Source organism: Pezoporus wallicus, unplaced genomic scaffold, assembly GCF_028554395.1.
Source record: "Pezoporus wallicus isolate ANWC-B61680 ecotype Strahan unplaced genomic scaffold, APGP_CSIRO_Pwel_v1 contig_2870, whole genome shotgun sequence".
Classification (NCBI taxonomy): domain Eukaryota; kingdom Metazoa; phylum Chordata; class Aves; order Psittaciformes; family Psittacidae; genus Pezoporus; species Pezoporus wallicus.
The window spans coordinates 2,484,042-2,628,220 of record NW_026636990.1 but is presented as its reverse complement, the minus strand read 5'-3'; the positions used below and the strand labels follow the sequence as shown (position 1 = coordinate 2,628,220).

The following is a 144,179-nucleotide window of genomic DNA, read 5'->3' as shown; positions in this document are numbered from 1 at the left end:
TTGCTGTGAAACATTAGCCTATAAATAGAAGTGCAGTATGTTATAAAATAAACATGGAGGAAAAAGAGAAAAAAAACTAACAAGTTGCTCTCTTTGTGTGCTCACTGTTGGATTCACAGTTGTATTTTGGGGCATGGAAAGATCTGTATAAACAGTATAAGCAATTTCAGCAAGGTATTCAGGTATTTCTTAGTGCCTTCAGTTCCATATGACTTAAAAAAAAAAAAAAAAGCTGTAGAAAAAAGGCATAATGCAATACTCAAAAATAGCAGAAAAAGCCACTCTTTGGTGGTTTGTTACATTTCAGCAATGAAATAGAAACTGCTTAACACCTGTGGCATACACACAGTCTGTAGACTCTGGCATCATCCGTCTGGCTAAATTTCGAACTATTCATTTTATAATTCCTTAACTATTTACTCAGCATTTGAAAATGTTGTTCTGTGGACAAAGTAGACTATGGTCTGCATTAGCTGAACTAAAGAAGCAGCCATTCAAAGTAAATACTGACAGAACTTCATTTAATGCAGAAGAGAATGTCCATTTACATTGTTCTATTCTATTTTCTTTAAAATGCTGAATTATTACACTTGAGAACACAGAAGACGTCTATATCTAATTATATAAGTGAGCTTAAGCCAGACCAGGTCCCAAACTGGAGGTCCACAGCACCAATGCATCCAGTACCTACTGAAATTAATACAAGTCCTTCCACTGACTTCTAAGTGCATTGAATCATGCAGTTAGTCACCATTGCATGATTTTAAAACCACATATAGATGGGTACTTTCTTTTTATAAAGATAGTACCCATCTTATATTTTAATCACTGAAGTGGAATAATCTTTACAAATTTTTACTCATGTTCAACAGAAAATAGGGATTAAGCCTTTTAAATTAATTTTTTTGCATGTCCAAAAATAGATAAAATAGAAAAGATTTTCAGGCATAAAGAAATAGATGAGTTTTCCCACGTTCTCCTATGCTTATCTCTAAACTTTTTGCTTCCATGTTAGGTAAGAGAACCCTAATAAAACAAAGCTAAACAAAAAAAGCTAATTTTAGTCCCTTGTAGGACAACAGAAGTCAGTTTCTTCTTTTTTCTTATGAATAGGTAAATACATGGCTCAACAGAACAAAAACTGATCACCATTTACCGCCAATGCTGAGAGCTATCTCATGCAATTCAAGTGCATCCATCCCCAGAGGATGTCCACAGCATTTTAGGTATTTACTTATGAACATATCAAACAAAGTAAAAATGAACACAGTTATTTTCAAAACCTAAGGGAAATAAGTGATTTTGTTATATAAGAACTATATACACCTGAACAAGAATTGCTTATAGCAACATCTTCCTAGGCTACTTCAAGGATATGCTAACTTGAGGAAAGAAGAACACTTAAGCAGCTTCAGAAATACTTAAGAAGCATTACATTGTGTACAGAAATACTTCCTTCATGTGGGCCACAGCAGCTCCTATGCACAGGCTCTGAACTCCCATGATTTGTTGGATTTGAACAAGAGACTGAGTGAAAAAGTACAAAGATTCTCAAAAACATTGACAGCTTATATATTAATTTGTGTCTTTTGACTTCCTCAGTGCTCACAGCTAACAGAGAATTTCACAAGTGACACGCACACTTTCTGTGAAATAAATATGGGAAGAGTGAGAGCAAGCCAAAGCAAGATTGCCCTGCGCATCCCAGTTTTGCAATTTGCTTCCATAGGTCACAACAGCACACATACCCCACACTGTGCAGGGAAGCCTGTGAGAGGCCTAAATAATGGGAGTGGGACTGAGGAAGGAGTTATACTGCTAGAAAAAGACTAATAAGAAAAGCAATCTGACAGGCACCCTGATGTTCCTTTAGCTGCTAAAAGGTCTTACCATGTTCTTTGCTTCATAGATATGCATGAAAGCACAAAATCCCACCTCCTCATCATATGACTCCAAAGAGATGTTGTTGCCAGGATGCTGCAGCATATTCTCTACCTAATTTTATTGTTATGTGGGACAGCACTGACTTGAGAGACCAGATTATTCTCTTTTATGTGATGTGCAATAACTCAAATTCACATAGACATTTATACACACAATGTTGCCATTAATAAAACTGGTTTTATTAGAAAATTGCTAAAATGTTTATTTTTGGATCATAATTCTTTCTTTCCTTGTTGGTATTCTTTTGTATAGACAAACAGATTAACTAAGTATGCACGTTAAAAATTGCTTCCTTAGTTTCTGCCATATGATCTCAATACAAACACTTTAAATTTCCAGATGTAATGAAAAGATCCTCTTGTGTATTTATAAAGGCTCTCCTGGATGCTACTTCCCAGTTTATAAATTGCTTTCCAAGCTGTTTAGGCAATACCACGTAATTCATGATACAATCCAATAAGCACAGAGTCATTCTGGAAAGTGGCAGGCAAAGCAAATATAAAAATCTATACTGAAACACGAAACATAGAAACATAAAATTGTGTTTATTTCTGAAGGCAAAAAGAGAATCTTTGTTACTAAATGTTTACATAGTGTGAAAAGCAAGCTTAGTCTAATGAAAACTATACAGAGCACATTTATTTTACCCAGGAGGAAAAATGTCTTCTGAATGCCATTCTCTTTGCTGTAAGGGCTGCTAAGCCACATTTTAAGACATCCAGTTTGAAGAGTTTCTGTGCCTGAAGGACCCACATGTGCTTCTAGTATAAAGAGGGGGAGTCAAGTCATTTTGGGTGGGAGGGCTGTTATGGTACAATCTGAGAAGAAGGTGGAGAGAAGATGGACATTCATTCGGGATTAACTGAACTGTAAGTAGATGTTTCTGTGTGACCTACTCACACAAAGTCCCTTTAAGATTACTGCAGAAACAACCAGGCATTTCCAGGGTTACAGTTTATCTTACCCCAAACTGAATGTCTGACTTGGGTCAGGTAAATTTCACCCTTAAACTGGCCCTTTTTTCTAGCAGCTGTGATGAGGTGTCAGGGCTCAGCTACAGCAGTAAGGTTTATTAGAGACACAGATGAGTTAGAAACAGGAAAGAAAAAACCCAGTGCACAAAGAAGGGGAAGAAGAGCGAATAAACCCATCCACCATCCAGGAATCGGATTTGATTCGGGATGGGATGGGATGGGATGGGAGAGCGTCAGGGACAGAACAGGAAGAGGGCCCATTCTTAGCTGGAGGGATACAGTGCCAGCAGCTTCAGAGAGAAGTCCATGCAAGCAAAATACTTAACACTGTGCACAGTGTAAATGAGTGAATGGAGATGATGTCTCAGGGCACAGCTGTTTCCTGGCACAGCACCAAAACAAAAGTGATTATTCCTCAGTCTATATGCCATACAGAAGAAGAAAAAGATGTTGTGGACTCTCGCTTGAGCAGACTTCTCTGACCTCCACAACATTGCTGAAAGCACTATCTATTTTCTTGGAAGAACTGAAAATGCAGGTGGTAGATTTTATGATGCTTAGCATAGCCAATTAAAATGGGACCTTCTATAAGCTTTTAACTCTGGGTTACATGGAAGACTTGGTGGGTGACACTATAACCTAGGTCTATCATAAGGATTAGCAACTGTTGGAGTCAGATCTGGAGCAGATAGTTGATGTCACCATGTGAAAATCTTGCTTTACAAGACAACTTCTCTGTATTATTCTTGCTATCTAAGAGAATCATATCCTATCTCATCCCCAAAAGGACCCAGATACAGAAGACCTGATGTGATTCTGTTTTATGGCAGACAAATTCCATGACTGGGTTACTGATGATGTTTGCCACTGCAGCCAAACAAATCTAACAGCCTGCTTCTACCAATACTGTCAATTCTTTTCCCCCACTGCTCTTTGTTCATGCCCCAGCAAGTGGAGCAGTGTGTGTTGGAGGATCCCCTCTGACTCAAGGAAAGAGAAGCAGTGGCGTGTGCATGGGGGATTGGTAGCACGTGGGTCCTTCTCCCTCACCTAGTCTGGCATTTAAATACATCACAGCAAAATGGACTAGAGAGCTAACCTGGCATAAAAGTTAGCAGGTCATTTGACAACCATTTCTCAAAGGACTGAGTAGCCATGATAGCTCCAAATCTCTTAGCATCCATGGCAAAACTGAGCTTTTTTACATTAAGTTCACTTTGGAAGCAGATAATGTGAATAGGAGAACCAGTTGACACAGTATGAGTGCCCATAAATGGACTCACTCTGTAATGCTTATCCCACTCTATTTTACACTAACAGTCACAATAAACAAGTTCTAAATGTCCATCTCTTTTGTTGGTAGTAATCTGGTAGCAATCTGATTTGGGAAAGGAGATCTTTCAGCTTGAACTAGGGTTTTATAAGTAGAAATACTTTGACTCACTGATAATAGTAGTGCATGGTCCTACATATGTAAAAATGCACAGCAGCTGTAACATAAAATTCAGTATACTTTCTTAAAAATGACCTAAATCAAAACTGTTCCAAACCATGCTCCTCTCCATTCCTGATTCATGCAAAGTGTATTTGCGCTGAATCCATGTAACCATTTCTTTTGAAAAACTTTAATAAAAAAAAAAAGGGAATTCTAGGTTCTAACTTTATCTCTTGAGAAAAGGGGAACAGGTGAAAAGAAATGTGATACTACAACCAAATACACAAAAAACCCTGTATCTTCCACAGTCTCAACATGCATCTGCAGTACTGGACCAAGTTACAAGGCCAACACTTGGCTCTTACCACTGTGTTGTGTGCTCTAGAAAGAGTAAATCTCAGGCAGATAACAGAAAATGCCACAGTCTCCCTGAGATGGGCACTTCATATTTTTACACTGACTCCTATTCTATTTCTTTGAAAATTCTTCTGTTTAAATATCTAAACACCGAATTAAATTAGCTGTATTTAATAAGCAGAAAATATTGTTGTATTAGATATATGTTCTCTGTGAGGATGTAGTTACGTTAGAAGAGAAAAATCTTCAAGACTTCAGAATTACAGCTGCTTAGCAATCCTTAGACAAAGCAAATATTCCTTTTTTTCTTTACATTTCTTGCACGGTTATCACTACATAGTCTTAGATTGATGTGGCCCAAAACCAGATCCCCAAATCTCATGCTGTCAAAACTATTTGGGAGTTCAGAAATAACAGAGTACTCCCCATGTGAGGCCCTAGGCTCTGGAATCTGTTTTCCCCTTTGGTCTGCTGGTTCCTGGATTTAGAAACATTCCAGGCATGTTACATACTCCTTCTTATCTTGCAAACCACTCAAAGAGGATGAGGCTTAGGAGATGGATGGGTTGGAAACTCAAAGCACAATGCAGGTAGGGGTTTGCAACACTGGTCCCGAGAGTGTGTTTAATTTTCGTGGGAGAGTATGTAAAGAGGAGCATTCACAGCAGGAAATTCTGATGAACTGAAGTATGTATAGAAACCTTGTAGGCTTTCAGCATGCTAAATAATGAAAGGTACTTAGAGCTGTGGGTCATTATACATACCTTGTGCTTGTTCCACAACAAAAACAGAACGAAGAAACCATGTGGTATAATTGAGTCCCAAATAACCTCACTTACTAAATAATACACAAACATGCAAGATATAGCTAGGGCATGCTGCTGCTCTGACTGGTTTCTGGCAGTTTCTATAAACAGAGGGTGCTATTATAAGTTTCAAAAATGATTTAAAGAGACACTAAGATATCCTTATATACTAAGAAATGAAATTGGAGCTGTGGAAATCAAATCAATAAATAAAAAGGAATTCAGACTGTAAAAAGAAAGCATTCCACTATGTTGTCCTTTTTTTTGGTGGTTTGGTTTTTGTTTTTTTAATGACAAAAAGTAAAATGCAATGGTTGAAGGCATTTTGGTCAAGAAGAATGACATTCTTAAACACCACAAATTACAACTGATAAAGATTCACAGAATAATGATAAAATAATACTGAAGAATCTCTTCCTAATGCCTAATCTCAGTCTCCCTTTGGTCAGTTGAAAGCCATTCCCCTTTATTCTATCCCCACATGTCTTTGTAAAAAGTCCCTCTCCAGGTTTCTTCAAGCCCCTTTAGGCACTTGGAAGCTGCTCTGAGGTCTCCCCAGAGCCTTCTCTTCTCCAGGCTGAACAAGCCCAGCTCTCTCAGCCTGTCTCCATAGCAGAGGTGCTCCAGCCCTCTGAGCATCTTCATGGCCCCATCTGAACTCACTCTAGCAGGTCCACATCCCCCTTGTGCTGGGGGCCCCAGAGCTGGACACAGTACTGCAGGTGGGGTCTCACCAGTGTGCAGTAGATGACCGTACAGTAGATATCCTCAAACACAGTCTGACAGAACACCATTCTATGTGTGTTTATTTATGTATATATTTGTACAATTACATGTGCGTACATGTACACATATTTGTATGCATATATGTATGTCTGCATGGCTCATTGGTTCAGTTTTGACTGCATCTTTGACTACATTTTGATTACATCTTTTTATCTCATGTTTTGGGATTATGCAATTCAAGGCCCTATCAGGGTGTAAAAGTGAAAAATGGCAGAAGAAACATCTCTGATAACAAGTTTGAAATTTCCCACCTCTAATTAAAATTAGATCTTTAACAATATAGCACACATCATATATAACATTCTCACCATAGACTTCCTGAGTTAGTTGGCCATGAAGTGGGGGCCATAGGAAAACTCCTGGCTAAGTTACAAAGAAGCTTCTGTATTTAACACCAAGCACGTGAGAAGTGCAGCCAATAACAAAGTGCAACCTATCTACAAGAAAACATTTCAGAGGTGGAGAACAAAGTGATGCACTCTAATGCAGAAGGTAAACGTCGAATCTCATGTTTTTTTTTCATATTTACTGACCAACATTTAAAGGAACTGAAGGACAGATAATACAAAATTACTCTTAAGTGAGCATCAAACATATTATTTTATTAAATCACTACTTTATTACATTTGCATTTGCTATACTCCATTCAATACATTTTTTTAATATGTTCTCAACTTAGGATGAAAGATGTTCAAAACAGCATGAGACAAACGTAGTGTAAGTGATCATACAGGTTTATTTATGATGCAGATTATTTGTGCACATCCTTGTATTGGTAGAAAGTCATATCATTCTTAAAAGCTGCTTCCAGGAAACTGACTGGAATCAGGACTGAAGGTTCCAACCCTGTGCTGGGCTGCATCAAAAGGAGTATAACCAGCAGGTCGAAGGAGGTGATCCTGCCCCTCTGCTCTCGTGAGACCTCACCTGGAGTATTGTGTGCAGTTCTGGTGTCCTCAACATAAAAAGGACATGGAACTGTTGGAACAAGTCCAAAGAAGGGCCATGAGGATGATCAGGGGACTGGAGCACCTCCGGTATGAAGACAGGCTGAGGAAGTTGGGGCTGTTCAGCCTGGAGAAGAGAAGGCTGCATGGAGACCTCATAGCAGCCTTCCAGTATCTGAAGGGGGCCTATAAGGATGGTGGGGAGGGACTCTTCATTAGGGACTGTAGTGATAGGAGAAGGGGTAACGGGTTAAAGCTTAAACAGGAGATGTAAGGAGGGTGAGGGTGATGAGGCACTTAAAACAGGCTGCCCAGAGAAGTGATAAATGCTCCATCCCTGGCAGTGTTCAAGGCCAGGTTGGACGAGCCTTGGGCAACATGGTTTAGTGTGAGGTGTTCCTGCACATGTCAGGGCATTGGAACTGGATGATCTTAAGGTCCTTTCCAACCCTAAACATTCTGTGATTTTACGATTCCTGAGAAAATAAAATTTTGGGGTGTGGCTTATCAGCACCTCTCACAAAGGACGTGTAATAGTGTAAATGCAGAAGTTGTACTTCGAGGGTATCCAAACATCACATTACTGATTTCTCTCAAAAAAGCAAACAGCCAGTAAGTCCCCAGCTTCTACCACATGGCTGCAAAGTGAAAATACTTAATTTACACAGTTTTTTCAGCTGTGATTTATGGGAGTGTTTGTAAATTAATATATGGCATTTCCCATGAAAGAAGCAACAAACCTGCCATTGTAACAGCCCAATCCTCTATTACACTAAAGCTGGTTTATACTGCTCTTGTGCTACCAGGGTGTTAGAGCAAAGAGTATCTGAGAATATCTCATCTTCCAGCAGTCACTGCTAGCATTAAGGGATCTAATTTGAATCCCTGATACAGAGGACTGGGACAAAACTATTCGTGCTTTTCGAGGAAAGTACAGCACAAGGAAGAAGACTTCCTATGCGTTCAACCTGTCTTAGTTATGTGCATCTGATTTAATTTATTAGCTCCCTGAGGCCAAGACATTTTGTAAAGCACTTGCCCAACATCCAAATTCAGAGGAGGCATTCATCTCCAAACAATTCCAACAGCCCTCTCCTCACCTTCAACATTCCTTTTTTTACTTTCATTTCTCCTGCAGATTCTCCAGTGTGTAATATTAAGCAGCATCTTCTAAAAAGTCAAAGAATTCAGTACCTGTCTCTCCTAGGCTGATATAAGAAATGGTTCTGTAGGTATAATATTTGCATCATGCTTCTCACTGTCCATTCTGTGAGTTTGATTCTCCTTCCAGTCAACAGGAAATTCAGTACCATCAGCAAGGCACTGGTCCAGGAGTCATGAATATCCTTCATCTAACAAAGGAGTCTGATGGCTGTTCTTTTCACTGGTGGAGGGGGCAACAGAATTATTGGGGCAGAACTCACATGTCTTTCTGTTCTCTATTCCAAAGTGGAGAGAGCAAAATTTCCAGTGGAAAAGTTTGAGCAATTAAATAAACACAACAAGCACGGAGCAGTTAAACTTCAGGGTGAGTATAAACATGCTTGTTTGGTTCAGAATGTTTTAAGAATGAAAACGAGGGGCCCCGCCTCTCCCTGCCTAGAAAAGGACTGTGACTAATGTGAAAAATGTTTTTGAATCAGAGCAGGAAAAAGTGTGCTCTCTGTTTTTTGGAATACTTCCTTGGCATTTTTGATGAAGTGAAAGCTTTCCTTGGAGAAAACACATTGCCTCCTGTAATGTATGCCTGATGGGAGCAGGGAAGAAAAGGCTTTCCTTTTGAGAAGCAATTTCCTTTTGAGAAGCAAATTGGAGAGGAAAAGCATAAAACTCAAGGAGAGAAATGAAGCAAAACTTTGAATGAAAGAAATAGTCCTAGTTATGCAGGTGTTTCTTTGTTAGTCAGAGTTTACTGGTGAGTCCCAAAATCAAGAACGTTGTGTCATATTAGGCTGAAGCAGTCTTGAAGTGTTAGAGCAGGTAATTCAGTATCCACGTGATACAAAGTTTAAGCTGAATCATAGCCTTCAACCACATTATGAAACACTTCCGTTCCAAAATGAACACCAAAGCCATTAGCTTTCTCCAGCAATCATTATATAACATGTAAAATAACAGACGAAACAACCTGGGGAGGTGTGACAGAGAGTATGTGCCTCATCATCCAAGCTAAACGAAAGGTGTTGTTGGGAAGTAAAAAGAATCAGAATGGCAAAACCATGCTGTTCCTTAATTTGGAGGATTGTTATGAAATGTAAAATATTATTGACTTAAACTGTTACAAAAGCAATAGTGATAAAATTACATTTTCTAATTGGAAATAGAAATTAGGAATAGGAGGCAAAAGTTTCCTTCAGATGCCATCGTCAGCTGGCACCACAGTCACTAGAAGCACTGGTTTCAATCCAAGATAGACTATTCTCTAAATATGTGATATAAGAAATCTCCTGTGACCACCTATTTCATTTATTTAATGCTATGATATTTTGTTGAACCAGCTTCTCTACAGAATCATTCTTTCCCTGGAAAAGGGTGCTTTTGAGATATGTAAATCTGGCCTACCCTTTATAAGTAAATGCACACACATATTAGGCCATAAACAAGACTCTTCTCAGTCATAATATTTACTAAATATTTTCAACAGTTCCTGGACCAATCCTTCTACTAGAACAGAATATAATCAAAACTCCTAATTAGCCTTAACTGCTGGCTATAAGCTTGTTCTCGTGCACTAACTTCTCTTACCACCTTTCTGCAATTCCTACCTTCTGTTTCAGGATATGAATTCATGTTCAGTTTTCCCTTTCTTGTTATCTATTATTTCTGAAATAATGGCTTTAATATTCTCTCTAAATGCAGGGTGTTTTTTAGATTGTATCACCTACTTTTTTATTCTTGGACATCTAAAAAAATCTTTAAAAGTTTGCAATAATCATTCACAATTTTTCTGTTCCTTTTAATAAATTATTTAGCTTTTAATTATTTACAGCATTAATTAATGAAATAAGAAAATATGAAGCACAAATTTAGGAAATGTATATGTTAGCTGTCCTTGTTCTGGCTGGGGTAAAGTTATTTTTCTTAGTAGCTGGCGAAGTACTGTGTTTTGGCTTTAGTCTGAGAACAATGCTGCAAGACACAGATGTTTTAGTTATTGATCAACAGTGCTCACTCTAAGTCAAGGACTTCTCAGCCTCTCATGCTCTCCCAGTGTGGAGGGGTACAAGAAGCTGAGAAGGAGCAGAGACAGGACACCTGACCCAAACTAGCCAAAGGGGTATTCACAGAATCATAGAATGGTTTGAGTTGGAAGGAACTTTAAAGATCACCCAGTTCCAACCCTCTGCTATGGGCAAGGACACCTTCCACTAGACCAGGTTTCTCAAAGCCCCTTCCAACCTGGCTCTGGTCATAGAATGTCATGCTCAGTATCTAATCTGGGGGGAGATAGCCAGAAGCCACTGATCACTGCTCAGAGATTGGCTGGGCATTGATCAGCAAGTAGTGAGCAGTAGTATTATGCACATGTTCTGCTTCTTAAGTTCTAGTCCTCTTTTTATTTTTATTGTCGTTGTTGTTACATTTTAGTTTATTTCAGTTATTAAATTGTTCTTATCTCAACCCACAGGTTTTACCTTTTTCCAGTTCTTCCCCCCATCCCACAGTGAACAAGCAGCTGTGTGGTGCTTGGATGTGACTGCAGTTAAACCACAACATAGAATCATAGAATCATAGAATAGTTCGGGTTGGAAAGGACCTTAAGATCATCAAGTTCCACCCCCTGCCGTGGGCAGGGACACGTCACACTAAACCATATCATCCAAGGCCTCATCCAACCTGGTCTTGAACACTGCCAGGGATGGAGCATTCACAATCTCCCTGGGCAAACTATTCCAGTGCCTCACCACCCTAAGAGGAAAGAATTTCCTCCTTATATTCAATCTAAACTTCTCCTGTTTAAGTTTTAACCCGTTACCCCTTGTCCTATCACTACAGTCCCTAATGAAGAGTCCCTCCCCAGCATCCCTATAGGCCCCCTTCAGATACTGAACATACCAAACACAGCTTTTGATAAAAAAAGCAAATGCTGTAAGCAAAACAAATTGCTTACAAAATAGGGTTTATTGCAGGTAAATAACTGGTAGATGACAACAAGCTCAATATAAAGTGAACAGTGTAGTGCTGTGGCAAGGAAGGCCAACAGGATGCTGGCTTACATCAACAAAGGCATCACCAGCAGAGATAAAAATGTCATTATCCTACACTACTCTACACTTGTCAGGTCACACCTGGAATATCTGTGTTCAGTTTTGGTCCCTGCTATACAAAATAGATGTGGACAGGCTGCAGAGGGTCCAGAAAAGGGCTACAGAGATGACCCAAGGAGATGATCCAAGGACTGGGAAGCCTGCCCTACGAGGACAGGCTAAGAGAAGCGGGTTGGTTCAGCCTTGAGAAAAGAAGGCTCGGGGAGACCTTATCATCACGTTCCAGTATTTAAAGGGTGGCTACAAAGAAGATGGAGACTCTCTTTTTATAAAGAGTCACACGGAAAAGATGAGGGATAATGGGTACAAGATGATCCCAAGGAGATTTCAGTTGGACACAAGGGGAAAATTCTTCATAATGAGAACAATCAGCCACTGCAATAATCTCCCTCAGGAAGTGGCAAATTCTCCAGTGTTGAACACTTCTAGTACTGAGCTGGATAGTATGCTAGGATATCTTGTCTAGACTGTGCTTTGCCAAGAAAGGTTGGACTAGATGATCCTTGAGGTCCCTTCCAACATGGTTTCTATGATTCTGTGAACAGTAATTATTGAAATGAAAAGTTTCCTGGTAGAACTGATTAGACTTGAGAATCTGTTTTGATATTAAGCATCTATTTCGATATAAAGAATATTGATATTCTTTATCAATAAGCCTGGCATTACAAGTAATGTGTCAATGACCAAGTTAGATATTTGGAGAATTGTTTCCAGTTCAAGGCTCCCGCATACAAGACAGACAAGGAGACCAGAGCAAGTCCAGAAGATGTCAAAGAAGATGATTAAAGGGTTGGAGCATCTTTAGTATGAAGAAATGGTAAAAGAGCAGGGACTGTTCATCCTGGAGAGGAGAAGGCTCAGAGGGATCTTATCAATCTGTATAAATGCCTGACTCAGGGCAGGAGAAGAGGCACAAAGAAGGTGCAGCCAGACTCTTCCCATTGGTGCCCAAAGGACCAAAAGCAATGAGCATGAACTAGGAAATGCCACACTTTTCTTACTTTGAGGGCAGCCAAACACTTGAACGGTTTGCCCAGAGAAGTTGTGGAGTCTCCACTCTTGGAGATACTGAAAACACTACTGGACATGGTCTTCAGAACCTTGTTCCGGGTGACCCTTGGTCACGTTGGTCCCTTTCAACCTCAACTATTCCATAATACTATGAAAATAGAGGACAATGATGGCATCAAAAAGCAAAACAAAACAAAACAACAAAACCAAAACAAAACCAAGCCAAAACAAAACCAAACCAAAACACAAAAACAACCAACAAATGAAAGATGCTTATAAACTGGCTATAAACAAAGTTAGATGACAAAATTAAATGTTACAAACCTTCAGAATGAAGAAATTCTGCACAAAACCTCCAACAGGAAAAAATAGTTTTGAGGCTGAATTAGATCAGTTTATGAAAAGGATTAGAAGACAGTCTCCCACAATATCTTGTAATAAGACTAATCCACTTAGAAGATACCTTCCAGTAATAATTTCCAAAACTAGGGTTTTTAGAGCATGAAGTATGTAAGGACATTTTAGACATCCTGATCTAAACACAGTCAATTTGAATTAAGAGGTTGCTTACCCTAAAGGCTTACCAGCACTAGTGCATATGTAATTGCTCTCTAATCCAGTTGTGTTAAATTTCTCAGTTTATCTTAAAAACACTTTAAACACAATTTGCATTAAACATGTTTTTAGTGGATGTTTTTAAACCAGATAATTCTGACAGAAGTGTTAGAAAGCAATTACAAGCACAGGTCCAGCTGGGTGATGGCCACTCACAATAAAAGCTTTGACAAGTTAACACTGGGGGCAGCTTCTTAACTTGCATCAGCTATGGGCAGAACAGTTCACCCCACCATGCCCAAAATTACATGTGTGGATTTTAACTGTTTTCTAGACAAGTGAGTCAACTCAGACTATAATTATAGTTGGTGTGCCAAGCTTTGTTACATCCCCAAGGGCATCTCTTCTCCAGAGATCGTGGCCCAACCTTAAGTACTGCGTGCAGTTGTGGGTCCCCCTTCTTATATAGAAGGACATCAAACTATTAGTTGTAAAAAGAAGGGTGACCACAGTGGTGAAAATTCTCAAGGGCAATACCTGTCTCATGACCACAGGCTTGCCTGGTAATCTGAACTGTTGGCTGAAACTTGCTACCATCACCAAGCCTGCTCTGCTCACTACCAGGGACTGCGTCCTTTGTCAGTGAGGCCACTGACCTGCCTCCCTTGTCCCCTGCCTGCCTTCCCTTACAGAGAGGCCTGCCCATGCTGCTTCCCGCTGAGTACAACTGTGAACTTTTGAAGGGTAGAGAATATATCCTTGTGCTAATTCTGTGGACAGAGCTCTCAAAAAGCATCCTTGCAGGAACGAATATTTCCATCTTTAGAAACATATCTGGTCTCTTCTATAAAGGCTTTCCAACACAAGAGAAAGCAAAGTCAGGTGAGCATTCGAATACTGCTTACGTATGCTTAGAATGGAGAAACAGTTTAGGAAAAAGCACCTGATTTTCTTGCAGGGATGGAACATCCTGAAGGCAATTTTCAGTTGCCTAAGCTCAACTGTCTGAGCTTTACAAACTAACCTACCAAGATGCTTCTAAACAAATCAGATCTATGCTACTGTATTGAATGACAATCTAAGTTACACAGTTTTAGTCGGTTGTTTTCCCTAAGTGCATACTCAATATGTTTGAAACTTAGGAGTGAGCCTGGCATTGGCAAGGATAGGCAGGCTGATAAGCAGGTGATTAACAATTCCATTTCAAGAATGTACATTTATACATTTTGCAAAACTGACCCCTACTGTTACAATAAAGGCAAATTTATGTCAGTGAGACATGACAGTTATGAGAGCATTTCTAAGAACATATTTCCCATAATTTGATGAAAAAGGGAGTAAGCACAAGTTCCATAAGAGTGAATCATGTAAATTATGTATCTTTTCTTATTGTCTTTTGAACATGCAGTATCATTTTAATATGTGATCCTAAGCTGAGGGGTTTCAGTCCACAAAATCAGCATCAAGACTGGCTGATGCTTAGATCTTCTAGTCAAGACTAGAAGATCTAGTCTAGAACTAAATGTTCCTGTATGTCGGGTCAATCTGTTTTTCTGAGAATGAACTGAAAAGCTTTTCACTTTAGGTGTTTAAACTCCAGCATGAAAATTATGTAAGGGAATGTATGAGAATTTCCTGGTTTACTAAAGAGTACTTCACTGTCAAGCAGAAGGCAGGAGGGATGTATACATAATGCTACACACTGATAGAGCATTCCATTCCATAGGACTAAGAATTCAAATAAGGTATACACTTCCACTTCCACTGACAACAGTTTCATTCCATGTAAGACAGCGCAGGAAGCAGCCAACAAGGCTGGCTGTCTTTCAGATCTCAGCGACTCATACATATACCACTTTTGTAAGTTAATTTAATACTAAAATGGGCACTCATTGTCGTACTGAAGATTTATACAGTATCTTTGATCAGCAGAGAGCTCACAATGCTTCACAAAGTGTTTCTAAACACAAATAAGGAAAAAAAGATACCACCATGTTCATATTGGAAAATGGCAGACATATAACATGTAGGAAAAATGTACCGGAGCATATAGGTCTAGTTACCCAAAAAGGAATAAGGAATTAGAATTAGAGTCCTTTGTTATGACTCATTAAAGTATATCCCATAATGAGGGTCTCAAGTTTCACTTTTACTCTGGAGTACCAGGAATCCCTGTGGTACTCTGTAAAATGAAAATCAAAATCATTGGAGCTATGAAGAGAATTTTTGTTTAGTGAAACATGCTACTTGAATTTAGCAAGGACACTGGAACAGCTGTGAGAGATATTCCCTGGCTATGTGATGAATACTTCAGAGCCCCGAAACACTGTACAGTGCAATTATTATTGCAAGTACCAGGACCTTATTCTTACACCATATGCAGAGCACAGTGATTCAGGAGGTTCTTGCATGCATGATCCTGGGACATTTGTTCAATTGCAATTAGGGACAGTGTGACCTGGTGAAGGAAGCAGCTGTGACACTTAGTGAAGCAGTACCACTTTCTACTTCTCCTAGAAAGAAACTATAAAAGCAATAATTGTGCTCAGCTCTCCTGTGAAATGTGACAGATTAGACAGAAGTATGGTTCTGGTTCTCTAGTTCTCAAAACATACATATCTCACACACATCAGGCTGAGTTTTTTACCTTACAGTGTACATCAGTTAAGTCCCAAAAAGAACATCATTTAAGACTTAAATGTCAATCAGTCTCCTTAACTTTGGCTGCTCTGCTGAAGAAGCCACAAATGAACCTCCTTGCACACAGCTTTGGGGAGATAGCTAGTTACCCACTAGAAACAACAAGTTCTAGTAAGTTTTTGTTATACAAAATTGGTTAAGAACCAAAACAGAAGAAGTATTAGAACTGCACCCATATACTCCCCCGATTTTAAAAGGTTGTGTTTAGATTTTATTTTATATGTTTTATAATAGACATAAATTGCTTGTCAAATTCAAGCTTCTACCAAAAAAAAAAAAAGAAAAAAAAAACATCTGAATCCTAAAAGCTCATTTGCTAGACATAATGGCACTGTTTCTTTTATTCAATACCTCAAAATATTTTAAGAAGGTGGATAAATATTATCACCTACCTATACATAAAGACATGGAGTTGATTCTCCGAAGGATATGCTGTTTGGCTTGGGTTTCTGGCGCTTCACTTGCCATTTAACTGAGGTGCTGGACTGGGAGCACTATCCTCAGTCCTTAGTGCCCTCTATGGTCCGTGAGAGGTAACAAGCAGCTTCAGAGAGCGACAAATCGTGGGGGGCCTGAGTCAGAGACAGGCACCCATCTCTCTCCATTGCCTTTCTCCTTTGCTCCCGGGGGGAACAGACTTCCGTGGAGATGCCTAAAATTTTCAGAATGAGCCCAGGCCCAGGGTTACAGTTGCTTTATGATCCTGTGATTCTTGGGTTTTTACCTGAACAGCTACATTAAGCTACCTCTGGGAAAAGCTCCGAGGATTTCTAAAAGACATATTGATGATGTTTTTTTCTCTCCTTCCCTTTATTATAACCCAAGACAACCCAGAAGTATGTTAATACCCATATCAGTCATGCCCATATAAAAAATTCAGAAGAAATATGTCTATTGTTTGAGTATCTTCCATTTGTAACTTTGTTAATTCTTTCCCCTTTTTGAACTGTACAAAAACCTAAAAGATGAACAAATGAAGGATGGACACATGTCAGGTCTTCAATTATATCTCTCATCATAAAGGCAGTAAAACCAGCACTATTGCATAAATGAGTCCATCTCGAGCACAGAAGCATTTGATCATTCTTTAAGTGAATATAAGATATACATATTCCATGGTCTATCACATACTTACAGTATGAAAGTGGGCAGCATGTTACTTGGCCTATGAGCCATGGACTGCCCCAACACTTGCTCTGTCCTTGAAAGTATATAATAGAATAATTCATAAGGATGGTTAGAAATGAATTAAGTAGGACTGCAGTATTACTCATTATTTTGACCACTTTCATCTTGGAAATTCAGATCTAGCTGTGTTTAATACTAGGCAAACTACAAATACATGGGTATCATGCAATTTACAGAATGAAGATACACTGAAGATCCACTTACACATAAACCAACAATTTTCTAAAGCAAAGATTTGTACCAGAAAAAAAATCCTTAATCCCCAGTGGTACAAAGGAGTTTTGTTGGCTCAATTAAAGCTATTAAAATCAGACTGTTTATTGGCTGGCACATGCTGTGGATATAACAAAATGGTTAAAAAATGGCCAATAAAGCTTTCACAGCTTAGAGGTTTTACATGCTGGAGAAAAAAGCAATAGTTGAGTTGCTTTTTAAAACTCTACAAAAACCCACCACTGTGCAATGGCACAAGAATTCCACCTAGCTTTTCTAGAGACAGCAATATTCAGCAGATGGAGTACAACATGCCTGGGACATTAATAACTATGCAAAAAATTTACTGGAGAATTCACACTCTATGTAGAAAAAACATAGCCTCAAGAAACTTGTTTATCGTCAGAATTTACAAATTATAAAAAGGTAGTTAGAGATTACATTGCATGACGTACTTGGGAGCTTCCGTATACAGAATGATTCTGGACCACTGACACATGTCAACACGTCTGAGTGAAAAGAATACATTTACCGAAAGCTTGTCTTCACCACACGGACTTAAACACTCAGACTTTCCAGTCACTGTTGGCATGAGAAAGTCTTTTCTTTCATGCAAGTAACTTTCCCATTTTCCATGCCTACATTATATTCTCTGCAGATTTCTCTGTATTGTACCTCACATTATTAATGCTGGATTTTTGCAGTGCTGCTTCCCTTCCTCTGTCCACTCCCTCTTTGAAAGTGTGACAATGGACAGTAATGTTTGTCTCCTCAAGCATGCTCTCATGAAATGCCATTGAAACTGAAATTTTAATGCTGTTCATATATATGTTTTTATGTCTAAAAATCAACTAGTGATTTAATTTTATCAAAGTTGATGATTCATAAATTCATACTGTATTACAGTTTGATGCTACTTCTGCAGCTGCTGCCATTAATGTTAGTAGCTGAAAAGCTACTTAAAGGAATTCTAGATGAGATGTAAAAGAAAGTGCATATTTACAAAGTAACAAAATTATAATTAACATAAGCATATGCTTAAGATGGTCTTTTAAAGTGTTCTGATGTTGTGCTAAGGGTCGTGCTGCTTTGTTCAAGTTGTAGTGAATTCTGGAATTTCTGTTCTCCCTTCGCTTACTTAAAGTATAAAACTGAATAACTCAGAAAAGCAAAACAAGTACCTTGATCTCCTGTGGTCTTGAGGTTAAATTATTCTGAATTTGGTAAAAGTGCAAGCCTCAAATGAAGCCTTTGTATCTGGTAGTAACCATTTCCTAGATTCGTAACAAAGATGCACTGCAGCTTTCAGTTTTGGTTGTATCCTGGGCCCCCTTCTCTACCTACCTGCCTGTTTTCACAAATCTTCAAGGAGCAGACTTACAGAATCATAGAATCGTTACGGTTGGAAAGGACCTTAAGATCATCTAGTTCCAACATCCCTGCCGTGGGCAGGGACACCTTACACTAAATCATACCACTCAAGGCCTCGTCCAACCTGGCCTTGAACACTGCCAGGGATGGAGCATTCACAACCTCCCTGGGCAACCTAATCCAGTGCCACACCACCCTAACAGGAAAGAATTTCCTCCTTATATTCAATCTAAACTTCCCCTGTTTAAGTTTTAACCCGTTACCCCTTGTCCTACCACTACAGTCTCTAATGAAGAGTCCCTTCCCAGCATCCCTATAGGCCCCCTTCAGATACTGGAAGGCTGCTATGAGGTCTCCACGCAGTCTTCTCTTCTCCAGGCTGAACAGCCCCAACTTCCTCAGCCTGTCTTCATATGGGAGGTGCTCCAGTCCCCTGATCATCCTCGTGGCCCTCCTCTGCACTTGTTCCAACAGTTCCATGTCCTTTTTATGTTGAGGACACCAGAACTGCACACAATACTCCAGGTGAGGTCTCACAAGAGCAGAGTAGAGGGGCAGGATCACCTCCTTCAACCTCCTGGTCACACTCCTTTTGATGCAGCCCAGGATATGGTTGGCTTTCTGGGCTGCAAGCACACACTGCCGGCCCATGTTCATTTTCTCATCAACCAACACCCCCAAGTCCTTCTCTGTAGGGCTGCTCTGAATCTCTTCCCTGCCCAACCTGTAGCTGTGCCTGGGATTGCTCTGACCCAGCTGTAGGACCTTGCACTTGTCATGGTTAAACTTCATAAGGTTGGCATCAGCCCACCTCACAAGCGTGTCAAGGTCCCTCTGGATGGCATTCCTTCCCTCCAGCGTATCAACCTAACCACACAGCTTGGTGTCATCGGCAAACTTGCTGAGGGCGCACTCAATCCCACTGTCCATGTCAGCGACAAAGATGTTGAGCAAGACCGGTCCCAACACCGATCCTTGAGGGACCCCACTCATTACCGGTCTCCAGCTGGACATTGAGCCATTGACCACAACTCTTTGCGTGCGGCCATCCAGCCAGTTCTTTATCCACTGAGTGGTCCATCCATCAAATTGATGTCGCTCCAATTTAGAGACAAGGATGTCATGTGGGACAGTGTCGAACGCTTTGGCAAGTCCAGGTAGATGACATCAACTGCTCTACCCCTGTCCATCAGCTCCGTAGCCCCATCATAGAAGGCCAACAAATTGGTCAGGCAGGATTTCCCCTTAGTGAAGCCATGCTGGCTGTCACAAAGCACCTTGTTGATTTTCATGTGCCTTAGCATGCCTTCCAGGAGAATCTGCTCCAAGATTTTGGCAGGCATGGAGGTGAGACTGACTGGTCTGTAATTCCCTGGGTCATCCATTTTCCCCTTCTTGAAAATGGGGGTTATATTTCCCTTTTTCCAGTCATCGGGAACTTCACCTGACTGCCATGATTTCTCAAATATGATGGCCAGTGGCTTCGCAACTTCATTCGCCAGCTCCTTCAGGACCCGCGGATGGATCTCATCAGGTCCCATGGCCTTGTGCACGTTCAGATTTTTAAGATGGTCTCGAACCAGATCATCTCCTACAGTGGGCCCGAGGTCTTCATTCTCACAGTCCCTGCATCTACCTTCCAAGACTTGGGTGGTGCAGTCAGAGCCTTTGCCAGTGAAGACTGAGGCAAAGAAGTCATTCAGAACCTCAGCCTTCTCCAAATCCTGTGTAGCCAGCTCTCCTGAGAGCTTCCTGAGGGGGCCTACATTCTCCCTAGTCTATTTTTTATTTGCTATGTACCTGTAGAATCCCTTCCTGTTATCTTTAATACCTCTAGCTAAGTTTAATCCTAACTGAGCCTTAGCTTTCCTAACCTGGTCCCTAGCTTCTCGGACAACATCACTGTACTCTTCCCATGCTGCCTGTCCTTGCTTCCACTTATTATAAGCCTCTTTTTTCATTTGAATTTTCTTCAGGAGCTCCTTATCCATCCAAGGAGGTCTCCTGGCCCTCTTGCTGCACTTCCTTCTGGTTGGGATGCAACACTCCTGAGCTTGTAGCAGGTGATCCTTGAATATCAACCAACAGTCTTGGGCCCCCCTGCCCTCTAGGGCTATATCCCATGGAACCTTCCTAAGCAGGTTCCTGAAGAGGCCAAAGTCTGCTCTTTCGAAGTCCAGGGCAGTGAGCTTGCTGCATGCTCTTCTCACTGTCCTGAGGATCTCAAATTTGACCATCTCATGATCGTTGCATCCAAGGCTGCCCTAGAGCGTCACATTTCCAACGAGCCCTTCCCTGTTGGTGAGCACAAGGTCAAGCATGGCACCTCTCCTTGTCGGCTCCTCTATTACTTGCAGAAGGATGTCGTCTTCTACACAATCGAGGAACCTCCTGGATTGCTTGTGCCGGGCCGTACCGTCCTTCCAACAGATGTCAGGGTGGTTGAAGTCACCCATGAGGACAAGGGCCTGCGAGCGTGAGGCTGTTCTTATCTGTCTATGGAGTGCTTCATCCGCAGGTTCTCCTTGATCAGGCGGTCTGTAACAGATCCCCACAGTAATGTCTCCCATAGCTATATTCCCTTTAACCCTGACCCACAAACTCTCTGTTGACTGCTCACCTGTCCCCAGACAGAGTTCCATACTCTCCAGCCTATCCCTAACATAAAGGGCAACTCCCCCTCCCCGCCTGCCAGGCCTGTCTTTTCTAAAGAGCTGTAACCTTCCATTCCAACACTCCAGTCATAGGAGCCATCCCACCATGTTTCTGTGATGCCTATTATATCATACCCCCGTAGATGTGTACACATCTCTAATTCCTCTTGTTTGTTCCCCATGCTACGGGCGTTTGTATAGAGGCATCTGAGCCGAGCTCCAACTGAAGCCGGCTCATTGGCTGGAGCAGCTGGGATATCTCTGCATTGCTCCAGGCATTTATTATAGGTTCTGGGAACTGACTGGGTGTGTTGGGATGGAATGATGCCCCCTTCCCCCAACACATCTAGTTTAAAGCCTCCTTGACCAGTCTGGCAAGCCTCCTGCCAAAACTGCTCTTTCCCTTCTTTATCAGACCAGCTCCACCAGCCCCCACTAGACCTGGCCTATAAGCGTGGGTCTCATGTTCAAGACACCCAAACCCCTGACCATGACACCACCCTTTTAACCAGTTATTAACCTGGCCAATCCTCCTAGCTTTTTTTAGGTCCTCCCCTGTACCCTGGAGAATTGATGAAAGACCACCTGAGCTCCAGAGCCTCTAACCACCTCCCCCAGGGCTCTGTAGTCCTTCTTTATGTTCCCCAGGCTACTACTATCTATGTCCCTAGCACCCACATGTATTACCAGGAGATGCATGAGACCTCTATTACTTTGCCAATAAAACCAGTCAACAACTTCAGAAGATATTAGGGGCAGAAGAATACCAAAAAAGGTAATTAAATAAGACCTGTTTTCCTAGAAAAGAGAATTAAAAGTCCCTACTTTTCATTTCTTCCCTGCCACAATGAATCAGCCATTTTCCTCTTTAAATCAATAAGGCAGAGAAAGCATAGAAAGACAGACAGATGAGGCTATTACTATTATGAGAAATACAGGAACTGGAACTTAATTTTGCAGCAGGTCTAAAGGTGGTGGTATTTAGCAGCTTGTATATAGCTGTTGACTAAGTTAGTGCTCATTTTGGCATAAGTACCTGAACTTGACACCCAAGCATCAGAAATAGAACTGTGTCCCCTCTTGCCCCATATGCAATTTTACCATAAATAGGCTATACTTATGTAATAGCCCATCTTATTTTGACTTAACTACACAGCATGCAAAAACATCTGATAATGATACCAATAAATACAACACCTCAGCACTGATATCTAAGCTCTAGTAAATTTAGATTGTTATATTTTAACAAGATTTGCAAATTACAGACCAAACAGGGACTCTTGAACTCTCTAGAGGTTTAATGCTCACGTAAATGGCTGGGTAACACAAGTACAGAGATATATGCACAGATATCTGCCAAAGGTCTTGGGAGTCTGGGGAGATCCCCTCTGACTGGAAGCTAGCCAGTGTTACTCCAGTTTACAAAAAGGGCAGGAGAGAAGACCCAGGAAACTACGGATATGTCAGTCTGACCTCAGTTCCTGGAAAAAACATATGGAGAAGATCACACTGGGTACTATTGAAAGGCACTTAAAGAACAAAGAATAAATTATTGGTCACAGTCAACATGGGTTCACAGAAGGAAAATCCTGCGTAACTAATTTGATACCATTCTATGATAAGGTCACCTGCCTACGCGTGAATGGAAGGCAGTGGGTGTAGCTTTTCTGGATTATAGGGCTCTGGGGAGATGTTACAGCAGTCTGCCAATACCTAAAAGGAGTCTACAGGAGATCTGGAGAGGGACTTTTGACAAGGGCAACGAGGTCACCCCTCAGCCTCCTTGTCTCCAAACTAGACAAGCTCGGAGTCTTCAGCTGCTGCTCACAGGACATGCCCTCCAGCCCTTCCAACAGCTTTGTGGTCCTCTGGAGGCATTCGAGAGCCTTCACATCCCTTTTTAATGGTGGGCCCAGCACAGCACACAGGGCTCCAGGGGAGGCTGCACCAACACTGAATACAGTGGGAGAATCACATCTTTTGACTGGCTGGTCATACTGTGTGATGCACCCAGGGTACGGTTTGCTCTCTTGCCTGCCAGGGCACCATGCTGACTCCTGTTGAGCTTAGCATCAAACCAGCACCCAGAGGTCCCTTTCTGCAAGGCCGCTCCCCAGCCACTCCTCTCCTTTCCAACTGAACTAGTGTAGCCTGTGATGTGATATGATATGTTATGATAGGTTATATTACATTACATTCTGTTCTGCTCTTCTCTATTCTATTCTATTCTGGAAAGAGCCTTGACACTACAGACAGGTTTGGAATAAGAATGCACAAATAATGAAAATTCACACATTTGCATTTGTTGAATGCACAAAATTGCATTCAACAAAATCTACAGCATTTTAGATTGCTCAGATCTCGTCAGTGACTCTCATTGACAAATTGTATTTCTTATTTGCCTGTTTGCCGCCCTTTAAATGATATAAATAATCACAGAACAAAAAGACGTATGAAGGGGAATGCCCTGGTGGCATTTGCTGTCATGCTACAGCGAAAAGAACACCTTATTTGGTCAATAGTGTCAATGATTACAAGATCTTCTCACTTTCTAAGCTAATACCCTAATCTATGCTTAACTTTGCCTTCACATTAGTGTTTGCATGCACACACGTGTGGATAGGGAGAAGAGAAGGCGTGGTGCAACACACGTGAAGCAGAATGTCAAACCCTGCTTGTGCAGCCTGAGAACACTAAAGGCTGCTGCAGTCACTCGGAATACGCAGAGATCCGCTGTGCCCCTTTGTTGAGGTCAGTCCCGTGGGGAGCAGCGCAGCAGCGGCAGCCTCGGGCAGCTATGGCACAGATCGCTCGCGGCGGGAGCTGCTCGGTGCACTGCGGCCGGGCACCGGCTGTCCAACAGCCCCGGGCTGCCGGGATTTCCCGCACGGCGCAGGAGGCACACGGGGAACCTCCACAAGCCACCGGCAGGAGCTACTTGTGCTCTACCCGCAGGTCCTATCAGGCACTGGAGCAGCACCACAGCGGGAGATGAAAACATCACGGGGTACTGGTCCCAGCCTCGCACTGGCCCGAGCGGGTCAGAACAGCGCGGCTGTTCTGCGAGGTGAAAATCCACCCGGACACCGGTAAACCCGGCTTTTCGAGATACGGCCTCTGCCAAGCAGGCAACGCCTGCACCGCCACAGCAGCCTGCGCCCGCCCCGGGAGCTCCGCCCGCCGCCGGGCTGCCCCGCCCAGCCGTGACGGCTGCCGGCGCCTCCTTCCTGTTTCCGCTCGGCAGGCAGGGCTCCCGCCGGGAAGCGGTACCGGGGGTCGGGGGGCGACGGGAGGGATGGGGGGGTGGTGCGGCCCCCTTCGCCCCGCCCCGAGCCCCGGCAGTGCCTTCCCGTCACGCTCCGCCCGAGCAGCGCCGCCTCTCTCTCACGGGCTGTGTGTTCTCTCCGCAGGGACCTGGGCGCCAGCCTTCCGTCGCTCGGCAGGCCCGGAGGGTGCCCGGGGCGGCGCTGGGCCCCCCGCCGCCGGTGAGTGAGGCAGCGGTCGAGGGCTCCACAACGCGGCCATTGGGAGGGGCGGGGCGCGGCGCGGCTGGCCGGGGGCGGGAGGGGGGAGAGGGATGGCTTTGGTGGCGGGCGGGAGGGGCCCCGCTCTCGGGCTCGGGCTCCTGCCCCGGGCCGAGGGGCCCCAGGTTTCCCCAGCACCCCCATGCGCCTCGCCGCTGACACAGGCCTGAGTTGGTTTTTGACTCCCGGACTATTTTTAGTTCACCGTTTAGCATAGCATCAACTGGGTTGGAAAAGACCTTTAAGATCACCAAGTACAACCTTGACCCCAGCACTGCCAAGACCACCACTAACCCATGTCACTGAGGGCCTCATCTACACGGCTTGTGAACACTTCCATGGACGGTGATTCCACCATTCCTCGAGTAGCCTGTTCCAATGCCTGAGCACCCTCTCTGGGGAAAGGATTTTTCCTGATACCCAGTCTAAACCTCCCCTGGTGCAGCTAGAGGCCATTACCTCTTGTCCTATCACTTGTTACTTGGGACACCGACCGCACCTCACTATTGCCGACTGCCAGGTAGCTGTGGCGAGTGATAAGGTCCCCCCTTAGCCTTCTCTTCTCCAGACTAAACAACCCAACTGGGCTCTCTTCTCTTACAAAGAAGCATGGACTTAACTTTTTTCATGTAGCACCTTGGTGTTACCTGAAGCTCTGTGAATGAAATGCCTAATTATTTTGTAAAGGCTGTACTTTAAGGCAGGGTCAACACTTTGTATTGCACTGTCATGTATGATGCACTACTTTTAACTTCTGGTAACAGTGAGCTTGCTCTTTAATAATGAAAGATGATGACATATTAAAATGACAGTTTGTGTGTATGCATTCCTTTATTTTCCTGAATACTCAGAAATATTTCTTTTTACTATTCTATAGGGTTTTCCCAATAGAAAACCAGAAAAGATGATTGATATTAAGGCCTGGGCTGAATACATCGTGGAGTGGGCTGCAAAGGACCCATACGGCTTTCTTACTACAGTGATCTTGGCCCTTACACCATTGTTCATAATTAGTGCAGCGCTTTCATGGAAGCTTGCAAAAATGATTGAGGCCAGGGAGCGAGAGCAAAAGAAGAAACAGAAACGCCAAGAGAATATTGCAAAAGCCAAACGAACAAAGAAGGATTAAATGGGAAAGAAAGGTCTTCCTTGTGCAAAGAATCCATTTCCTAAATGAAACACTTACTGTTTTATAACTGTCCTTTGATACTTGATCCTCTAATTTCTTGATGCAGGGAATTTAGTCCCTCTAGTGTATTTTTTTTCTGCTGAAATGATTTGTGTTAGTTTGTCCAAATGACACTTGTTACAGTCATTTAATCTACTTGTTCTAGTCCAGGTTGCTTTTCTAACTTTGCATGTTAAACTAAAATACCAACATGTTGGGTGGCTCTGGACATAGATGATTTTTTTTCCCTTAGTTGAGCTATTGCCTAAGTGTCTTAAAATTGTCAAATTATGGGGGAAATTATGAATGGTGAACCAGATTACAGAAAGGCAAGTTTCTGCAGACCTTCAGCAGAGCTGTAGAGATGAGCTTGCATCAGTCTTCCTTAGTAGCACATGTTACCAGTTTCCTTTAATGACACTGCATATGGCCCTGCAGTTCATTTGGCTCTCTGCCCATAGAGGATGCTGTAGTGTCTTTGATGGTGGGGCTTGTCTGCAAAAAAAAAACCCAACCTAGGTCTTCCTGAACTACCAGCCATCAACAGTATTTATATGCAGCCCAAACTCTAGGAATCTCATTGCTTGTTCTAACTACCTTCATTTGTCTTGAGCCACTTCTGTGTTGTCTAGGCTTCCCCTAATGCTCACCTGAATACTCCACCTGTAACTGTTTTCTGCCTTCAAACACTTTACGCCTCAAAGAATAGCCATAAATGGGGCAAGACCAAAGGCCCAGGTGGCCTAGTGTTTTGTGGCGGTTATGGGAGGAGGATGTGCCAGTAGTTCTTCCTACTTGCTAACCTGGCTACCTTTGGTCTAGGACCTTCTCAGTTTGGGGGCAGGGGATCTCTGCCCTCATGAACCCTGGAACTCTGCTGCTTTCCAGGTTGCAAAATGCTGCCATGCTGGAAAAAGTCCAAGTTGTGTTTGCGTTGTAACTATGCCAACATTATTTACCAATTAATGTTTTTCTAACAAGCGATTAATTTTTCAAAGCCTAATTTTTTTATTAAGTCTAGTTCTAAAATGCTTGTGTCAGTCATTAATTTCTTAGATTTAGTGTATTTCTAAACAGCAGCACAGAGTTATGCTTTCTAGCAGCTAGACCTTCATCATGTTTAAAAGTAAAACATCAATAATATTGTTGTTCAAAAGAGAGAACCTACAGAGCTGGTGGATACCAAGAGGGATTAGAAATGGGGAGTCTTTATGGAGTGAAGTGAATGTGAAGTACTGTTGCTCTCCTTTTAGTTTTGTTGGTCAAAGCAAGCATTATTGGAATGTGGCATTTCAGCATTTTATAAACACATGGGATTAAGCCTCCATGTTTTGTATCAAGTGTTGTCAAATGTGTACCTGTTCCATATTTGACATATACTAGCTTAAAACATGGAGAACTGATGAAGGATGCACTGCACAAATAAATTTGATACTTTTTTTCAAAAAATTGGATGGTCTTTATTTTGACTTGAAGTTCTCAAACACCATCTCTAAGACAAGTAATCTACACATTCTATGTATCTAAACTATGGCCAAATACATGTATAATTTAGGGAAGTACTTGCATACACCAAGAATAAATAAAACCTTTTTCTTAATGACAGTCCCTTGTCCCAAACCTTGTGTTATTTTCCAGCAACTTTACCAAGTGCTTCTAACCTCTGCTATAGTAGTTAGATGTAGTTTAATTCAGCCTGATTTTACCCTGTGCTTACTGCTGGCTCAAATCAAGCATTATTCAAACACATTGACTGTTATGTTACAAGAATATCTGTAAGACTAATACAGTGCATAGTCAGTGTGGTGTCATAGTGATTCCTGTCAATGAGATCAACTTTTCCATCCACTTGCCAGAGTCAAGCACACTGGCACTGCCAAGGGAATTAAGCATTTTGAAAAACTATCTCAAACTGATGCCTAGGCTTAGGAAAATTTCAAGTGTACTGATTAACTAAAATTTATTACATCAAAAAACAATTTTAAATAATTCTTTTTTTCCTTGAAAACTCATTTATTTTTAAGAAAATTAAGGTAGAAAACCTCCTATGATTTCAAATGTAACTGATGAACAGCAACTGTTGAAAACAAATGTACATAGTAACACAATGCTGCTTTTAACTAAACCCCAAAATTTTCCGTTTGTCATGATTAAGCCTATGTGAACAGTTCTGCAAACATAAATGAAACCACTTTAATATTACTTTATTGCAGACTTAGATATACGAGCTGTTTATGTTCGTGTTAAACTATTTATCCATTAGCAGTATCTGTACAATTGTTTACTTATTACGACTACTATCACTGCTTGGTGGCATCCATGAGCCTGGCTGAAACGTATTTGCAGTGCTGCTTGGATCTTGTGAAGGCTCCTCTTTTCCATAGTAAGGGGCAGATGCATGGCCTTTAACACGTGTATGAGCTGGTTCAGCAACAAGTCCCTCCTTGTATCCCTGAGCCTGAAGCAGCTTATCCTTTTCAGATACATCTTTGATTTTCTGTTTCATTTCTTCTCTGTTACTTTCATTCTTAAGAATCTCCTAATAACACAATAGAAAGATAATTAGATACATCAGAAATAAGTGTGGTACATAGTTGTTATAAAATTATTTAAACAGTCACTGTTTCTTAATTTCATAACCCAAATTTTCAGGTATGTAGGTAAAATAAATATCACAAAATTAACTGATCTTCAGTGTCAGCCCTGGTTTAGAATATTCTTAATGTTTCGATCATGTTGTTGAAGCAAAACTGTACTGTGGTACCCCAGTTTCAGTATTTTATTGGATCAAAAAGGTAAAGATACCCAGTCATCAACAAATGTGAAAATGCACTACAAATAAGGCTACCTTTTACACTGTTTTCTATGTAGGACTTGCTACTATACAGCTATTTATGATTTGCATCTCTTCTGTAACTCATTATGTCTCTGACATTAGGTATCTGCGCACTGGGGTACTGACTGGGGAGAAACACACGTTCAATCTTGACTAAGCTGAAGCCACACAAGAAATAATAAAAAAACAGCAATAACAACAAAAACCTAAATAAAAAATAACAGGTGCAAAATCTTACCTACTGCCTCTGCACAGGTAAAAATAAAATAAAAATGATCTAGTTTTAGCATTTTACCTCTACCCCTGATAAACTGAAGCAACTGTATGATGTATGATCCTACTGCAAGGCCAAAAAACCCACCCACGACACGTACGCAGAAAAGGCTCGTACAGCTTGCTGATTCAACTTCATGAAGGTCTGTACTGAAACATGGCTGGGTACAGGTTACAGCTGGAAATTCACTAATAAAGATTACCTGAACTGGGATTGGCTTCTTCATCTGAGAAATGCTGAGGCTGAGTTGAAGCAAATGCAATTACTGGCTTGTCCACAGGTATAATAGAAAAACAGCTGCTAGTAGACTTTGCCTTCTTGTTTACAGGAAAACACAAAGAACTCCCAAAGTAAACACAAAAAAGTCTTGAAAAATACTGAAGTTTGATTTCTATCTGTTAGCATATGTTTCTTATTACAAGGATATTTTGCAAATCTTGCTAACAACATTTCTCTATGCTTTTGCTAGAGCAGATAGTGAAAAGTATTCTAAACAAAAGCAGACATAACAGATTGAGCGCAAATACAAACTTGACTGTAACCAACACCATGCAATAAGGAAGCTGCTAATATCCACATTTAGACTGGAATACAGGAGGAAAAAGGCTGAACACTTTCTCTGGAAGACGTACGGAGAAACTAGACCAGTACCCATGACATTATTTCAAGAATGGCATTAAAACGTGATATTGCCAAGAGTTGACAAAGCAAATATGTGAACACTTAAGAACATTTTAAAAGACAGTATTTAAAGAAAACCTTGTCTTAGAGGTACTAAAACTATTTTTCTTAGTCCATAATTGCCTCTATTAAATTGCTTCTTAAATTCACAGATGCACAGAGCAGAGGCATAACACATACCTATTCATCATGAAAATACACAAGTAGCACCCAAAAGATTTTGCAAACTGAAAGGGAGGCAGGGGGAAGGAACAAAATTCTGCCACACTCAAAGATACTGCCAAGTGTAAAAGGTCAAATTTTCAACAGTCAGTATAGCAAAGCCTCATTATAACATCTCTTAATTCCATCCTTGTTTACTATATGCCTGTATAAATCTACCATGACCTTACTGATTTCAAGGGGATTACTCCTACGGTGCTCATATAACCCCACTACTAAGAAATAAGTGTGTATACCTTTATGATATCTGACAACTGCAGTGTAGTATCTGCTAAAAGAGCATGAAATGATTTATTAAGGCACAAATGTAATTCACTTATCAACTAGCTAGTGGACAGCTACTTACTAACTTCAGAACTTTTCCAGTGATTACTTTAACAAAGTTATCCTAACCAGGTAATAGCAGCTGTAACTTAAGTCAGATAACAGTAGCTGTAACTAAACTCCAAATTCTCCAAGTCCATCTTCAAGGTTGATGTGAAACTATCATCTGGTTTCCAGACTCAAGTAAAAACTCTTTTAATGAGCTTTCACTGGCCAAAGTGAAAGCAAACACATAAAGCTAAAGTGACTTGCTCAGCATCTTCTATACAACCCACAGCAGGAAAAAAAATTCTCAAGTCCAAAGTACCTGCACATGTTCATTTTATGCATTAAATTCATGCCACTAACATGTACACTGAAATCAGGGTTCTTGTGCTCAAACTAAAGAAGACGTGAATGAGGAATGTTGTGTCAATTGGCACCTTATAAAAATTGTGTCAAATAAGTGAGTTTTCTTAGCATAAACATCTTGTCCTTTGATACTGGAAAGTAACAAATTCCTATTACGATTCCATAATTGTGTGGAATTCTCAAAGTCCTTCCTGTTCCAAATACTGCCTCCAACAAATACTTCATTCCCAATTCTCAGTATATATACTTTTTTATAAAACACAGTGATTGTATTTTTAAGTACTATTGGTTCAATTACAATAGCTACTGCAGTTTGGAAAAGGTATAACGCCACAGTTCCCCTGCCATTACAGGAATTTCCAAATTTGAATAGGATAATCAACTTGGTTCACAATGCAAATTTTAATGAAATTACTAGATGCATATTTATCAAGGAATTATCCTCAAAACACACTAGAAATGTGCAGAATTTTACAACAAATCTTCCAAATTTGGCTTTTATAAGCATGGCTCACTGTACTTAATTACAGTGAGTGTTAGAAAAGGTCCTCCTAAGACATCCTCCTGGTTCTACAGGGCTTCCTATCACCTGCAGAAGAATGGTAGAGAAGCCAACATCTGTGGGCTTTTCTACCCCTGACAAGTAGTCTAAGTAAATCCGCATAGCTCCACAGGCTCTTCAATCCACCTGCACACAGCTACATTTTCACCCTGAGTCTCTGTTGATGCCTGGCCCTTCACTGTTCAATAACTCTAAGCAGTGACTGGCAGCTGAGTCTTCTTTTTCTCTTAATTACATTGGCAGGTTCAGAACATTTATCTTCTCCTCCAAGATGAACTGCAATATTTTATAAATGGCTAGCTTCACCTACAGACAGCCCATCCCACCCACCCCCCAAACATACCATTTAAGTTTTCTGGGGAAATATAAGAACATAAATATGTAATGTACTCTGACCTTTAGGGGAAATACAAAAATCATACTATCCAGCACAGAGAACATGGTGTCTACTGGGTAACTGCAGTTTCCTAAGGGTTAGCTTGTTCTTCAAATACTCCTTTTTATACAAATTAAAAGAAAAAGCCCTTTGAACCTGCAGTTCTCAGGAGACATGGTGTCTAAAGAGAATCAGAAATGCCCTTCATCATTTTTATTAAAAGAGAAATCTAAGGATTGGGATTGTGCTGCAAAACTGGAAAAGGAAAAATGCCTGAAGAGATCCAGCCACGTTTTATACCAGTTGAAATCCTTACATGTAGATATTCACCTTTAAATGCACCAGCTCCCAGCATTTGGAACAAGGTAACACATGACGTGGTGAGAACTAGGCCCAACTACGTGTACTACAGTTCACTTTTAGGTGGAATGTAAAAGAAGACATTTTACTCACTGCATGTAATTACTTGTCCAGCTTTGGTGATTACTGTAAGCTCTAAGAAGTTTTTGATCCTTCTAATGATTGCAGCTACCTGCCTTCCCTCCTTAGAAAGGTAGGGTTTAATCAAGTGATCTCCAAGGTTTTCTTGAAGAACCTAACATTATTATTACTAAGGAAATGCCAAAGTGGTCCTACGGGGAGTTGAGGCAGCTGCTTTTCATCCAGATACTGACGACTTCTGCCCATTCTGACATCTTAGGTGGTAACTGCTGCAGAACAAATAATGAAAAACGGTCTGCTCACGGGGGCAATGAAGCACAAGACATGTTGCTGCCTTCCAAGTGTTGCTGCAAAAGGGATCAGGCTGCATTTTATGCCACTAGCATGAAATTTCCACTTTTCTTGGAAACTATTTTTCTTTAAAGCACTCAACTGTGGCAGCTGAGATGTATCATCAAGCATCCTCTGCTGCTTGGAAACTGTATTCACCTCTATAGGAGAAAAATCTAGAAGTTTGTCTCTAGTCAAAGGATTTAGTGCCTACAAGGCTGTACTGGAAGACCTGCTGCGTCTGAAGATCTGGAATGGACCCTTCTTTCACATTTAAAGGATCCCATCTTGACATAGCTTTCTCTTTTCTGAATAAACTAGTAGCCTTACACAATAAATAAAATTAGCTCCTCCGGGTAGAAAAATGTTGTAAATACAAAAAAGGTTTCTCTAGACCCAAGCTGAATCAGTTAAATACTAATTCTAACTCTCAACAAATCTACAATCAAATCTACAGAGAAGCAGTGCTGTTATTATATAGCTACTTCTGAGAATGCAGAATCTCTGGCATGAGCTGAGATAGTCTCTAGGGCACCACAGTATAGCACACACGAATTTGGCAAGAACATGTATTGAGAGGCAAGAGAAAAGGCTCAGACAGTTACATTTACTGGAATGTAAAGCATGTCAGCAACACACAGACTCAGTAGGAGTTTGTGCCTGAATTATTTTTACAATGCTGCAAAGATTTTTCTACAGAACAACATATATAACATAATATAACATAACATAGTAATAATATAACATAGTAATAATACAATATATTATAATACAATATAATATAATAAACATATAATATAACAGCAGTGTGCGCTCACAGCCCACAAAGCCAACCATATCCTGGACTGCATCAAAAGAAGAATGACCAGCAGGTCGAAGGAGGTGATCCTGCCCCTCTATTCTGCTCTCATGAGACCTCACCTGGAGTATTGTGTGCAGTTCTGGTGTCCTCAACATAAAAAGGACATGGAACTGTTGGAACAAGTCCAGAGGAGGGCCACGAGGATGATCAGGGGACTGGAGCACCTCCCGTATGAAGACAGGCTGAGGAAGTTGGGGCTGTTCAGCCTGGAGAAGAGAAGGCTGCGTGGAGACCTCATAGCAGCCTTCCAGTATCTGAAGGGGGCCTATAGGGATGCTGGGGAGGGACTCTTCATTAGGGACTTAAACAGGGGAAGTTTAGATTGGATATAAGAAGGAAATTCTTTCCTGTTAGGGTGGTGAGGCACTGGAATGGGTTGCCCAGGGAAGTTGTGAATGCTCCATCCCTGCAGTGTTTAAGGCCAGGTTGGACAGAGCCTTGGGTGGCCTGGTTTAGCGGGAGGTGTCCCTGCCCATGGCAGGGGGGTTGGAACTTGATGATCCTAAGGTCCTTTCCAACCCTAACTATTCTATGATTCTGTATGTTCAAGATCACAGATGAAGCTCTGCAGAGGCAGCAAAAGGCACAAATTACCCTGGCACCACTGCACCCTGCCCCGAATAAAGGGCAATGTATAGCCTTGATGTGCCCACAGAGCAAACAAGGAACTGTAGCCATGACTCAGTCCCAGTTTGGTCCTTGCTTTCCCCTTACGCTACAAATGATGTAATCTGTACCAGCCCTTTTCCTGGTACACATTACTTCTCCCTCCACCCCCATTCAGCTGTGCTGATAGCGAACTGGGAGACAGAGCCAATGCTCCGTGCGTTCACTCCCACTCGGGAGAGAAAGTAGCAGCTCTCCTCTACAGCCTTGGGATCTGCAGCACAGGCAAACTGGAAGTAATGGGACAAACTGGTGCCTCAATACTCTTCTGTGAAGGCTAACAAGCACATATGTTTTAAACCGGAGAGAAAGTTAAAGTGAGTAAGAGGGAAGGACTCTCAAATATGACTGCTTCTTCAAGTGCCTTTTTTAAAAATTACTATTATTTGAATGGCTTTTCTGACCACTCCCTTACATTTAGACCTTTGTAGTTCAGCTGTTTATACTGTTAAATTTCACTGCCCTTTCACACTGCGTAATAACCCTCTCTGGAACCATTCATAATTTACTATGCAAAAGGCTATTTAGTGCAAGTCAAGTCATTTGAGTATGTCCCGAATTTTCAATCCTGGTTGTCATCCTGGACAATGGTGGAAAACGTTTTGCTCAGACTGCTGTTCACTCCTGTGCTTTTCAAATAGCATTTCCCAGAACTGTAAATCTTATTCTGCAGCTTTTTTGTGGCTTCAGGAGTAAAATACTCATTTGCTAAGCCCTATTCTCTATGCAAGAATGTACAATCTCCATGTCAGAGTTTTTGTTTTAAAACTTCTCAACTGAAGCATCTGAAAAAAGACAGAAGCAAAACTGCAAATTGCAATCCCAAAAGTGACAAAAAAAAAAAAAAAAAAGGATTTTGCTAAACTGCATCTCATTCTTGTTAAAGGAACATGAATTCTGTGTAAATTAATCTCCATGACTGAAGCTAGTTTTGATCATACCATCTCTCAAATAAATAATGATTTATGTATGATCAAACAAATGGGAAAAGTGTGTATGTGCTGTGGCAAGCAAACAGAATGTAGTTTCAGTGTAATTATTTGGGCTGAGGGGGAAGGAGAAACAATCATTGAAATCTTATGCTTATTACAACTCACTGACGTATATTTTTCTTTCCTTCACAAGGAGTTTGTCAAAACAGATAATTATGGAAATGCCTGAAATGGTGTGAAAGAAGACAGGAGCTGTCACGAAAAGTTTCCTTTTTTAACATTTCACCTTCTATCCAAATGTGTAATTCAGAAGCCACAGAATTTTATTACTGTGTAACAAGTACATAATGCATGAGAAAAGCAGCCATTTACTGTGGTTTTCTATTTTAAATTATTTTCAGGCCCTTACACTAATTAAAGGAACATGCAATTCTACTTTACTTCCCATGAAATATTAACATACATACACATGCATACAAAGAAACAGTGAAGTTTCAGTTGAAACTGAGAATACTTGTAGCTATGCAGCCCTGTGTGCACTACAGAGGAAGTATAATCTAGCTTAACAGTGAACTGACTTCTAGAACAAAGATCTGTATCCACTGAAGAGCCACTATAGGTACGCATGTAGCAACTGCAGGACATGACACTGGCAGGTTCAGAGGTAAACCCCATTTTTCTCTAAACCAGTTTTTCTAGGCAGTATCATGATAACCTTCTCTATTTTTTTCTCCTGCATGTTCTGACACCCCAAGTTGGCCTGTAACTTTATTTCTATCTCCATCCTCCAGACAAGATCATACACAATGCCAAGTTTCTCAGATACTCTTGAACCTTAAGACACTGTCAGAAGTGGTGCATGGCTACAGGGACTGTCATAGAAAAAAAAAAGGGTTAGATTTCTAAATATATTCAAGTACTTGGAAATACATGCAGTAGGATTCTTTAAAAGCCCTTACAAATCTGATGCCCTCTAAAATCAGAAGTACTAAACAAACCAAATAGAAGCTAGACACAGAGAGGCTTAAAAACTGAGTGTATGCCTGCTATTTTTAAGGTTTGTTACATCCTTAAAAATATGCCTCTTAGTTACTCCCAGTGTTAGAAGCTGAAGACTCAATGTGTCTTAGATACAAGATACCTAAACCAATTCTGGTATGACTCCCCCTCCTACATGGGAGAAAACCCGTCTGTGTGTTACATACACACTGATCTTATCAAGAAGACAGAGAGGTATACTGTCTACTGAAACACGCACCACAGCCAAAGCTTACAAGCATTTTATGCATCCAGCCACTATCTCAATCAGTAGCTGCACCAACAGAAAATAATTTCGTTCATCAGTATCTTTAATGTATTTATGTAATGCTATCCCAAATTTTAAATAAAGCACTTTTTTTTTTAAACGGGGTATGACCCAGCACAAAAACAGGAAATGCAGAATGCAGCAAAGCTTGTCAATGCCATGCAAAGTTACCTATCAACCAATTGCTGCTCATCTGCAGAACTTTGACTGAAATTCATAAGGTGTATAAAATGTATGAGACATATCCACAGTGGTATCTTATAGGTGTTACATAGTTAAACATCCTCTAAATTTTGGGAGTTCTGCTTTGGTGATGGAATAGTGATGAAAGTCCCCCCAAAAAGGAGTCCTGAAGAGAATAATTTTACCCCTGCCTCCCAAGAGCATTTTTAATTTGCTTCGAAAACCAGATGTGAAAAATCCAAACATAAAGATGACATGTTTTAAGTTAGGAGTTAAATCTTTTAGCCACAAGGACAACTGGGAGGTAGGAGTATATGCAAGACAGCATGTTTGCATTTACCTCACCACCTAGTTGATGAGCCAAAGCGAAAGTGTACTATGGCTCAAAGAATGGAAGGGAATAGTCTGTTAAAGAAATAATTTGCATGGATGGAACATCACTCTCATAAAACAACTGCTCTATCCCAGGACAACTTTTGTTAATAAATTCTGACAACATTAATGCTTAGCAGGTAAATTAATTTGCATGTAAAGTAATAAATCATTGAATCTGCTTCCACAAAATAGAATTTGATTAAAAATATTTTAATATTTGTAGCCTTTAAAACATTTTCATTAATTTAAAACTGTAAGCTCTTTAGACAAGACACATTTTCTATTTGCCCAAAAACTTGCTACATACATCTAGTTTCCTATATATATACTGAAGAAATGTAATAGTCTACTTCATTATTTATCACTTGCTAAACTGTTTAAAATATGATTTACGGCTGCACAGGAATAAAGGTAATGACTAGTTTTCCTCAGCCAACCACCTGTGACCATACATAATATATATAAAGGGACAGACGACAAAATGCTGTAGTAATGCAAAAATATACATATACAAGTCAGATTATCACCAATTATAAAGCAGTATGTGTACATGTATGTGTATACACACACACATGCTAACACTGGATGCAGACGTGACCCAGAGTTCTCTATCAAGATGGGACTCCCTGATTACCATAGGAACAGAATACATTTAAGTGCAAGATAAGAAACAACTTGATCTGCATTCATTTGCAAAGTTATCACCCTCATTATAACTGAGTTGAGACTTGGCGTATTTCAAGCTGTAATAAAATCAAAAGGCAACCAACTATTTCCAGTATCCCAGAATCTGGCATTTAAAACCCAAGGTTTCCAACCACTAACACGCCTTACAATGCTGGTCAAATTAGAAATAACCAAGGCTATGAGCAGCATTCTTGGGTTATGACTAGTGCAGTACACAGAAGTCTAAGTGACTTCTTCCAAAAATGGGGGAAATGTGGTAGGGGAACAGGGGGGGAAGAAACCATGAAGCATATAAAACACTTAGGACTGAAGCTGACTTGTGAAGTCACTGGAGTACGCTTACCATATAAAATAGTAGAATCTAAAGAAGAAGAGATGTAAAGCAATTTCTTCTGTGACAAAATGAAAGCTTTACAATGGGAACATAAAAAGGTCAGTTAAGTGTTTGTGGAAGAAAGATTGGTTTGAACCAAAAACATTATCAAGTCTTAAGAACACCATGGACAGACTTAGCTGGTGTCATGACCTATCTACCTTGATCAATGTAAGGAAGGATAACTCACATTCGTCTCACTTAAGTGACTGACAAGTCATGATGATTATGAATGGCATTTTGTTGGCCTACAGAAGTTGGAACGGTGGTAGTCAAACAGAGCAGGGAATGGGTACAGAAATTTAGAGAAGTTTAACTATGTCTATAATAACTATAATAACTATGAAGGGGGGGGGGAAGATATGATGAGCAATGTACAGGGAAAAAAGTAAAAAACATCCAAAAAAGTGGTATTAACAGACTACAAACATAGGAACATAGAATGTATGTGAAAGAACAAAGAGATTTGTTACACAGGGTTTCGACATGAAATATGGTCACGAACAATCCCTCATTCCATAGCTGTCAAACAGCAGTTTACCATATCACCATTACTGTCGAAAAAGGGAATACAATACAGAGTAGCAGCCAGTAAAGTTTATGTAGCTAAAACACCAAAACCAATCAGTCCTACAAATAGGGACCAAAACAGTATTCTATATGTACTTCACTAGTGTAATTATATTAATAATATTATAAGGGTTTGTAGTATAACAGTTTCAAATAAGGAGAAAAGTAGATCCTACATATCACCACACACTAATACAGGGGAAAGCTTCATTATCATATATTTAAAATGTGACTGCAGCATTATTTTCAAAACATGTCAAGAATTTTTAACATATATATATTTGAACTACCTTTCCTTATATATGAAAAAACAATTTAGAGATTACTTGAAAGAAAAAGATAACAGCCTTTCAAATTCCTGGTGTATAACTTCTGCTCTGATAAGGTCAATGCACAGCCCTGTAGGTAAAGTACCTAGCTGCTAAATTATTTTTCAGATTTATTACCTCATGAAACTCAAGGTGTAAGCTGTCCTGTAACTCTGAATGCACCATCACTCCCAAGAATCTTTCACTCTCCATAAATTGCTTTTTCTGGAAGGTAAATATTTAGCATGGTATTGAACCACAGTTCTGTCACCTGTGGAGACTCCTTGTTCCCTATTTTGAAACAGAATCACCACCTCCAGCACCAAGAGAAGCTTTGCTGCACCACTTCCAAACCCAGGGCTGCCCATATTCTCTGAAGTAGGCTTATTTTAGTACAATTATCATGGCAGTCTGACTCATGAAATGGCAGGACAGAAGACATGAAACACCCCCAGTCTTTAAGTATCCCACAGGGTGGTAAGTTCAACAATAAAAGTTGTATGTATACAGTTAGTACGAACGAGAGCTACTTAAATGGAGATCAGTCCAAGCTTAGAACAACTGCACTTCTGCACAAGTAAGTACAATGAGGAGGTGGGGGGATAAAATTAATTAAAAAAAATAAATAAAATCACACAATATTTCCTGGAATGTTAACACAAAGAAATGCATGTTAATTTGTTTTAAGTCCTAAAAGCTTTGAGAATAAATTTAACTAAACTTTATTCTGTTCATGGTTGTATTACAGGTCTTCTTATCTCTACAGTCACATTGGCAGGTATGAAACAGGGGCGGAGAGAATTAGTTGAAAAGCTGTAAGCTGCATGGGAGCTCAGTTCAGTGACAAGCTTCCCATGTTATCTTAACTCACAGACAGGCAGGACAACTGTTCACAGACCAGATCTCAGTGACCAAGTCTTTGACTAGAGCATGCCAACACAGCTTCACTGAACTCAACACAGTTACTCCTCCTGCTGCAAACTGTCTGCCTCTCTGGGTGTCAGTTTGAATCTTCTGTAGTAAACCATGCCTCCTCTACTGTCTCATTCCTAGCTGGTGCTTAGCAACTTGTCATACAAATCCAGGACAAACAGTGTATGTGCATGCATCTGTACACAGAGATCAACAGTCAAATTGTTCCAGTCTTCACAAACTCATCAGCATGAAAGACAATGGGATATTTCTCTGCTTCCGTTCATTAGAAACCACTCATGGAAAAAGCCATGGCTTCAACTCCCCCACCTCATTAGCACTATAAAATGCGAGTGCAATTTGTTTTCCCGTACTGATAAATCCACTGGCAACTGAATTTGAAACCTGCATTTTAATGTCAACTATCATGAAACAAACCTTGCATTAATACACAGACAACCTATTCTAAAAATTCATAGCAGTAATTTCAGAATTTGTTTAACTAAAGAAACTCTTGCATGGCCATGATCACCTTAAAAGAACCTACACAGGTCATCTTAGAAGAATTCATGTAGATGAAAGTAAGAACTAAAGAATATTGGAGTTTGTATTTCCATTTGCTTTTGTGCTCCCTAAGAGTTAGATATCTAGTATGTGTATTATTTCACCTAATTAGGCAAGCAACATATTAAATTCTTGCCCCAAAGTGTCAAAGTACTGGATAGATGAATCCACTACAAATTAATTCTTGTAGTTTAATTACAATTAAAAATTTAAAGACACTTCATCTCTCTCACCTCAATGGTGGGTGGATTCTTTCTTTTTTTTCTTATCCATGCTGCAAAAGAAAATAAAATCAAATGGATTATTTCAAAGATCAGAGAGACTATTAAAACTCAATTATGATGTGTTTGTAACAGAAAGTAAATGCTTACATAAAAATTACAATAGAATTTGCCACAACCTGGCAACCCATAAAATTTCCTAATATATAAAGACCCAACATGTTATTTCCCACCTAAATACTCCCAGTCTTCACAGAAGGGGGGGGGGAAGGAAAATTAAAAAGAAATCATGTTTGTGAGGAAAGCTTGGGCGCAGTTTACATACCACACTGGCTGCCAAAACAGGGCTTAAAAAGTAGCACTCACAGCCCACACCTGTTGTTGAGCTTTCTACACAGAGCTGAGCTTCACCCTGAGAAACCTGACTGGTGGAAAAGTATGAAAAACCTTAGACCTCTCTGGAGAAAAAGGATTCCTGTAAATGGCTTAGGCACTGTTAAAGCCAAAACCCTATTTATGTTAGTGCCAACTAGGATTCCTTTATGGGATGCAAGGCAGAGCCCCAAACCTGACTGAGGAGCTGCAGAGCCCTGCCTGCACCACGTTCTATGGCTGTGTGGGATTACCCACTGCATTAAGGGGGAGGACCCATAATCAGGGGAAAGCTCCTTCCATCTCAGTCAACTCATGCTGGAAGAGAGCAGAGGGATGAAAGCAATGGCAAGGACAACTGTTCTGTGGCTGATGGTTTCCATGATGAACCAAAATCAATATGCTTATGCCCATCCCACTGCAAACACTGATGGTCAGCATGGGACTGACTGGAAGCAGCAATCTAAAGGGACCCTACTGCAGACTCCATCAGTATTCCATTGGGTCTTGCTTCATTCAGTCAATGAATTATTAGGCATAGCTCAAGCTACAACAGGCATTATTTAGTCAAACAAATTATGTAACTGTGGGCAAGACAATATCCATCACTCTGCGTAAGTATATCACTGCTGTAGCTTTTCTTCATGCCTTTTCATCCACATAATTGGTAGGTACTTGGTTGTATACTTTTCAGACAGTCTTTTCTGCTCCTATTTTTCAAATGAACAAGAAGCAGAATGCAAGTGGCCAGTAATGAACAGAAGGACAAACATAAGGAAAGCCAGTTACAAGTGCCAAGACATGGCAAAACGTTCTTTTGTATATTTGCTTAGACAATTAAGACTTTGGTTACTGTGCTTGAAAATTAGAGTGAAAATGACATTTTTATTATCACCCAGTCAAATTCTTGTCTGACCTGTAGCTGTCTATGAAGTTTCAGCTTTAAGAAGGAATTATTCCAAATTTGAATTTTCTAATACCATCTGTGCCGCATTTTGAGAACTAGGGAATGATTCAGACAGCATGCCCAGAACACCAAAAGCTGCATAGAGTCAGTGCCACCTCACTACTGAAAATGCAGTTACACATAGAGTGAAATACTAATACCATTCTCTTACAACAACATTATGAACCTGGTTTTAGGAGGGTAGCTTCCAATTAAGATAAGAACAGAATTAAGGCAGGCAAAATGTCATTGCACAGCTTGGAATTTAGCCATGATAACAAGGCCAACAGCCTTAACTCAAGGTTAATGGTAAAATACCTGTAATAATACAAATCAAGGTATTACTTTTGGTTCTTGTCTAACAAATGACACTTTCTGAATATGTGTTCTTTTAAATACCATTCTCAAACATCTTCCACAAGCAGTTACTGCCAGCTCTTCTCAGAAGTCTTTTGGTCCTAACAAAGGTTAGACCTAAATTTGTTATTGTGGAGAAGTGATTCAGCACTGAACAGTCAACATCATCCTTTCTGAAAAAGTTTTATGTTAGTAGAAAGAAAGACAGCCTAGTAAAACAATCCAAAATACAACTAAATTACTTTAAATTTAATCTATAGAACCAGAAAGCATTTTGCATGTACCCATAGCACTTTTGAATCCTTTATGAGGATTTCCAAACACAAAATCTGGCAAGACCAGAGCTTAAACTGGCATGACTGAGACTGACACTTCCCACTGGAAGCCTTGTAGACAATCTTTTTAAAAGGGCTGACAATGCTATTAGACAAAATCACAGCACATACGCCTTTCCTCTTGACAGAAGTCATCTTTGTCTGCGCTTAGCAACAGTTCCAACATCACCCATTAAAGCAAGAAAGTGGTAGAGATATCAGGTATAGTGAAGGTTGTATACTAGGCACTAACCAATAAATGAGACAGCTGGATTAAAAAGGAAAAAGTAGTAGTTTTAAATACTTCATAGAAAAGTAAGTTTTAAACCTTCAAAATTCAAGGGATTGCTTTCAACAAAGTATCATCTGCTTTGCCATGCCTTGCTTCTGTCATGTGGAAGTACAATACCACTGGTTTCAGTTCCACATCTCTCAGCGCCTAAAAATTGCTTCATTAGTTTTAAACTGCCAGTATTTAAACAAAACAACCCCAAAACCAGCCACATTTTGACTTCAGCTGTGTGATTAGATTCTTAAAGAAAAATTCTTAAAATTTGAAATCCTAGAGAAGTTGCAGTTAGAAACTACTGCTGAAATACAACCATTATAATAGATTTTCTTTCAACAATAGATGGGACTTTTAGGCAGTTATTTGATTAACGATTTTCAGATGAATGAAATACTTCTACCAAAAGATTTTATCATTTAATTATCTGCCTCAGTTTAACAAGCCACAGACAGAACAGTGAAGGGTAGCACAATGACATGCATCCTGTGAACAGAAGCTGCAAAGCAAAGAGCATTATGCAATGCTTTCTCATTCATTAATAGATCTCAGTACCAACACTCAAAAGCAAGAAAACAATCCTTAATTTAGGAAGACTTCTCATATCAAACATTCCACTATCAGACTGTATCTATTTAAATTTATTAAATAATGCACACAGTTACAGCATTGTGCTGTTTTTCTTTCCAGCTATAAAAAGCATTTGAATGCATGGGTTTATAGGAGCTATCAACATTCCTTCTTTCTAATGAATGTCAGGACTACAATACTTTTTCAGTTTAACCCTTTCTGATAAAACTTGCTGACACAAAGACTGGAGACCATTTTCCAAATTATAACAGGTAAATTCATTTTAACATCTCTGATGAGCTGCATTAGGAAATTATTATTAAATTAAATATAATGCTATGTAGCTGAGGGATAAATACTGTAACAAAAATTACTAAAATCTCTTTATAGCCATGAGATGAAGTCAGTGTTAATATGTAATATTTCCTCCGTGCAAATCCATTTCTGAAATAGTCTATGTAAAGCACAGCTCAAGATACATTACAAAATTAAAAGCAAAGAAAACATCACCTGAATTGAGTAAAATTTAGTATATTGTACTTTAGCATTGAACAGTTTTACCAGTCTTTTAAAAGCAATACATTTTCCTAATAATTTATCTGTCCAGTCCTCAGTCTTTGAGGAGAACTGGAGGACTTTAATATATTTCTCATCTGTTTTTCCTGACAAAAAATTAAAAATCCTTTCAATTTTTTTAAGTTATCAAAAATATTTTGAGCTTCCAAAACAATGTTCAAAAAAACCATCAACACCTCATAACTCAGTCCTAAGGGAAATTCATTGTAATAATTAAAGGAAGAATGAATGTATGCAAAAATATAACCAGTGATTTTCTACTGAATTAGCACTAATTTTAACAAAATTTAAGTAAATAATATCTCAATAAAACATTCTGCATTCTCTTTGAAAAATACAGTCAATGTATACACTTTAGCAAGGAAAAGCTCTCCCACCTTTTTCCCACACCGTTAGCAAAGGAAAAGCTCTCCCAGCTTTCTCCCACCTCTTTAGCAAAGGAAAAGCTCTCCCACCTTTCTTTCTTTCTTTGTGCTCTACATTACACTTTTAGTCAATTCAGGTTTCAATTACTGAAGGGACTTATTCCACAGTTAAATATTTGTTGATGGAAAAAAGGCAGGCAGGTGCTTTATTACACATTATTTGAAGACCATATGCACACAAGCATATATTTAATTAAAAAGCGAACAGTGACAGTTCTGGCTGGGAAAGATTTTCACATGAACACTCCCATTCCCTATGCTAATAAGAGAAAATGCCCCCATCACTGTCAGCCAGAATGTTTTAAATCTGGTAGAGAAGGTAACATGTATGTACTAAGCGCAACTAAAACATGCTTCCCTGTCCCCAAGAGCTTTGGCAAAATTACCTCCATTTCAAACTAATTATGCTGCTGCTTCTAATTTTATCTGACTGGCACTTCCTGCATTCTGTACTCATTGTAAGGTTACTTTTGTCTAAAAGGAATTTAGCAAGATAGCTGGACATTTACACATCCTTTCATCAGCACTCATTTGCATTCTTATTAGAATGCATGAGATTTTCATTTAACTTTAAGACTCCTACTGGCACAGAACACACTGTAATGGCCATAAATGTGAGCATGCAAATTAAGACTCCCACTAATCACTAAATGTTACCAAGAAAGAAATAATGAAGAAAAAGGGGAAAAAAAAAAGAAGAAAAAAAAAAGAAAAGTAGGAGTACATGGGCAATAAAATGATGCGGTGTGAAGCATGCAATCTCATGCATCTCTATAGATATGTAAAATTACTCATCTCCTCTCAGGAGAGCCATTGACATGTCCCAGGGAGGTAAGTTACACTTTCTACAATAGGTGAACATTCAGTGCTAACATTACAGAAAGGTTATCAGTTGTGCCCATCCATATTGCCTAGAGAAAAGTATGTACTACCACTTCATAGTAAAATATAAGAGACTTCAGCTAAACAAAAACAGGTAGCATTTGTGTTGTGCCTATGGATTATGTTCTAAATTCAAAACTACAGTACAAAAGGAAACACACTTTTGGATTTTTAGAATTAAAATGAACTTAATTTTCATGTACAAATAGCTAGCACTAAGCCTGGGTTCAGCAGTAGCAGTCATTTTTCTCCTTCTTAGTAGCTGGTGCAGAGCTGTGTTTTTGACTTTCAGTCTGGGAACAGCACTGATAACAGCGATGTTTTTAGTTGTTGCTCAATAATATTTATTCTGACCAAGGACTTTCTGAGTCTCATGCTCTGCCAGAGAGGAGGGGAAGTCGGAAGGAAGCAGAGACAGGACACCTGATCCAAACTAGCCAAAGGGGTATTCCATATCACAGCATGTCATGCCCAGTATATAAAATGGGGGCGGCTACCCACAAGGGCTAGTTCACTGCTCGGCTCAGGATGGGTATTGGTCAGTGGGTGGCGAGTGGTTGTATTCTCTTCCCTTGTTATTTCCCTTATCATTATTATCATTGGTGGTAGCAGTAGTGATTTGTGTTATACCTTAGCTACTGGACTGTTCTTATCTCAACCCGTGGGAGTTACACTCTTTCGATTCTCCTCCCCATCCCTCCAGGGGAGGGGGAGGAAGGGCAGGAGTGAGTGAGCAGCTACGTAGTTCTGAGTTACTGGCTGGGCTTAAACCATGACATATGGATAACACAGGGATTATGATTCTGTTCTTTTCACATTGAGCATATTTCAGTTTTACAAAGCCTTAATGGACATTCAGTACTTTTGTAAAATTCACAGGTCTGAGAATTTAGGAAATTTAATCCTGCGGCTCACTTAAAACTAAGACAGAAACATTCAGAAGAAACATTCAAGGTGAGCCCTTCAGGAGTGAGCCCTTGGCCCTGTAATTGTTAAACTCTCAAGACTAATACACAAATCCTCTCTGGAGTTAGAGAAACAGCTTGCACAGATTTAGTCTGTAATCTGGATGACTGGTTTATCTACTTGCTTTACAGCTTTCTACTTGGTTTCCGTTACCTTATTACATGTTTATGACTTGGTAAACACAGTACAAAATCAGCCCTTTAGTTTACCAGCTGACGAGGCTGAAAGTCTTAGATATAGAATGAGATTAAACTGAAGACTAATTTCACTACAGCCTGCTCTCAGTCCTCAAATAATCCCTTGACCCTGGTTTTGTGCAACTTCTCCTCAGACAACTCATGCCCTTAAGTATTTCCAGGGACTGTACTTTTGTTCATTTTGGTTACAACAGGTTTCTTTTCTAGTCACAAAATGTCATGTAGGTAAACAAGGATGAGGGAAGGGGGGTGAGACGACTGCTTTTAAATAAAGTGGCCATTAAAGATTACCTACAAGCTAAAAAACTGAGTCCTGGCAGAACAAAGAGCACAGGGGAAAGCAGCTCTCCACAGATCACTAGAAAAAGGAGAGGAAAACAGGCATCAGAAAGTTTAGCACAGTCGTTAAAGTGAAAAGCCTGAGAAGGCTAGGAAAAGAGCTGTTATTGCTGAACCAGCCAAAACTGAAGCAGAGGCCACAGATGTCAAAGTGCATACAGAGGATTTGGAGAGAAGGCCCCTGGAGATGTAAGCATGTGCCCAGCAGAAGGGATTTAGAATACTAAAAATGCACAAAATTTCCAAGAGCAAAGAGAAAACAGAAATAAGAAATATTATACAGCTTGCTAACTTTGGGTTCATCTTTTACCGTTCAGAGAAAACAACAGGTATTTTAGAAATCCTTCTGCAAAGTCTCCAGACTATTTTCTGGAATGATTAGCATCCATGATAGCACAAACTATAAAGTGAACACCCACAGAAAGAATGCATTGGGAAATTTTCAAGAGTCTGGACAGAAGATACAGAGCGAAAGTTCAGGACAGGTCTTGTGTGCCTGGGAAACTTCAAGATCTCAAAGAGGAAAAAACAGAGACAGAATTGCAATGAGCCTTTTCAGCAAAGCACGTCTAAACACCATAAACGGTTCCCACTCAGATAACTGACTTCTACAGTATTATTTAAACCCTCTACTCTTCCCATTCTTTCCCATTTCTTACTCATTGAGAATTTTTCATTTTAAAGAAGGCAGATAGTAGTGATGAAGTGAACTTCAGAGCATCCCGCATCCATGATTCACATCCCAAAATGTAGCAAAGGCACAATAGTTATTGAACAGCCTTTACATCCACAGCAGAAGTACCACTTTGGCTTTTAAAGATTGTTTTATTTCCACAAAACTATTTGTAACATTTAAATTGGTATTGGACAAAAATATACAGGCTGGCCATGTTTTCTTGGAATTGCCGTACCTGATCTGTCAGAAACATGAACCACACACACATTTAGGGAAGGTACATGGGGGAAAAGATGCATGTATATCTTCTTTCTGCTTCTAGAAAAATTTAGTACTTAACAGGATAAGACTGTTACCTATCTGATACTGTAAATTTTTGTTTTCTCTGTGAACTGTTTCTATTTGGTGCTGACAAAATCCCAAACAAAAACCAGCATTTACAAAGTCGACGACATTAAGCATTGAAAGTGTAAATGCAGCTCATCAGGACTGGACTGCCCAATTGTCTTTGTCCTCTTTAAAACAGCCCTTGATAAGATGCCTTGACTTGCAAAAGTGCAGCTGCATGTTTTTGGCAAGTCCATACTGCAGGGTACCCGACCATTGACTGGTGCTTGGCAAAAGCATCCCTCTGAACCGCTGTATCCTCCCATGCACCAAGCTGTCAAGTCACATGGATATGTGATAAGGTATCCGGAGTGGGATATAATGCAAGCTTGCTGGTGCTACATCAATTCCAGCAGTCCTGAGGTGCAGATTCATAGAGCAAGTTGATTAAGACCCTTTGTGAAACTGTGATTAGCTCACACGCATCTTACAGAATGTGACTGCCCATGTTGTGTGCTGTTAATTGAAGCCATATGCAGGCAGACACTATTGCATTCAATTTTTCAGCTCTTAAAAGGCAGCAGCAGGTCTTAGATGAGAATTCATTCACACAGCAGAGCAAAGTTTACCTGAGGGCTTTCTATATGCTCAGTGTTTGTGATACAGAGTGACTGCATGACAGTCATGCGGACTTAAGATGACTAGCCGTGGCTGGAGAACTTCTGGTGGAGGAAGTAGACCTTCAGAAAGTTGCATTAGGTAGATACCCATTCAAGCACCAGGTGATTTAGTAAGGACAAGTAGAGGAGGCTGCTAACTCTTCTTCAGAAGATGGCTATCTCAGACTAATAAAGAACCAGGATGAACCAGATTAAGACTTGCCAGCCAACTGCAGGTACTGCAGCAGTTATTTGTTGATACTGTGGTTTCACCACAGTTGGCAAATGCTGCTAATAGGGTTGAAATGTATTTTAGAAGCTTTTAGTTATTAATATAAGCTTTAGCGGGTAAAAAAGAAAAACATCACAACAATCAGTGTAACGACAATATAAAAATGAAAGATTGGAACATTTGATATTTCTGTATTGACTCCGTGAAAGTATATAATGAGACCAAAGTTTTCTGTTAGCTCACTATCATCTCCCTCAGGGGCAAACAGTGCACTTGAAGTAAAAAGAATGAGGTAAAACAAGTACATTGTGATATTTCCTCAAAATACACTGTAGCCTGCTTCAGTTAACTGTAGTTCACTGTAGTTCACTGTAGTACCATCTGTGTACATGAAGGATTTCTCTTCCATAAATTCTTTTAATCACTTTTTGAACTCATGCAAACTTCCAGCAAGCAGAATATTCAATGACAAGTTATTCTACAGTTTAACTACATGCTGAGTAAAATTGAAGTTTGCTTGCTTAAAACCTACCAACTTCTTTGAGTTCTCTAGATATTATTCTCCCCCAAAAAGCATGCCGAATAATGGGCAAACCATGTACTATTTCAGGGATTCCTGCTTAAGCTATAGAGTGCTGGGTTTTAAGCCACGTTTAACCCCACATTTGGCTCAAGTTCCTGCAGCCTCAAAGGGCAACAGATGCTCCCTTTCTGCTCTCTCTCCTTCTCCTAGGGCTGCTCAGCTAACCCTTAGAACTTCCCTTATGTCTCTAAACTTCTTTATATGCCCCATGTTTTCAGACATGATTTTCACCACTAGCAACAGGTGAAAAAATGGTTAATTATTAACAGGTTCTTCAACTCTCTACAAGATTGTTTAAGGAGTACAGGAAACCAAATGCTACCATCACTATGCCACTAATAATTCAACTGACCTACAAATTCAACTGACCTTCACTGCAGTGAAGGCATAAGTAGGAAGTTTTTCACATTTAGTTTTGGCTATTCTATCAGATCCCCCTCAGGCAGAAATATTTTCACATTTAATAGGAGAAATCCATGATCATAGAGGCTTTATTTACATTTTTATTAAGTACCAATTTCCTAAACATAATTTTTTCCTATTTGTAAAGGGGCTACTTTTAATAATTATGCTAACTCTTAATAATTATGCAGTTAAACAAAAGCCTCCACTACACAAAATGAAAGATAACAGACAACCTATTCACATAGTCAGGCTTTCCATTAAAAACACTGAAGCTACATTCAATGGCAAAATTATCTCAAAACAAACCCAAAATATTCAGAATTTACCTTCCCATTCTGTTGGAAAGTCACCTGTTTCATACTGATATGCTTGACGATTTATTGGCTCTACAAATCTTCTTTCTTGTATAATATGCCCTGTAGCAAAAAAAAAGAGTTAAATATATTTCTGCATAGTATTTAAATTGCTATGTTATTGTTTTGAAAGAACTGTACTAGTCACACAAGTGCAATGATACCTGCAGGATAAAAATTAAAGATTAAAATACTGAGAAAGTTTTTACCATCTAGCTGTCCATTTGAAATGCTATGTGTTCAGTAATTTAACAAAAGCTTGCCTGTTCTACAATTGATTTAGATTATTAATGACATATATTTCAAACATAGTTATCCACCTCTGCTTATCCCTCTCTTTGAGAATGTTTCCCTGAACAAGTGTTGGTAAGTTTTCTAACAACTGTTTTTCCTCATCTGGATATCTTCCACACCATTGCTGGTGAGGGATCAGAAACTTGATGCAGTTTTGGGGTCAAAAATAAGCATTGGAAGTTCACTCATTGGCTTTGCAAAGTGGTCAGGCCACATCATCTCCCACCCCCGACTACTGTTCTGCTCATGTTTTCCACAGCCTTTCCACACGTTTGCAAACCAAGTATTTTCCGTGTTAAAAACTAAAAACCTGCAGGTTGCCCTCTGATACGGAACATTCACTATCTAGAAAGGGGAGCTAGTTTGAAGAATCTGGATCTACATCTCACCCACAGATTTTACTACTGCCAAAGAGGAAGCTTGAAGGTTCAAGCAGTGAAGTAGCACACAGTGGACTGACTGCCAGATCTCATGCTACTGTAAAGCAAAAAGAGTATTTTAATTTGCGTTTTAAATTAGCAGATCCTGGAAAGATGTGCAAGCAACCCACCCTTCCCAGGGAAAAAAACCCTAACAACATTCTCCAGGCTTTTTCTCGTAGCTTTTTCCCTTCCTGGGAGGCTGATATAGAGAAACTTCACATTTTGAGGAAACACAAGTATCTGCACAAAATACTTTCTTTCATAATGATGTGATTCATGCAATTCTTCCCTTCCACATGCTTACAACAAGTATTTCAAATAAAGTTATTAAAATTGGCAGAACTTACAATTCACCCATCTCTGATTAATAAACTGCACAGTATTGTTCATTATTATTTTTAATACAGCAAAATAAGAACTTGTATAGAAGCTGCAATTCCTTTTCTATGTACCTTCTTTAGCTTGATAATATTTCTTTGTATTTTTAAGCAATGCAACATTTTTACTGCTTCAGATACACTATTAGGCAAAGAAAACAGTGATGATTTGTGCTTGTTTTATAAATACACAATTCCTATATGCTGAAGATAACTCACAAACGTGCTTCAAAATAATTTCATTTCAACAATACCAAGGATAATTCAATTTCTCAAGCTCCTTTATCTACAAAGCAAATCAAAACTATGGAATTATTTTCCTCCCATATAGATTTCCAGAAAACCTGGAGACAAATTGGAGACAAATCTAATTAGGTCTGACCCTATGTAAGTCTCAGAATTAACACTCTTCGCCATTATTGGAAAGGCACTAGATTTTACTGTTAGCACAGCACCTGTTAAAAAGCTGTCCATAATCTGAGTCCTGCACAGGTGGAACGGTATGAATAAACTGACAGAAGGAAAAGTAACAAAGAAATGTATTTTTCTACCTGCTACCACAACTTGTGATTGATGTTGTCTTTCTGCATTCCCAAATAAAATATTCTTAACTAATCTACTTTTAAGAAAATCCACCACTTTTTATCCTGCTGCAAGCTTTCATAAGACACTTGTAAAAAATTCATTCTCCAGACCCCACAGTCAAATTACACTGTAGAGCCAGGCTCGGGGAATTATTTCTCGAAGGCGTTATTTTGAAGAATCATCAGACAGTAGTGCTGGTGGCTTTTAGGCCTCTCTGCATTTGTGATGCACACACAACACTAATTAACTGCAACGGTCTGATTTGCCATGTCCCATAGGTTTCTTCTGGCAGACTACCACTGACAAATAATTTACATAGACTTTCCTATTGAAGATTACACTGCAGCCTTTTTAGATGTAATTAAAACCTTTTACAAGTTGAGAGACCTGTTCTTTCATACTAAAGATATTGACTATTTTGCTTTATATTAATCCATTCCCATGTTTTCAAATAAATATTCTGGTCTTTGCTGCTGCAAAGAAAGTTCACTTGTAAGTGTATACATATGAAGCAATTACCAATAGCAATGCAAGAACCACAGTTTAACTGCAAAATTAACCCCATTTTCAAGTGACCACTAGGTCTTAGAAACTGAAGAACCATTAACACTTCAAGATGGGATTTTATAAAACACAACATATCCAAAGAAAAACAGCCAATCACTCATAAAACAAAAAGCAGTTTACTCAGAAAGAATTTAACAGATGTACAAAATAGTCACATACACCATCATTTACACAAAACACTGAAGTAGCCAAGATTTGCAACTTTGCAGAAGTTACAGTGAGGCAAATGGCCAAGAAGTTTAAGTAGTGGACAGATCTTTCAGCAAGTGATACAGTATTAACACATTTTAGATTTATATACTTTCTTACTATACACATTTTCTTTAAGGCTTTCTGTCCCAGTCAATTTGAAAGTTAATGAGTGATGACTGAAATAAATTTGTATAAAAGCCTGAAAAGTGTTTAACAGAAGTCAGGCAGCCTGCTGCCATGAGAAAGGGATAGCCAAAGCCAGCAAGGGAAATAAGTCAGTGAAATGTGAAGGGGTAGCAAATGACTTAATGATTTATCTTCTAATTTTCTATAGCCCTATGAAGCCTAGAAACTTAAGTATTATTTACACAACAAAAAACATGGTTAACTGTAGATACGCACAGATGCTGAAAACATTTTATTTTTCCAGTCTTCTACAGACAAACCATCCAGCCACTCCTCCCCAAGCCTGTAGCATTGCATGGGGTTGATGCGGTACATGTGCAGTACCTGGTACTTCGCCTTGTTGAACCTCATACCACTGGCCACAGCCCATTGATCCAGCCTGTCCAGATCCCTCTGCAAAGCCTTCCCATCCTCCAGCAGACCAACACTTCCACCCAACTTCATGTTGTCTGCAAACTTACTGAGGGTCCACTTGATTCCCTCACCCAGATCATCAATTAAGACCAAGCAACACTGGCCCTAACACCAAGCCCTGAGGGACACTGCTAGGGACCAGTCGCCAACTAGATGTGATGCCAAATTAATTGAATTAATCTCAGATGTTCATGAGAACTCAGAACCAGAACTCTTCTGGCTTGCTGATTTGCACTGCTGCATAGTAAAAGTCCATGGGAGAAACACTTTTTAAAAGAAATATATATTTATATATATTTAAATGCACAGGCTGACTATACAGCCTTTGTTAATTTAAGACATATGGACTGAATTTCAGTTGCATGGCGCCGATGTGAACTTTCACCTTCTCTGTAGCCACCCTTTAAATACTGGAACATGGCGATAAGGTATCCCCTAAGCCTTCTTTTCTCCAGGCTGAACAAACCCGCTTCTCTCTGCTTGTCCTCATAGGGAAGGCTTCCTAGTCCTTGGATCATCTTTGTAGCCCTTCTCCGGACCCTCTCCAGCCACTGGAATTCTGGAACACAATATTCCAGGTGTCACCCGACAAGTGCGGAGCAGAGTGCGATACTACATCTTCACCTCTGCTGGTGATGCCCTTGTTGATGGAACCCAGCATTACATTGGGTAGATTTCTGTTTTATCCCCTTGTAGATGTCTATGGAAGGTCAAAGCCAAGACGATTCTTTTTGGGAACACATACTTTCAAAGTTAAAAGACTCACAAGCAGTACAATCCTCACAGACCCTTTTCACCTCCCAAAACAAATGCCAGCTGACAATGTCAGTATCATAGCCAAACTCAGTATTGTTTGTTATTTTTTATTAATTACCATTCTCACTATGCCTCACTATGTACCAAAATAATTGTTCTTTGCTCCGATTTATGGTATGATTAGGCTGATTTTGTCCCAAATTTTAATCCATTATGTCAACTTAAATCTGACTCTTCATGCCATCTAGATTCTGCCAGTCTTATAAGCATATACTAAACAATGAAGTTTTTGCAAACAAGGCTTACTATTTACTATTTATGAACTATTTACAAACTAGCAATTGAGATATCACAGTGCATACATACTCGGCAAGCAAACAAAACCCAAATAAACCTATGTTCAGGATCTACAACAGCAGACCTCACTGAAATCAGAAAGAGATGTTTTCTCAATACACCTCCCCCATTCAGTTTACTAAGACCAACCATAAATTGTTCGTAAGGTTAGTTTTACATAAAAAGCTTAGTACATTTTAGAACCAAGGTATTTAAAACGGATTGTAGAATGTTTCTCAACTCAAACTTTAAGCAAAAGTTAGCAGGAATAGTTTCCCAGAGGTAATTTTAAATTAATGACTGGAAAAAAAAAAAACAACTAAAATCTCCCACTTTCTCTTTAAATTCCAAACCATATTTCTGCTTGATTGCTCCACCTGCCAAAAATTTTACAATTTCCAACTGTATTTAAATGTCTCTTAAATGTCTGTTTAAATATGAATAAGCATATTTTCTAAATTAAGTGAACTTTTGCTATGGAAAGCTCAAGTCTTTGAAAAACTTTACAATAAATGTTTTATTTACACGTTTCTGTTTTACAAATATCATCAAAAAATCTAGAGTATCCTAGCAAATCATTAATGGGAGACACCCCTTTTTACATTGGTCCTGGCAGGGGGGTGGAGGATATTTTTATGATAAATAAAGCAAAACCACACTTTTCTACTAAGCTTAATGGTATCAAGCCATCAAGCCACAGTCAGAAATAGAAAGCATAAAATATTTGTACAAAAAAAAAAAAAAGGCACTGTCAGATCAGAGAGAAACTTTTGCAAACTTGCAAAATATTCAGTGCAAACCATGCACTGGGTTTGCCAGCATCACTTTAGCCATCTCTGAATGGAATCACCTAGAAATGGGAAATTTAAAAATACATATATATATGCACACACACACACATATATAACTATAAATGCATCAGGAACCTAACACAAGGATTTAGAGGCTGGTGAAAATAACTTTTTTTTTTGGTATACAGGGTGATGTGAAGAGACGTTTAGTGTAACATTAGATTAAAACATTTGCGTGTGGAAGGAGAAAAGCTTTGCTTACCAAAAGTGCGGCAGTCCAATTCTGCATTAGATCTTCCAGAATAATTCTGACACACTCTGGTTTTGTTAAATATTGCTTTGAAATCCTTCTGCAAGGCAACAGTGAACTCAACCCAAATACAGTCTTTGGGCTGAGAGGGCTCTAAGTTTTTAGTAGGCCAGAAGATGCTTTTTTTTCAGTGTAAATCTAAAAAAGCCATCTTGCCAGGTCTGTGTTAACATCTACATGCCGATCTAAAGATGTGGCTCCAGCTCCTGTAGATGCTTCTAAACTAACATCTGAGATGTTAGTTCAATGGATCTGGTGTGACAGGAATCACTTGATTAAAATACTGCTGTTACTGACTTAACTGCCAAGTTGAGTTTGACCACTGTTTGCATGGTCCATGTCCATTTATCTATAATTCTGACAAATGCATTTACTTCAGAAATAATCTATTCTGTCACTGTTACTGAGGATGCGGATGCCATCACTGTTCCTGAGGATATGGGTTCCATTACAATGCTATGTCATTATCACAGAAACCTAGGTCATGGACAAGGATCAAAACATACTGTTCATTATCTCCAAAAGGCTGTGCTGCTGAAGAAAAAACATAAAATTGCACTTTTCTCAAATAAGGGTATTTAGTTAGCAGTAAGAAAAATACAACTGCTCACTCATAAACAAGAGTATTTTGTCAGACCATTTAGGGCTAAAAGGATTTTAAAACAAATGGGGACAGCCATTTTGAGACATGACAAATTCTTACCAAGCAGCAAGATTAAATCTAGCCTTAGATATAGCAGAAGATGAGGAAACCACAGAGTTCTCTGGATCCAAATGTTCTACAGTATCTTCTCTACAGCCAAATAAGTGAAGAATAAAACTCCCTCATCACTCCCCATAAAAATCCCCAAACCATTAGCTGCAGCCAAAGACAGCAAGTAAAACAAGGCTCAAATTCACTGCATTGTAAAAGCTGTAATTAGGTAAGCAAACGCTTACAAACTTAAGTATATCTACAATATGCAAACAGAACGTAACATGCCATGCCGCACTGGGAATAGGAAGTCAATCCTGTACAAAACTTAAAAACGTGTGGTTCAGATGCAGCAAGAAGAGAATAGGAAGGCAGAACTTGAAGTCTTAATAACTGTACTGAATACTTGGTACCGCTATTCTACATTATTTCACAGGAAGATTAGCAATCCATGTGTATACACTGATTCACTAGGGCTCACACACATTGAGAAATATTTTACTTTCACAAAGACCAAAAAAGTGATTATTAGAATGATTCCATTTTGAGTATGTTATTCTTAAAGAAATGGTCAAGAACTATACATAGTGTCAGTACACGTCCTAGTAAGCGTTTCTGGATGAGAACAAACTATCCAGGAACTTCTCAAAAGTTGCTTTTATTCACACTTGATTATCGAGCAGCTAATGATTAAGAGGGTGGTTTCAGGGTTTCTCTACATGCAAATGCTCCCTCATAGCTGGCTGCTGAGGTTTCCACACAGCTTCTCTTCTCCAGGCTGCACAGCCCCAGTTTTCTCAGCCCCCTGGTCATCCTCGTGGCCCTCCTCTGGACCTGCTCCAATAGCTCCACGTCTTTTCTCTGTTGAGAACACCAGAGGTAATTACAGGAGGTAATGCTGAACTTACTGAAGGTACCCTTATGAGTTCAGCCTGAAAGGTCTCTAGGGAAGAAGTCTACTTTAACTGTCATTTCAGATCTTACACATTATGTAGTAAGTACAGGAAAACTTGAAAAGCACAGATTCATATTTTCTGTATGTAAGGACAAATAAATTTAAACATTCTCATTTCTGAGGGTCAATTTCACACTCTGTATGCAATTTGCAATTTTGCTTTTTTTAAGTATCCTTTGTCATTGTAGGACACCGAAGCTTGTCAGACGGGATACTTACAACTACAATGTTTCTCTAACATTAAATAGCTTATTCTAATAAAATTAGAAGGCTATGGTTAATTATGAGCTGCTGAGCACTCAACATGTATTCACTTATGACTACATCATAAATAAATGAAAAAACAGCACCCTGTGTTCTGTACTTTCTTTTTAGGAGTGGCAAATTTAATAATCTGAAAAAGATGAACCTGTAACTTCCTGAGGAATCAGAGACTACTGCTTTTTTATACAGTCACACAAACCTTATGTTTTGAAATCTGAGACTCTAGCAGTTAAGTAAAATATACCTTTTATTGTAGTTTGTCTGAGAAGCAAGTTCCTTCAGCAGACAGACAAACTACAATAAAAGGTATTTTATTGTATTCACTCTGCCATTTTAGTCCCCAAACTCTCCTCATCTGGCAGCAGGATGCATCAACACCAGTTCCCATTCCCTGCTCACTGAAGAGCCTTGTGCCTTCTACCTCATCAAGGCAGCATGAAGCCAACAGATACTTCACCTTAAACAAAGAACTACTGTTTTATAAATAAATCTACAGTAAACCTACTAGATATATGCAACATTACATTCTTTCTGCAACAAAAATGTAAATGATACCAGTACAAATGCCACTTCCTTGGAGAGCTGATGGATTCTCAGTGCTCTGGCATGCAGAAGCTTTTTCCCAACTGTTCTTTTGGTTTGTTTTGGTTCATCAGATTCAAGAAACAGTTTTTTACCAATTACTGTCAAAATGTGAATAAATCCAGGAATGAAGTACTGAATATTTTCTGTAAATGCATGAAAAATGGGGATTTAGCATGTATAAAGGGAATTTACCAAGCAGACAGAAAGTGTACAATAGTGTGTACTCTATAAATAAAAACATAATGCAAGAAGGTAAACATGCAGGGAAGAGAAACAGGCAAATGACAGTAAGGGTAGGAACTGTAAATGACATGAAAGTTACAGCTGTGGAGAACAATTATTAATGAAGCAATTATTAATTAAGCAATATGAACCCAACACAGCAGTATTACAGTCTGGTTTGGATGATTAATTATATTCCAGTTATAAGTCACCTGAAAATGCTCATTTACCATCTCTTATTTTTTTCAGAATAAATGGAATTATTACAGCTAGCTGCACATACACTCTCAAGGAGCTAATGTTACTTCTGTTTTTTAGTATGCTTTAATAAGTATTATAAAAGCATTATGCATTTCAGATTTGCAGAAAAACATCAGTCGTACACAAGGTCTGAACACAATAACAGCTAATACTGTGCACAGCACTTGAAAGCTTAAAGAACACTAGTACTGCTATTTTATTGTATTTGCTTTTCATTAGAAAGTATAGGGGAGAACACTCACGTATTTCAGCCACAGTCAACACAAGAGTGCAACTTCTGAAGAACAGGAAACTTAGCTAAAGTAACAAGCCCTTTGAGCTATATTAGTCATATGAGATATATATATATATACATATCCTACAGACATTTCTTTTAAACAGCATTAAAAATTATTCTTTATCCTACAATTTATATGCTACTCATTTTATCATATAAATTACAAAATTATCCCTTGAAGCTTCACTTGCACTATTCATACACTCCAAACAGCATTTTAAGAACATAAGAAAAAGTGTGTGTTTATAAACCTCACCTAGTTCTTTCACTAAAAGAAGTCTCACACAGACTCTGATGAAAAAGCAGAATACAAACATATCAATGTAACATAACAAATCCTACTGTAGATGAGTTGCTTGTTCTTCTAAAGCAATTACACAAAAACTCTTGCAAGTTAACATCTAAGCAAGATGTGTACAGAGGTCGTATTTCAGACACTAAAGGTGAAGGTGGTCTCCCTCCAAATATGCAAATACGGTTTCTCAAGCTGGTGGTGTGGTTGGAAATCTGAGTAGAAGAAGACTGAGCTCCCTATCCCTTCTGCAGATGTCGCAGTCAGCTTAGGAGATTTGCTGAATGTGTTTATTCCATTTAAAAAAAGCCTCTCAGGTGAAACACTACTCTTCATGAGTTAAAATATGGCTTTAGAACAAAAACAAGAAATACTGCGAAAGCTCAAGGACAAAGGTTGTGGGGGTGAATATCAGAGAACAGGGCCTAAACCTGATGCAGTCTTCACGGAGGACCACCTGTGTGACCTTGGCAGCCCATCGTGTATTGCACTGACAGTTTTAGTGGGGTGACAACCACCAGAAGACCATTTTTAAAGGAATGCTGTTAAAGGGATCAGGCTAGTGTGGAGTCAGAGGGACAGCCTGCTAGGCAAGACAAGGCATGACAGTGATCTCAGGCAATAGCAAGAGCTCTTCCTTGGAAGAGGAGGAAGCAATTGTAATACAACAGGATAGGTGACTATGTCATGATCCCGAACACACAAATGGTTTGCAGGGATGCCCACTGTGGGTAGCCTACCAGAGTCAAGAGAAACACTGTATAGCTTCAAGTAAATAAAATACCTAACAAAGATTTAAGTAAACACAGGTAGTGGTAGACTCTGCCAGGGCCTCCAGAAAACATTTTCCATTTCATCACACAGGTGGGTCTAACAGGAAGTTCTGTACCTTTATAAAAAAAAAAAAACATGGCAAAGATATGTCTTGTGAGATGAGGAAATCAGGGTCAACACAACCAGGTAAAGTGGTACCAGGGACTCCTCTCCCTCAGATCTTGAAAAAGGCAACCTAAAGGGCTGCAATGGAATAGGCACCAACATGGCAAATAACGTTACTCCACAGCATTCAAGTGTGCACACAGGGCACTGCTGCCTGAGAATGCAGCCACAGACCTGGCAGCTGAAGATGAGATCTTGCAACCACCTTTTGCATCCAGATATTTTATTCATGTCTTATATGGAATACTAAAGTCTCTGAAAACAGAGACCTTCCACTTGGATTGAGCTTTAACCAATTCTAAAGAATCATATTTGAGATGAAAAAAAATTGGTACTGGAACAGCTGAAGAACATGAACGTTGCCTGACCTGAGAAAGTAGCATGGTACATTGAACTTACCCCTCAAAACCCACCACAAAGATTTCCTGTGCTTCAAAATACCAATGTTATGTAGTACATATATATTGCAGCAGTAAGTTCCACTAAAAGTATGCTTTCATAACTTGTTTGCAACTTGACAAATTAATTTTTTTACTCAGATAAACTAACTGAACTTGAATACCTTACAGCATAAGCAAATCATACCTTACTTATACTATAAGAAAGAAAAAAAATTATTAAAGAGGGCTTTAAAGACAAACTCCATGTCTACAATATTATGGTAGGGTTATACATCTTGAATTAAAACATGTCATCTCGGTTCTAAAAAACAGAGGCTATGCCCCATCTTTTGTAATTTATATAAATTATTATAATAGCATTTCATCCTCAGAATCCTTAATTAGAAGCTGGGTAAACAGTTTATAGGCAAAAAAAACTCTTGTATCCTTATTCGTTCAAATATATGAGGGCTGAAAAGAAGATATCTGAAAAAGGTATTTGAAAAAGGGTGCACACCAGTTTAGAAATAACTTCATAAACATTTTTCTGACTCACTAGTTTGATGCTTTACAATAAGATTTCTTTTATGTTCATCAGCCATTGTATTTTCCTGTACCTTCATGTTCATATTTACAATAAATTTCTAGTGTGCTTTTTAATGTACCTATTAAGATACATATGCTACATATATCAATATTTAATGTTTATTTTAAAGGCATTGAGGTAAAAACCAAGAAATAAATTGCAAGCATTATTAGTAATATGCTTTCTAAAAGGATTAAAAGAATGCTATATTAATGCTTACAGGAGTTTAAGAATCGTTCAAGTTAGCATGTAGTTCTATAACTTTTAATATCTTAAGTTAGTAAAATGTCACCATTTGTTATATACAGAAATACAAAAAAATGTTAACTTGGTTAGAGTTATAAGATAAACAACTTCTTTTTAATAAAATTAAACAATACATACCAGAAGGTACAACAATTCAGTGAATTAATGTTAGTAGCGTGAAATCATTTACCTTTCAACAGCTGAAAATTTCTGCTCAATTTAACTCTTACTTTACATTGTCAGGTTACTTTTAAAGCTGTGCTTCAAAAGTCTGTTTCTTTAAGCCAGCCTGTGCACACCCCATGAGTTAAGGTATTTTCCAGTAACACCGATTCTAGGGAAAAAACAGCAGATTTTAGCAGTTTTGGTGAGCTCAGAGAGGTGTAGGTGGTGAAGAAGTAAAAAACTTTACATGGCCAAGGAATTGCAGCAATATCTTACCTGCTTTCAAAGTTACTTTGAGAAAGAAGAGGATAAGGTGCAAGAGCAGGGCCCAAGAACTACCTGAAAGTCAAAACTTTTTAGATCTTAGTCAACCCATGATTTTTTCTACTAAAATCAGAGTTTCTGTGGTCACTTTGCAAGAAAAAACAAATTCACATGCAAAAAACAACATCCAGCTCCCACTTAACAGTTTTTCTGGCTTTCTACTTTCACAGCTCCAGTTTAACTAAGCAAATTTTAGACTAAACAGCAAATACTGAGGTCACACGGTTTTACATTATCTAAGTACCCAGTCATCAAGTATTAAAATACTGAATTTTGTGCCTGTTGATTTTGGAATACTTTGCTATTACTATAAGCTAACATACCAAGTGCAACTATTCTCGGCAATAAGTAAATGCAAAATTTTCTATGTCAAATCATTTATGCTGATACCACTGAAAGAAAAGATGAAAGACTTACTCTGGACAGTAAACTCTAGACTTCCATAGCTTGCAATAACTGTAATACAAGTGTTTGATACACAGAGTTTACAACCACTGAAAGAACAAGCTGTGATACTTATAAGCTCTACAATTAAATAATTTCATGTCAAAGACTCACAGGTTCCTAAACTGTATTTTAATTTTTAGAAGCAAAAATTAGTTACTTGATTTCACTTCACCAATTTAATCCTTAAAATGTAAACACTCTGAAATAATGATGTTCACAGAGTTTCTCATTATGGCAGTTATTTGGTGAATCTCATTAGAATTCTAACTCGTTCATTTCTGGTGTGAGCAGCTAAGATACGCGATCCCTATGTTTTTATATTAAGAGGTTGCACAAGCACTTTCATTCTTAAATATCCCCATACACTAGGAAACCATAGTAATATCAAGACTACATGACTTGTGTCTCACCATACTAATGCATAACTCTTGTTATTGTTCAGCTATGGAGAATGCCGATACCAGTTTCTGGGACATTTAGATGTCTACTGACCTCCAAATTTATTTCTGTTGACCTTCCTTAGCTTGCCAGGCATGATGGAACTGCAGCTAAGGATGGCACAGATGCAGGCTATTAACTGTAAGGAAAGGCTTCTGAATTCAACTCTGTGAGTACAGCTGCCTTGCTATCCACTGCAAGTTGCACACAGAATTCTCTAACACCAAGATGAAAGAAAACACATAAACCTTAAACCTTTCCATACTCTAAAGATGTGCAGGTGTTTTGAAACAAAGGTGTTATGGGAGCTAGAATCTCTCAAGAAAGATACCAATGATGATGATTGTACCATAAAAGAAGAAACTTTCCCTCCTGCCCTGTTCCTTCCATAAAAACAGAAATAGTAATATGTAAACCCTTCTAAAGAAAAGATAAATCTGTTAAATTTTATTACGGCATTTGTTCCAATAGCATTTCTTACTAATTGTTTTGACAACATGGGTTTGTTTTTGTGAATGCATGTTTGCTTTTTAAAAGGTAACATAATGAGAGTTGCTGCTCAGAAAAGTGAATTCAGATCTTACATATCCTCTCCTATCTGTGCGTATATGAATGAGAGGATACATGCCAGAGATGAAATGAGATGAGATTTTTGTCCCTAATAAAGACGACCTACTTTTGCACGTTTCTATATCATTAATTTTCTATCCTGGGAATTTATTCTAGAATCAAATTACCTGTAAGATAAACCTTCTGTAATTACCACTAAAAGTCTCATTTTTCAGTTTAAGGACATTTTTGATTTGCAGTTGTGCATTTTACATACTGTACAAATGACTAAACATATATTTAAATATCAAATTCAGACATTGTTAGTTCAAATCAGTTAAACAGAGAAATCATTCCCTTCTGGCTACCTCCATTTCTCTTTAATCCTGGTCAGTGTAGAACCTTATTACAAGTAATTTGCTACTATAAGACTGAGGAAAAAATGCTAGCCTCACAATTTTTGTCATTTTTCCTTGACTTCCCCTGCAGGCTGCTACTGTTGATGGCCTTTATGGAAATATAAATTCAATCAGCAGCTGCAAATTTCATGAGATGTCCATCTTCATGCTGAATTTCTAACTGAGTGTCAAAACAATCTGTGGATTTCTCCCTGATGAAACACACTTTGAATTGTAAATTTCTGCAATCTTCTCATGTTAGAGTTTGAGCTGCACTAAAATAGACCTAGTCCAGATATAGTGCCTACCAGCTCGAGACAAGTGATTTTTTCCTCTCATTATCTCGCTCTGCTGTTGAAAGGGTTAAATAATAACCCATGAAAAATCACCTGCTTCTTTTCTTTTACATAAAAAATTAGATGACATTTTCTGTTCTTTTTAGTAGAAGGAAATATAAAGCCCTTCCATATATTACAAATGCTCTCAAATCAGTTAATTCAACCCGCTATTCATTTTACAGTACTTAAAATTAGCTGCAATAAAACTTAAAGCATTTCTTACATTGTCAAAATGGTGCAATATTCGAAGAGAACAAATTCAGTTTGCAGACAGTTTGTTTCTTCTAAATCTCGACTTACATTAAATGTATATAGTAAATATAGTAAAACAAAATACAATTTCTCTTTCAATTACTGTTTCTTACAGTAGCACAGAAAGTACCTATTCAGTAAATTATAGCAGCTCATGCCATTTGCTTTAACATAATATTTGTTTCTCTTCTGTAGATACTAACATGAATATACTACTTTTCCAATTTGCAAGAAAAAAAAAAAGTTACACATTCTTATCTCCACTGCACATATAAAAGTACCATTCACAAAGAGAAATTCACTGATAAAGATGATCTTCCTACTCATGTAATAAAAACTTGCTTTGTATTTGTTTTCTTCTCTCCAGGGATAAACATTATGGTGGCATGGAAGCGGAGCTTAATAAACTGTTCTTGACTAACACTGAAAAGAATGATTCTGTTGTGGATGTTTCAGTACAAATACTATATTCCAACTCAAAATACTGTCTTCCAGTTAACAGAAAATTCAGTGGGCCACCTTCCTTTTTGTATAGACCAAACTTCCAGTTAATTATCAGAATGAGGAAAGAAACCGAAAAATGAGTAACTACAGAATAATTTCTTTGCATAAGACTTTCAATGTACTGAGTTTTATCACTCTTAATATGTCACTACAGCGCTTCTTCGGTCATGTCCTCCCCCTGGCCTCCCTTGCTTACCTGCAACCTCAAATCTAAGTGATCTATACAATTTCCCGGACCTTAAATATGAAAAATACCACAAACAAAACCATATGCAACAGAACTAGTCTAAATCAAAAAATCTAAATCAAAAACTCATGTTTGTCTCAAAAAAAGGCCTAAGGAATGAATGCTGGTATGCAGGAGGGGAAGGACTGGCACTAGCTTAGCTGAAATCTTACGCTCTAGCAAATAAGCATATCAGAGGAGCAAGAATACTACTGGGCTCCCTTTTAAACTATACTTATTAAACTGACCCTTATAAACTCGCTATTATTAGAATGCAAATTCCCTGCTCAGTGAGTCAAAAAAAAACCCCTCAATTTTGCTCACAACATTATTTCAGAGATCTCTTGCTTTGTTTCACTGAACCACAACATCCCTGATCAAATAATGTCAGGACTTTATTTCGGTTTCACATGATCAAATAATGTCAGGACTTTATTTCGGTTTCACATGGTCATGCATTTATCAGCTTTAACAGCAAAACAAAAACACACGCCGATTTCTGCTCCAACAGTAATTTTATATAGTGAAGCAGATGTTTTGTAAACACACAGTCTCCAGTGAAAAGTTTTAGCACCCAAGTATAGCTACATATTCTGCTGGGTAGATAGCAGGAAGGGTAATTACTGAAAGTATTATAATTATAATAAAGCTTTCATTATAACAGCTTCTTCAATATTGTGGTTCGGTTGATATGCTGGAGGGAAGGAATGCCATCCAGAGGGACCTTGACACCCTTCTGAGGTGGGCTGATGCCAACCTCATGAAGTTTAACCATGCCAAGTGCAAGGTCCTACACCTGGGTCAGAGCAATCCCAGGCACAGCTACAGGCTGGGCAAAGAAGAGATTCAGAGCAGCCCTACAGAGAAGGACTTGGGGGAGCTGGCTGATGAGAAAATGAACATGAGCTGGCTTCAGTGTGTGCTTGCATCCCAGAAAGCCAACCGTATCCTGGGCTGCATCAAAAGGAGCGTGACCAGCAGGTCAAAGGAAGTGATCCTGCCCCTCTACTCTGCTCTCGTGAGACCTCACCTGGAGTATTGTGTGCAGTTCTGGTGTCCTCAACATAAAAAGGACATGGAACTGTTGGAACAAGTCCAGAGAAGAGCCACAAGGATGATCAGGGGACTGGAGCACCTCCCGTATGAAGACAGGCTGAGGAAGATGGGGCTGTTCAGCCTGGAGAAGAGAAGGCTGCATGGAGACCTCATCGCAGCCTTCCAGTATCTGAAGGGGGCCTATAGGGATGCTGGGGAGGGACTCTTCATTAGGGACTGTAGTGACAGGCCAAGGGGTAACGGGTTAAAACTTAAACAGGGGAAGTTTAGGTTGGATTTAAGAAGGGAATTCTTTCCTGTTAGGGTGGTGAGGCACTGGAATAGGTTGCCCAAGGAGGTTGTGAATGCTCCATCCCTGGCAGTGTTCAAGGCCAGGTTGGACAAGGCCTTGGGTGATATGATTTAGTGTAAGGTGTCCCTCCCTGCCCATGGCAGGGGGGTTGGAACTGGATGATCTTAAGGTCCTTTCCAACCCTAACGATTCTATGATTCTATGATTCAATGATTGAATTATTTGGTTACATTTACCAACAGAGCCTGCCAGAAAGGAAGGAAGGTGTAACAAGAAAATGTTTCTCTTTCTCAAAATATCCAGAGTACTACTGAGAGAGCTGCTGTAGCAAATGTGGAAGACAGGAACCAAGAATCCATCCTAATCATGTTAATCCACCATTATTGGGTACTTGTTCCTGTCCAGTTTTAGGATTTAGCTTTGTCTCACATGATTTCAAAACCTCACCTCTATTTCTCAGAAACAACCGCTTCCCTTTTACCTATACCTTCCAAGTCCTAGGCCATGCTGCTTTACTAAAACACAGTGCCTAAAGTACTTCCAAAGGAAGGTGATTAAACTTCCACCTAACACATGAAAGCACAGAATTTTCCAATTTCTGTGTGGACTCAGACACATGAACTTCCAGGCATCCTACCAAAACTGTAGTACTGAAGTACTACCAAAGTTCTTCAAAACTTAGGGAAGAAAATGAGAATTGAAAACTGTGTTAATAAGCAACACAGAGCTGCAAGAAGAAAACTCACTGTAGAACAAATCCAACAAATGTGATCTTACACAATGTAAGATATGCTACATATTTCTTCAGTGCCATCTTCGGCACGATAGTTACAGCTACTAAACAAGTGTGATTTCTTTCTTCCTTCCAATATAACCTTGAAAGTCATATTATATCAATTACATATGCACATTTAACAAGAACAGCACTCAAAAACAACCCTCAGCAAAACAGTTTTAGAATTTTATGCTACATAAAAAGTTGTATTAGGGGGGGAATTCAGTCATCTGCTAGTGTGTTAAAGAAATTCATCAAGTAGTGATGTCAGAAGTCAGATAAACCTAGGATGACACTAACCTTACAATTCAGCAAGGTGTCAGAAGTATAACAAATAAACAAAAATGGTAATTTTTATGGCATTAAGGCAGACCGCCTTTAGATTGTATCAGTCTCTTTCCAGATGCCCCCAGACTCACATATTTATCATTGAAATACTTGATTTCTGACTCAGAACTGAAGATATGTTTCTGGGCTCAAAAATAAGTCTGTTTATTTTTTTCTAAAATATACTGATTGTTCTAATAAAAATATTGCCTTCTTTCCACAAGCCTTGCCTTGCTCTGTCTGTTAATGACCATGGCAAAAATTTCACCACAGTATTTTCCTTGGCTTTTCTACTCAAAGGTCAGTAATATTAAACAGTTGATTCAGCTTTGTTTCTAATTTAATAACACCTCCTCCCCCTAACACGCACAGGAACTCATGAAGATTCCTTTTTCTCGTCTTCTTCCTGAGACAATTGGAAAACTTTATAAATGTCAAGAGATATAGCAAGGTTTTGCTCAGAAAGGTTGGTAGCACTACTAGCTTGTGAAGATGACTTTGGTTTTAAAATACAGCAGACAGTATCAGAAGCAGGCAAAAGTGAAGTGAATTAGAAAAAATTAAAAAGGGCTTGATTTTACTCTTTGGTTTTGTAACTGTCAATTACTTTCTCACAAGGTATTTTGTAATGTGATGGTGTCTAAGAAAGATAATCATTACACTCAAAAAAACTATAAAAATACCTTCTTGAAAATTGGCGTGAAGCTTAAGCAAGACTTGAAATGAAAATGATAAAACAGCTTTCAAAAGAGAAAATACACAGTGGTTAAAACTGTATTATTTGCAGGATTGTCAGTTAATTCACCATACAGCATAAAAGACATATCTTCTCTTGGAACATTAACTTTCACAATTTCTGCACTCAATGGATAAGGAATTGGCTGGATAGTCACACTCAGACAGTTGTGGTCCAGGGCTCAATGTCCAAGTGGAGACCAGTAACAAGTGGTGCTCCTTGGGGGTCGGTGTTGGGACTGGCACTGTGGGATGAGCCAGCGATCAGTAAGCCAGCCCTGCATCAGGAGTGTGGCCAGCAGGTTGAAAGAGGTGATTCTCCCCCTCTACTCCACTCTTCTGAGACCCCACCTGCAGTCCTGTGTCCAGCTCTGGGGTCCCCAACATGAGAGGGAAGTGGAGCTGTTGGAGTAAGTCCAGAGGTGGCCATAAAGATGCTCAGAGGGCTGGAGCTCTCTCTGCTACTGTCTCATAGCTGTCTCTGCTATGGGGATAGGCTGAGAGAGTTGGGCTTGTTCAGCCTGGAGAAAAGAAGGCTCAGGGGAGACCTTAGAGCAGCTTTCAGTACCTAAAGGGGCCTACAAGAATCTGGAGATGGACTTCTTACAAGGGCAGGCAGGGATAGGACAAGGGGCAATGGGTTTGAACTGAAAAAGCATTACTTATATTAGGTATTTGGAGGTAATTCTTTACTATGAGGGTGGTGAGACACTGACACAGGTGGCCCAGAGAAGTCGTGGTTTCCCCATCCCTGGCAGCGTTCAAGGTGAGGTTGGACAGGGCTTTGACCTGGTCTAGTGGAAGGTGTCCCTGCCCACGGCAGGGGATTGGAACTGGATGAACTTTAAGGTTTGAATTGATGATCTTTAAGATCTCCTCCAACCCAAATCATTCTATGATTCGACACAGTGTCCACAGTTTATGTCATATTAACAAGGAAACATAGGATTAATATACAGAACAGGTTAATACTGCAACAGTGACAAGCTGTCGACTGTGATATTCTTGTGCCTGAATGGAAAAGCACTTGGACACTAGCAAGAATGGAAAAAAACATTACAACTTGAAAACTATCTGTCCTTTTAGAGACAGCTTCGTTACTACCTGCTTTTCATTTTCATAGTCCTGCTTTTTTGCCTTTTAATGGCCTCTCCTTTTCTGTTGCCATTGAAGAAAAACAGAATTACAGTGCTTCCTTCAGATGCTGGATCCATAGAGAAAAATTGTTGTATTAACCATGTAAAGCCTTAGTGAAACTAAAAAGTGAATGTTTATTTTATCCCTCAGGCAAACCCTGAAACATTTCTAGAGTCCTATAAGCCATGCTTGGATAATGGCACCTATAATAATATTGCATCACCCTCCATGCACACAAAGTTAACCTTTCAAAAGAAAACATGATCAATACCCAGTCTCTCAAAAATAACTCTCAGTATAATATGCAATTTTGTGCATTTTTCTGAAAAAGTTTATGTTCCAAAACTGTTGCTCCATTTGCAAAGCTATACGAATAATCATGTTGCTCAGTGAACTCTAATACCATGATTTACGATAGACTTCAAACCCTCATCTGGAGAGCGGCCATGACAGCATAATCAGTCACATATTATAATTTTCATGTGATTCTATACACGAAGTGCAATTTTAAAGTGATAAAGATGAAGATTTACAATTATAAAAAAAAAAATTCCACATAGGCTGTGTGTACATGAGACTTCTCCACAGCTTTGATGTAGCAGGAAGACCACAAGGCCTAAACTTTACTTTTTAGGTATCTGCCATCAAATCCTAGCCTTCTGTGCTCATTAATATTTAAAACTTACTTCCTAGTCCCTCTTAAAAGTACAAATTTCACTGTCTTTCTTTCACTTACTTCTTCAAAGATTAGCCCAAATACCTTTCTGTTATTCTTGTAGTTTCTCTTAATGGGAGGAAAAAACATACAAACAACAAAACTAAAACCAACCAAAACCAATCAATCAACCACCATCACCAAAAAAATGTTTCTCAGTTGCTTCATATGAAACAGCGTCTCCTCTACACAAATCTCCGTACCTGAAGTGATGCACAGAATTTGGCAGTCAACAACGCACATAGATGTCAAAGCTCTCTAAATCTAATTGCTTTTATAATCTGCACCACAAACAGCAGGGTCAGAGTACTGTCCTGATGAAAAAGTATGAAAAGGAGAACACTGAAATGGAAAAAAAAAGTGTGGACTTCCTTCTATGGATTCTTCCATCCAAGACTTTCTGCATGTTTGCAATACCAAAAGGTGTGTATATCTATCTATCTACCTACCTATCTATCTATGCACACACATCAATGTTTCTTGTACTTAAAAAAAAATAATAAAAAAATCCCAATATTCTAAGTGGAAGTTTCCACTGTGTATTTTAAATATATTTTGCATTGCCTCTCCAATTTTATAAGTTGCAGGTTTTTTTTCTCTACACAGAATTAAATACTGTGTTTCAGTCCTCATTAATTTTCAGCAATTTATTACTCATCCACACTTATGCAAATCTTCAGATGCAGCCAATAATATTTTTTTCCTTTTGAGCCAAGTCCAGGTGTCTCATTATATTTTGTTTGTTTCTTTTCCTAATTAGCAATGTCATAATTTTTTACTCAGTTCATTCTTCATCATAGTACCCTCTCCCACCCCCATTTGGTTCATCTAGGTGGACTCCAACTACGTATCTCTTCATACGCTCCAATAGAAAGTCAATGGATTCTTGAACCTCACTGCACAGAATGTCAGAGAAAACAGCTGAAATGGCTCAGTACATTACAGAAACACTTCAGAATCTGTGTCCCCAATCCCTCACTTATAAAATACATCACAACCCCATTATACCAGTGTCAATCCAAGCACTTGCCACCTTATTTATGCAGACTATCAACTCTTGCCTAGAAATTGCCTTCCATAGACAGTTTCAGTTTCACCTAGCAGTCATGAGGTCTTCTATTACAAAAGAATTCAAGATAACACCATAATTTTAAAATACTTACACTTTGAAAATAATAAATAGTGATATCATGATTTTAACCTACACTGTGAATTTTCACTACAGTAAGGTAAGATAAAAGTTCCAGTCGGTCAATAACTCTTCAGAAATAAATCTGGAGCTCTTTTGAAAAGGCTCACAATAAAGCAATAGTCAATAAACTACAAATTTTCATTTAAGAAGGAAAAATTTTCTAAATTCACAGAAATACCAGCTTCATAATCTGTGTGCTCCTTCAGCACAACAGAAGGCAAGCCACGAAACATGCCTTGGGAAGCTACCCTGAGAAAAAGCAGCACATGCAGCTATGCAGCAGTATGCCAGCTACAGAGGAGCAGGGTATTCATAAAGGGGTTAAATGTTATTGCTGCTTGTGACTTGTTACTAAAATAAAGCACAAATGGTTGCTATACTCTTCATGACTTGAGGATTTGAGAGGGAAGTAAGTGCAGTATCTAGTGAATACTGCATGCATGTCATAACTGGCCTTGCCACTGCAGCACCACAGAAGTAATGGCGGGGGGGCGGAAGTATCATCATTTGAGACATGTTGGTTTTAAGTAGAGAATTACTTATTCTTAGACACCTGGGAAGTGGGGCAAAATTAAAAACAAAACCTAAACCTAACAAATTACGCTGTCAATTTTAGATATGATAATGTGCTTCAGAGATAAAACATTCTTCTAGACAACTGAACAGATGGAATTTCTCATTTTTTGTTAATTGGACAAATATTTTTTGTATATATATAATTCAAATTAAGCTGAAAGTTACTTCCATCTATGAAGCAGGTGCACCATTCAAAAACACAATGATTGAGTGCTGCAGAGATTAAACTGACTCCTAGTGCATTACACATTTATGCAATACCTCAAACTAAATGTTGAAGAAAGAATAGGTGTTAATGCACAGTTCATTAATGTGAGAAAGAAACACACTTTCCTATTTGGGAGAAAAAAAGTAAAAAACTACGCAGGGTATGATTCTCCTAAATCTGAAATGTCTACACATTTCTGTTCTCTCCCCTCTCTCCCCACCCCTGAAATAGTCTTATTGCTTCAAACAGCAGTATAAATGGACAGAACCCTAAATATCAATATTTAAGCCCCCTTTGATAAGAGCCTTTTTTTTTTTTTTTTTAACTTTCAGCATCTCTAAATCCATTTCCTTCTAACTGTATTTATTATGAGGGAAGTCTCTGATTTGATCCAAGTCTTTGCCCCCTCTTACCTTATTTCTCATGCACTCTTGTTAGGCCTTTCATGACGTTTCCTCTATAGAGTATGCCAACAGCACTGCTTTCAATAAACCTCCACTGTACCCTTTCCTGCTACAGGTTCTCTATTACACTACTTCACTGGCTTCCACCTTTTTCTGTTGCATCAGCATTTGAACGGCAAGATGAGCTAGAAAGCTTCAGTGCACTACAAGATTTGCAATTGTTCTAACAGCTGGTCTCAGAAATACATAACTAGTAATTATACTGCAATACTTCCAATGCTAATCCTTATGGCACTGGCTGTCCTTAATCCCCTCTTCTCTATGCTTCACCTCCAGAGACACTGCAATCTTTGCAGCACAAACCAACCTTCAGACAAATATTTTGAAGTACAGCATGCCGTAACATAATGCCAATCTCTTTCTCCAGTTATTAAATTATTGCTAAGCACCCTCCAAATTTGTTTTGAATGGGTTCACCCATTTCATACACAAAACCAAATTCTCTGAAGAATTTCAAGACTTGCCTCTTCCTGCTTTAAGAGCTCTGATAACTCCAAATAGATGTGTAACAGCTAGAGTAAAATCATCATATCTAAACCAGATCTTATTCTCCTTCCTTTCCACACAATCATGATGAATTCTCCTTTCTTTCTGGTATTGTTTTAGAATTGGAGCTCTTGTGTCTGTACTCAGGACTTGTCTCCAACATACAGGGTCTTTCTGCATGAGATTTTTTTCAATAAAAATTTCCTGGTTTTCCACACTGTTAAATCTGTCATTCAGGCTCAATTACTATGACATATTTTCTCTTGACTTGGCATATAGATCCCACCCTACTTATGAATTTATAATACTCCTGCAAAGATTGCTTTCCTGGTCAGAAACTGTGAGCACTTCAATTCTGTCTTCAGACCCTCCACAGGATCCCTGTTTTTCACTTTGGCTACAAGGTACTTAGTTTCAAACTCGTCTGCAAACTGTCCCCTTCTCTGCCTTCCAACAGCCTGAGACATATGGACTCTTATCACATACATACAGGTCTGCACTAATGAACCCAAATATATAGCTCTTTGTCTAGACAGGAGAACTCCACGAATACCTACAAACTAATTGTAGAATTTTTCTTTACCTTCTAATTTGCCATGATGGGTAAACCAAAACCTTCAGTTTGTCTGCAGGTGAATTACATTTTTACTAATGAGGATGGCCACTACTGTCTGTATCTATCTAGGTTATGCATCAACTTTAAACACTGGATAAAGACTATCTTTTCATCTCGATGGCCAGTCAGGTACTCAGAAATGTAAGACAATGGTTCATGGGTCATAAGCATAATACACTTACAAATATAAAAAGTAATATCTGTAATAAATTTAAAGTACATTGTAAATAAATTTAAACTACATGGATAGGAATAGTGTTGCAATAGCCAGGAACATAAAACTAGAGGTGTTTTTTGTTCTCTGCCCAGAAGTACAGCAAATTTTGAAGTAGTCCTACAGCATGTTTTCCTACTACAAGGTCAATAATTTGAAATAACAGTATATAAACAAACACATTTCAGCCCAGAGCAACTGAACTTCATTTTTCTCCTAATATAATTCCTCTGTATTCTTCCACTTTCAGAAAGACGCACTTCTTTCTAAAGAAGAATATTTGGTGGGATATGGAAGAAAACAGGTCTCTACAGATAATGAAACTGCCTAAGGAGAAAATGAAATATTTGAGATTTCCTAACTTTTTTTAAAAACACTTGAAGGAGGAAAGATACAGTAAAGGAGGCTGCCAGAAACAATGATAAGGAATCATCACTCCTACTGCATTACACCAAGCAATGTCAGTGTAAGAGCAGGTGCCCATAATCCTTTTAGCAGCCAATATAAATCCACAACTGATCAATATGCAGAAAATATGACATGGTAGCTGTAAAGCAGTAAGTAATGCCTAACAATATGTCATCTAGACTGTTTAATACATCTTTTCCACCTAGCCAGGCAGAAAGCCAGCTAATGAAGCCATGCCTGGTCTCAGGACATGCCCAGAGAAGAAAAACAAAACATTTTTTAAAGAAAAGCAGGTAAAATTTATTCCCTTCCCTCACCAATTGCACTTTACACATCTGAACAAAGCATCGCATCAAATTTGCCTTTGGCTTCCACTGTGCAATTATCACAATTATCAATTTATTCCCTTATAGCTCATATAATTTATTTCCACTTACTTCCCTATTTACATTTAAATAGCTGTAGTCCCGCTTCACATTATGGTCATACCTTTCCATGACACAAAGATTTCTTTCATGAACTCTGCACCCAGAATAATGTATCTACAGGAATCCAAGAACACTTGAGGAAGAGAACAGAATCCCTTTCAGCTCAAAAGAGGCCAGAGTCTGCAAGTTGATGTATTTTAATCACTGGTTCCGTTGTCTTGATTACCAGAAATAATGTAGCTTTGATTCAGTATTTCCATTATATCCTCAAGGGTAGCAACCAAACTAAAAATCTGAGACAAGATCGATTAATTAATGCATTCAACTTACATGGTAAATGAAAGCATATAGATATTGGTAACCAGTTAATATATTAACTTATTGCTGTTCCAAACTTTTAAGTGAGGACAATTCAAATCAACTTTTTCAAGCTACACAAGATTCTGGAAATAGTTTGAACAAAAAAAAAAAAAAAAATGCATTCAACAATTCAACATAAGGTTTTCCATCGGAACAGATTCATAAATTATGGCAAGGAATAACTAAAATCCTTGACAATCTTCTCCCACCATCTGATTCATTCTTCTCCTTATCTGAGAGGGTGGCAAGGTGGGAAATTCAGAAAATGGCAGCTGTATCTTCCTACTGCTCTTCACGGTAAAGTCCATGATGCATTGCAGCAATATTTTCATAGCAACAGGTCTCCATAGTGAAAACTCTTCCCTTTGACAGTTTGCCCCTTCTCTGTCCCTCCCCCAGAATTACACTCATTGTGATATGGTGACTCTCTCCCATGGCAAACAGTATTTACAGCTATGCAACTATATGATAAAACTCAGTGAAGGGTCTTTTTTAGGTAATGACATACTAATTCATATTAAAACACCTGATGTTTTATGTACTTTTAATAATCTACAAATGCATTACTACAAGGTAATTTGGTGACTTATCTTTATACAAAAAGAGAAAGTATGTTACTGTACATAAGCTTATTACAAGCATGGAGACAGTCACAGCTCATAAGGCCCAGAGAAACAGCCAGTGCATAGCTGTCACTCAAGAGGGAGGTCAGAATGTGTTACTCCCTGAAGATCTCTTTCTTTTGTAGGAATGTCTGTAACTGGCTCCAAGGGGCATGGGTCACCCATGTTTGCTCCTTACTGTTTGCTCACTAGCTGCTTTACTATTATTAAGGCACACCAAACATACAACAGCTAGCTTGCTACTATGCAATTTACACACCTAGCACATTTCTTGCTGGCTTTCTGGTATATTGAGACTACTTTGGCAGACTGTTGTGGTTAGGCATTCAAGGCCTCTAACTCTGATTCGGAATAGCTGCCTTTCTTTTCCTGAGGGCAAGATGTGAACAACTAAAGGACATGGAAGAGACTATGTCAGTATTATGAACTATACTCAATTGCTTTGGAACATTGGAACAGCAGAAAACAGTTTAATTACTTCTCTTTGAGAGTCTGCCTATATTCCTGTTCCAGATGACAGAGTGACACGAATTAACTGCACTCAAGAATACTGTGGCCTTTGCAAAAGTTTAAAAATTAGTATGACCTGCAGAGATTGAGCTTCTTTTTTCCTCCCTCAAAGGGAAGTCCTGGCCTGGCACAGACAAGGAGCTCCTCAGGAGCATTACCTTACTATTGTATGTGGCCTCCACAGACCATGGAGACCTTCCTTCCAGCTGAAGGTAAGTCAAATACTAGTAGAGATTCCATTAACAGAAACTTTCTACGAAGTTTGTTAAAATCCTCAATTTGGCAGTCTTCTCTTCTGGTGACAGGATTAAATGGCTTCTTCCAGGACTGGAAAAATATTTAATACACCTGCCAAAAAACTGTGATTCTAACAACAAATGACATTACACTAATTTCAGCAAATACTACCACTTCTTTCTCATATGAAAGGTTCACGTTTTGTTCCAACACAAAACAGAAATCAGAATCTCATAGGCAATCCTATAAAAACACTGAAGATGAATTAAGCTACACAAGGAGGAATGTGTTCCCCTGGCATGTCTCAGGCCCTGCCAGCCAGAGTCAGTGGCCTCCCTCCCCACCTTCAGCTCAAAGGTTCCACCTTCCTCCTTCGTCCCAGCTTCATAGCTCATGGGACTACTTGCTTTTCTATTGTGCTGAGCTAAATTGGTGCAGAAATAATGCTCACGAGTGTACTGTCAACTTGAGGGACAGAAGGTATGAACAAGATCTCGCCCTTTCAAACTTATGCGAATCAAGCAACTCCACCTTCAGGTTCACAAGTGATCCTGTCTCCAGTTTTTTGCACTTTATCCCATACTATTACACATCTGGGTCAGACCCAAATCCAGGAGTTGCCCCAGGAGCTATGGCTCAGAAACCGCTTACATGGCATGCCTTTTTGATCAAAGATGACAGAAATGTCACAAAACCAGCTGATTTAATAAACTACCTGTCATTTTCCCAATTCAATATTTCAAGAACAATGTAGGAAATTTTGATGCATCACACTGAAGCGAAGTTACTACTTGCTTCTGGATACTTATTCTCAATACTAAAATCAAGACTGGATTAAACAAACTTTCCTTTTTTTTTTTGTTTTTTTTTTTTCAATTAGGAAATACCCATGTATCAGTATCAGGCACTTTTTAATAGCACGAACAAATGTCTCTATTTCACCTGAAGAAATTCTTACAAAGATACAAAACTATTACACTGACTTTAAAAAGAAATTATCCCAGACAGATAAAATAACAACCATAACTTAATTCCAAAGTATTCTTTTCATTATTTTATAATCTTTATAATGGGTTTAACTCATAATTAGCAGCTCAACTAGCATTTCAACCTAGAAAAAAAGTAGGTGACCTGCCTTGTTCCCATCTGTTCTGGGTTTAGCAGTAGCTGGGTGCTTTTTGCAAATTTGCACAGCTTGTACTATGAACCAGACCAGATAACTATTCTTGCTGGATAAAAGGAAGCACACTAGGTTAGACAGGTGACAGACCCAGCACAAGGCTGCACAAATACTTCTAACGATAAAGAGAGAGAGGCCAGTGTACGAAAGTAGACATAAGCAGCACGACAACGGAAGAGAACCACTATGCCTTTTTTTTTTCCTTTACAGAAATATTAGGTTTTAGATCTCACATCAGAGATTTACTTTATCATGGAAATAAACCTGGATGTTAATTCTACTATAGCAAAGTATTTTTGCAGAAAATGGTACAATGAACAGGTTGTAGGGGTTTTTTGGCAATTTTAGAGTCCAATATTTCTTGCATATTGCTTAGATCATGTATTTACAGTTTGTGTTTTTAAATCAGTTTAAATACTGAATGCCATGTGCATCAAATTAAATATACATTTATATACACAGCTCTCCCAGTAAGTCTTTTGCAAGAACAAAAAGAGGCGAAATTCTGCAAGACAACAGACATGCAACATGAGCAGTTTTGGTAGGAGGCTTGCCAGACTGGTCAAGGAGGCTTTAAACTAGATGTGTTGGTGGAGGGGGACATCATTCCATCCCAACACTCTCAGTCAGTTGCCAGCACCTATAATAAATGCTTGGAGCACTGTAGAGATATTCCAGCCGCTCCAGCCAATGAGCCGGCTTCAGTTGGAGCTCAGCTCAGATGCCTCTATACAAACGCCTGCAGCATGGGGAACAAACAAGAGGAATTAGAGATGTGTGCACATCTACAGGGGTATGATATAATAGGCATCACAGAAACATGGTGGGATGGTTCCTATGACTGGAGTGTTGGAATGGAAGGTTACAGGCTCTTTAGAAAAGACAGGCCTGGCAGGCGGGGAGGGGGAGTTGCCTGTTATGTTAGGGATAGGCTGGAGAGTATGGAACTGTCTGGGGACAGGTGAGCAGTCCACAGAGAGTTTGTGGGTCAGGGTTAAAGGGAATATAGCTATGGGAGACATTACTGTGGGGATCTGTTACAGACCGCCTGATCAAGGAGGACCTGTGGATGAAGCACTCCATAGACAGAGAGGAAAAGCCTCACGCTCGCAGGCCCTTGTTCTCATGGGTGACTTCAACCACCCTGACATCTGTTGGAAGGACGGTACGGCCTGGCACAAGCAATCCAGGAGGCTCCTCGATTGTGTAGAAGACAACTTCCTTCTGCAAGTAATAGAGGAGCCGACAAGGAGAGGTGCCGTGCTTGACCTCGTGCTCACCAACAGGGAAGGGCTTGTTGGAAATGTGACGCTCTAGGGCAGCCTTGGATGCAACGATCACGAGATGATCAAATTTGAGATCCTCAGGACAGCAAGAAGAGTGTGCAGCAAGCTCACTGCCCTGGACTTCAAGAGAGCAGACTTTGGCCTCTTCAGGAACCTGCTTAGGAAGGTTCCATGGGATACAGCCCTACAGGGCAGGGAGGCCCAAGACTGTTGGTTGATATTCAAGGATCACCTGCTACAAGCTCAGGGGTGTTGCATCCCAACTAGAAAGAAGTGCAGCAGGAGGGCCAGGAGACTTCCTTGGATGGATAAGGAGCTGCTGAGGAAAATTTGAAGGAAAAAAGAGGCTTATAAAACGTGGAAGCAAGGACAGGCAGCCAGGGAAGAATACAAGGATGTTGTCTGGGAAGCTAGGACCAGGTTAGGAAAGCCAAGGCCCAGTTAGAATTAAACTTGTCTCTAAATTGGAGCAAAATCAATTTGATGGATGGACCATTCAGTGGATAAAAAACTGGCTGGATGGCCGCACACAAAGAGTTGTGGTCAATGGCACAATGTCCAACTGGAGACCAGTAATGAGTGGTGTCCCTCAGGGATCGGTGTTGGGACTGGTCTTGTTCAACGTCTTTGTCAATGACATGGACAGTGGGATTCAGTGTGCCCTCAGCAAGTTTGCCAATGACACCAAGCTGTGTGGTTCGGTTGATATGCTGGAGGGAAGGAATGCCATCCAGAGGGACCTTGACACGCTTGTGAGGTGGGCTGATGCCAACCTCATGAAGTTGAACCATGACAAGTGCAAGGTCCTACACCTGGGTCAGAGCAATCCCAGGCACAGTTACAGGCTGGGCAGAGAAGAGATTCAGAGCAGCCCTACAGAGAAGGACTTGGGGGTGTTGGTTGATGAGAAAATGAACGTGAGCTGGCAGTGTGCGCTCACAGCCCAGAAAGCCAACCGTATCCTGGGCTGCATCAAGAGGAGTGTGACCAGCAGGTTGAAGGAGGTGATCCTGCCCCTCTACTCAGCTCTCGTGAGACCTCACCTGGAGTATTGTGTGCAGTTCTGGTGTCCTCAACTTAAAAAGGACATGGAACTGTTGGAACAAGTCCAGAGGAGGGCCACGAGGATGATCAGGGGACTGGAGCACCTCCCGTATGAAGACAGGCTGTGAAAGTTGGTGCTGTTCAGCCTGGAGAAGAGAAGGCTGCGTGGAGACCTCATCGCAGCCTTCCAGTATCTGAAGGGGGCCTATAGGGATGCTGGAGAGGGACTCTTCATTAGGGACTGTAGTGACAGGACAAGGGATAACGGGTTTAAACAGGGGAAGTTTAGACTGGATATAAGGAGGAAATTCTTTCCTGTTAGGGTGGTGTGGCAATGGAATGGGTTGCCCAGGGAGGTTGTGAATGCTCCATCCCTGGCGGTGTTCAAGGCCAGGTTGGACAAAGCCGTGGGTGGCACGGTTTAGTGTGAGGTGTCCCTGCCCATGGCAGGGGGGTTTGAACTAGATGACCGTAAGGTCGTTTCCAACCCTAACTATTCTATGATTCTATGCTGCTAACAGACTTCAACAGAATCAATTTCTTCTAATTTCTTAGGGAAAAACATTCAAAGTCTTTTTTTTAAAATCTGACATAGTAAAAGAGAAACCATAACAGATGGGCCTGGCTATAATCAAGCCATCATTTATTAATTAATATTTCTTGACTGACTAAAAGTAGAGAGAAATACATTACATCCACTTACACAAGTGATATCACTACAACTTAGACATTCATATTTCCACTATTAGAAGTTGTTGACATCAGGGCAAAGTTTTTTAAAGTTTCTAGAAGATAAGTTCATCTGAAGTTTAAAATAACCCTCATCATTTCAATATTGTGATGACTACCAATCAGCATTCAGTATTTCTAATTTCTACCTAGTATACTAGAAAAAGACAACACTTACAAAGTACCAGACCTGATGGCTAAACAGACAACTATAACTCTTCTTAGCTAGAACATTGAAACGGTCTATTGGGTCTCCTGGTAATACCCAGCTCTGAGGCATCTTTCTTATTCCAACTGAACCTTTCACAACTCTTGTACAGCATGAAGCTCTTCATCACTAGACGTGTTTTTTTTTCATTTCTTTCAACAAAGAATAAATGCTTCTTGATAGGGAGATAATAAAGGCTGCTAGATACAAACCAAATTAAGGTAACACTGAACTCACTGTGCCCTGGCTCCATGCTGGCCTGAAAAGGTAGCATCAGAACCACCTTGTGTAAGGGCAGAGTACCACCAAGGCAATCTAAAGCGAAGTAGTGCTGAAGTGACCAATGGCACAACACCCCTACTTGAAGTACCAAAAAACACAGCTTATCTTAAACAACTACCCTTAAAAGTTCTTTCAAACTGCAAGTTCTTTTTAAAATTACTTTTTTTTCACCATAAACATTGCTAATGTAAGATGTGCCTTCCAAACTTTCCACTTCTTAAAATAAACAAATAAATAAATAAACTGAACCTTTTGTGATCAGTTTGGTCACAGGAGCAAAACAAGTGTTCCTTACCATGCTGTTCTGGACGCATCTTCTTGAGACCCGCAATCCCGCTGGATTTTGCCACTCTGCATGACTGGGAAATGTTATTTCCCCCTTGCTCAACTCTTAATCACCCAGTCTGCATTAGAGGCGCAGAACCAGCCAGCAGGCTACAAAAGGAAATTTCCTGTGAGTGCAAATTTGTTGTGCTGGTGATGATGAATTAAGAAAACATTCAGTTCCTCTCTTATGCTCCATACAGTCAGAGAAACAATACCAACAATTCAACTCACTTAACAGTGCAACAGTAAACTGCGTTATCAACCTATGTAATTAACCTTTATACTAACCAAACATGAACTATGCTCCTGAATGAATTTCTCCCCAGCTTCAGGCAGAACCTCACCCTGGCTGCTATCAGCCTTTGGGTGGTGCATCCTGATCCAGATAGCAAAACACAATAAATGATATTTCTGACCAAATGGCGGTAGGAGATGCATTTAGTTTTCTATACAACAGAACATGAAGGAGCAAGTAAGCTCAATTATCTCCATTTCTTCACTGCATAGTATATCTTCCTGTTACAGCTGTTAAATTTGAGCATTCTTGACCATACCAATAAGTCACTGCTATAACTCTAAGCAAAAAGGAGAAAAATAGGGATAAAGGTGAAAAAGAAGTGGGCAAGACTAGGAGGCTAGGAAACACTGGCAGTGTTCTGCTATTCTAAACTGCCTTGTTACATTGTCTTAATTTAAGATTCCTCCATAGCAAAGAAATAATTATTCCCCAGCACTGAAGGAAAAGCCTTGATTTATGTCTTGGAGCTTTTTGACACCTCCTTATAGAGAAGCAAATAAACAACTGATGAAACTACACAGGTACTATTGAAGGTGTGGAAAATCTTAGTTGCTTGGAAAACCATGGCATTTGGAAAGTCTGCATTATAGGAAGTTCTGATGCAAGACTGGAATAAAACTCAGGCCAATGTATACAGGCTACTAGATGCAGAAGCACATATCTGCTAAACAGGCATTTTCTTCCAATATGCTTCCAAACACCCCCCTGTACAAATACTGATGACACACAAGCAATGAAGCCTCATATAATCATGCTCCCTCATTCTATTAACTAGAACAATAACATTTTAGCTGAGGTGATGCCACTTTCACCAGTATCCATTCTCACTTTCTCTCTGGATATCAGTGACTGGATGTAACTAACCTCCTTTCAAGGACATCAGCTCTGCTAGATTAAAGTCTGCTGTGGCTAGTATCTTCAGGGTGCTCCTCAGGCTTTGCAGTGGACATCCTGCTGCACAGTGCTATGTATCTTTCCATTCTATTTTTCTGTTTGTAGTTCTGTGGACCAACTTTTCCTGATCCCTGAGTTCGATATCCATTACAGGTACAAAACATCAATTAGTCCATCCACTTCATGAGTTCCAACGCTTGTGGTATTTTCAATTATTACAGCACTGACCACTGCCTGCAGAAGTCTGCCAGAATCAATCCTTTCTCTGACCTCTCATTGGAAGCAAATTTCAAACTGACTGCTGTTCCCCTAGATAGGGCTTCCAGATGACCAAATTAGTCCTTCACATTCACATGGCCATAAGCAAGGGATACCTAGAAATAGGGAGATAAGATCTTAATTTCATGATTTCCATTTCCTCAACCTGTCACACTCATTTTTATATATTCTTCATTTCTGTGCAACTCCTGTACCCAGAGGCAGAACATAAAACTGATTCTTCCCTCTTTTCAAAGCAAAGAGGCTCTTATCTCTGCAAATCTGACCTTAAGACTATCAAGCTTCATATGACAGAAACTTTATTTGGTATTTTAAAGATCTATAAAGAACACAAAAAACTTACTGTACAAAGTAGAAGTCAAACCTAATTCCCAGCTGCCTCTATTCTTCAGGAGAAACTGAAAAGGTTACAGTGGCCCACAGGGTAGCATACCAGCCTTCCTCAGCTCCTTTCATTTACCCTCTCTTTTACTACGGTTTCTCAGCTGCACTCTTTTGTTAACCACTTTAGCCTTCTATTCTATATTAGAAAAAAAAAATCATGTAGCCCCACCAGTTCTATTTAATTGCTTTCATTTTCTTTTTGCTTTTATTTTACAGTAATTAACAGTTTCTAAAAAAAGATACACTAAATAAGGTACCATCAAAAGTGGACATGGAAAATTTTCACATGACAATCACAAATAACAAAGCATTTGGACAGTATTTATAAACTTGTTAAGTCTAACTCATATAAATAATGAGCTGACATTAATTACACAGACATACTGAAATTTTTTTCCTGTACCAGCTACAGACACAATTCCAGTCTTTTCTATGTTAAATTTGCTCTTTAGTTTGCCAACACAATTTCAAACCTTAAAGCCTTATACAGAGTAGGTGATGTGTTCTTCTTGTACATATTAATGATGGATTTTTTTTTTTTTTAAACTCCTTTGGAGCCAGAAAAATGAGCCAAATTCTCCTTATATTTCAGGATAATGAAACCGAAAGGGATAAAATTCAGCCATAAAGCAGGTATGATGATATGCCAATAAACCTGATTGATTTAACAATCATGCTTGCACTCATAGCTCTAGTGATTGTGTTACAATGATGAAATGTGGGTAAGATGACTGACAGTTTCAAAATCAACAGAGCCCCATTTTTGGGACAATTTGTCCTCCTGCGGCTGTAAACCCACAACAAGCTCTCCTGTGCTAACTTACAACGGGATGATGTAGTGGTGAGTCAAATCGCTTTTTAATATACAGCTAGGAAAACAAAGTGCAAGCAACTTCATCAAGACAGTACAGATTCCTTAGAGTTATTTTAACTCTTATGTACTATACTGTTTTTTTCTCAATACACAGTAGAAGAATGCTATTGAGACAATGTTATTTATTTCTTTATTTTTTACTGATGACTTTCTGGTCATCAAACAGACCTCTAAAACAATCCAAACAACCCAAACCAGAATCTCCCCACACACCTCTACTGAAAGACTCAAAACAGGTTCTCAAACCAAACCTGTGATAATTACAAGTAACCAATGTACAGCATATAAAACTTAAAAGTAGCAGGCAAAATTGAACAAGATCAGTTTAATATAAATATAGACATTCAAGATCAAACTTGGCCATAGTGACAGATAATATGCAAGTTACTGCCTGTCCTCATGACTACTTATTGCTATTTCTGGTTTTCAAGTCGGAGAGATTAACATACCATGCCTGTCGTCAGTTGACTTCTGGCAGCTGGAAGAAAAAATATATCACTGCACCAAAACACTGCTTTTCAAATATTAATACCTTTATAATCTGCGGTGAGCTCTTCACAGTGTAATTGCTTGCCTGAATAATGTATCAACAAAACTGAAAAGCTACTTTGTCATTCAAGAATTACCATCCTAGAAGCTGGCAGTATTATTTCTGTACAAACACAGATACACACAATTACTTTAGAGCTAGGTTTCTCTGTTCTATAGTCTCTCTCACCCAAAAGGAACATTCAGCATACATGTCAGTCACTACCCACTCTCTCTGGAACAACGTTGCCGCCATCTGGACAAACCTGTAACTAGCTACTACTGGGATGCGAGAGCATGTAATTATCTGGATAAAAAAACTGTATGTGAAAAACTCCAACACTTCCACAATACACTTATTTCCATATCCAAAGTATTTAAGTCTTAAAATTTGGTTTTGTATTCATTAATCAAAACTCAAATTATGTGTTTCATTATTATCTTAACACTAGACATGTAAAACCAAAATGAGTTTATTAGCTTTCCACCAACACTTGAAAATCCAAGTTTTATGTTCAGCAACATTCTGTACAGTTATCTGCAACACTTGACCATCAGTTTATGAATGCTTCATACCATCAGAATCAGTCTCTGCCCTTCCTCACACTTCATTCCTGTTAGTGAGAAAGTAACATTTGAAATCAAAAGAAAACAATAGCTCTAACACAGAAGATAACGTTTTGGAGAGATCTTCCACTCTATCCTATTCACTATAAAGCATTAACGGAATGTTTCGGTCTAGTTTTCAATATAAAAATGTACAGGAGATTTTGAATAAAAGTAGCAATTCTAATCTACACTTCTGATCACAGGAGGCAACAGGCCACTATCTAAAACAGAAAAGAAGCAGCTACAAAAACAATCACAGAGAATTCCTTTATTCTTATCAAAACTGAATTTTTTTCCAATGTTCATAAAATATGTGTATATTTCTGTTCAAGTCTGTATTCAATAAAATTTAGGACATCCCACATGTTTCATACACCTGAATACTTAGTATCTTTTCCTTACACAGATTCTTTCTTACTTGCGCAATTCTGGTTTGTTGAGAAAAGAGTTCACAGGCCACAGGGCTTTTATGCAAACTGAGTGGGCATTTGACATGAACAAAAGGTTCCCCTCACAAATCAGTGCCAGCACTCAATTATTAGCAACAAAATTTACAGCTGAAACTTGGTAATTTCTGATGGCATTTCTGAGAATATGGAGAAATTGTTTAGCTTGCCAGCCTCCTTCATAAAGCTTCTATCACCACAGGTTCAGGCCATGCATGCCCCCTAATACAGAGTTTAGGCATCATAAAAAAAAACAACCTATGGAATACAGAATGCTTTGGGCTTTTTCAGCTCCGGCTGGTAAGCTGCAGCTCCAAATCAAGTCAAACCTGAATCTGTTGTTTCCCCAAAGGGAACATAACACTTGAGCCATGTTTTTAGCATCAATACACTATTTTAAAAAGAAACAACCCTTGTTGCTGATCTACTGTTCCTATAAAAACTTGCAGATACTGGCATTTTAGAGAGAGAACTCATTTCAACTCTGAATCATTATAATAGGACAAATGAAGATACTGAAAAAGTTTAAGCTGCTCATTTATCAGCCTTTAGAAAATATGAGAAATATATACCAGATCTTAAATATTTAGTGCTTATCTTCCTGCATTGTTTAATAAAATTGGTTATTCAGAGTCCTTATAAATTATTTTCAATGGAAAATGGAATCAGCTACTTCCTGTAGGATATATTTGGTTGTCATAAATGTACAAACTGTTAGAGAAACCTGCATTGTAATTAAAAAAAAAAAAACATTTTCAGTATCACTCCATGTTCTGTAGCAAGAACAATTAATCACATAGCAAAGATATGGCAATGCCCTGACAGTATGTTACATAATAACAAAAATAAATGCACTACACTGATAAAGCTAGCCTGTTTAGCAAAATACTTGCCTGAGATCTTTAAATGAGTCATCAATCACTACTACCCCACTGTCTATTCCCACCTTCCTTCACATCCATTTTCAGGACTGGCAACTGAAGAGTCATCTCAGAGTTAATGAGTTATGCTGGATGTTTGTCTCATGACATGTATGGTGTAGTTGTACCATTTAAGCACTGTCATCACTTTAAGGTTATCTTGTAAAAAAAAAATACCACTTGCAGAATGTCATTAAACACAGAGTCATCTTTTCTTCAAAACGAGCCTACCTCACCATATTGCCAAAGGTTTGGCTTGACTTTGAAGATGACAGTTTCTTCCCACTTATAAATAAAAAATAAAAATCCCTGATAAACACTAAACAATGTACCTTCAGTCCCACCATGTCTGAAGTTCCATGTTTTCAGAAAATTAACTACTCTAATTCTGAATTCTTTCATAAATGTATGGGCAGAACGGTTTCTTTTTCAGGGTGTTTCCCCTCTGTATTAACACTCAAATTTTCCCTAACCCCTTTTCTATTTCTAGCAATTATCTTCTTTACTGAATTTAACAACTTTTTATTCTTACAGTCTAAGGACTTTCAATGTTCACTTTCTCTCTTTCAAGAAAATTAACACAACCAGACTCAAACAGCTCAGTTTTACATTTCCCTTCCCTTTTACTCCAAACTGCCAAACCTTTCTATATTCACCCAGGAGAACTATGAAAACTTTGCAAGCTCATATCTTTCTGCCATTCCTTATTAGACCTTTTTAAAGGCAAAACACCTGTTAAAATCAGCACCTTTGCATGTTACTGACAGCTGGTACTGCTGCTTACATCTTCACAATGACTCCCTACACCACAGTGAAATGCATTCAAGTAGCCAGCTCTTCCAACAACCTAATTAGCTAGAGAGTCAAAATCAGGAATGCAAGATAACTTTCCTGTGACTACAGACAGGTAAAAGTGGTCTCAGGATACAGTTGCTACACCTTGAGTTTGACCTGGACATCCCACAGTTTACGATATTTGTGAGACTATGTCTATAGCAGCAAATAGATTCAAAGCAAGTGTGGTTTTGTAGTCAATCCTGTGCTGCCTCTATTTACCACCTGCTGATCTGGATCTCAAAGTAGTTTCTGTGTACACAGCTTTTCTCCCCCACTACCCCAAGAAGAAATCCTCACTTAAAAACATTTCAAAAATCAACAAGATGTTAGGTGCCAAGACAATGTGAAAGCCACACCTGTGGCATCTACCTACTTTACCTTTCTGAGCTCCTCAAATTACATATATTGTGGAAGTCCAGTCTTGGTAAACAGACTAAATTTAATCTGAAATAAACTCTTCGAATCACATGATGGAGGTGTAAAGAAACTCAACATCAACCTCTTGTATCCACTGATCAGCTCCTACTACTCCTTACTCATGCAGACAAAGCTCCAGGGGTCCAAGCGTCCCGGACTCTGGACTGAGTTCACAACTGAAAGAAACTAAATACAAATTCTTTGCATCATGGGCTTCATGTAATTCTATTCTAAACTTCTGCCAAGGGCCAGGGAAAGCCAAAAGGAAGTTGTCAGCCAGCTTTTGCTTGAAGCACAAGAAGGAACATGTACTACACACTCCATCCATTCTCACCTCTAGCTGAAGGGGGTATCTCCCCACTGGTCTGAAACAAAGCCCAGCTTGGTCCTGATAGACCTACCACGTCTAAAACATAAAAAGGTAAGCAACAGCTGTCTGCTCTGCATGAGCTTATTTGATCAAGTACAGTACAAAAGGATGAAGCATGTTGGGCCTGGCACTGTGCTAGAGCTACTCAGTCCTCTCCAAATCCAGAGAACAGAAAATCATGGTGCATACACCATGGAACCCACACACAAGAGCTCTCTGCAAGGTCTCTACAAGGCTGCCTCTACAAAGAATTTTTTTCCAGTGCTGTCTGCATCCTGCACTGGTCTTTTACACAGTCTTTTATACATATAATCATCTATAATCACTGTCCTAGCAACAGAAAAAACTGACATATCCTTAGCCACAAGGTAATACAAACCTGTGAAAGCACTAGCACACCTCCCTGCCCTCGAATAGACCAAACCTAGTATCTTCTCTCTAGTGACACCACAAGGATTGATCGACATGTACATAAGTAAAAGCACACATTACAGTGGACGTGAGTCACCTGTGGGTGGCAAAATTTAACGGATATAGAATCCCCTGCGTCCCAGTAACCCAAAGTAGCAAGGCAAAGGCACTGTCACAGCAGGCAGGTAAGACTGTATCTTAAGGAAGATACCCCTTCATAAGGAAGGGTTTTTTTCCCTCAAGGAAAGTAAATAATGATATGTAAGATGGAAACAGAGAAAATGGGTATCCAAATTAAGCAAACACAGAAATAGCAGCACTAATATGATACACGCTGTACTACTGAATTACATGCCACCGAATCATGTGCCCTTTGTTTAGAAATAAGCATGGCTTGATGCCAGCTGATCCCCCAGTTGAATTATATGACAGTTGACTTCCCGTAAGACCTTCACAGCTACTCTCAGTTTCCTCCTGCACAGTTTGACCTGCAAATGTAATAAAAATACTGTCTTGATCTTCACCAAAATCACTAATTAAAACTTCAAGTAGTTCTGAAAGTTCTGAACTTCAACTGACAGCTGGTGGATACTCCCCTCCAGCTGACCGGGTAACATTTCTGACAATTCCAAGAACAGTTTTCAACCTGCTCTGCAGCCACACAGCAAATTCATCATCGACAGTCTTAAATTTTGCACACAAAAAGGTCTAAACCCGTCAAAGTATTCTGCACACTGAAAACAATTTTGGTAAGAACCTATCTTGTCACACCAACAATTTCACATCAGTTTTCACTCACTACGTTGTGAACATACTTACAAGCTATTGCTTGTTCCTCTTACTTTTCCAGCACCTATCAGTTAATCTGATTCATGGAGGGATTTTTTACTTTTGAGGTCACTAAAACCTCATGATTTAGCTAGGTCAATTTATTGTTATACTTCTTAGCCTTCATCCACATTAGGGCAATTTTTATTTGTGCCTTTAAAAGTTGGAGGAGGTACAGGTATGAACTGTGCTGTATAGCTTTTCAGTTATTCTTCTTAGCCATTCACAGGATCTCTTCTATTGGTTTCCCAGATTAATTGAGGCCTGTTTTCCTGAAGCTGTTTTAATTCTGTTTATTTTCCTCCCTCCTTAATGAGTATTACATCTCACATCTCAACAGTCAAGTGTGTTTGATTGTAACAGTGAGCTCCACCAATAAGTATAACACAGAACAAATCAACAGAATAAAAAGCAAACTTTCATGAAAAAGTTTCACCATCAATTTCTTCTTTGTGTGGAGAAGTCTTTCTTACTTCTTTCAGAGTTCCTTCATTCTGCTGATGCTGAGGAGCTAGGTTTTTTTAGATCATCCAGAGCCACAGGCAGCACAGTGTTAAATATACATCAGTAAATTAAACAGAAAACGGGACTTTCAAAAGTAGTATATTCACCCAGAATTCTAGTAGTAGTATTTTTGCTACACACTATCCTGTCCTCTAGTTACATAAAAAGAACAATAAGGAAGAATTAACTAACCGTGAATGAATACATTTGTGGAAAATGTGGTAATTTTTTGAGTATCTCAAATTTCCATTTATAAATCTAAACTATAAGAATCCTTACCTTATTTTCATTCCAAAGACAGAAGCACTGGAGGAGTGAATAAACATTAGCCATTTGCTAGGGTTTGTATTTTACTTTTTCTTACTCTGCTTTTTAATATTTTTTAAATACATTATTTTTCCCAGATAATATGCATTTGACTGACAGATGAATTGAAAAGCTTTATAGCAAACTATAAGAAGGCAAAGAAAAATTGAGGCAAATGTGGTTAGGAAGTATTAGCGACTCTAACTTTGTCCAGGACAAAGTTCTAGCTCTCCCATTTGTTTCAAGGTATCTTGTATTATCTTACTCTATCTAACAGCTCATCCTACTCATTCCCACTTCTATGCCAGTTCTAGCTTGCAATTTCATCAAATTATTTTAATCCATTACTCTATTAAAGTTTTCTACAGAAGGATCAAAGAAATAATAGTGAAAAGTTAGCAGCAGTGAGAAAAACAATAGAGGGAAGAGATCTCTCCCTTATGGTGGCAGTAAAACATTGCATCAGTACAAGCTGGTGGTACATAATCTTCATCAGGCCAAGGCAAAGACAAATGGGAGAATCAGAGGAAAATCCAATAACAGAGGAGTACCGATAATACCATTGACCTGCATTGTATCATCTGTATCACTAAAATAAAGTTAATGTGCAAAAGCCTTAAGATTTACAGCAGTGCTGGTCTCACAGACTTCAGCCATAGTTGTAGTTGCAGAGGATTTAACAACCAGCCCTCTCAAAGCAAAATCAGTGCAACTTCACCTCCTACAGTTCACCTTAGCAAAAAACGGGAAACATAAAGGCTACTACGATGTCTGTTTTTAGATACAACTACTGCAATTGGTTACTAATTTTAAAAGCCTGTTAATCTCCTGGTGAGTTCAATGTCCCACCTCCCCTGCCCTCTTACTGACACTACAACTACCGCGTACTTAAGTCCTAAATACAGAGAGATCAGCCTTAAAGTTTCAAGAGAGAGCTTCCACTGTAAAAGGCATGGCAGCATAAATTCAGCTATCAAGAAAAAGTCTGCCACTATTTCTGCTAAAACAAGGCATTTTTATTGGTAATTAAGGACTGGAACTGCAGTAATCACACACGAGAAACCTGACTGTAGTTGTTACTGCTTCTTGTACGCTAAAAGACAAAAACTTTTATATGCCCCTCAGAGTCACCATGAACCCCAACAGAGAGAAGACCAACAGCTGAAAGTAAGACACAGAAAGCCTGTAAGTGTTACACTGTTGTATTCTGCAGAGGGACTTTTTATAGAGGCATGTAGTGACAGGACAAGGCGGAATGGCTTTAAACTGGGAGAGGATAGATTTAGATTACATATTCAGAAGAAATAATTTTTCTGAGGGCGCTGAGGCACTGGTACAGGTTGCCCAGAGAAGCCGTGGCTGCCCCATCCCTGGCAGTGTTCAAGGCCAGGCTGGACGGGGCTTTGAGCAACCTGGTCTAGTGAAAGGTGTCCCTGCCCACGGCAGAGGGTTGCAACTGGATGAGCTTCAGGGTCCCTTCCAACACAAAGTATTCTACGAGTCTATGATTAACCCAGAGGAAAAACACACTGCTAACATAAAGGGTTTTCACATGTTCTTCTCAGATGGCTATTTCAGCAGACCTGCTCTAAGTCACTGTCAGTTGTTCATGAAGTTTCACAGAAAAACTGGTCAGCAGAACTGCTCTGAAGGCGAAGTAACTTCAGAAACCATTACATGCTTCTGAAGGGAAGGTTTGCGCCCCTTCCTTCCCTCCCTTCCCTTTAGGAAGTGTAGTGACTTAAGTCTCAGACTTTCTGCACAAGAATACAATTGTGCTCTAGTTGCTGGAGCCATATAAAACATGGAGAACAGCAAACAGATAAACAAATCTGTGCAGGGAGAGGAAACAGGACTATGAAATATTAAAGCATGGGCACTGAGACATCCTCAGGGAAACCGCCTTCACTAAATTACACATAGCTATGCAGTGGAAGCATAGTATCTTCAGAGAATGATGTGAGGACATGCTATGAGAGCACCCAGGCTCCTGGAACACATGCAGAAACATAAAAAACTATTTCTCCTTGGAATGCAGTGAACATACACACAGGAGTTAATAAAAACATATGCAGAAGTGCTCTGAATCATCAAGGCAGGGGGGTTGGAACTAGATGATCTTAAGGTCCTTTCCAACCCTAACTATTCTATGATTCTACGATTCTAAGATGAGTCAATCTGTTTATTGCTGCCTACCTACCTACTACAGGGTGATGGCTATGCTCCAAAATTTCTCAATAACTTGCTTTAGGCTTCTTCTTGCCTTAGAGCATCAGCCCACTGATCCCGAACACTTATCCAGAAGCGAGCCGCACGGGATGGGCCTACCGCCGGTCCCCTTCCCTCGTTCCCTCACTTACAGGAGACCTACTCAACTGCAAACGGCAGCGGCACGGCTACCGACCGCGAAGCACGGCGGTCCGCCGGCAGATCGGAGGGTCTCCGCGCAACCCTAACCCCAGCCACCAGCAGCCACCACCATCACAGGCCCGGCGGTCCCCGACCGCGGTCCTCCCGCCTCCCGGCCCCCACGCGTACCTGGGCGAGTCTCGTGCTTAGGCACCCGGTAGTACTTGTTGCCGAACTGGTCGGTGCCCACCAGCTCCTTGTCGGGCCCGAAGAGCCGCAGGCGCAGTGCGCGCAGCGCTTGCCAAGACCAGCTCATCCCACCGGAGCAGGGCTCACCGCGCGGCACGCAAGGTCGCCGCCACAACCGACTACCCGCCGCTGCCTCTCAAGCCCCGCCCCCGACGGGTCGCGTCACACGCGCGCGCCGCCCCGTGCCCTGACCTGCCCGGTCGAGCACACAGCCTGACTCCGCCCATCTGTAGCAGACATGCCAGCAACACCGCTCACCATTGGTGGAGGTCGGCCACCCCTGGCCCAAAATGGCTGAGCAGAGAGGAGTGGCTTCACGGTTCCGCCATGTTGGGGTTAATTTGGGCTCGTCAGGCCGGGCTCGACGATCCATTGCGGCTGCGCCGGGCCGAGGCTACCCGGAGGTAGCGGGGACCGGTGGGGAGCTAGGGGTGGGTGGGGCTGCGTGCGCGAGGAGGCCCCGGAGGCGGTGGCAGCGGCAGCGGCAGCTCCGGGCGCTGTCTCTTCGGAAGCCGTCCCCGACCCAAGCTGTGCTAGGCAGGCCTGAGAAGGGGCTCTGTCCGAGAGCGGAGCTTTGCCCTGCCCCGCCCCGCCCCGCTGAGTGCCCCGAGCAAGGGGAGCCGGCAGCCTCCGCAGGCCTCAGCAAAGGCTGCCCTATGTCCGCGGTGCCTTTTCTCGGAGCGTTCCGCGGGGTTTTCAGCTGTGGGGGTCAGCAGCCGTGGGGTGGTCTGAGTAGGGGCAGGGCAAGGAGCTATACCCTCGTCTGTTGCTACCGTAACAGTTTCGCCAGGAGTTTTAATGTGTGTGTAGCTATGCTTTGCTTTGTGAAAAACAAGGTGGATGTGATGCTTGTGCCCCTACAGTTTGTCTTTCCTCTTCCCAAACTTGGCATGTTGGCAGGTTGCAGAAGGGTTTTTTTTCTAGGTTCCCAGGAGCTTTTGTGGAAAGTGGTGATTGCATGGAGACGCTTACTAATATTCCTGCTAAAGATTATAATGTGGTAATTGTTCATTATCAGAGAATCAGTTTTGTACCTGTATTTCGAGATAAAGCAAGTCTCAGTTCAGTCACTCACACAGCTCCAGCAGCAGGAAGGATTTGTGTTGCTCATTTGCAGCTTTTGGGGCTTTGTCATTGTAAAAAGGTTCTAAAAAATTGAGATTACCTTTGGCGATTCAGAAAACTTATTTCTATGTGCATTTTGGCAACACGATTTTACTTCATTTCTGTGCTCTAAGCACTCATAGCGTTCATTATTAAGAAAAGAAGCATAGTGGGAAGGTTTTATATTATCTAGACAGCTGTCTACCTAACATTCCCCATCCTAAGCGTTTTAATTTTGACTTTAAAAATAATCTGTAGTCTTCAGTAGATTGTATTTATAACTTAATTTTAAAGTAATTTGTTTTAAAACATTTCCTTTGGGGGATTTATTGCTTCATTAAAATTCAGTCTTGACCTCAAAAGCTTTAAACTAGGTATCTTGTATACGTCAAAATTCTTGTTCTAGGTGAATTCTTGCATACTTACATTTAACTTATTTTGAAGGAGTTTAAATGACTCACTGCTTTTGAAGCATGCCTTCAGACTTGCTATTGGGGGTCTGCCTGTAACAGCCTATGTTTCTTGCATCATGATTTTTGCAGCTGAAGCAAAGTAAGGGCACTTGGCTTTACAGCTTCTCAATTATCTACTTGGTTACACTTTTGTTGATAGCAGTTTTTACAAAATAGTGCTGTGGGAAGCTCTGGTCATCTTGTAAGGCTAATATTGTATCAGGTAGCATGGCTAAAGGAAGCAGAATCTGTTTCTTTTTTGATTATATAATATTAGCATATTTATAGATGCAGGCTACTACTAAGTAGTGCAAGATCCTAATTGCAGTTTGCCTCGGGAACTTCGTGTGGATCGTGTATTTTTTATTTAATGTTACAGAAAACATACAAACATTGTTTCCTTAAAGGAAATACTGTAATTTGTTCAGCTGAGTGAATCTGTCCTCCACTAGGTGTCTGTAGTTCCAAGGAATGAATTTGTCCTCCACTAGATGTCCGTAGTTCCAAGTAGGCAGAAGCTTGGAAGGATGGTACATCCGGAAGCTTCGAACTAATATTTGTTACATCTAAAACAACTGCTACTTAATGCTGCTTTTGCTCACTGTTTGCAAATTACGTCCGTTTTTTTGTTTTATATCTTGATCCCCAGATGCAGTTTTACTATTTCTTTGAGCCGATTCTACGTTTTTCTCTCTTACCTTCAACAAAGTATATATATTTTTTTTTTCCTTACAAGTTCACAGGACTTAATTCCAGCCCTGTATTGCATCTGTTGTCTAGTTTTGGAAAAAATAACAGGGATGGGTTAAGTGCATTGAGGAAGTAGGAAACTGTGGTTTAAACTGTTCAGAGCACATAGGAACATTTTGAAATTCTGTGCTAGTCTTGTTCATGCTTGTTCATAGTTCTGTTTTGGGATTTTTATTGGGTTTTGTTTTGTTTTGTTTTAAGGGTTCTAAGTTTGGAATTAAATAAAGATAGAGATGTGGAAAGAATACATGGGAGTGGTATCAACACCCTTGATATTGAGCCTGTTGAGGGAAGATAGTAAGTATATATTTTAGTTGGTAAAAATGTATATGAGTACTTCACTGTGTTGGTACTATGGATTTATTTTCTTGTTGAGCACTCAATCATATTGAATATATTGAGTGTTGTAGCTTATGTGCTTTGTTAACTCTTTCAGCATGTTATCTGGTGGGTCAGATGGTGTTATTGTGCTTTACGACCTTGAAAACTTGACCAGAGAAAAAAGTTACACATGTAAAGCACTTTGTTCTGTGGGAAGGTAAGTACTCAAAAGTTCTATTAGAATTTTGCAGTGTAACATCTGTTGTGTGACAAATTAATGTGTGTTCTTATTTCTAGGATAAAAGACTAGAAAGATATTTCTAGGATAAAAGACTAGTAGAAAATAGTGCCAGAAATTGTGAAGGCTAGCAGGATGCATTGTGTGTTTTGGCATGCAAAAAGAAGGCAAAACTTTGTATGGATTTATGTGATTTACTAAGTAGCAGGAATAATTGTTTTTTCTTTATTTGCCTAACAGTTGCAATATCCGTACAATGACTGCGTCTTGTAGAAATATTCTTTGCATCCCCCAAGAATATATGGCACGTGTCTCTTTGAATAAATACATGTTTAAGCAAAAGGAAAATTTTATTTTCATAATCTTGTTCATCTGGTAGGAAAAAAAATCTAATACAGATTTGTAGTTGTTTTATTTCCCATCTGCCTGCTCCAGCTTTACTAATAGCTATTTTAGGTTCACCAGATGCAAAGACAATTAATACAGGACTTCTTAAGAACATGTTTGACAAAGACATGTTTGATGTGAGTGATGAGGCACTGGAACAGGCTGCCCAGGGAAGTTGTGAATGCTGCATCCCTGGTAGTGTTCAAGGCCAGATTGGACAAAGCCTTGGGTGACATGGTTTAGTGTGAGATGTCCCTGCCCATGGCAGGGGGTTGGAACTAGATGATCTTAAGGTCCTTTCCAACCCTAACTATTCTATGATTCCATGAAAGACAGATGCATTACTGACAAAAATGAGACATTTCTGAAGAACAGGGTACTACCATACTTTATGTAATTATACAAAGACTCAAACCTTTATTGACTTGTCTGGGTTTCACTGCAGGCAGTATAGCTTTCTCTGTTGTGATCATTAAGTCTTCTAGGAAAAGCTTTTTTCCTTGTTTTTAGATAGCAAAGTTATCTAGTGGGTGAGGGCTTTATCTGAGATTCACTAAATATGTCCTACTGTGCAAAAGATTAGTAGCTACGTTTTCCCTTATTTTTTTGTAGTCTTCAAATTACTTGTGGTCTAAGAGCTTTATGCGTAAGACTGACAAGAGTAGAACAGATTTGTAAAAGTAAAAGGCCTAAATGATATCTCGGGCGGTAAGAACGAGAAAGGGTACTAGAACATGCATCAAAACCAGTGAATAGGAACAGAATTTACTGCAAGTCAGCTGCATTTGGTAAGAGTTCAATGGCTGGGATTTCTTGAACAAAATTAATTAAAACTGTAATTAAGAACAAGTAATAACTATACATACCCAAATCTCAAAATAGAGATGAATTCTGAAACAGATACAGCAAACTGAAGAAATACATGGTGAGAAGACAGCATGGAAACTGGCAAATCCATGCTAAAATGACACTATCATTAACTTCAGTTGGGTCAGTAGAAATATTCCTTACTTGAAAATTCTATTTATGAGCACAGTTGGTAGTCTGTTTCTTTTGTAAGTATTAAGATGCATCTAGACAAGTTTGTTCCTTATCAATTGAGTAGAGGCATAAATCACACTAGTAGAATCTGATTCTGTGTGACACAGTAATGATAGGCTTATTTTGCTATCATTTGTGCATAAAGTGACTATAGTAGGTTTTTTAACCTCAATTATTTGTTTTCAGTTTTCATGTAGCTTTCTAGTACATTTTAAATACTTAGTGTAGCTAATTAGCTACAGATACAGCTTCAGATATTGGAATATTATTTGTACAGAGTTCCTGACATTTTAAATGAATTTGTAGTTGCCAATAAGAAATGCTTCCCATCTGACTGTCTGGCTCCTATCTTTGAAGCATATGATAATGTCATGTTACTAAAGTTAACCCGTATTCCAAGTTTACAATATCACAATGCAACTGTGGTCCCAAAGTTCCTTACAGGAAAAGTAGAGGCCCTTTGAAGCTCTTTATGTATAGACCTTGAACTGGGCCTGCTGAGTTTAGTGCATCCTGATGTCCAGCTGTGATTTAGCCAGAGTTTCTCTCTAGAATGTAGGGCCACTATTGCAAAACCAAGACCTTTCCTTGTTCCACTTGGAGTCAGCACACAGAGCTTTACATGTTTTTATCGGATCCATGGTGTTCTGTGACAAGAAGTGACATTTGAGAGTAACTGAACAGTACTAGCTTCTAAGTAATACACAGCTGATGCTTGTCTGTAAGGTAGTCTCTTCTAGTGAAAAGCCTTCAAAGAGGAATGAATGGCAGTGACCTTACTATCCATAGAATTAATTATGTACTTTGGTAGAAAAGTTTGGGATATTCTGTGTAATGGGAGAAAATGGGTATAAAATGCAGCCCTGAGAGATGAAGTTGGGTTGAGTGACATGTAGCTGTTACTAAGCCTAGCCAGATCAAAGACTATTCCTGCAGAGCTTCTCAAGAATATTTTAGTTCATTCCTAAACCCTCTGGATTATGGAAGAAATAATTGCTTTCACTTAGTGCTGGGCACAGTCCAGTGTTGTGCACCTGTACTCTTAATACCAGGATAATTAGTTCCATGAGTTTAGGGTTGTTTTTTTTTTTAATTCTTCTGCATAGTGCGTACAAAAGCCTCTGCAAGAGTAAGTTTGCTCTGAGTCAGGAGTGATTTCCTGGTGCTGCAGGTCACGAAGATTTTTACCTTGGTCCACCTGTAGCATAAGTGCCTAAGATCTGTTCATTTTTGGCACTATGACAAAGTAACAGGCTGCTGTCAGGTATGCCTCAGATAAGTGATGCGGGAGTTACTAAGGAGAGCTCAACAGTTGCTCAATAGTTCCCACTTGATGTCTTCAGTGCTGGCTTATGGCAAACTATTTAAAGATATCTTCTGTGCTTTCTAGCAACCCAAGTGAGCAGGAAAGTTTAGTAGCTTAGGTGTAGTGCCAGATCTGTACAGAAGATCTGCATCTGTGTTTACACAGTGGTAGCCCTGCAATAGTTATTACTTTGGAGACCAGGACACCTGAGAGAGCAATGCAAAGATAGCTGAGGTGAAGAAATCTGAGCCCTTCTGAGCTGTAGATGGAGCCAGCTATTTTCACAAGTGTATTGCATCTGGCTGGAATGGAGTTCAGTTTCATCATACTAGCTTGTGTGGTGCTGTGGTTTGGATTTGTGACTGATCTTGCTAACATGCTGTTTTAGCTATTGCTGAACAGTGCTTGTGCAGTGTCACACAGAGTCTGTTCCTCACTGTGCTCCCTTAGCAAGCAGGGTAGGAGTGGACAAAAGGCTAGGAGGGAATACAGCTGACCTGAATTGACCAAAGGGATATTGATGTTCGATACCATGCAACGTAATGTGCAGCAACAAAATTGAGGGGGGGGGGAAGTTTTTAAGGGGCTGTCTTTTCTCAGGTTCTGGGTCTTAAGGGAGGGATTGCTTTTGCACTGCTTGCCCTTATTTTATTTTTTTTTAAATTTATTGTTTTGTTTACTTTTACATATTAAAATGTCTGTATCTCAACCAAGTTTTCTCACCTTTGCCATTTGTATTCTGTCCCTCATCCCATTGTGTGTGGGGTGTGAGCAAGCTGCTGTGGTGGTGCTTAGCTGCCTACAGTTAACCCACAACAGCATGGTTAAAAAGGTAAATAATCTGTAGTTCCTTGAAACAAAGGCTCTTGGAAGTAATTAACATTGGTTGATAGAAAATTGAGGCACTGAAACAGCTAGTTCTTTAATACTCCAGTACAAAATTTTGTTAAAGAAGTTTAAGCTATGTTTTCAACTTGTCATCCAATATCAAGACAATTCTAAGATTATTATCAAGACACTAACCAATTGGAATCTTTTCCTTGATCTTAGGAGCCATCCTGATGTACATAAATTCAGTGTGGAGACAGTCCAGTGGTATCCTCATGACACTGGCATGTTTACATCCAGCTCGTTTGATAAAACCTTGAAAATATGGGATACAAATACTTTAAAAGTAAGAGAATTTCTACAAGTTACAGGCTTGTTTATATACGTATTACTCATTCCGCAAATGCAGTTCTCCCAGAGCTCAACAGGACCAGGTATCCAGAGGCTGAAAACTAGTGAATTTTTAGAACTGTGGATACAGGTCTGTCATCATTGTTATCATTGCAGGGACACAATAGAGAATAAATTTTGACCTCTTTTTGTTAGATGTGAAGCCATATTTGCAGTTACTAAATCTTTTCATAACTCAAAAGATCAGTTTACTTCCCAGGTAGCTCTGTGGGCATCACTTAAAGGGCAGTGAGCGTGTGAAGACTGATTGACCTGTTGTGCCACCAAATGTTGTATTTGAAAACACAGAAAAGTCAGTTTTAAGTTTTTTTTTTCAAATACACTTTATTTTAGAATGGGACAACAAAAGCAATTGTTCCTGAAAGTAATTGTACTGATTATTAATGCAAATACAATGTTCCTGTAATTTTAACATTCACAATGTTAAATAATTTTCTGTGGTGGTCTTTTTGTGGATTTTTGTTTCAGTTTTGTTGGTTTGGGTGGTTTGGGTTTTTTTTTGATTCTTTTTTGTTTGTTCTTTTGTTGGGGGTCGGGGTTTTGTTTGATTGGGGTTTTGCTGGGTTTGTTTGGTTGTTTTTTTTTTAGGAATTGAAGATAGTGTGATGTTTGTGAATGACAAGAGACTTCTAAATTTAGATTAAGTGCTTTCCTCCTCTTGCCTTCTGTCTCCATATCATAACATTCCCATTTGCTGGTGGTTGGTTTTTTTCTTGCTAACTTTTTTTTAATAGTTTTAATTTATGCCTCTGAATAGCCAGTTTTCTTGGTCCTTTGAGTCACCTCAGAGCTCCAGCCTAGTTGTTCTAATCTTGGAAACATACTTACTTTGCAATGCTTGTGTGACATGGTTTCTAACCAGGAGAGTTATTGTTAGTATGTAAAAAGTAATACTTGTATTGATCTTACTTGTAGCTGTTACGTGAAAAGCTCTTAACAATGAGAATTTTAATTCTGATAACTTGTGCTGTGATTAAATTAAACTTGCTATAAGTCTGCAGATGCCTTTCACTTTAAAGGAACAGTTTATAGCCATCACATGTCTCCAGTTGCTACAAATCATTGTTTAGTAGCAGGTATGTATGTGTTTTTAAGAAATGCCGTATGTATTTTGGTCTTAAAGTATAAGCAGGTGTAATATTCAGTAGGGTTTTTTCCTCTCCCCTGTCTTTGTTCCTTGATAAAATATTATTGGCTAGTTAGGTGTTTATGAAAGTATCATGTTGGTTCTTCTGAAATAATGCATCAGATAAAAATTCCTAGCTATAATTAGATTACTTTTCATTACATAAGTTAGCATTTGAATGTTATTAGAGCCAAACATAGTAAACAGTGTAAATGAGCTCTGTGCATGTTGCTTGCATGTCCACAGTTGAGCTATGTTTAGAAAAAAAAAGTTGTGTTTGTTTTTTTTTTAATGTTTAAGTTTCTTAAGTACTGTCCTGTTTACCCCCAGTTTTTAAGTTGTCTGTTATATAGGAAGTTTACTTGGGCTAAAAATATAAATCCATTAATAGAACCCATTGCTCTGACTAAATGAACTATTATGCAGCTAACATTTTTCTTCTCTTTCTTTCTTGTTAAGATTTTTTTATTGTTTTCTCAAATGCTGGGTTGTTTTATTTTTTTAGATGTCTTTCTTTGTTTTTCTTGTTACAGTTGGTACCAAAAGCCCCAAAGTACAGCTCTGTGACTTGAAGTCTGGATCTTTTTCTCACATTCTTCAGGGTACTTTTAGTCTGAAACATAAATGTTAAACAATAACTACTTTGAGTAAAACAAGTCCTGTAAAGAAACACTGTATACAATGTATTCTTTGTAAGTAACGTGACTAATTTATTTATTGCCAGTTGTGAAAGTTACACAGTGGCGAAAGGTTCTTCTGGGTGTTAGTGATAATGAATTGGATAATACAAATACTAATTAATGAACAATTATTACAGATGTTCAGGCGTTTTCATAATCTAATCGATAGTGATAACTATTTAGTACATGTTTAAGCATAGGCAGTGTTTTTGTGCTCATGGAAATTTGATATGGGTTGCTGTTTCTTTTGGGTTTTTGGTGGGATTTTGATTGACCAAACACGCACACACGCAAAAAAAAAAAAATAAATAAAAATCAGTTTTTTCAATAAAATATCCTGTGGAGGTGCTTGCATGGCTTTGTTTAGAAGTTTCTGTATAACTGGCGAGTTATTACTCGCTATAGAAGTGTGATATCTAATCCTTTTCATTTACCCAGTTCACTAAGCACAGGGGCTTTATTGTTCTCTAAGCCATTCATTTTTGTACTTAATGTTTTTTCTAATATGTACTTTTTGGAGTATGGGTATATATACAAATGCTCAAGTGAAGGCAATTACAAAGGAAATCATCATGCTTCAAACCAGCAGAGCAAGAGCCAGATCTGATCCAGAAACTTTAGAGGCGTGTTAGCTCAGACAACAATGTGGAAATGCAGCCTTATTTCTTCACTTGGCCAGCTGCTCAAGTCTAAAAGGTGCTTTCATGGGATGCAGACCTTAAGTCACCATATCCTTCTGAATTAAATTTGCTGCAAGAGGTATGTCAGTGGTCTGTTTCTAGAACAGAGAGCACCAGAGAGTGCAGACAAAAAAGTTGTTCACTGAAGAATCAGTTTTGTTCCAGCAGAGCTACTTAATTTTGACAGGAGAGTTAGTGCTTTCCAGGAACAAGCTGCTTGTGTCTTTTCTGATATAGTTAACTTGAATGCAGTATTAGGGGAACAAGGAGAAGAGATTGTCTTCCACTGAACGTAATCATTCTTTACAGAACTTGAACCACTCAATAGTGTCTTGGAAAATAGATATGAACATTTTTTCACATTGACTAACTCTAGCAGCTGAAATAGAAGTAAATGCTTGTCTGTAATTTACTTAATGGATCCAGATAAATGTGTCTGCCCTGGGCCTTCCAATTGTATCTAGTAGTATCTGTGTTACAGATATTTCTTCCATTATCATGGGCATCATGGCTGTTTGATTATTTCAGGTAATGGAAAACCAGCTACTAGAAGATGTGCCAGGAACAAGGTGGTTCACATAGGTTTAAACTGCATTAGCAGAAATATATTTGCTACAACTTCTATTTGCTATAACTTAAGGTTTTTTTTTCAACAATGTATTTCTAGTATTACATGAAGCATGATTTCTACCTTTCCATCTAAGATACCTTACACTCCTATTGCCTCTATTTATGAAATGATATTCATCATTTTAAAAACTTACCAAGTTTCAAAGCATGTGTGTGTATGTACATAATACATATTACTTACCCACTAAGCAGCACTGGGTATGACATTTTATCTTAATGTCTTAATATTTTGGAACTAATTAAGGGAAAAAATATTCCATATTCAGGACAAGAGTATTTGAGCTGGGTGAAGTTTTAAGTCTTAAGTACATAAGGTAAATATACTTTTTTATTAAGCATTCTGAAAGGATTTGAAGAAAAAGAACTGGAAAGTACCTTCTGCATATGAGAACACCAGTGAAAACATAAAACCTAATAAAAGTATTAGAAGTAAATTGCAATTCCACTTGAGCAAAAGAAAATAACCTCTAGCACAAAATAATACGTTTTCACAAAATTCGAATTCACATTACAATTTAGATAATTGTTCTGGATTGGTGGGTTCTATAGAACAAAGTATTTGCTTTTACTTTTAGTTATTTACATAAAATGGTGTGTATAAGCCTTTTCATTTAACTTTTAGGTCACAGGCAAGAAGTACTGGCAGTGGCTTGGTCCCCACGTCATGAATATGTTTTGGCAACAGGAAGGTAAGGATGTTGTTGGACTGTTACATGCACTAAAAACGTCTGATAGTAGAACTTTATATGTTCATTTTCTGTGGTTTTTACAATTCATATGCACTTTTCAAGTTTATTTCCATCATTTACTTTAATTTAGTCACAGTTTTGAAGGTCTTGCCTAGAAAAAACCCTGAGATCCAAATTATTAGAACCATAGAATAGTTAGGGTTGGAAAGGACCTTAAGATCATCCAGTTCCAACCCCCCTGCCATGGGCAGGGACACCTCCCACTAAACCATGTCACCCAAGGCTCTGTCTAGACTGACCTTGAACACTACCAGGGATGGAGCATTCACAACTTCCTTGGGCAACCCATTGAGTGCCTCACCACCCTTACAGTAAAGAACTTCTTCCTTATATGCAATCTAAACTTCCCCTGTTTAAGATTGTAGGGTTCTGAAACAGTAGTTGGATTTAAATGTATATGAAAATGATAGAATATTATTAAGACACTTACTTTTTACTGTTTATTAGCACTCATATTGCTGATGTGTTTTATAACAAAGTAAAATGTTTAGCTCAAGTATCATTTTGGTTAATCACCAGTAGTATCAAAGAGCATAACTTGGGTAGCTTAGCTGATGGGTAATAACCTTCCAAGCTGCAGTATTTCTGTGAATATAGGTTGTATGTTGATATTCCTGGGCCTTTTATTTTTTTCAGTCTAAAAGATCCTCTTGACTTTCCTAGAAGTTTTGCATAATTTAGCTTTTAATTATGATGTGACATTACTCAGTTTCATGGTTGACATTTCTTTTCTTTTGAATTGCAGAGATGAATGGCCATTTTATAACTTGATAACTTGAGAGTGAAATTTAATTAAGTTGATATCAAAATTGCATACCTTTGCCTTCTGATGTCAAACCTCTTAATTCAGAGGTGAACCAGTACAAGCCCCACGAAGCTCAATAAGGCCAAGTGCAAGGTCCTGTACCTGGGTTAGGGTAATCCCAAGAATAAATACAGGCAGAAAATGGATTGAGAGCAGTCCTAAGGAGAAGGACTTGGGGGTGTTAACTGATGAGAAGCTCAGTGTGAGCCAGCAGTATGAGCTTGTAGCCCTTACACTATCCTGGGCTGCATCAAAAGAAGTGTGGTCAGCAGATCAGCAGAGGTGATTCTCCCCCTCTGCTCTGATCTCATGAGATCCAGCTTTGGGGGCCCCAACACAAGAGGACATGGACCTGCTTGAGTGAGTCCAGTGGAAGGTCACAGAGATTGTCAGAACGCTGGAATATTCTACTATGGAAACAGGCTGAGTTAGTTTTGTTCAGTCTGGAGAACAAAACACTCCAGGGAGACCTTACAGCAGCCTTCCAGTACCTAGGCATAGGACATGAGGTAATGGCTTTGAACTGAAATAGCATAGATTCAGATGTAGGTATTAGGAGGCAGCTCTTTACTGTGAGGGTGGTAAGGTACTGGCACAGGTTGCCCAGGGGAGCTGTGGCTGCCCCATCCCTGGCAGTATTCAAGGCCAGGCTGGATGGAGCTTTGAGCAGCCTGGTCTAGTGGAAGGTGTTTCTGCCCGTGGCAGCTGGGTGGAATGAGATGTTCTTTAGGTGTCCCGTCCAGCACAAACCATTCTATGGTTCTGTGATCTCTGTTCATATTCTTAGAATATTTGTTTGCTGTAAAGTAATATGCTATCTGCATACTCAGTTGAAATATCACTTGAAAGTTAATAGAATCAGTCTGTAGTGTACAGAGGAGCACAAAAGAATAAATCACTCATTAGCTTTGTCAGATATAGAACAGAAAAGTAACAGTTTTGCTTTGGTCAGTTGAAATATACTATTTATATTTGTTATATACTGCACCATTTATGGACAATTAAGTTGCTGGGAAGTGTCCAAGTAGTTTCACTAAATACATCTACACTGATGACTTAGTGCATGGGGAATAGTGTTTTCTGTTAATTTACTTCTCATCTATAACTGGGAATCTTCGGGATGCACACAAAATTATACTACTGGAATGTTTAAATCAAACTGCACTTCAAGGGGCTGTGCAAAGTGCACTGCCTGCGGTGTTGCAGTCTGTGTGTACGTAGTCCCAAGAGTTACCATAACTTTTGTTGCTGGCAAAGACAAAGGGTGAGCAAAGCATGAACATGTGGTGGCCTGGGAAGCAGAATGAGTCACAGAAGCCTGAAACTCTCCTTGTGCCACCCTGGTGGACAAAGCCAGAAAGTTTATACAAAAGGAAGAATCACTGTTTCTATGTCATAGTGTGTGAGAACAGAGCATATAACCTGCATGACAGCAAAGCATATAGACCTATTCAGCCTACATGTCACCAGCCAACTTCTGTACCAGTCATACTATAGACTTGTGATAGCAAGAGCCTTAGTTCCCAGACAATCATTGCGGAGAGTGATGGAGTCTGTAGCTACAGTTTACTCAACAGGAGAATTAGCATGTTTATTTCTAGTCTGTGTGGGTATGTAAGACTATTGTGCTACTGACAAAGAGGCAAGTATATTGTATTGTAAAAACAGGTTCAATTTTAACTTAGGTGCCTGTAGTGTACTAGCTATGTGTATGAATAATTGTAAATGAATGTCTGAATTCTGACAAAAATCTTTTCATTAAACTATTGGCTTGATTGTGACTGCATAATGTGTAGTTCAGAATAGTTGCTGAACCAGGGTGAGTGCAGGTTGGTTGGCTTAAGATAGTTATTGAACTAGAGTGTACACAATTTCCTTAATGTACGCAAATCTGTTTTTCTTAGTGCAGATGGTAGAGTGAAATTATGGGACGTGAGGAGAGCATCTGGATGTCTGAGTACACTTGATCAGCACAATGGAGAAAAGTCCAAAGCATCTTCGGAGGCAGGTAATACAGAATATAATTGGTGGTAATCTGTAGGTACCTAGAAGTAGTCTTATATTTCATAGATGTATTGAGTGCTGAAACTATCAAGGACAGTAGTGATAATCCAGTTATTGTCTATTGTGTGACACCAGCCATTGAATTTTATTCAGTTACTTCTGTTACAGAGGCAGTGTTTGTCACTGGGGATCTTGCTTAGAGAGATGTCTTTGGCAGTGGTATTGTATCATTCTAAATGTTCCCCCCCACACCTAAAATGGGAAAAATTGCCATCTGTTTTATGGACAAAAGAATTTACTCCTGCTGGAGATGAGGCAATTGTTTCATATTTCGCAAGCTGTGTCATGTTAAGGTGGTGTCTTTACCCCAGTGAGAGGCTTATCTCCCTATAAGGGGGAGGATTTCACCCCTTCACCTCTAAGTTTGATGCATTTATTACTATCCCAGGAAGAACAAGACCTTTGAGACTCTTGAGCCTGATTAGCCTATCAGAGCCCTCTGCGAGCACTCCACTGGACAGCACACTATATCAGAAGGTGATTCCTACTCTTCTATTCAGAATACACAGCAACAGATTCACCCATCAAGTTAAAAATTTTCTAAGTTTTTAAGCCAACTTTAAGCCAATTTAAATATCTGAAAACTCAAGACAAAATAGATCTTAACTGAGCACTTCTATTATATAATTTTGACAGTTTTAAGGTTCAAATGCTAACTCAAATAAGCAACATGAAAATAATGTATAAAGCCATTCAAAATAATGCATAAAGCTAAAATTCAGTCATTAAATGTGCACAAATGTGTACATTTCTTAGCCAGTAAGTGTCCCTGTCTGGGGGAGAAGATGGGTTCAGACCATCAGCTGATCCGAATAGTTACGCTGGAGTCTTCCCTAATTTTACATACATACACACACCCCCCCCCTTAATTTTGCATACTTATGTGATTTAATGTGAATTAGTAACTTTCCACACTATCACCCTACCTCAGTTTTACTGATTGGTCTACCAATGTGCATAAGGATTACATTATTAAATGCCTAACTATGCATGGTCCTAGGAGAGTCTCCTAACCTGGGCAGGGGTCTTTGGAGCTATGGGTATGACTTTTAGTATTAAAATGAGGCTGTAATGAGGGAAGTTTACCAAAAGGGCACCTAATCTTCTATTTCTGGCTCATGAAAAATATTTTGACAATTGTCCTGGTGTTATCAGGATGTAGCAGACTTCAATGATAGTATTTCTTGATTAGAGGTTCATTAGTCTAGTTTTTCTCAGTCTTGTTTTTCTGTCAGCCTACAGAAGAAGCCAAAGCTTCTCCAGCTATCAGTTCTCATTGTGACTCACTATTGTTTTTCAGGTCTCCTGATCCTTTCAGGGTCTTTCACAGTAATACAGGTTTTAATTTCTTAACTAAATACCTATGGAATTGTAACTATATGCCTTATGCCTATGGAGTTTTAACTATGGAGCTTGGGTGGCTCTAGTTGTACATATTTTGGTGCGAAATTCTCTCACTTTACAATCATTGTCAGCTGCTCAGAGATTTATCAGTACATGGTGTCTTCATATCCCTGCACTTTCAGGGACTATAATAGCCTGTCCACAGTGTCTTCACTCTGCTCCACTCTGTTTGTAGCATGTGCTAAGGGTGCAGGGTTGCCTGAAGAACTGTTGTAGGGTAGATTGTGTGCATGCTAACCACATTCCATCCCAGAAGTAGCAGCTGCATTTTACCCTAAAATTTCTTTAGTATTACAAAAGAGTTTAGTATTACAAAAAAAAGCCTGAAGAAAACCCAACCCTAATTCAAAGGGAAGGTTTTGAACTTAAAATTATAGCTCATTTTTTTGTCAGTTCTGGACAAAAAAGACATAATTTTGTCAGGCCAAAAAAGTACTTGAACCATTGCTGCTCTGAGGTAAAAATACGTAGTATTTGGAATTGAATTGTAAAGTAGGAACTGTTTCATGCCTCTGAACAAAGGGGGTTTTGTAGCATAGATTACAGTGATTAAAGCATACAACTTTGTCTCACTTGTATGTGTAATTTAAATTGTATGTAGAAAAATACGTGTAAAACTCTAAAGTCAAACTAATTTTCTAAAATGTCAGAGGACATGAAGTAGCAGTAAGTATATGTTTTAATAATCATTCTCTAATCTCTCTGCTGTATAAATTGTAGTGTAATATCAAGGTTTGGTTTTGACAATTTGACATTTTATTGAAATTCAAGAAACTACTGAGGTGAAAATGCTTTAAAGAAATCTATGGATTATGAAAGAAGAAAAAATCTGGGCAGATTGTTTTAAGAAAATTTGAATTCTGTGTAATTCACAGGATAATTAGCGCCATTCCTTTGAGTGTCATGATGTCTTCTTTAAACACAACTTTCTTTGCAACTTTATTTCTCTGAGAGCTTCAAGATAATATTTAACTAATGGCAGTCACGTAGACTAGGATATTAAATGCATTGAAATGTAGCTTAGCTAAGCTAAATGTGGCTTTTTCTAATAAAGTCTTTGAAAAACAGTTAACACTTCTTACCTAAGAGGCATGTCTGAATTGTGTACTGCAGTATAATGCAGTGATACCTTGTCCATTTTGCAGGGAGTTCATTTATGGGCATCATAATTAGGTTTGCTTTGGTAGCACTGGGTTGAATTTAGCTACTTGAATATATGAAAGAATGTACAGTATTGCAAGATGAACTAAGTGGAGTTAATTGATAGTACTCTAAAAAATATAGAATAGACCTACAATGATTTTGTAGTCCAGCTGCCTATCCACTTCAGGGGTGATCAAAAGCTAAAGCATCTTATTAAGGGCGTTATCCAAATGCCTCTTAAACACTGACAGACTCGGGACATCAGCCACATCTCTAGGAAGCCTGTTCCAGGGTTTGACCACAGCAGTAAAAAAATGCTTCCTAATGTCCGATCTAAACCTTCCTTGGTGCAGCTTTGAACCATTCCCATGTGTCCTGTCACTGGATCCCAGGCAGAAGAGCCCAGCATCTCCCTTTCCGCTTCCCCTCCTGAGGAAGCTGTAGAGAGCAATGAGGTAACCCCTCAGCCTCCTTGTCTCCAATCTAAACAAGCCGTAAGTCTTCAGCTGCTGCTCACAGGACATGCCCTCCAGCCCTTCCAACAGCTTTGCTGTCGTCTTCTGGAGGCATTCAAGGGCCTTCACATCCTTCTTCAATGGTGGGCCCAGCACAGCACACAGGGCTCCACGGGAGGCTGCACCAACACTGAATACAGTAGGAGAATCGCATCTTTTGACTGGCTGGTCATACTGTGTGATGCACCCAGGGTATGGTTTGCCGTCCTGCCTGCCAGGGCACAATCCTGTTGAGCTTAGCATCAAACCAGCACCCAGAGGTCCCTTTCTGCAAGGCTGATCCCCAGCCACTCCTCTCCCAGTTCATACTTGTGCCCTGTGTTACTCTGTCCTAGGTGCAGAATCTGGCGTTTGGATGTGTTACATTTCATCCCATTCATTGCCCAATGCTGCAATCTACCTAGATTGCTCTGCAAGGCGTCTCCCAGTTTGGTATCATCAGCAAACTCTAATGGTGCATTCAGCCCCAGAATCCAGATCATTGATAAATATATTAAACAGAACTGGCCCTAGAATTGAACCCTGAGGAACACCACTAGTGACTGATCACAAGCCACACTTTTATAAACCAAGAATTGAAAATTATTAATTTACAGATACATTGACATTTAAATAACATTTTCAGTACTATGCATAGAAATAAAAATGTGTATATAAATAGTAATTATTCTGAAGAAATCTGAAGCAGGTTTTTTTTTTTCCTCACAGCAAACAGTGCTCACACTGGGAGGGTTAATGGTTTATGCTATACAAATGATGGACTTCATCTGTTAACCACTGGTACAGATGATCGGATGCGACTCTGGAACAGCTTCACTGGAGAAAATACATTAGTAAGTTATTGAGGATCTTCAGCTGTGTTTTTACTTCCTTTACTTAAGTAAAGCTTTACTTGCCTTTTTTTACTTACTTAGAAGATTTATAATTTTTGCAATTGTCATTCTAACTTTGCATATTCATTTCATAAAGGATATAGCTGCTTAATCTTATCATTAGAAGATTGAACTTTTATTTTTTCAAATTTCTTTTGATATTTCTTTTGTTATTTCTACTTAGTAAAAAAAATAGTATCAAGAAGCTTGGGTCTACTTAAAGATTGAATATGGTAGCTTCTCGTGGTTTAAGCACAGTCAACCATGCAGCTGCTCACTTACTACCCCCACCCCACCCACCCCCACCTCCCTCCTGCTGCTCACCACCTGCCAACTGATACCCAGCCTGACCTGAGCAGCAATCTAGCCCTTCTGGGTAACTGCCCCCAGTTTATATACTGGGCATGACATGCTGTGGTATGGAATACCTTCTTGGTTAGTTTGGGTCAGGTGTCCTGTCTCTGTTTCCTCCTGGCTTCCCCTCCTCCCTGGCAGAGCATGAGACTCAGAATGTCCTTGGTCAGAGTAAACATCACTGAGCAGCAACTAAAAACATTGGCGTTAGCAGCGCTGTTCCCAGGCAGAAAGTCAAAACCGCAGCACTACACCAGCTACTAAGAAGGAGAAAAAATGACTGCTACTGCTGAACCCAGGATGTAACTTTAAGTTCATTTTGTGAGTGCAGCTGAAAACACTTCAGACAGTAGTGAAAATCTTAATATGTAGTGACTATTGGTAGAAGTGTTTATATTCTTTTTTTAACTGTTAGTTATCAGTGTGCTAGCCACAGGGTAGTTGTCCATACCTGATTGACTCCCTGGCTTTCTTGCAACTTTGTATTCTTGTGGAATCTCTTCTGTGAAGTTGTGTAGCAATCTTAAAAGTATTTATTCCTCTACATCCTCATTGCAACCAGATGTGGAGGGAGGAATATTAATCTTCGCTGCTTTTCCAGCGCTTTCTATTGCTTGCTTTTTGCTAAAGGTTCCTGTTTTAATTTTCTGTTCAGTAAATATATGCTTATTTTGAAAGAACGTACTAGATAACTCAGTTTCTGTGGGATTGTAGCCAGATGTGGTTATGGTCTGTCACTGCTACCAGAAAAGGAAGAAATTTTACTCTACCTTAGTAATATTTTACTTCTGCTGCTGAGTTTCAGAACACAGCAAGAATAATTCTTTATAGACATTTAAATGAAAGAATTTTTCTGTCTCCTTGCTACCCATATTTGCCAGCTTGTTCTCAGGACTTCATATACAGACACCTTTCTGCCTTGAAATCACCATCACAAAAGTAGAAAATGCAGTTTGTTCACTCTCCTGTCACCAGCTGGATCAGTATATTCTAGTTTTCTGTGCCTGTTAGTTTGTTAACTTGTTTCACAGGCTATTTTACAATTTTCTCTTTGGTGTGGAATAGCTTGATATCTTGCCTTGACTTTTCAAGTTTAGAGTTACAGTGTCCAGAGTACTGTTTTTTCACACATGGCCCAGAGGTATTGCTTAAACTAATTTTAAGGCACCAGCAGACAAATGCGTGTGCATGTCATACCATAGTGCCTTTATTTTCCCTGCTAGCGCCAGTCCTTTTGATCTCGGGGGGGGGGGGGGGGGGTGGTTTTTTTTTTATATTTTTAGCAATGAGCCAAATTTGGGGCCTAGTGGATCATTTCAGCTAGTAAGAGAAATGAATGTTGTAGTCTTGTGTATCTTGCATACATCCTTTATCACAAAAAGAATAGGAAGTCCTGATTCACTGAGCATAGCAAGAATCAAATAGAAGGAAGCAGTTTTCCTGTTTGAGGTTTAAGCAAGAAGCTTTAAATTGACCCAGAGAGCTTTGCTAAACTGTGTGTGTAATCAGATCTCTGCTTTTTGCTGCAGAAATTAAGAGGACAGTAAGAAATTAATATGAAATTAATAAGAGTATTGTAGGACAATACTTTTTGAAAACAAAATATTTTGTATATAATGGTATGTAGTACTAATTTAATCTAAAACACCGTTATTAGAAGGAATACTACCATTAAATCATAAAATAAGATATGAATTTAAGGTGTTCATAGTGAACTTCATCATGGAAGAAAGTTTTGTGAAAATTCTAATGCTTTGTTTTGCTTAGAGGTAAGCTATGTTGTTCTCATTAATGTGTTTCTGTATTTTCTCATGTATGTGTTCCTGATGTCTGATAGGACCTAATTAGACTGATATATCCAACTGGAATATATCCTAGCATGTCTGGAAACTTTTTGCTTTCAGCCTTTGGTGAGATTATTGTTTGTATTGGAGCTTGAAATGAACAGATGCTAATGAGCTATACAACTTACAGTACTTCTATTTTCAAGGCTTCCCACACACGTCACAGGCTAGGGCTTAGAAATGTAGTATTTGCAATTATCATAGCTTCCTTTATAGGGAGCAGTACTGAATATCTCAGTGGTGATTTGGCTTTGGCTAGAAGATAGGGATTTTTTTTATTTTTTTTTTGTTCCCCCCCCCACACGCTTAACTAGTCCATAATTCAGCGAGCTGTTCTTTGTTTCTCCTCCATAAATCTTTCTTCTAATCCCTTTGCTTTGCCCTTTACTTATGCCATCCTTCTGCTTGCCCTTCAGTTGTTTTCAGTACTGCCTAGTCATCTTCTACTGTTTCTTAGTAATCCATGAGGAACAGCTGAGAGAGCTGGGGTTCAGTGTGAAGAAGAGAATGCTCTGGGGAGGCCTTAAAGGAGCTTCCAGTACCAGTCTTCTTTGCCCCTCTGCTCTGGTGAGACCCCACCTGGAATACTGCACTCAGCTCTGGAGTCCCCAGTACAGGAAAGATACGGACCTATTAGGGCAGGTCCAGAGGAGGGCCACGAAAATGATCAGAGGGCTAGAGCACCTCTCCTATAAAGAAGCGCTGAGAGAGTTGGGTTTCTTCAGCCTGGAGAAGAGAAGATGCCAGGGAGACCTTGTTGCAGCCTTTCAGTTCTTAAAAGGGGCCTAAAAGAAAGATGGGGGGAGAGTTTTTAGCAGGGCCTGTTGTGACAGGATGAAGGGTGATGGTTTTAAACTAAAAGAGGGGAGATTCAGGCTGGACATGGGGAAGACTTTTTACAGTGAAGGGTGATAAAACACTGGCACAGGTTTCCCAGAGGGGTGGTTGATGTGCCGTCCCTGAAGACATTCAAGGCCAGGCTGAGTGGGGTTCTGGGCAACCTGATATAGCTCAAGATGTCCCTGGAGGTTGCTGGAGGTTGGACTAGGTGACTTTTGAAGATCACTTCCAACCCAAACTGTTCTATGATTTTATGATTTATCTACGGTTGTGCATAGGTAGTTCTTCAAATATCTGAGAAAAAATTATTATGTTGGATCATCTAGGAAAATATCCGAGGCAGTAATTTTGTACCACTTCTAATTTCAGTGGTAGTTTAGGTGCTTGGTGTAGATCTGGCACACAACAGCCTGTGCGAATTCAGTTTCTAAGTGTGAAACTCCTTAGTTTTAGACATAACTTTCTCCTTTTTTTTTTTTAAGTATGATATTAAGGAGAGTGAAATTTAATGAACAGAAAAATGATAGACATCTGTAATTGGAAATCTCAAGAGTTGTAATATTGCAAATCTTAAAATTACTTGTATTGGGTATAAAAGAAGGAATTAATTTGACCTTTTAATGTAAAGTCATTTTCTGTCGTTTTAGTTAATAGCTAACTGAATAATCCTTCATTTTACAGGTGAATTATGGGAAAGTCTGCAATGAAAGCAGAAAGGGACTCAAATTCACCATCTCTTGTGGCTGTGATCCGGAGTTTGCCTTTGTACCATATGATAGTACCATTGCTGTTTACACAGTTTTCACAGGAGAACTGATAACTATGCTTAGAGGGCATTACACTGCTGTCAACTGCTGTGTATTTCAGCCTAATTTTCAGGTAAGTAAAGTACAAACTATTTCAGAGAACCTGAAGTATTTATGCAGATTGCCAAACTATTTGCACAGTAAGTGTTAAACTTTCAGGGATATGCTCTAATCAAAGATCTTGACATAAGAGGGAGTTCTGTGTCTTGTGTATCAAGCAAGAAAGGTTGGCTAAGTTATTGGGAGGACCCTTTCCATCTTGGATTCCTTTCAGTATGCATTTTGTCTCATACATAACTTTTCAATATACCTATATGATTTTTTTTTGGCTTATACTGTCACTAATGAATGGTATGCATTAAAGCTTTTGCCCGTTTTCTGTAAGACTGAAGAGGAGGCATTTGTCTTTCTCTGAGATACCCAACACTAATCATAGTTAGAAAGAGAAGTACATTTAGCTGAAGTGTACTAGCATTGCTCTCCTGTCCTGAGAATCTCTCAAGTACTTTGCAGAGGTGGTCTTGTTCAAATGCCTTTAGTTATACTAGTCAGTAAATGTATGAGCAGTTTGGATGAAGCGTTGGGAAGATGGTGAGCTTAAATTAAGCTGAGAACATTTCATCTAAGAAACACCATAGCATTGCAAGGACTCAGGTTGCTGACAGCCTTTTTTTCCTTTCCCAGCCCTTTATGTTTTTGGTTTGTTTTTTTTTTTCTTCTCCCTTGTGGTGAACCTTTCTTTTGTAATAAAAGACTTAGGGATAACCGCCTAATTTATTATGAGATACATTGCAACAGATTGTTCTTACGGATTGTGGTATGGCAAGAGCAGAGTAGATGTTAGTATGGCTTTTAAGGCTCTTAAATAATTGCCCTCAGGTGTTGAGGATTGTACTTAAGTTCCAGCTCCTCCTTTCTCATCTGAAATACTAAGCAGAAAGGGCATATGGATATCTTTTCATGACCTCTCATACAATATATCATAGAAGTGAATCTGGTAGCCCTTGCTTTCAGTCCAGGAACTTTAACTGAAACAATGTTTCCCTGTCACCAAGATGGACTTCACTGAAAGTTTTGCACGCCTTATGGCTGGACCAATAGAACCCAAGTTAATAAGCCTTGCTAGCCCTGGAAGGCAGCCTGGCATGAATAGGCAGTGAGATACTAGATCCACTGAAAGGTGGAATATTCACATTATAGCTAAGGCATATCTCTTCTGCACTGTTCTTGACTAGTTTAAAAAGCCCTTTGTATTTTTAAGAACAGTTTCCCAACAAAATTGCTAGTGTGTTTATATTAAGTCATCTTTGGTGTTCTTTTTGATAAGGCTGAAGAGGTGAGGCTCATTGAATCTCACTACAAGTCTGGCCCTGGAAATGCAAATGTTTTTATAGTGTCTCTATCTTGACTTTTAAGATCTTTAGTAAAGGATCACTCGTGTGCATGCTCACACAAGAACTGCATCAGCCGCTAGGACTATAGGTTTATGTTGACAAACACTTGATTCACATACCTGTTGCGGTTCCTAATTCTCTTTCAGAGTCATGCTTTTTCAAAATTCAGTTCTATATTTTAGAAGCACAAGTAGATTTTCTTTCTTTTCTTTCTTTTCTTTCTTTTCTCTGCTTTTGGGTGTATTAAACTGTATTAAGTTGTATTAAACTCTGATCGAATAACGTTGCTACAGTCAGTGTGCCAACACCACAGGTAGCGGTAGTGTTATTTTGACTGTGTTCAACACCTGTACTTCTAGTTAGCTCATTCTGTCTTGAGACAATTAAGTACATCCATCAGTCTTCATGTAATTACATGTAATTACTGATTTCCCAGTTAATATTCCTTTTCTGAGAATGCAGCAATTGGTAAAATTTATAGTAACTTGTTTTATTTTACTCTTGCAAGCAATTTTAAATCAGTATGTTTGAAAGTTATTCACAGCTGTGCATCTCTATTTTCAGGTACTAGTTGTAGATAAAATCAGTTTTACTTAACAAAACCTGCTTTGTAGCAAACCATGTTGAATGATCTTGTTTGTACTCTTATATCTTTACTCTGAAGTAACTGAATTATTTAATCACCTGTTCCATTGTCTTGTTTAGAATGAAAGAAAGTTAGTTCATTTGTATCTGTATCATTCCACTTTATTTTTTGCCCCTGAATGGCATATTGATTTACTTCTAACTCTGTAGTGCTTCAAAACATATTAAAACATAATTATCTTGTCTAAGAAAACTTCTGCTTGGTCTACTCTTCCAAGTTTCTCTGATATGTTATTCATCTAGTGGTGGAATACGTAGTAGGTGGTTTCTAGCACTTATTTATTAGCACATTTGATATTAGTACACTATCTTCATAGGAAACAAGGCCTACAACTTTTCTTTATAGTTTCTACCATTTCCATCTAGTATTGAGTCTCTTGTTAAGAGTTTTCTTGTATTGATAGTCTTCTAAACATTTTTGGCTGTCTTTAACCTTGCTGAGTGATATTTTTTTTTTTTTTGTCCTACCCACCCTCGCATTTGGTCCTTAGATATTCTTACTACTTTTCTGTGTGCTTAGAACTTCTGATTGCTGCCAGTCCTTTATGTTTTCTGTTCATTAATTGTACTACCTTACTTTTACCTCATACCTGGAATAGGATCTAAAAGGAACTTCATCTTTCCACCAATTATATATTTGAGGTGAGCAACTTCTTCTGTTTGCTCAAAACCATATCATCAAATATGTTCACTGATACATAAGCAACTACCTATTTGCAGTGCAATGACATTAGTTCTTTAGGTCCAAATTAATTAGCAGGTTTGTGTCTGAGGTATTGTGTGGTGCTATCTCCACAGAGTGGTGTGAGGTTTAGTTAATGTCTCTTTTGAGAACATTGGAATAGAGCCATAAAATACAATATGTTATTGTTGGCCTAAATTGTTCTTACGTAAATATCTCTGTAAAGTTAATAAGATGTTAGTCTGCTTGAGTAATAAGAACTGCAGAATTTGACCCTTTAATAAGAGCCATTAACTTAATAGGAGGTCGGTAATTTCAGGGGTGGTGTGGAAGAGGTAATCTTCATTGTGCAATCTCTTACATGATGTTTACTGTTGGATGTAATATACTAGGTACCATTGTGCCATATTAGCTGATTAAAATAATTTAAATAAACAGACAAGGAATGGCGTAAATCACCATGTGTGAATAACATGTCATAAGATTAGGTATGCATCAGGAAACAATTTTGCTTTAAATTTATAGATACTTCTATTGTTCAAGACATACCAATGACATTTACAAAGTTGTTTGGCAAATCCAGTGGTAGGCTAATAACTAAACATAACTGGTTAAATCAGGTCTCATTTGCAATCTTTCCTTGGAGTCGTAAAGCATAATATTTCCATATATTGTTCCATAAACATGTAGAACAATATATGTGTATGTCTTATACTACATCATGTACATACTGGCACTTCTTTTGACTGACTTTAGGAATGAGTCACCATTTCAGGCTGTAATCATTAATTGTAAGTATTACTCAACGCAGTGGATATTAACTGAAGATCTTGCAATGCCAGGATCAGAAAGTGAGACAGGTGGTAATAAAGACTAAATGGAAGTATGCTGATGTCACTAACATTGCTTATAAGCAGAGAATTTGGTGTGGGAAGAAGTTTTCAAGTTGTAATGATAATCTCTATCCTTTCAAAGACAGGAGGCTTGAGTAGACTATTACTGACATGATGAAGTGGGATTTGATTTGTGTGTTGGTGTAACTTTGACCTGTCTTTAGCAAGATAGGTAGAATATTTCTCTCATAAAATAATAAACACTAATCTTGCATGTGTTTTGTGTACAAACAACTTAATGCATGGGACCAGTTTAATCAAAGTCATCTCTTGAAGATTACCACATAAATACGTATTTATAGGAATTAGGCACTAAGTTCCTGCACTGTCAGCGTAATTCATAGAATCGTAGAATGGTTAGGGTTGGAAAAGACCTTAAGACCATCCAGTTCCAACCCTAGTGTGAGGGATGCCTCACACTAGACCACGTTGCTCAAGGCTCTGTCTAACCGGGCCTTGAACACCGCCAGGGATGGAGCATAAACTTCTTTAGGCAACCCGTTCCAGTGCCTCACCACCCTCACAGTAAAGAGCTTCTTCCTTGTATTTCACCTGAACTTCCCTGTTTAAGTTTGAACCCATTACCTCTTGACCTATCACTACAGCCCCTAATGAAGAGTCCTTCTCCAGCATACTTGTAGGCCCTTCAGATACTGGAAGGCTGCTAAGAGGTCCCACACAGCTTCTCTTCTCCAGGCTGAACAGCCCCAGCTTTCTCAGCCTGTCTTCATACAGGAGGTGCTATAGCCCCTGATCATCCTCGTGGCCCTCTCTGGACTTGTTCCCACAGCTCCGTGTCACTTTTGTTGATGGCACCAGAACTGCAGAAGATGGCATGGAGAAAACACAAGGATGGAAAGAGTTGTATGAGACAAAAGGGATAAAATTATGAAAGACAGAATAATTATCCCAATAGGAATGGAGCCCAAGATCTCATGGGAACGGCACTGTAATATTTCTTTACATGTTGGTTTCTCCCCTATTACAGAACAATTATAATGCAGATATCAGTCAAGATTTCAGATATCAAAGTCCTTAGAGTTTTTTATATAATTCATGCAGTTCTAGAATTAAATATGCATAATAAAGCAACTTTCTGCAAAGACAGAACTGAAATAATTTATTGAGCTTACATTGAATCAATGTATTAGTAATGTGCCCATATGCACGGAGTTGTTAGTTTAAGTGTAAAAGCCAACATGCTTAAAGTAGGGCTTTCTTATTATCAGCCTGAATACCAAAAAAATACTTGTATGTTTCACTCGGGGAGTATAAATTCATGGAAATACATGTTGTCAGACATTGCATATAACATGCAGGAGTATGATTCAAGATTGAAGGCATATGAGAATATCTTCATCCACGTTCATTTAAGTAGCACTTTGTAAAATAAAAGCATTATTAGTGCAAAATTTACTGTGAAGTTGGTGAAGTATTTCTCATTAGCAAAATTTCCTTAGTTTGAAGTGGCAGAGAAGTCTGTGTTTCATTAAATAAAGAAAGAAGAAAATTAAGCTGTATTTGACTGTTAGCTGTTTGCTGTAGAGACTGTTTGTTTCCATGTGTTTGCAGGGTGCCTTGCACAGTGGGATCTCAGTCCTTAGTTGCTACCATAGTTATTTATATTAAAAATAATAAATTAGTCTTTCTGATTTCTGCCTTCTCAACAGGGTACGGGCTTCAAACTGTCCTTTATTTGTTCTTTTTCTTCCATAGGCGTACTGAAAAAAACTTTACTTAATGTTTCTTTGTTCCATATGTATGTAATCTTAACATGTGTTACTAGATGCTTTTGAGTTGATTCATATTTTCTAATTATAATAAGGAATCTCTTCCCTGCCCCCACTTTTTTTCCCCTTCTCTATTGAACATAAATCATTTCTTAAGCTTCCTTACTTGAAATGTCTTCTCAGGAAACATGAGAGAGCAAAGAATAAAAGTGAATTTAAGCAATAAAGTTCGCTTAAACGTGGGTAGTACTCTTTTAGTGAGCAATCTGGGAATTATGTTGTGGCATATTATTTAAAATACCGTTTATCAAGATTACAGTACAAATTAGAGATTGCATGTTTATCTTTATTTTAAAATAAATCTTTCAGACATCTGTATTCCCAGCATTATATCTATGTCACTGTTCAATAAGTTCATGTAAAAGTAATTTTTGCTTACTTTTTTAAAGGAACTTTATAGTGGTAGCAGAGATTGCAATATCCTTGCATGGATACCAGCTCTTCGAGAGCCAGTTCCTGATGATGCTTCTGAAAAGGTAATGAATTTGTGAGTTTGAACTATATTTTTCACAGGTGTTATACTTGGAGAGGTGGTGTGGAAATTAAATAGAAATTGTGTTTTACCATCAAAATCTGTAATAATTCCTAATTAAGAGAAGAATTGTCCATTATTTCTGCATAATTTTTGGTTGTCGTGGAGTTTCAGGAGGGTGTTTTCTTTCAGAGTCTGTAAAATCTTTAGCAAACTTCTCGCTTTTCAGTTACTTAAAAGTAGTACTTGTCATTTGGTTATCAGTCTTTCAGTGTCTATTTAGCTTCCTTAATATCCACACTGTTTTCTGTAGTTAACGCTATTTAGGAATTGAAGAGGTGCCAAAAACTGTGTTTTAAATTGTTTAAGAACATCCTGTGTATTAAACAGTAAGATTAGGGGTACTACATTTCATACACAAATATTTTGATGCGGAAATTTAATGAAGAAGATTCTAAGCAAGCTTATTTTAGTGTCTGAGGCAAGAAATTCAGGTTGTTACTAGGAAGATAATCTGCAACACTGGTTTCCAAAACAGTACTTTATCTCTCTTAGTATTAGAACTGGACAATAAACATTTCAGTGAGCAGCTAGAAGAGGAAAAGTTACAGATTTTAAGGAGCTGAAGCCATTCATGGAATTGGAATCTGGCAAACTGTACTAATGTCAGAAAAACCAAGCTATGTGAATGTTTTGGATCATAGAATACAAAAATTCTACTTTACAAGATTTCTGAAATGTTCCATTTTGGAAGGGGGAATAAGGATAAAATTTTTTTAAATGCTTATTTTGCTTTGAAGACAACCTGTTTCAAAACTATCCTACACTTGAGCAAAGAAGAAAAAAAAGTCGCATTCAAAGGTTAGATACCCCAAACCCAAGATGTGTTCAGTTGACCTGAAAAAAAGTATTTTTGTTATAACTGAGAATTTTGATGTGTGAATTTGTTTTTTTTTTGTGTTGGTATGAAAATAAAAACCAGACAACAGTGAGATTATTTACCCAGCTCTGATTAGAACTGCCCCTTTAAATTTGATATGATGAAGCTATGTAAAATGTGCCATTGTGTTGAAATCTGTTAAGCTACAGCTGCTCTTTGCAAATGTCTAGATGAGCATTGCTTCTGAAGAGAAGCATTTCTGCTGTTCAAGGCCACTAGTTCCTGATCCTTCTTATGTACTATGAAGCCATTTGAGTGCCTATATGACCAGCAATCCAGGATAGAAACAAACAAGAGAAATTCCACGCCATGTCACTGTGATTCAGTGCATTACCTAGCTGCACAAACCCTTTAGCTTTACCCTGGGGTCTGAAGTGTGAATTGGTTATTGATGTGGGTGGAGGTCAGGGCTGCTTCTTGAGACAGTATCCTCAGTTATGCTGGGCCAACAAAATAATGACTTAAAATCAGTGATGCAAAACAAACACAGTAATGTCCATCTGCTGTATTTTGTACCAGACACTTCTAGTCAGTGCTCCAGATATTCTTTTGTAGAAATTTGAGTTAGAGTATTATTTCTTTTCATCATTCATCCTGTCTCTAATCAGTAGAATGCTAAATAAGTAGTTAAAAAAAAATCCAGTACTCATAAGAGACACAACAGTTTGTCTTCATATAGTAATTTGAGAAATGCCATAAGCATTGCCTCTATTTGATTTTAGTATTTCTAATTAAGCAAACCCCTGAGTGAATTTTTGTTTTCTTTAGTCTCTGCCTCAACAGCATTTAAATCCAGCATATGAAGACGCATGGAGCAGCAGTGATGATGAAGGCTGAATTTCAGTTATGTGGTGATATGCAGTTGACGTTCAGGCACTGCGTTCACAGGCTTCATCTACAGATTTGGATAATGTCTTATAAATTACAACTGGATTTTTGGTACAGTTCTGTTAGGGCAAGTTATTTTGGAAATAAGTTTCCACTGTTCTGTGTTTTTCCTTCACTTTTAAAGGTTTGCTTTTTCATATTTACGGACTTTTATACTTAGCTTTACACATTGGTATTCTTTATTCAGTTTTGAATATCTGATGAAAGAAAAGTCCCTTGGCAACAGTAAATACTGCACTGCTTCTGGGGTCACTAATATATAAGGAAATAATACCTTCATTCCCAAGAGGCATGCTACAGAAGATTTTGCGTGAAATAGGACTAGTTCAGGGGTACTTCCATCTTATTTTTATCAGTGTCTAGATGAAACAGACCAGCATTCGTTTTCAATGGATGTTGACTGTGGGAGCCAACAGGATTTTATGTCTGTTCTTTTGCTTTTTCAGTTTAGCCTACGTTACTGCACAAATGCAGTAATTCAGTTCAGAAAGAGGTATAGCTGAGATCATCTATTCAAGATTTATGTGGTGATCCTATCAGTTAGTATTTGAATCTGTCCCAGAAAGTTAAGAATAGAAAGTAGTTTAGAGTTTTTGTTGCTTCTGTTAGCAGGTTTTAAGATCAGACTCCATGTATGAATCTCTCACACTTCTCTAGCCAGTATGAAAAATTCATGCACAAACACAGGCTTGAGGTACAGTACAAGGCAGAGAGTGAATCACACTTCAAGGTAGGAATATCAAATGTAGCCCTCCAAAATTCTGAATCTGTGAATTTCCTCCGTTTTGAAAGGAGACGCTTTGTGAGGTTATTGTCTCATCTCAGTTGCTAGTTTGTGCAGTCACCAAGCAGAGAGCGGAGTTAGAGGTTCCCAGCAGCTGTAGATGCAGCTGTATAGATAAGAACTTCCTTCCAAAGCAGAGCAGATGCTAGGACCACAGATTTGTACACAAGGAAAAAATATTGTAAAAATAAATGAAAGATAATAATTTAATCTTTGTATAGTGTGTATTATTTCTGATTAGTACTCATTTTATTCACTGTGCCTCTGTATTTCAATATGAATGCAAGGTATGTCAATCTACAGTCTAACACTGTAAAAATGATACAAAGCAAGGAGTGGGCATATCAAGAGATGCTGTAATTAAACAAGCTTCGTATGCAGTGCATTTTTGCTAGGAAACGCCCACTATTAAGTGGATAGCTGCAGGGTGGAAGGCTTCCAGAAGTTTTGGCTGGAGTTAACCAGCATGACACTGTCACTTTACAGGAATAGAGAAAATAATTTTTTATTTATTTTTTTTCTCCAAATTAGTTTTCATTAGCATGATGGCTGTTCCCTCTAAAACTGGGGAATAAATTTTGAGAAAATACAACACATTGACTTTTGTCTTGATAAGGATGAACCTTTTGCATGTTGTAATTGTGCATATGATTTGTATATGCAAACTGGAAAGCATGTATTTACTATTTGAATTTCTAAAAATGTGCTTAGTAAATTATAGAGCTAGTTATCAAAGATTTTTTTTTTTGTTGTCAGTTTTCAGTTATCTGTAATGTCACTATAACTGGTGTTGGTCTCAAACAAAAGCCCACCACATAACCAGATCTGTGCTGGACAAGGAATGATATATAAAATGGGAGAGGTAGAAAAATTCCATTTATTAAAAAAAGGTGGTACAAAAATTAAACCTGCAAATAAGAATGTTGTATTCTCCTGGGTTTGGGTTGTTGTGATTTTTTGTTTGTTTTTTTTTTCTTTGAATGACATTTTCTCAAATTAATTTATTTTCTTGTGCTTTAAGTACCACAATTATGGAGATTACAAAGGACTACTGTAGCTAATCTAGTCCAACCTCCCTGCTTAAAACACAGTCATGTATACAGGTTTCTCAGGTTTGTGTCCAGTCAAGCTGTGAGTATCTCTACAACCTACAAATCTGTTCTGGTATTTGAGCATTATTAGACTAAAAGTTTCCTCTTAGATTTAAATGGAGTTTTCTGTATTTTGGATTGCAACGATTGTGTCTTCCCCATTCCTGGATACCACTTAGAATCTGACTTCCTCTTCCATACTGTCCTTTTCCCTGGATCCATCAGGTATTTCTTCACATTTGTAAGATTCCCCTCTGCCTTTTCTTACCCAGGCAGAACAGTCCCAGTTCTTTCAGCCTCTCCTGGTAGGAAGAATCAGCTCCCTCAACCTGCTGACATCACTTTTCCTAATGTAGCTCAGGTTGCTGTTGGCTGCCTTTGCTGCAAGGGTACATTTCTGCCCCTTTAGTATCAACTAGGAGTGCTGCGTCATTTCCTAGAGCTGCCTTCCAGCAGGTTGGTCCCTGGCCTCTCCTGGTCCATGGCCTTTTTCCTCCCTGGATGCAGGATTTGATATCTGCATGTATTGAACATCATGAGATTCCTGTCTGCATATTTGTCCAGTCTGTTGCTACCTCTGAATGGTAGCAGCACAACCATCTGGTGTAACAAGCACTCCACCCAGTCTTGTATCATATCATGTGTATCAAACTTGTTGAAGACACATCTGGTTTTATCATCAAGGTCATTAATGAAGATATTAAATGTGACTGGATCCAGTATTGCCCCTTGGGGTACACCACTAGTGACTGGACTTTGTGTCACTGGTTGCGAAGCCTCTAGGCCTGACCCTTCACCATTTTTCAGTCTTACTGTCCACTTACCTATTCTTTACTTCGTCATCTGTAAGGGTGTTATGTGAGACTGTCAGGAACCTTTCTAAAACAGAGGTAGATACCATCGACTGTTTTTTACTCATCCACCAAGCTAGATACTGTATTGTAGAAGTCTGTCAGATTGGTAAATCATGATGTTCCCTTCATAAATTTAGGCTGACTGATACAGTCTTTGTCCTTTATGCGTCTGGTAGTGGTTTCCAGGATGATTTGCTCCATCACCTTCTCAGGGATGGAAGTGAGGTTCACTGACCTGTGTTTTATGGATCTTACTTCTTAAAGACATAGGTGAGTTTCACTAGCAAGATCTCCAGTCACACTGCCCAAGTCACAGAATGCAAAGGGAGAATGAAGAACTGCCTGCTGTGGATCAGGTTTGAGATCATCTAAGGAACCTGAAAGTGCACAAATCCATGTGATCTAAAGAAATGTGTCTATGGGTCCTGAGAGATCAGGCAGGTGTAGTTGCCAAGCCATTATCCATCATGGTTGAGTATCTGTGGCAGTTCAGTGAAGTTCCTGCTTACTAGAGAAGGGGAAACAGAACCCCTATTTTTAAAAAGGGGGAAAAAAGGAAGACCTGGGAAACTACAGACCAGTCAGTCTCGCCTCGGTGCCCAGCAAGATCATGGAGCAGATCCTCCTGGAAAATATGCTAAGGCACATAGAAAATAAGGGGATGATTGGCGATAGCCCCCATGGCTTCACTAAGGGCAAATTATGCCTGAACAATTTGGTGCCCTTCTATGACGGGGGGGGATAGATTTGGTGGATAAAGGAAAAGTGACTGATGTCATGTACCTGGACTTGTGCAAGGCACTGTCTCACATGACATCCTTGTCCCTAAACAGGAGAGACATAAATTTGATGAATGGACCACCTAGCACATAAGGAATTGGCTGGATGCCCACAAACAGAGAGTTGTGGTCAATGGCTCAGTCTCCAGCTGGAGACCAGTAATGAGTGATGTCCCTCAGGGATCAGTGTTGGGACCAATCTTGTTCAATATCTTTGTCAGTGACATGGACAGTGGGATTAGGTGCGCCCTCAGCAAATTTATTAATGATACCAAACTCTGTGGTGTGTTTGATATGCTGGAGGGAAGGGATGTCATGCAGAAGGACCTGGACAGGCCTGAGAGGTGGCCAGTGCCAACTTCATGAAGTTCAACAAGGCCAAGTACAAGGTCCTGCACCCAGGTTGGGGCAATCCCAGGCACAAATACAAGTTGGGCAGAGAATGAATTGAGAGCAGCCCTGAGGAGAAGTACTTGGAGGTGTTGGTTGACATGAAGCTCAAAATGAGCTAGTAGCATGTGCTTGCAGCTCGGAAAGCCAACAGTATCCTGGGCTTCATCAAGAGAATTGTGACCAGCAGGTCAAGGGAGGTGATTCTTCCCCTCTGTTCTGTTTGTATGAGAACCCAACTGCAGTTCTAGGGCCCCCAAGATGAGAGTGACATGGACCTGCTTGAGCAAGTCCAGAGGAGGCCGTGAAGATGCTGAGGGGACTGGAGCACCTCTCCCATGAAGACAGGCTGAGAAAGATGGGCTGGTTCAGCCTGGAGAAGAGAAGGCTCTGGGGCCACCTTAGAGCAGCTTCCAGTGCCTAAAGGTGGCCTACAAGAAATTTAGAGAAGGGCTTTTTATAAGAGCAACTAGTGACAGAACAGAGGGTGATGGCTTTAAACTGAAAGAGGGTAGATTTAAATTAGATGAGGCAATTGTTTTCTATGAGGGTGCTGAGGCCCTGGCACAGGTTGCCCAGAGAAGCTGTGGCTGCCCCATCCCTGGCAGTGTTCAAGGCCAGGTTGGACAGGGCTTGGAGCAACCTGATCTAGTGAAAGGTGTCCCTGCCTGTGACAAGGGGGTTGGAACAACATGATCTTTACAGTCCCTTCCAACCCAAAACATACTATTATTTTTGATTCTATGACCCTGGCTTTCTTTCAGTCCTCAGAAACCTCCCCTGTGTACTGTGACTTTTCCAAGATAACTGAGAATGGGTTTGCAATGACATCATGACCAGTTCATGTAAGCGTTTCTCCATCAAGAGTATGCTTTCCTTGCTGCAGACTTAATAGTGGTCTTGGGAACCTCGGGTTGCTGAAGTTCAGTCTTACCATTAAAGACTGTTGTGAAGAAGCATTGAGTACCTCGGCCTTTTATGTGCCCTTTGCATCCAATTCCGCTCCTCCATTTAGCAGCAAGATCACATTTTTCCTGAAGTCTTTCTTTTGCTGCTTTTATACCTACAGGTATACTGTAGGTTTTAGTTTTGCTTTTCATATTTCTCACCAGATATAACCCCAGGTGGGTTTTGGCTTTCCTAACCCTGTCTATGTGTGCTAAAGTAGTTTCTCTATATTCTTCCATGTTTCCACCTCTTGTATGCTTCCTTTCTGCATTTGACTTTTCTCAGGAGCTCCTTTTTCATGTATGGGTACATCCTTCCATCTTTGCTTTGTTTCCTTTGTGTGGGGATGGACCATCCTTGAAAATCAACCAGCTTCATGAACCCTCCTTCTCATCAGGGCTGTATCTCATGGAATTCTTCCAAACAACTCCCTGGATTTATCTGGAAATGTGGAAACTTTCTTTTATGCTTTTATGTGGCTCATTTTCATACTGTTGCTGAATAAATTTTTGTGTATCAGTTTTGTGTATGTTGCATCATGAATGTGACATGGGATTCAGCCAAGGGGAGGTGGGCTGGGGATTATTTTCTCTAGTATCTATTCATCCAGGCATCTCTTTTTGTTTAATGTCTAAAGCTGTCCCAAACAATTCAAAATAGAAATTAGTTGCCTTGGGGGCTTATTACTCCTACTAACAGCTAATGTTTTTTACACAGAAATCTTTCCGAATTCTCTTCTGGTATAATGATGTCATTAATCTCCCTCTTCACTGTTGTCTTTTTGGGGAAATGAAAAACATCTGTCATATCAAGGCAAGAATCCAGACACATTTTTCTTCAATCCAGCACCTGCAAATCCTCCATGTAATGGCAGTAGCCAATAGGTGGGTCTTAGTTTGCCAGGTTTGAAACCTCTTGGTACTAGCCAACATCTCAAATGCAAATTTCTGTGAAAATTCTACTTTGAATGATGACATATTTTTTATGATTTCCTTAAGTACTTCTAGTTTTCTGTAAATATATAATTTTTTTCCAGAAAAAAAATATTATATTTTATTTCTGTTGCATTCTTATAATGGCTTTACTCAATTACTAAGTAAAGTGTTGGTACTTCAAAATGAAACATTTTGAAGGGTGGTGAAGGTATGCTGTATATTATTTTTCACTGGAAAGAACCAAGTACTAAGCCACTGGTGTCAGCTGCAACTGTGCATGTCTTGCTTGTGTGTAAGTTAAATATGATAATTAAATCTGAGTCTTCCTCTTCATTCCTGCCTATTCTGCTTCTGTGCTTCCAGAATGTATTTTTATACTATCAGAGCTCTTTCAGAGCCAGAAACATAGCAAGTGGTGTACTATAGACTTAGTTGCACTTCCCATCCTTATGTCAGTAAGGGAACTAAAAAAACACATTTGAAAATCCAGTCCGGTGTTGAAAGGGGTGTTGTATTCATGCTGAAGTAAAGCTGCTCACTTGAGAGGCAGCTAGCTGATAGCTGCGTTCTTAGTTCTTGTTAAAAATAGTAAGAAAAGTTCAGACTGTAAAGAGAGCACTTGAGCTGGAATAGACTGCACTCTTACCTCAGTAGCAGTAGTGGGATTTAGTAGTCACACTCTGTATCAGAATAGGTAGAGAAATGCTTTCATCTTTTCAGGCCATTCTGGGAATTGACTGTTGCTTGGAAGATTTGCTTTGCCTGCCAAGGCAGAGACTTTTATTTGAGCTTGATATAGCAGGCACCAAAAAAGGGAAAAGAATTTATTTGTTCTTATAAGAGATCAAAGAACTTCCTTTCCCTTGTAGCCTAAGCAGACCATGGAGGTGGGAATCAGTCTGAGCCAGCCCAGGGGAAGAAATCCAGGGAGCCTAAGACAAGCCTTCTTCAGCTTGAGCAAAAGTTGTGTTCTGTAGAGACAGTAGGATAGGACTGTAACTATTCATATCTAGGTTATAATGCTCAGAAAGGATTGAGACATCCAAGCAAAAACCTGCTTCTTTTCCTCCCCTCCTGTAAGCAGACCTAGAAGAAAGCATTAGCACATGAGAATTTAAATATGGTTAACTCACTAGTATTTGGAAGAACAAGTTAGCACCACGTACTTACCTTCCTTTGCCCTTTTCTTTATCCCACGTTTACTGACTCCTCGGTTCAGGCTGAAAAGACTGAAACTGTAGGGATTTGTTTGCCACCTTTTTTTGTATTGTTTGGATCTGTAATCAGGCCAGCCTTCTACCCACACAAGACATCTGGGGTTTGTTGGGGTTTTTTTTTGTTGGTTTGGTTTTGAAGTTTTTTTTAATCAACAAGTTCCTCATATGCTCAGGCAGGGTTAGGGCCCAGAATATAAGACACTTGTCACTGTAAAGCTGAAAAAGTCTTAGATATGGTAACATCAATAGAATTAACGATTTATTTTTTTCCCCTTACATTTACCTTTGTGTTACAGTCATTATCCTACCTTGAATGGAAATACAGAGATATACATGTATGCACATATATAGAATCATAGAATCAACTAGGTTGATCTTTAAGATCATAAAGTCCAACCACTAAGGGCCTCATCTACATGGTTTGTGAACACTTCTATGGATAGTGACTCCACCATTCCCTGGGCAGTCTGTTCCAGTGCCTGACCATCTTCTCTGTGAATAGTTTTTTCCTAATACCCAGTCTAAACCTCCCCTGCTGCAGCTTGAGGCTGTTACCTCTTGTCCTGTTGCTTGTTACTGGGGAGACCAACCCCATCCCACCACAGCCTTATCTCAGGTGGTTGCAGAGATCAGCAAGGTCCCCCCTGAGCCTTCTCTTCTCCAGGCTAAACATCCACAGGTCCCTCAGCCATTCCCCATCACACTTGTGCTCCAGACCCTTCACCAGCTCCATTGCCCTTCTCTGGACCCACTCCAGCACCTCAATGTCTCTGTCATAGTGAGGGGCCCAGAACTGAACACAGGATTAGAGGTGCAGCCTCACCAGTGCCCAGTACAGGGGGATGATCACTGCCCTGGCCCTGTTGGCTACGCTATTGCTGATACAGGCCAGGATGCTGTTGGCCTTCTTGACTGCCTGGGCACAAGCTGAATCATGTTCAGCTCCATCAGTCAGCACCTCCAGCTCCCTTTTGGCTGAGCATCTTTCCAGTCACTGCCCCAAGCCTGGAGCTCTGCATGGGATTGTTGTAACCCAAATGCAGGACCCAGCACTTTGCCTTGTTGAACCTCATACCATTGGCCACAGCCCATTGATCCAGTCTGTGCAGATCCCTCTGCAAAGCATCCCTACCCTCCAGCAGACCAACACTCCCATCCAACTTGGTGTCACCCACAAGTTTACTGAGGGTGTGCTCAATCCCCTCATCCAGATCATCAGCAAAGACATTAAACAGCACTGGTCCTGACACTGAGCCCTGAGGGACACTGCTAGGGTCCGGTCACCAACTTGATGTGACACCATTTACCACCACTCTTTGGACTCAGCCATCCAGTCAGTTTCTAACCCAGTGAAGAATCCGCCCATCCAGGCCATGAGCAGCCAGTTTCTTCACTGCTGTAGGAGGCAGTGTCAAATACTTAAGTCCAAATAGACAGTGTGCACAGCCTTTCCCTCATCAACCAGGAGGGTCACCCTATTGGAGAAGGAGATCAGGTTGGTTAAGCAGGACCTGCCCTTCATGAACCTGTGCTGATAGAGCCTGATCCCCCTGTTTTCCTGCATGTGATTTATCATCTTGCTCAGGATCAACTGCTCCATGACCTTCCCCTTCTCCATGACCAGAGTTTAGGCTGACAGGCCTGTAGTTTCTGGTGTCTTCCTTCCTGCCCTTTTCATAGAGAGGAGGCACACTGGCCAACCTCCAGTCCTCTGGGACCTGCCCACTAGACTAGGGCTGCTAATAGATGCTGGAGAGTGGCTTAGCAAGCTCCCCTGCCAGCTCCTTCAGCACTCCTGGGTGTAACCCATCCAGCCCCATAGACTTATGCATGTCTTAAGTGGAGCAGGAGGTCGCTAACCATTTCCTCCTGGATTTATGGGAACTTCAATGAGCTCCCCATCTCTGCCATTCAACTTGGGGAACTGAGTACCCTGAGGATGGCTGGTGTGACTGTTAAAGACTGAGGCAAAGGCAGCCTTAAGTACCTCAGCTTCTCCTTCATCCTTGGTCACCACATTTCCCCTTGTATCCAGCAGAGGATGGCGGTTCTCCTTGGCCCTCTTTTTATTGCTAATACATGTGTAAAAGTACTTTTTATTATCTTTTATGGCAGTGGCCAGATTTAGTTTCATCTGTGAGTTCACTTTTCTAACTTTGTCTCTACATAACCTAACAACATCCTTATACTTTTCATGGGGTGACAGTCCCTTTTTCCACAGCTGATAGATTCTCTCTGAATTAAAGCAATATCTTCCTGTTCAGCCAGGCTGGTTTCTTCCCCACTGGGTTGATTTTTGGCACATAGGGACCACCCGCTCCTGTGCCTTAAGGTTTGAATTCTTGGAGAGTGTCCAGCCTTCCTGGACCTCTTTGTCTTTTAGTAATGTTTCCCAAGGAATTCTGCCAACCAGCATCCTAAAAGGCCCAAGTCAGCCCCCCAGAAGTCTTAAGGTGGAGGTTTTGCTGACCTTCTTCCTGACTTCTCCAAGGACTGAAAATTCAGTCATTTCGTGATCACTTCGCCCAAGATAGTCTCCAGCCATCACATCACCCTCCAGTCCTTCTCTGTCTGCGAACAGCAAATGTAGCCAGGCACCTCCCCTAGTTGGCTCATTAACCAGCTGGGTTAGGAAGTTATCTTCCACACCCTCCAAGAGCCTCCTCGGTTGTCTCTTCTCTGCTGTGTTGTACTTCTGGCAGACATCTGATATGCTGAAGTCCCCATGAGAATAAGGGGGGATCATGAAACGTCTCCCAGTTGTTTGAAGAACACTTCATCTGTAGCTTCGTCCTGGGTAGGTGGTCTATAACAGACTCCTGCCAGGATATCTGCTTGGTTGGCCTTCCCCCTGATCTTCACCCACAAACATTCAGCCTTCTCACTCACAACATTGAGTCCAAGGCAGTCGATGCACTCCCTGACATACAACACAACCCCACGACTGCTCTTTCTTTTGCCTATCCCTTCTGAAGAGCTTGTAGCCATTCATTGCAGCCCTTCAATCATGCAAATCATTCCACCACATTTCTGTGATGGCGGTTATGTCATGATTTCCCTGCTGCACAATGGCTTCCAGCTACTGCCCTTTGTTGCCCATTCTGTGGGCATTGGCATGGGTGCATTGAAGTTGTCCTGTGGATCTGGGCTCCAGCAGTAGCACGCTACCCTGTGTCTCGTGTCTAGCAAGCCTGGTGTTATTGCCTTCCCCTTAAAACTGAGTTTAAAGTCCCCTCTATAAGCCCTGCTAGCTCCTGGGCTAGGATCCTTTTCCCGCTTTGGGACAGGCGTATCGCATCTGCTGCCAGCAGGCCTAGTGCTGTGTAGACTGACTCATGGTCAAAACTCCCAAAATTCTGGCACTGACACCAGTCATGGAGGCAGGAATTAATTAATGAGATTTTTCTGGTGTCACCACTGTCATTGATTGTGTCTGGCAGGAGGGATGAGAACACCACTTGGGCTCCCTGTCCTGGGTTCAGTTGTAACAGTCGTTTTTCTCCTTAATAGCTGGTGCAGTGCTGAACCCTGAGCCAGTCACCTCAAGGCCCTGAAGTCCTTCTTGAGCCCCTAAGGCTTCTTGAAGAGATTTCCGCATTGTCCACCTGGAAGACTAATAAAGGACAGTAGTCGCAGGGCTGTAACAGTGAGTTTCCTGGTGAGATCCCTTACTCTGGTCCCAGGGAAGCCTGTCAGGCTGATATATGGGGCCCTCTGTTCCCCTTAGGGTAGAGTCACCTATCACAACTACTCTTTTTTTCTAGTAGAGCTGGTCACAACATGAGGTGCTCTCTGACTCTTCTGTGGAAGAACATACGCACACAAGATATAAATGTGTTTAAGTTACCACTGTTCTGGCACCATTGGAGGATAGTTCCCTGTTTTTTTCCTAACTCACTTTTTAATGAAGGTAAGGGTTTAGTGCATACAGTTGATAATTGTAAGCTTCTCAGTGCACATTGGCCTAGGATCTGCCACAATGAATGGGTGAGTTGCCACAGAAAAAATATGAACCCAGTCAGAGGTCAATATGATCAGACAAAAGCCATTTATTGCAAAGCCTTAACTCCTTATATACTATTGCTTACATGCACTTACAGTGATTTGGCATATTACGATTGGATACATGTCTTGAAGACCCTTAGTGACTAACATATTATTGGTTAAGCACAGGTGTGAGAACTTGACCTCGAAAGCTTGCCAACAGTCCACAGTTCTCATTAACTCAGTGAATTCCAGCTTCTTCTTGTCTTGCTTGCTTAAGCTTCCTCGGGCCTCTCATGGCCTTGCTGTGTCTTTCAGGATTATTCAGAGTTCATGTACCAAATATCCATTCTCCCGTGAGAAAACTGTCTCCACATCTCCCCCTTTTAGTTTTATATATCTTTTGGATGACCCTACTTGAGCAGGGGATTTGGGCTAGATCATATCTCCAACATATGCCAACTACAGGCTGCTGGGCCTGCCCTTTTTCTGCTGTATGGCTCTCTGGTAACAGGGGAGGCCATCCTTCACATCAAGGTCTGGCATGGTATGTGTCCCCACTGCTCCATGCCTGCTGGGTTGCAGCCAACAGCGGAGCTTGGTGGCAAACACAGAGGCCAACCCAGTCTTGCCCTTGACTGTGGTAGCAGGCCTTTCATCAGCCTCAGTCCTTGGACCTTGTTGTCAATGCAGAGTTTCACCTGCTTCACCCAGTACCAAGTCGCTACTACAGCAAGGCACACACAAATTTACATTAGCAGAGTAACTATTACAGGGTGCAGCAGCATGTTGAAGATGCTGATGGCAGTGAGGGACTAGCCAAAGAAATTTCTTACCAGTGGAATTCTCCCACACTCTTAATTTGTTCCATCACCTGCTTTATAACACTACCATTGTATTAGAATCTTTCCAGCCTTTGCCTTAGCATTTTCTAGCAGCTACTGCAAATTTCCGTACTCTAACATCTCTTTTACAAGTGACAAATCTATACAATACAAGGTGTAATTTCTTATTAGCAACTGGCTAGTAAATACAGGTGGTTTTATACACAAAATCACAGCCTCTAATAATAGCTACTTTACAAGCACACATATTCAGGTTGTTACTTTTCAGTTGCCCCCAAGTGATGTTTTGCAATCATTAGTTTTTCTCTTCCTCTATCTCATTCTGATTGGGTTATTCATGGTCACCTCCTGTAGCTGAGGCATCAGGTTCCTCCATTCGTCTGTCCAGCTCATGGCAAGGCTTGACAAACTTTGCAGGCAGTTGCCATGGACCTGTAGGCAGGAGGACACAAATATACCCCCCTCCTCCAGGTTATCAGTTCTTGAGAAGTAGGCAGGTTAAACTGCACATTGTTAACAGTCGAGGAGTTTGCTGCATCAGTAAGTCTACAAGTAAAGTTTGTGATACACAGTCAAGTTACAGGCATATAAATTAGACCACTGGAACTGCCCAGATACATATTTTTGGCATGTAAAACTTAGGAACTAACATGGTTAAAGTCATCCATAAACAAAGAGAGCTTCAGTATAGGCTATGTGCTTAGACTGTAAGATGTGTGCTAAGATTTTGGCACAGGGGAGATGTTCTTGAAGGCAGTATACCGGTTTCAGAGGACTGCAGTTAATGCTTCTAATACCCAACAAACCAAAGTATGTAAAACATATCAATAAAGTCCTTTCGTGTGGTTAGAGTTGAGTTATGAAATGGACATGCCTTCTTCCACCCTCACATGCTTTTTAGTTATTTTATAAAAACAGTAGGAATGGAGGGTAAAAAGTGGCCATGAATGCAGGTGCATAATGACACAGTTTCATCCCTTCTAATCATATCTGTGTGCTGCATAGGCAGCCTTAAGAAGCAGCCCACGCGTTCTGACCAGATAGCAACTAATCAATGTAATCCACCATGCTGACAACCCTTACCCACACCTAGTCCTGCCAAATTCCACCAAGCCCAGGAGAGTGGACAAAAAATATTTGGGGCTTTTAAGGCATCTTTCTATTTACATATGAAAGAATTTTTTAATTGCGTAGGCATACAACTTTGCTTCTAATTTCAATTTTATCACCATTTGTTTTCAAACTTAGGCAGAAAGAAACTAGGGTATTTTTAGTTATGCATGTTAGCTTTTGACCAAAGAAGAGACGTTCAGTCAGTCACTGAGATCTGTAAACTTGGAAGATTACAAATCCGCCTTACAGCTATGGCACAGAGGTGCATCTGCAATCCTAACAGGTTTAGAGCAAATTTCCTCTTGCCAAATCAGAGATTAAAATCAGTAGTTTAAATCAGTCCAACCAGTTATTTTTACAGCCACATATTTGTAATCTAGAACAACATGTTTAAACAAGAATGGGATAATTTATTCAGCAACAAAAATATTATGTCTTTGTTCAATACAAAATAGTTTAGTGTGGGGAATAAAGAAAGGGGGGTTTCTTGAAACTTTTTTTTTGCTGTTCTCAGTGGCCACTTTTGAAAGATTCTGAGCATTTTCCTTTTCCATCGACTGCAAAGTATTTATTTAACAGGGTACTTGCTTTGTATTAGTTACAGCTCTTAGCCTCCAACAGAATTATCAAAACAACTTAAGAAAATTTGGAATCATGTTTTTAGAAAAGTAAGCTCAAAAAGTTATTCATAATACATGAATAAATATATTATGGTCTTGCCGGAGATCATTGGCAAGAATAAACTTACATTTGGTAGCCAGCCAGTTCCACCTGTATTTAAAATTTAAAGCTGACTCTTAATCTTCCCTGTTAGTAGTTCAGGGTGGTCTCTGAAGGAACTGTAGTTATTAATGCCTGCCTGCAATGTTTTCTTTTCATCCACACAAATGCACCTTGGTCTGTGTGGTAGATCTTTAGCCTGTCAGTGCCATTTTAAGAAAGGGAAGTAGCCTGGGGAAAAGGAAGGAAAAAGAGAATCCTTCTCTAACTTAGGTTACATCTGTTCTGCAGTGTAATACAGAGCTGTTAACTCCAGTTTACGTGAGCAACCGCACCACAAGCAAGTTTATCTTGCTGGCGTGCTGCATCAGTTCACCTACATCAGTTAAACTGTATGGAGTTTAATACTGCCATGGCCGGACTATACTTTGTTTCTGTATTAATATGCTTCTTTCCTATTTTATGTAGATAAACAGGGCACAATGAATGCAGCAGTCTGGACTGCTCATGTTTGCTGTGATAAAAGATGCACCAAAAAGTAGGTGTATGGTAAGAGTATCAAGTTCTCGTGTTTTGTGGCAGTCAGTAGGGAGTGTCTCCTGTTGCTCAACAGTTAATTACTGTTGCTATCACCTCCTACACTGTTCCCTAACACCTCAGAAAACCAGCTGAGGATGTTTCTCATGCTAGCAAACATGAAAAAAAAAAAAAAAAGAAAAGGTTTGGGACTTCATGAAATAGTGTATTTGAATGAAGCTCTTTTTCTTTTGCCCATCACTAGATCTTCCAGGTAAAGTATATGTCCCAGAGATTATTTGTGTACCCAAGTCATGCATTATAGCCTATGTGAGTTGAAGCATCCTATGTATCCAATTGGTCCAACGCTGTTCCATGGTTTTGCACTGCCACTAATTCAACAGGTGGCTTACATTGAGCAGTTCTTCTGCACATCTTCTGTGGGAAATGGTCATGTTTGGCACTTGCTTGGAGTATATTGTGTGTTCTCAGCGCAAAGCATAAATTGTTTCCCAAGGAAAAAAAATGCATCTCTAGAGTTGCATGGAACTTTGCCATCTGAATGCTATTCATCATTGTTTATAAAGAAAGTTTCCAGAATATGTAATTGTTTTGCAGACAGCTAACACACCTGAAGGCCTTAATGAAAGTTTGAAACAGCTGCTTCATCCTGTTCTGCCACTATTGGTAACTATTCAGGTTTAGGTTTACTAATGAAGTATATCAAAGTAATTTTGATATCAGTGATGGGCTACTATATTAAATGTAAATACCTGTGAGACATGCAGAACTGTGGTGTATAAAAACTATACTACTGCTTATCAGAACTCCCGTGTTGTATTATGGGTTTCAGTACTTCAGGAGGCTTGCTCTGTGTGCCTTAAGCACGTGTAATATCTCACTAGTACATCTTATATCAGGAGGAAGGCTTATTATATTTTCCAGTGGTTTGAAAACTGTGCCAGCAAAGTTTTTTTCCCTGCCAGAAAGAAAAGAAATGCCTGTCAAAAGGTGTAAAGTTATTCAGTAGTTCACAAGGCTACTCAAGCATTAAGCTGTACAGGCACAAGAATTATGAAGACAGCGTATTGTAGTTTAACTGCAGCCAGCAACTAAGCATGGTGCAGCCACTCACTCACTCCTCCAGCAGGCTGAGGGAAGAGAACTGGAAGGATAAAAGCGAGAAAACTCATGGGTTGAGATAAGAATAGTTTAATAGTTTAATAATTGAAATAATAACAAAAATGTAATGAAAAGGAAAATAAAGGGAAATAAAACCCAAGAAAGACAAGTGATGCAAATGAAAACAATTGCTTACCACCAACAGACTGATAACACATCCAGTCCCCAAGCAATGGCCCCCCTGCTCACTTTCCTCCTAGTTTTATTGTTGAGCACAATGCCATATAGTATGGAATATTCCTGTGGTCAGTTGGGATTGGCTGTCCCCGCTATGTCCTCTCCCAACTTCTTGTGCATCCCCAGCCCACTCACTGGTGGAGTAGTGTGAGAAGCAGAAAAGGTCTTGGCTGTGTGTAAGCAGTGCTCGGCAATAATGAAAACATCCTTGAATTATCCATACAGTTTCCAGCACAAGTCCAAAGCATAGCCCCATACCAGCTACTATGAAGAAAATTAACTCAACCACAGCCAAAACCAGCACATGGAGGAAAGAAATGAAGGAGCCATTCTAGTTGATAGAATGAAAGGTAGAGCCCAGCTTGTTCCCCAGGACACACAGAGTGTATGTCCAGCAATCCTCCATGCTGCAGTGGTATATCATCAAAGCCAGTGCTCACTTCTGTGGAGTCCTAATCTCCTGAAACCTGAGCTGAAGGTCCTGCTCCACATGGGCCAGGGTGCAGGATTTGTGAGAGCAATGGCTTTCACACTGCTCCTTCTTCCACACACAGCTCTCCAAGCCAGGACTTTATCCTAGCCTGTCTCTACACTGAACTCCTCAACCTTTTGCTCATTCAGTATTATTCATCAAGATCTTCTGCTTAAAACTGGTAGTTCTGTTTGCTTTTGAAATATCACCCAGCCTCTCCAGGCAGACCTCAGGCCTGTTCTCCCTTTCCCATTTCTATTTGCTGGCGTAGCTACATGCCTAGGTGCATACTTTGGTTTGCTAGTTCAGGTGGTGTTTTGAGCAGAAGAACATGAGAGCTTTGATCTGAAAGCCATTTGGCTATGTTAGAGCAGGACTGTACCCACAGAATAAGGAAAATGGAAGGAAGGCTTCATTAGCTTTTTCGTAATCCTAGGTTAACATACACATGCAGTTTCTGGAATAACATTAGCTGCTTGTTAGCTCACTTGGACCCAGTGCAAAACTTTTTATGAGGAAGCAACTTACTAGTTCCCCCACTTACAGCATTTGTTCATGAAAGTTGGTAGAAAATAGTTATCTTGAAAACCTGGCATTTAAATGTTAATTTAATTTTATAATTGACCTGTGTTCATCACTATTTTCCCCTAATTTCAGCTCATTATTTGTAGGGACTGGAAGATCACACCCTGTCCCAGGAAAAAGCATCTCTAAGATGCTGCAGGTTGGTCCTTGTAAAATCTTAACATGCAGGTGGTTGATTTAGCTGCTTTGGTCAGTGTCTACTTCCCTCCAAAGAGAACTATCACCAGCTTTTCTGCAGAGAGTTGCAGGCAGTGCTCCCTCACTCTTCAGATTAGAACACATCTGTGACTCTAGTATTCTCTTTATGACTGCCACTGCTCCTCTGCAGCACACCTGCACTTCCTGAATATATCTGAACATATCTGAACATGCCCTGTGAGACTGCTTTTGTGACTCTAACAGGTTATGGAGGTAACTGCAGACCTGCACAGCACATCCTTTCGAAAAAGAAAGCTGTTGGATTTCCATATTTCTATGTATAGAAGCATGATAATGGAAAACATCCTTAATGCCTCTTGCAAATATTTTAGAAAAACAAATACATAAATGAAGAATTTTTTTGTTCTTTGGGTGTTTGTGTTTTCTGTTGGTTTTTATTTTGGTTTTGTCATTTTTTTTTTTCTTAATTTCAAAAGCCTAATTTAAAATACCTTGTCTGTGCTAGTACTATAGGTATGAGAAACCACAGAAGAAGTGTAATTAACTGTGAAATGTAATACAGATTAGTTTGATTTATTGGTAATTAGCTTATGGGATTTCTCTTTCTCAGAAAAGATTCTTCTCAGAGTCATCCTACAGGTCTTACTTACATTGCCAGTGAAGAAGCTCCGTTTCAAAACCAGCTTGCTTATGTATGTATCCTAGCTGTGACAACACAGTATGAACTACAAATACTCCTCTATCATGCTGCAAGATTAAAAATTTCTTGAAGTTCCCAGCCTACTCTTTTTACATCTTATCTAAAAATTAATCTAAATCAGCAAGTTCTTACACTTAATCAGTTGGTTTCTTCCGAGTTTATTGAAACCCTTATTAGGAAAGTGGCAGTACTTACTTTAACCCATTTGAAACATATCTTGCCTGTAGCTCCTTTTCTGAGTCCTTGAAAACCATGTCTGCCACAAGGCTGTTTTTCCATGGTTTACCTCCCCTTGAGCATGAATTGGTATCTTTGGATTCAAGGTAATTAGTAATCTGTAGCCTCCTCCAAGCACAAGTGACATTACTGTCATGGCAAGAACGGGGACAAAAATAGCCTGATTTGTCTGAAATCAGACAGGAACCCCAACCAGGGAAAGCTGTAATGTATTCACAGATATGGTGTTGGATACCCCTTTGCCTTGTGCTTATCCATTTAGAATCACAGAATCAACTAGGTTGGAAAAAAACTTAAAGATCAAGTCCAACCACTACGCCATAGTGGTGGCCAAGACCACCACTAACCCATGTCACTGAGGGCCTCATCTACACGGTTTGTGAACACTTCCAGGGACGGTAATTCCACCATTCCCTGGGCAGCCTGTTCCAGTGCCTGAGCACCCTCTCTGGGGAAGGGAATGTTCCTAATATCCAATCTAAACCTCCCCTGACGCAGCCTGAGGCTGTTACTTCTTGTCCTATTGCTTGTTACTGGGGAGAAGAGACTGACCCCACCTCACTACAACCTCCTGTCAGGCAGTTGTAGAGATCAATAAGGTCTTCCCTCTGCCTTCTCCAGACTAACCCCCCGCAGGTCCCTCAGCCATTCCCCATCACACTTGTGCTCCAGACACTTCACCAGCTCCATTGCCCTTCTCTGGACCCCCTCCAGCACCTCAATGTCTCTCTCATAGTGAGGGGCCCAGAACTGAACACAGGATTCAAGGTGCAGCCTCACCAGTGCCCAGTACAGGGGGATGATCACTGCCCTGGCCCTGCTGGCCACACTGTTGCTGATACAGGCCAGGATGCTGTTGGTCATCTTGTCTGCCTGGGTAGAAGCTGGATCATGTTCAGCTCCATCAACCAGCACCCCCAGGTCCTTTTCTGCAGAGCACCTTTCCAGCCACTCTGCCCCAAGCCTGTAGCATTGCATGGGGTTGTTGTGACCCAAGTGCAGGACCCAGCACTTCGCCTTGTTGAACCTCACACCACTGTCGACAGCACAGCTATGACAGATCCAGCATACTTGTGCAAATCCCTCTGCACAGCCTCTCTATCCTTCAGCTGATCAGCTTTTTTCTTGATACATGTTAGAATGAATTTTCAGTCATGAAGCACTGCTCTATAAAAGGAACTTATTTTTCCAGACATGTTTATGCACCCAGCTCATGGATAAGGCTGTGATTATGGCATAATGTTGTGGCCTAGGTACAACAGACTCCACAACCCTCCAACACCTGAAAAGATTACTACTTCCTTTAGCTTTGTCTCTGTGAGTTCCTACAGAGTAAAACATTTGCTCCCATCACTGCCCATAACACATACAGACAAAATCAGACTTAAGATTCATTTAGCTATAAATTTTGTATAAAAAAACAGTTGACAACAAGCATCAGAATTAGAATTCTCAGCTATGTTGTGGCTAAAATGTTGTGGCTCTAAACCAGCCACTGTAGTACTATGGAATGTGCTTGGAGTGTTCATTCGAAGGTTGTCTATACTACACAACAAACTTTTAAATCTTCATATTTATACATTTTTAAATTGGAGATTATATTCACAATGTTAGTGAGGTTGGCTCTTTTTTTTTCAGATATTGTTTGCAGAGATGGGATAGGCTAAAATGGAAAATCTAGTGATGCAAGTTTATGATTTTGGGGAATAGTCTGGCCAACTTGTGGCTTTGGTTGTCTCATTGCATTAAGTAGACTTCTTTGGCTGACTGCAATGCACACTTTGCAGCTGACTTAATTCGCCTTCCTGGTATAGACTGAGCTGCAATCAACCTGCATTTAAGCAATACACTCTGAGGAGGTGTGTCACTATCAGTTTTCATTTCAGAAGCATAGTGTTTATGTAATAAACTGTATTATAGACTGTGTGTGTATATGTATTGTAAGTGTATTTATATATACAATATTTGATACCTGTGTATTATGTATATAACGCGTATGTACTATATACACATTATACATAAACTTTAAAATATATACATATAATACAGAATGTAGTATATATGTATATCAATTATTTGTATCATAAATATATGACAGCATGACACTACCTCTGCTAAACATCCCCTTTAAAGATATTTTACATACACTTATGATTATTGCTTCTGCTTTTGCAATAGCCATTTTTCTTTTGGAGCACCTTTGTCACTCCTGCCTAGCACCAGTCTCAGCTGCATAAATAGTAAAATTATTTTTCATGGTAAGAACCTAATGACTTTAATACTGTCACTTGAAATAAGTGGGTTCCTGAGGAAGGTTCCGTATCTGAATAGCTTTGCCACAGTTGTGAGAATTTATTGAATTTCACCATTGTTCAAATGGCAAAACTGGAGCTCAGCATGTAGGTAAACATATAACTGTTGAAACAGATCTGACTTCACAATACTGCAGTGGCTTATGGTAAGTTTATGGTGCCAAGAAACCATGCAAATCCAGCAACAGCTACTCACTTCTGCACAGTTACCTCCAGCATATGTCCACAGAGGGGGGAAAAGCCTCCTTGCACACCTCAGATCATCCTTAGATAGATGAGCAGGACTGTGCCAAGTTCCCACCTTGTGCCTCAGCAAAAGTAATGATATGTGTGTGAGGAGGAATTTCTCTGACATTTGGAAACTGCTCTTGAAAGGTCACCACCACCATTACACAAGGACCCATGCTTGGCACTCTGTAACAGGCCTTGGTAGGGAAAAGTTTAGAATGCCTCAGAGGATGCTGTTCTGGCTTAGAGGATTAGGTAGTAAAAGCAATTCTTTTCTGCAGTAAAGAGTAAGCAAAGTCTGAAAGTAACTCTATTTGGAAAATGAGAAGGATCATGAGAGCCCTTCTGTCTCCAGTCCAGCTGCCAAACACAACAACACACTGTGCTGTTACAGACATGGGATGTGGGCCACTTGCAACAGAGCCTGCCTGGGACAGATTCGTCAGTTGTGACTCAACACCAGCAGAGGTGCACAGGCAAACCAGATGTTCTCCAGGAAAGCAAAGCTGGCAAACAAGATTTGGGTACTGTTTGCATCTCTTGAAGACTGATGTGCAGATACCTGTTGCTGTTCTTTCGGTGACTATCTTGCTTGGTTAGAACTCTTTCAGCAAAAGCTCCCAGCACAGTTGGTGCACGAGGGAGTGGTTCCTGAGATTCTCCTGGTGATCAGCCCTTCAGGCTTCAGATACAGTCCTAGAGAGTGCTCATCTCTAAGAGCCTCTTAAAACACAAATCTTTCCAACAGCATGACAATCTAAACATCCTTTAGTCAGTAGAGAAGCAGTGTCTGAGCTATGTGGATTCCAGTAAGGCAACAAAGGCAACAAGCACTGTTCTCCAGCATGGACCAGGAGTTAAGTCTTCATCATCTTGTAAAATCTGGAGAGCTGTCTCCAGTGTCTACATTCATTTCCCTCTTGTCCTGTCCTTGCGATGGTGAATGTAGGGAACTTGAAAGATTACTTACACTTACAATATATCTCATGTGCAGATTCCATGTGCTAAGCACTGAAAAAAAAACTGAGTTGCTGCCAGCTGTCTGTTTTTACAATTTACATCTCTGACTTCCTGTGTGACCCTGCTTTCTCTGTGCGTGCAGGGCACAGCCGTCTCTCCTTCATGCTGCCTTTCCCCTCCTGCATGTTAATCATTTACTTGCCATGAGCAGGTCAACCATTATTTCTGTCCTCTCCCAACAACCCAGGCTTGTTTGATGATTCAAATTACCTTTGCTCCTGAAGCACATGGAAGGTGAGGCCACTTACTCTCTTTATGGGGCTCCAAAGAGAGCAGAAACATTGTTGCTAACACTGTTGGCATCAAATGTGTTAGAGCTGTTAGCTTGCATCTGGTAATTGTTATTTTCTTCCATTAATGACAACAGCCTTGCATTTTGAAGTCTACAGGTGACCTACTTAGTTTTTGTTGTTATGCTCCCTAGTGTCCCATTTTGTCTCGACCAAGGCAGCCCTATCAGGCACGGCAAAATAGATTTTACAACACATGAGGAATATTAGTTGCTTGCTCAGCCACATAGCTGCATCCCTCCGGACAAGTCAGGACTTATTGGCCTTAAGGCTCCCAAGAACTCTGTCTGAGCAGGGGTGTACTGCTTCCTAAAGTCTGTTTGTAGTTTTTCTTGGCTGATGCCTTAGAAAAAATGGTTTTGAACCAAGAAATCAAAGAAAAAGCTCCGACTTCTGAAAGTTAAGGAGTGGGGGAATGTTTTAATTTTGTTTTGTGATGTTCCCCCTCCTAGGTGAGACATACAGTATTGCTCAATGGATTATCATATTTCTATGTATCCCTTTTGACCAAACCCAATGGTCTTATTAAGATGCTCTTTCAAAAGCACCAGGATTTCTTCACCTGTCATAATCCCAGCAATTCCAATAGGAAGATGAAGCAAATCCAGAATGTTATGGTCCCCCTCCCAGTCTCCAGCCTAATCAGTTACTCACTGATGTGGAGTTTCTGCACAATCCCTGTTACAAGTGCAGTGTTTACCCATCCCCATGCCACCACTTGTTTTTTCAGCCTCATAGTATTTCCACACTCATAACAAGCTTTCTATGTTGGTTCTGCCTCTTGTGATCTCCAAATTTGGGTTTGAGGTTCCCTATGTCCTCCAACTCAGAGGCCCTTTCTGCACCTGCATGTTGGCTATGTATTCATTTCACAGCATCAGCTTACAGTCCCTTTGTCTTGTGCTTTCCTGCACATCATAAAAGGAGTTTGCCTCTTCAGATTGCCTTATGACCTCTCCCTGCTCCTTAGGCTTTTTCTTTTGACTCGAACTGTTTACCTCCATGTTAAACATCTTGGAAAGCTGTTATTTCTAACTCTTTCTGGACTAAAGAGACAAACTAAAACACATCACTTACACTGTAGGAACCCACCAACACCTTTCTGTGTGCCCCATGCTTCTCTAGACCGGGGTCGTTGGGGGGTGTTATCTTCATCCTCAACAGCTTCTAAGGAAAGGGTACCGCAGTCGTTCTGGGGTATGCCGAAAAGCACCGAGCTGAAGCTGACCAGCCGTGCTTTCACTTTTCAAAACAGTTACTACGTCTCCCCGGCGCTGCCGTGGCTCACCCCCGGCTGCCACCGATCCCGGGCTGCCCCGCTGCGCGCTCCGCACGGAAAGGGGGGGTCCAGGTGCAGCAGCAGCTCAAGAGGCGG

General features: G+C 39.6%; 3 protein-coding genes across 7 annotated transcripts; 2 read left to right on the top strand and 1 right to left on the bottom strand.

Annotated features, from left to right (window-relative positions):
• Positions 1-24,456: 24,456 nt before the first annotated feature.
• Positions 24,457-26,105, top strand: SMIM15 (small integral membrane protein 15). Its single transcript, XM_057402700.1, has 3 exons — positions 24,457-24,475; positions 24,620-24,694; positions 25,611-26,105. Exon 3 carries the CDS (start codon positions 25,638-25,640, stop codon positions 25,860-25,862), a length of 225 nt encoding a protein of 74 aa, XP_057258683.1. The 5' UTR covers positions 24,457-24,475; positions 24,620-24,694; positions 25,611-25,637; the 3' UTR covers positions 25,863-26,105.
• Positions 26,106-26,916: 811 nt separating this feature from the next.
• On the bottom strand, positions 26,917-92,291 carry NDUFAF2 (NADH:ubiquinone oxidoreductase complex assembly factor 2). The gene is made up of 4 exons (XM_057402699.1): positions 92,153-92,291; positions 49,696-49,785; positions 40,270-40,310; positions 26,917-28,440 (listed from the first exon to the last, which is right to left on the bottom strand). Exons 1-4 carry the CDS (start codon positions 92,277-92,279, stop codon positions 28,183-28,185), a joined length of 516 nt encoding a protein of 171 aa, XP_057258682.1. The 5' UTR covers positions 92,280-92,291; the 3' UTR covers positions 26,917-28,182.
• Positions 92,292-92,477: 186 nt separating this feature from the next.
• On the top strand, positions 92,478-121,384 carry ERCC8 (ERCC excision repair 8, CSA ubiquitin ligase complex subunit). Of its 5 annotated transcripts, none has more exons than XM_057402694.1 (12): positions 92,478-92,616; positions 94,720-94,815; positions 94,955-95,056; positions 98,862-98,985; positions 100,045-100,126; positions 100,710-100,729; positions 102,789-102,855; positions 105,630-105,728; positions 109,555-109,679; positions 113,438-113,635; positions 119,356-119,442; positions 121,147-121,384. In XM_057402694.1, exons 1-12 carry the CDS (start codon positions 92,540-92,542, stop codon positions 121,213-121,215), a joined length of 1,146 nt encoding a protein of 381 aa, XP_057258677.1. In that variant the 5' UTR covers positions 92,478-92,539; the 3' UTR covers positions 121,216-121,384. The 5 variants fall into 5 exon arrangements, with proteins under 5 accessions (XP_057258677.1, XP_057258675.1, XP_057258680.1 ...); XM_057402692.1 differs by having other exon boundaries at positions 100,710-100,778; positions 105,625-105,728; XM_057402696.1 differs by lacking the exons at positions 92,478-92,616; positions 94,720-94,815; positions 94,955-95,056 and adding an exon at positions 98,477-98,643 and having other exon boundaries at positions 100,710-100,778; positions 105,625-105,728.
• Positions 121,385-144,179: the final 22,795 nt, after the last annotated feature.

Coding starts and splice junctions, on each gene's coding strand:
- ERCC8 (XM_057402692.1), top strand. CDS start 92,540: ATGTTGGGGTTAATTTGGGCTCGTCAGGCCGGGCTCGACGATCCATTG. Junction 100,127..100,709: donor AAATCATTGTTTAGTAGCAG/GTATGTATGTGT, acceptor TTCTTGTTACAG/TTGGTACCAAAAGCCCCAAA. Junction 113,636..119,355: donor TATTTCAGCCTAATTTTCAG/GTAAGTAAAGTA, acceptor ACTTTTTTAAAG/GAACTTTATAGTGGTAGCAG.
- NDUFAF2 (XM_057402699.1), bottom strand. CDS start 92,279: ATGAGCTGGTCTTGGCAAGCGCTGCGCGCACTGCGCCTGCGGCTCTTC. Junction 40,311..49,695: donor CTTTCCAACAGAATGGGAAG/GTAAATTCTGAA, acceptor TTTCTTTTGCAG/CATGGATAAGAAAAAAAAGA. Junction 28,441..40,269: donor AGAATCCACCCACCATTGAG/GTGAGAGAGATG, acceptor TTGTGTTATTAG/GAGATTCTTAAGAATGAAAG.
- SMIM15 (XM_057402700.1), top strand. CDS start 25,638: ATGATTGATATTAAGGCCTGGGCTGAATACATCGTGGAGTGGGCTGCA.